Consider the following 118,602-nt stretch of genomic DNA (forward strand, 5'->3'; position numbering starts at 1 on the left):
CTTAAGGAAGGGATGCAAAATGACTGTACGACTCTTTGAGACTCTTTGAGTTTGGGTGTCTTGTTCCTATGATGACTTCATATACTGCCGGTAAAGGTGGAGCTAATTTGAATGACTTCATATACTGCTGGTAAATGTGGAGCTCATTTTAATGACTTCATATACTGCTGGTAAAGGTGGAGCTAATTTGAATGACTTCATATACTGCTGGTAAAGGTGAAGCTAATTTGAATGACTTCATATACTGCTGGTAAAGGTGGAGCTAATTTGAATGACTTCATATACTGCTGGTAAAGGTGGAGCTCATTTTAATGACTTCATATACTGCTGGTAAAGGTAAAGCTCATTTTAATGACTTCATATACTGCTGGTAAAGGTGGAGCTCATTTTAATGACTTCATATACTGCTGGTAAAGGTGGAGCTCATTTGAATGACTTCATATACTGCTGGTTAAAGTGGAGCTCATTTTAATGACTTCATATACTGCTGGTAAAGGTGAAGCTCATTTGAATGGCTTCATATACTGCTGGTAAAGGTAGAGCTCATTTTAATGACTTCATATACTGCTGGTAAAGGTGGAGCTAATTTTAATGACTTCATATACTGCTGGTAAAGGTGGAGCTCATTTTAATGACTTCATATACTGCTGGTAAAGGTGTAGCTCATTTTAATGACTTCATATACTGCTGGTAAAGGTGGAGCTAATTTGAATGACTTCATATACTGCTGGTAAAGGTGGAGCTCATTTTAATGACTTCATATACTGCTGGTAAAGGTGGAGCTCATTTGAATGACTTCATATACTGCTGGTTAAAGTGGAGCTCATTTTAATGACTTCATATACTGCTGGTAAATGTGGAGCTCATTTTAATGACTTCATATACTGCTGGTAAAGGTGTAGCTCATTTTAATGACTTCATATACTGCTGGTAAAGGTGGAGCTAATTTGAATGACTTCATATACTGCTGGTAAAGGTGGAGCTCATTTTAATGACTTCATATACTGCTGGTAAATGTGGAGCTCATTTGAATGACTTCATATACTGCTGGTTAAAGTGGAGCTCATTTTAATGACTTCATATACTGCTGGTAAATGTGGAGCCCATTTGAATGACTTCATATACTGCTGGTAAATGTGGAGCTCATTTTAATGACTTCATATACTGCTGGTAAATGTGGAGCTCATTTTAATGACTTCATATACTGCTGGTAAAAGTGGAGCTCATTTTAATGACTTCATATACTGCTGGTAAAAGTGGAGCTCATTTGAATGACTTCATATACTGCTGGTAAATTTGGAGCTCATTTTAATGACTTCATATACTGCTGGTAAATGTGGAGCTCATTTTAATGACTTCATATACTGCTGGTAAAGGTGGAGCTCATTTTAATGACTTCATATACTGCTGGTAAATGTGGAGCCCATTTGAATGACTTCATATACTGCTGGTAAAAGTGGAGCTCATTTGAATGACTTCATATACTGCTGGTAAAAGTGGAGCTCATTTGAATGACTTCATATACTGCTGGTAAAAGTGGAACTCATTTTAATGACTTCATATACTGCTGGTAAAGGTGAAGCTCATTTTAATGACTTCATATACTGCTGGTAAATGTGGAGCTCATTTAAATGACTTCATATACTGCTGGTAAAAGTGGAGCTCATTTGAATGACTTCATATACTGCTGGTAAAGGTAGAGCTCATTTTAATGACTTCATATACTGCTGGTAAAGGTAGAGCTCATTTTAATGACTTCATATACTGCTGGTAAATGTAGACCTCATTTTAATGACTTCATATACTGCTGGTAAAGGCGGAGCTCATTTTAATGACTTCATATACTGCTGGTAAATGTGGAGCTCATTTGAATGACTTCATATACTGCTGGTAAATGCGGAGCTCATTTGAATGACTTCATATACTGCTGGTAAAGGTAGAGCTCATTTGAATGACTTCATATACTGCTGGTAAAGGTAGAGCTCATTTGAATGACTTCATATACTGCTGGTAAAGGTAGAGCTCATTTGAATGACTTCATATACTGCTGGTAAAGGTAGAGCTCATTTGAATGACTTCATATACTGCTGGTAAAGCGGAGCTCATTTTAATGACTTCATATACTGCTGGTAAAGGTAGAGCTCATTTGAATGACTTCATATACTGCTGGTAAAAGTGGAGCTCATTTGAATGACTTCATATACTGCTGGTAAAGGCGGAGCTCATTTTAATGACTTCATATACTGCTGGTAAATGTGGAGCTCATTTGAATGACCTCATATACTGCTGGTAAATGTGGAGCTCATTTTAATGACTTCATATACTGCTGGTAAATGTAGAGCTCATTTGAATGACTTCATATACTGCTGGTAAATGTGGAGCTCATTTGAATGACTGCTGGTACTTTAATCGGTGATAATACATCAGCATTTATTGGTTGATTATTTATTGTATCTGTAAAGTGACTAAATGTAGTGCAGTAAAAGTATATATTTCCCTCTGAGATGTAGTGGAGTAGAAGTATAAAGTAAAGTACCTTCATCAGTACAGTACTCAGTGAACGTGAGCGCTGGCCCTCATCCACAGATGAGTCCTGACTTGACATCAGATCAGAGCCGCAGGCTGGAAACAGGAAGTTAAAAACACAGAACAGTCAGCAGCTCCGTGCCGATTGGCTCTCCGAGCTGGATCGCGACGACGGCCCGTCCAATCGGGGCTCGGTGTGTGGAGTTTGAACCGGAGAGCCGCCGCTCTGCGGTTCACCTCGTTTGAGTTCGAGGCAGTGCTGCTGTCGGCCAATCAGAGAGCAGTATTATCATCAGGTGTTCATTAAATTCAACTTTAACCTGAAGAGAACTTTAATCTGATCCTGAGTCAGAGGACACCGCATACTTTAATACTACGAATACTACAACTAATACTGCTATACTGTTATTACTGCCTCTGTGGAGGAAAGTACACTTACACAAGTACTGTACTTAAGTACTCAAGTTTTTACTGATCATACTGACGTACTTTTACTGGAGAAACAATGCTACTGTGACAGTATGTTTTACTATGTGGTATTACTGCAGTAAAGGATCTGAATACTTCCTCCACCACTGATAAAACCTGTATTTAAGTATGTTTCTGAGTTCCCACCACTGGCTACTGCTATCTTTACTGCATCTACTTTAAGTACTAGTAGTAACTACTGACAGTCGTAGTATTACTAGTATCAGTACTCCCTGGTAGTACTCCCACTGCTACTGTTACTGACTCCACCTGCTGCATACCTGAGCAGGATAAACAGGTATAATAGATTAATGGTTTTCATGACTGTTGCTAATCTTACTGGAACTAATAGAGTCAATGTTATAATTATATGATGATGTGATATTATCTCAAAAAGAACTATTATCTGTACTATTATACAGGGTACTGGACACAAATAAAGGGACAAACCTCTTTCTGTCTGGTATATAATAGGTATTTATTATTATTAATAATAATAATAATGTGGTTTTATAAGCTACATGTGTTATATATGAAATAAAGTAAGAGAAGTAAATAAATAGATAAAAGAAAAGAAGTAATAATTATAAAAAACGTTTAAGAAAAAAAACTGGCCAGTGACTGAAAACTGATTACTTAATGTATTATTATTACTATTATAATGATGATAATTATAATAATAATATGGTTTCAAAAGCTGCATGTGTTATATATGAAGTAAAGAAAGAGAAGTAAATAAATAGATAAAAGAAAAGAAGTAATAATAGTAAAATAATTGTAAAAAAAATCTTGATTAAATATTTGAATTGATTGACAGCCCTACTTTTTAAATAGTTTTATATACAGACTTTTGCATAAAATTATCCAGTTAGTGTGTTATTCTGATTTCAGTTAGATATGAGCAAATCTAACTTTGACAAATCCTGGCCCGGACCCCCCTGTGATCTTTGGCGTCTCCCTAAGGGGGGCCCGGACCCCAGGTTGGGAACCACTGCACTAATATATCCAGACTGTCTTAGATCATAGGAATAACACATACTGTATGTACGTCATTAGAGTCTTTGCACATGAACACCATATTGATAGGAGCTGTGTGTGGAGCCTGTCATGGCTCCTGTACAGAGCTCCTCTCTGATGAACAGCAGCTTTCCTCTCGGTGCTTCACTGCCCCCGTGTGTCCAAACTCAGAGTTGCTGCATGTTGTTTCCTCTGCAGCCTCCTTGATGCTCACATCATACACCGATCAGTAATAACATCAGGTCAGCACGGTGCACGCTGACCGGTCTACGCAACAAACTGCTCCTCACTGTGTGTTCTGACACCGTTCTATCAGAACCAGCATTAACTCTTTCAGCAGTTTGAGCTCCAGAAGCTCTTCTATTGGATTGGACAACACGGGCCAGCCTTCACTCCCCCTGTGCATCAACGAGCCTCGGGTCTGACCCTGTCGCCGGTTCACCGGTTCTCCTTCCTTTGACCACTTTTGGTAGGTCCTGACCACTGCAGACTGGGAACATCCCACAAGAGCTGCAGTTCAGGAGATGCTCTGACCCGGTTGTCTAGCTCAGGGGTTCTCGACCTTTTGTAACTTGAGGTCCATTTCTGATTGTTAAAAATGTTCCGAGGACCTCCTTCCCAAATAAATGACAAACTGGGATATAAATATGCCACCGTCTGCTGTAATGACCCACATGAATATTCAGCTTATACCCTCACCCATCACTGCGTTCATCATTATGAATCTAAACTATTCAGGGTCATATCTCCTCACCGCACGCTCTGAGCTTTCACTGGAGCAGGGTTCAGTCTCCAAAACGACTTCTTCGTTTAAAGAAAATGCTCCATTTCGTGTCACTGCATCCGAGAACGTTAGTTATGTCTGTAAAGGGGAGACTCGTTGGTATACCACAGGACCCATTTTCAAGGGACTCCTTAAAATGGCCACACCAATTTCTCCTCGCCAAAAGTTAGCGTTATGTCTATCTGGAGCGTTATTTAGCGCTCTTCCCGAAGAGCTAGCGTGACACAGTTTGGAGCGTTATTCAACCTCCTTTATGACAAGCTAGTCTGACATGATGGCCGATGGATTCATCAGGTTTTCTAGTTTCATATGATACCAGTATCTCTACTGTAGCTTTAAAACGGAGCCCGCTACAAACTCTGAAACACAGAATCGCGGCCGTCGGAGTTGTAAGTTAATCTGACCATTTGGCAGCACCTTTTTTTTCACCTAATTTTTGCGCATGAGTTATAATTCATAGCCTCCATTTAATTTCACACCCAGTCCCTTTAGAAGTAAAGACAAAATAAATAATCATTTAAAATGTGTATTAAAGACAAAACAAGAAATTATTTAAAATGTGCATTACAGACTGTAAATAATAATTCAAAATGTGCAGTAAAGACAAAATAAACACTATTTATGTCGTTATAACATAAATGTTTCAGGTTATAATGTGATACTGATTTAAACCTTCTTTTTTTTTTCTCGCGTGGCACCAATAGGTTTCTGTATCTAATTTTTGCGCATGAGTTATAATTCATGGCCTCCACACACACACCAGCCCATCAGGGGTCTACACATCGTCCCGTGAACCAGGGGCTCGCCCAGCAACAGCTGGTGTGTTAACAGGCTCCTAAAGCAGCAGTCACTGCAGTGACGCCTCACCTGTTTCTTCAGACCACGGTCTAAAAATACTGAGTTAAGTATTATCAGAAAATATTAAAGCTGGGGTTGCCAAACTACGGCCCGTGGGCCAAATGCGGTCCGCTGACCGTGTTTAAATAACCTGCTGTGATTTTTTTTTTTTTTTAATAAAGACTGTAAATAATAATGAAAAATGTGCATTAAAGACAAAATAAATATAAATTTAAAAAACGATCAGTACAGTGTGATCTCTCAGGTCGCAGGGCTGATGATCGGACCGTGTAGTGTGGTCGCTCAGGTTGTGGGAAGGAAGGAAGCTTCAGAGAAGTTTTTTTGTGATAAGTTTGTGTCTCTGTAGTCATTCGCATCTTTTGTGGTCCTTTTTGGGTCTTATTGTGGTCGTTTTGAGTCTCTTTGTGGTTGCTTTTGGTCTCATTGTGGTTGTTTTGGGTCTCATTGTGTCATTTGGGGTCTCTTAGTGGTCGTTTTGAGTCTCTTTGTGGTCGTTTTGAGTCTCTACATGTCGTTTTAGGTGTCTTTATGGTTGTTTTTGCGTCTCATCGTGGTCGTTTTGGGTCTCTGTCATTTTAAGGTGTCTTTGTGTTCGTTTTGGGTCTCATTGAGGTTGTTTTAGGTCTCATTATGGACATTTTGGGTCTCTTTGTGGTTGTTTTGGGTCTCATTGTGTCATTTGGGGTCTCATTGAGGTCGTTTTGAGTCTCCATGTCATTTTAGGTCTCTGTGGTTGTTTTGGGTCTCATTGTGGTCGTTTTGAGTCTCTACATGTTGTTTTGGGTCTCTTTGTGGTCATTTGGGTCTCATTGTGGTCGTTTTTGCGTCTCATTGTGGTTGTTTTGGGTCTCATTGTGTCATATTAGGTCTCTTTGTGGTCGTTTTGGGTCTCATTGTGGTCGTTTTGGGTCTCATTGTGGTCGTTTTGGGTCTGTTTGTGTTCATTTTGGGTCTCTTTGTGGTCGTTTTGGGTCTCATTGTGGTCGTTTTTGGTCTTATTATGGACGTTTTGGGTCTCATTGTGGTCGTTTTGGGTCTCATTGTGGTCGTTTTGGGTCTCATTGTGTCATTTTAGGTCTCATTGTGGTCGTTTTGGGTCTCATTGTGGTCGTTTTGGGTCTCATTGTGGTCGTTTTGGGTCTGTTTGTGTTCATTTTGGGTCTCTTTGTGGTCGTTTTGGGTCTCATTGTGGTCGTTTTTGGTCTTATTATGGACGTTTTGGGTCTCATTGTGGTCGTTTTGGGTCTCATTGTGGTCGTTTTGGGTCTCATTGTGTCATTTTAGGTCTCATTGTGGTCGTTTTGGGTCTCATTGTGGTCGTTTTGGGTCTGTTTGTGTTCATTTTGGGTCTCTTTGTGGTCGTTTTGGGTCTCATTGTGGTCGTTTTTGGTCTCATTGTAGTCGTTTTTGGTCTCATTATGGACGTTTTGGGTCTCATTGTGGTCGTTTTGGGTCTCATTGTGTCATTTTAGGTCTCATTGTGGTCATTTTGGGTCTCTTATCGGTCATTTTCAGTCTGTATGTCGTTTTAGGTCTCGTTGTGGTCATTTGACAAACGTGTCGTCTGACTGTGTCGTTATGAATATTGTCACAATGTGTCATCGACCCGGCAGAATGACATTCATAACAGCACAGTCAACAGGGAGTGCAACAAGACGACAGAAGTGCAGTTTAAAGTTGAATGGACAGACAAATGTTATGTCTCATGTTCAGTCGACAGAGAAAGACATTATTATTAAATAGACACATAGACATGTCATATACTGTAATTTGGGCACATATGGAACCCGAGATATTTTAACTGCTGCCTCTGCAGGGCTCTGCGCCGTACCACGGTGAGGGAAGAGCAAATCTCTTATCATGTGAAGGAAGCCCGCTACCACCTGAGAGGTGGAGCTTCTACGTCACATTTCCTCCTAGGGAAATGAAAGTTAGTCTCAGAGACATCAGTGCTGCGGTCGAGACAAGTCTGAAGATAAATTCAACAGAATCCATCAAGTTTTTGTCAACAAAGCGGCAGAATCTCTGCCAAACACTGGTGAGTACACTGTCCTACAACGCTAAAATAAACTACACTAAATGTTTGGTCAAATTTAGTTAAAGCCAGATTATGAGTTGGCACATTTTTGGGGGCCATACAAATAATAATTGAGTATTTTATACCATGTAGTTCTTAAGATACTGAAAAACAAGTAACATTTGTTATCAACTGACATTAACCCGACAACAACAACATAAAAAGATCTGTGGACTTGAGGCCTTTCAGTTCACTCAGCCTGTACAAACTTCCTGTTGCATGTAACTTGACAAGCAGCAGCAACAGTTGTAGAAGATGGTGGTGTTTGAAGCAGTGTGTTGTAGCAGCCACTAGAGGATAGTATTGTACAGGTTTTAATCCTGACAGCAGCAATGTACACTCTCCTAAACGCTAAAATACACTAAACTAAATGTTTGGTCAAATTTAGTTAAAACCAGATGATGACTTGTCATTTTTTTGGGGGGCTATACAAATAGAAATGTGCTATTTTATACCGTGTAGTTCTTAGTGGGGGCAGTTAAGCATAACAAGTGTGCATTTTGCAATAAAAGCAACAAATGTGGCACAGATGTAGGTTTATATGTCATGAAAACATTTTGGCAAATTCTTTCTTAGGCGCTACCCACATAATCAGCTGTTCTGCTCATCCCACAAATGCATGATCTTTACAAGTTGGACATCATTGTGAAGGTCAATAAACAGGCTTTCCAACGAGGTAAAATACAATGACCATTAGCATTGTAACAACAGAGAAATAATCCACCAGACACAAGTTTCCGAACTTTTTTCTCCCAGTTTATATATATATACGGACAGCCTTTGAAAGATACGTGGATTCACACACCCAAATAGTTACAGAATCATGATTCTTCTTTTTCTTTACTACTTGCTCCTCTACATGCAAACACATGCAGTTGATGAAGCGCCACCCGTCACCTGATTCACCTGAGACAAACCAGGAGAACAGGCTGTTATTCTGCCTCACTGAGACGCCAAACACACGCTCATACACAGACTCAGAGACGGACGATAAGATTGACCTTCAGACCAAAACCACCACTTCCACTGAGAGAGGACATCTACAGGAGGGAATACTGGGAATACTGGGATAGCACCACTTCAACCAGCTGCTGGGCATGTCTGTAAAGGGGAGACTCGTGGGTACCCATAGAACCCATTTTCATTCACATATCCAGAGGTCAGAGGTCAAGGCATCCCTCTGAAAATGGTACCAACCATGTCATACTAGCTTGTCACGAGGGAGGTATTATAACGCTCCAAACTTATGCTAAATTTTGGCGAGGAAAAACGGACATGTCCATTTTCAATGGGGTCCCTTGACCTCTGACCTCCAGATCAGTGAATGTAAATGGGTTCTATGGGTACCCACGAGTCTCCCCTTTACAGACATGCCCACTTTATGATCATCACATGCAGTTTGGGGCAAGTCATAGTCAAGTCAGCACACTGACACACTGACAGCTGTTGTCAAACTGCAGCCCAACAGGCAACATGTTATGATTGGAGCATATTGTTTTATGCTAAATGCAGTACCTGTGAGGGTTTCTGGATCAATATCTGTCATTGTTTTGTGTTGTTAACTGATTTACAATAATAAATATGTATATACATTCGAATAAAGCAGCATATTTGTCCACTCCCATGTTGATAAGAGTATTAAATACTTGTCTAATCTCCCTTTAAGATGCATATAAAGCTAAAAAAAAATGTGTATATATGTAAATATATAAACTTGGAAAAAAAAGTTTGGAAATTGTGTTTGGTGGATTATTTCTCTGTTGTTACAATGTTAATTGGCATTGTATTTTACATGGTTGGAAAGCCTGTTTATTTACCTTCACAATGATGTCCAACTTGTAAGGATCATGTATTTGTGGGATGCTAAATGGTGTATTCTCCTGTTGGTGTTGACTCTTGTTTTGAGTTGTTTGGTGGATTGGATGATTGAACTCTATCAGTAACAAGGAACAAACAAGACATATTGGCTATTTTACACTTTATTCATTTTAATCCACCGTCAGGAGCCTCAGTAGCGGTGGAAGATCCATACGCAGCCACAACAGCCTGGCACCTCCTCCTCATGCTGGTCACCAACCTGGTCACACGTTGCTGTGAGATGGTGTTCCATTCCTCAGCCAAGATGCAACTTGGTTTTGCAGAACACCAGCTTCAACTTGCCCTATTGCGCGGGCCTTATGCAGATTAGACAAACTTGGCATGCCGATGCTTGGAGCAGACACAAATGATCCCTTTAGTAGGGCGCGGCACCCAGCAGGCCCCATGCACATCAGGCACCTGATTGGCAGCACCTGGAGCTCAAAACAAGAGTCAACACCAACAGGAGAATACTCTGTTTAGCATTGCCAGAGAATTTTGGCAAATGTTACTTTTACTACGCCCGCGCAATAGGGCAAGTTGAAGCTGGTGTTCTGCAAAACCAAGTTGTATCTTGGTATAGGAATGGAACGCCATCCCACAGCAAAGTGTGACCAGGTTGGTGACCAGCATGAGGACGAGGTGCCAGGCTGTTGTGGCTGCGTATGGATCTTCCACCACTACTGAGGCTCCTGACGGTGTATTAAATGAATAAAGTGTAAAATAGCCAATATGTCTTGTTTGTTCCTTGTTACTGATAGAGAGTTCAATCATCCAATCCACCAAACAACTCAAAACAAGAGTCAATACCAACAGGAGAATACACTGTTTACCATTGGCAGAGCATTTTGGCAAATGTTTCTTGGGCGCTCCCCACATAATCAGCTGTGCTGCTCATCCCACAAATGCCTGATCCTTACAAGTTGGACATCATTGTGAAGGTAAATAAACAGGCTTTCCAACCATGTAAAATACAATGACCATTAGCATTTTAACAACAAAGAAATAATCCACCAAACACAAGTTTCCGAACTTTGTTTTCCCAGTTTATAAACAAACCGCACCAGAGTCCGCTTGGAAGCGGACCGAGACCCACCTTTTCAGGTGGAACAGAGTTCAGTTGTTTCTTCAGCACCAGAGTTTGAATGAGCTTTCAGACCAGCCCAAACAAACCGTAACTGGACAAATAGACCTGAGTTTGTTTTAACCGAACCAAACGGGTTGTGCATTAAAGTAACCTTAGCGACCTGTTTCGCTGGCAATGGGACTGAATAGAGAGAGAGAAAAAGCAGCAGAAGCAATTGATGATGATTTTCTCCCTTAGTTGGGCCGATATCACGGCTAGTTAGCGATACAACCCAAAATTCTACCAAAGTTCAGTATCGCTTTAACTGTGATTAGAAGTTACTGGCAACCAAGCAATGTATCCAACGATATCTGTCAATTTTACTGCGAAAGAAAATATAAATACACCGATGGAAAGCTGAAGATCTTGCCGTTCTAAATGTGTATTTTAAAGGTTGTCATTCTACCATGAAGGCATGGGGGTGAAGTTTGACCCTGAAGTGACCTTGCTCCTTTTATTGGGTTTTCCTGTTTTTCTCAGGTTAAAAGCTTTTAAAAAGTACCTTTAAAAATAAAGAGGTAATAAAATCATGCCTGTGATCTTCTGACATCTGATCTAATCAGCTTGAACACATCTTGGAAATCATCAACAGTCAAAAAATCAGTTTTCTGCAACATTTTGAAATTTGATGCGCCTATTTGGCGGCCTTTTTGGAAAATGGCTGCCATGTCCCTCAGGGGCCAAATTGGCGGCGCCCCGATATCTATATCTTTTCGTAACATATAAAGCTACATCTGTGCCACATTTGTTGCTTTTATTGCAAACTGCACAATTGTTAAGAACATTTCAGCTTAGCGGCCCCACTATAAGATACTGAACAACAAGTAACATTTCTTATCAACTGACATTAACCTGACAACAACAACATGAAAAGATCTGTGGGCTTGAGGCCTTTCAGTTCACTCAGCCTGTACCAACTTCCTGTTGCATGTAACTTGACAAGCAGCAGCAACAGTTGTAGAGGATGGTGGTGTTTGAAGCAGTGTGTTGTAGCAGCCACTAGAGGAAAGTATTGTACAGGTTTTAATCCTGACAGCAGCAGCACAGATGAAGGCTTCCATACTTTTTCTTTTTACTTTTAGTACATACTGCAGCTGCCCTTACAAAGTGCATACTGCTGCATGCAGTATGCAAACAATTAGTTACATACTACTTTGACCCTCTTGCTCATATATCTGCCGCGCAGAGGATTGTGGGTAACACTTTATAATAACCATCATTTATAAATGATAAATTGAAAATTAATTAAAATTTAGTTAATAGTTATTTTACTGTTAAGAAACCATGAAATTATGATAGTCATTTTGAATCTCTTTTGAGTAATTTTTGTGTCCCTGTGTGATAAATATTTTTATATCACACAGACAGATGACGGGTTGGACAGCAGAAGAGTCAGAAAAGTGAACTGCTGTTCATTTTGTCCAGTTCAAACTGAGCGGTGCCCTCTAAAGCCAGCGGGATGATGGAGGTGGCAGCGCTTGGCCGGCCTTTCAGCCTCGGGATGTTATACGACTGCCGTAAAGACTCACTCGTCCCTGGTAAGGATTTACATGTGAAGATACTTAATGCTTCACAACCACAATTCAGTATTTAAATGTATATTATATATACACACAGACAAAGATCTGTTGATCAGTTCTGCTCCTTTATTCTTATTAGTTATCCACCTTATATCCAAGTCATGAAATCCTTTTGATATTTATTGTTGTAATCACCCAAGAAGGGCTCTCTTCATTATCATACACCCTCTCGGAGGAAATATATAACTGAAGAAACAATTCCACAATTTTCAAGTATGGTGAGGAGGATGCTGAGACATTCACCTTCAATTTAATTTGTATGATCATCTAATCTGTCTGGTACAACACCTTCTCCTGTCTAGCTGGTTCTGGACGCTGATGTTTGCTTCTACTTTTGCAGGCTTGACACTGTGGGACTGTGATGCCCTTGGAAAAGATACAAGAGAAAGACCAAAACCTAGCAATGACTTTGAGATAGTTGCATCTGAATCAATTGCAGATAAATCTTCAGCACTAAATGTCAAAGCATCTCTGAAAGCAAGTTTCTTATGTGGACTGGTTGAGGTTGGAGGATCGGCAAAATACCTGAACGATAGTAAGACTTCCAAAAATCAGGCCAGAGTAACACTGAATTACAAAGCTACCACAAAGTTCCAGGAACTGTCGATGAATCATCTTGGAAGAGGCAATGTGAAGCATCCGTATGTCTTTGATAAAGGAATAGCAACACATGTAGTCACTGGTATCCTTCATGGGGCACAAGCCTTCTTTGTCTTTGACCGTGAGGTGTCTCTAAAGGAAGATCATCAAGTCATTCAGGGAAACTTGAAAGTAATGATCAAGAAGATTCCTGACTTTGCGATAGAAGGTGAAGGTTCGCTGAAAATGGAAGACAAGGACAAAGAAAATGTTGAGAAATTCTCCTGCAGATTCTTTGGAGATTTTTCCCTTCAGAAACCTCCGACATCCTTTCAGGATGCAGTGGAAGTCTACCAAAGTCTGCCAAAATTGCTGGGAGCCAACGGAGAAAACGCCGTACCGATGAAAGTCTGGCTGTTGCCACTGACAACTTTAGATTCTTCTTCTGCTAAACTCGTACGTCAGATAAGTATAAGATTAGTTCAAGAATCCCAGCATGTCCTGGAGGACTTCAGTGAGCTGGAAATGAGGTGCAATGATGCATTAAAAACCACCACTGCACAGCAGTTCCCACAGATTGGCGAAAAGATTAAAACCTTTAAAGAGATGTGCTCTGAGTTCAGACTGGAACTTCAAGGAACCTTTGCAAAGAAACTTCCATTAATCCGAGGAGGAGGAGAAGAGGAGGCTGTGCTCGCTGAGATCTTGAAGAAGAGATGCTCTTCTCCTTTCAACACAAAAAACCTGAACGAGTGGATGGACTGTAAAGAGAGAGAAGTCAACACATTGAAGTCTTTCACCAACATGATGAAAAACACCAAGATCGTTCCATCTGAAAATGGTCTTCACGAAGAAATTCTCAGTACAGAGCATGCTATGTGTTTTGTTTTCACCTCGCTGGGAAGTGCTGAACCATACCTCTCAACTTTATCAAACTACTTAGAACAAACACCAGACGACCCTCAAGATCCACGCACTCAGGATGTAGAGAAGAAACAATGGTACGCCTCAAAAGAAGTAGCAGGTGTGATGAGGCATAAAGCAAAGCTCTTCAGTGACTTTGCAGAGGCCAACAAGGAGAACAAGAACATTAAGTTCTTGACAGTGGGATCAACAAATGAGACACAGAAAGGTTCAAGCATCTACCTTTATAAAGACGGCTTTCCAGACAATGAGAACTTTGAGCCGCCTTCAAAACCTGAAACGGTAACAGTAGGTGATATAAACCACAACAGTGTGACACTGAAGATTTCTCCACCCAGATTTGGAGCAGAGAACATCACCTCCTACTCTGTTGAGTACTGTGTCACTGGAGAGGAAGGATGGAAACAGAAGACAGCATCAACAACTGAAGAAGTCACAGTGAGCGATCTGAGTCCTAACACAGAGTATATGTTCAGATGCAGAGCAGTGACCTCAGCAGGTTGGGTTTGGCCAGCCAATGAAGTCGGTGGTTCCATTAAAACCTTACCTTGCAGCCCTCCTGGAAAACCTCAAGTTGAACCAAACTCAAGTGAGTTATCAGTTAGTTGGGAGAAACCTGCTGAGCTTGGACAAGATGTCCACATCTTGAGCTACATCCTGGAGTACGCCGTAAAGGACAACAGGGTGAAAGAGGAAGATCTCCAATGGAGCCAAATGATGTCAAGAGCTGAAAAGGCGATCATTTCAGAGCTTCATTCAGAGACAGAATATGTCGTCAGAGTCCGATGTGATTGTGGTGTAGACGTCAGAAGCAAAGAGAGCATCACTGTTAATGTCTGCACAACAACATTTACACTCACAGAATTCCTCAAAAGTACAAGTGAAAGGATGAATCACGAGTCACCCTCAGTTTATCAACTGATTCTGACAGAAGAAGATATGGACATCGATGGATGCCGCAGGTTTAACTTTGGCAAAGAAAGCACGAGGCAAAATTGCACTATTGTGCTTTTTGGAGCGACTGGATCAGGAAAGTCCACTCTGATCAATGGAATGATCAACTACATTGTTGGTGTGGAATGGGAGGACACTTTCAGATTTCAATTAATTGATGAGGATCAACTGAGATCACAAGCTGAAAGCCAGACCTCTGAAGTCACTGTGTACAAGATCAACCACCAGGATGGTTTTAAAATAGATCACTCACTGACCATTGTGGACACTCCAGGGTTTGGAGATACAAGAGACATAGAAAGAGACGAGGAGATCATTGAACATCTGCGTAATCTCTTCTCTGCTGAGCACGGCGTCAGTGACATTGACGCTGTGTGTTTTGTAGCTCCGGCTGCTTTAGCACAATTCACACCATCACAGGAATGTGTGTTTGATTCTGTGCTCTCGATCTTTGGCGAAGATGTGGCAGAAAACATCCGGATTCTGGTGACACTTGCAGACGGCCAGCAACCAGCAGTTCTAGAGGCAATCAATGCTTCAGGTTTCTCATGTCCTAGAACAAAAGGCGGGCTGCCAATTCACTTCAAATTCAACAATTCTGCGTTGTTTGCAGACAACAGATCATCTGCAGCAGACAACATGAGTGATGAAGATGAAGATGTGGGCTTTGAACAGATGTGTTGGAACATGGGGACAAAAGGCATGAAGAGGTTCTTTGTTGCTTTGAATGTCATAGAAACCAAAAGCTTGACAATGACAAAGGAGGTCCTCAGAGAAAGAAAGCAGCTCGAAAATACATATGAGAATTTACAGGAGCAGGTTAAAGTTGCGATAGCTAGGTGGGAGAGCTAAAAGAGACAGCTGTAAAGCTTCAACGTCATAAGGAAGAGATCAACAGAAATGAGAACTTTGAGTTTGAAGTCGCCTTCTAAATGCCTGTTAAAGTAGATATTTCTGGTACTGGATCTCAAAAGTACAGGTGGGAGTATGAGAAGGTTAAAGAAAAATGTACGGTGAAAGAGCTGAAAGAAAAGTACCTACAACCTTCAGAGGCTAAGAAACCTGATGAGGCGTTGGTTGAAAAACTGAGGGCTGAATATTATCGTTTGCACGCAGAGGTGGTGAAACTTTTGGAGAGCTCTGCTGAGTGTTTTAACAGACTTAAAGAGAGAACACTGAAGCCACTCGAAAGTTAATTGATATGCTGATTGAGAGAGAGAAATCTGAGACCAAGTTAGGCTGGAATTGTCGAGTTAGTTACTTACTAGTCTTAAAAAGGAACAGTGTTCGCTGATTGCAGAAAGACATACTATTCACAGATAATGCACAAAGAACAAAACAGGACAGAGAGTCTCGATATTGACACTAAATTACTTTGACAATAGAAAACCTGAAGCATAAATGTCTTTGAGACAAAGAGTTACTGACAGTAACTTACAGTTTTCTTTTGTACAAACATATTCCTGCACGAGTTATTTGCATATTCTGTTTACCAAAAAGTAAAAAAACATTAACTTTAAACGTTTAAATCTGCAGCTCTATTAACTCAGCAAACCTGAACACTGAAAATGTGATAGTACTTTCTGTTATGATCATTTAAACATTATTATTTTTACACTGCGCCCTGTTGACATCGTTCAATAGACCCTTTGACAGCCAACATCATGAAAAATGTGCGTGCGCATGTTGGCAACTAAAGTGTCATTTTGCCCCAGCCATCCAGACGTGTACGCGAGCTTTAAACATTTAATTTAAACTGCTAACAGCATCAAAATGGCTGGCTGTTCCACGTTCAGTATCTGAATCGATATTCCAACAGCGGACTCAAATTCTACAGAATTCCAACAGGATCACGACCGTTTCAAAGGAACTGGTGTTTCGATTTAACAAGTGACCTTTGTTAACTGGTGATGTTCAGCCGAATGTGTCCGTGGTCGCTCGTAGTAACTTACGTAAATGTTCGGCATAGATAATAAAAAAGTCAAGTAAAGTCAATTTTATTTGTATGCCCAACAGCCAGAGCAACACAACCTCCTCTCCATGCCAGATAGATAGAGCCAGAGCAACACAACCTCCTCTCCACGCCAGATAGATAGAGCCAGAGCAACACAACCTCCTCTCCACGCCACATAGAGCCAGAGCAACATTACCTCCTCTCCACGCCAGATAGATAGAGCCAGAGCAACACAACCTCCTCTCAACGCCAGATAGATAGAGCCAGAGCAACACAACCTCCTCTCCACGCCAGATAGATAGAGCCAGAGCAACACAACCTCCTCTCCACTCCAGATAGATAGAGCCAGAGCAACACAACCTCCTCTCCATGCCAGATAGATAGAGCCAGAGCAACACAACCTCCTCTCCACGCCAGATAGATAGAGCCAGAGCAACACAACCTCCTCTCCACGCCACATAGAGCCAGAGCAACACAACCTCCTCTCAACGCCAGATAGATAGAGCCAGAGCAACACAACCTCCTCTCCACTCCAGATAGATAGAGCCAGAGCAACACAACCTCCTCTCCATGCCAGATAGATAGAGCCAGAGCAACACAACCTCCTCTCCACGCCAGATAGATAGAGCCAGAGCAACACAACCTCCTCTCCACGCCACATAGAGCCAGAGCAACACGACCTCCTCTCCACGCCAGATAGATAGAGCCAGAGCAACACAACCTCCTCTCCACGCCAGATAGATAGAGCCAGAGCAACACAACCTCCTCTCCACACCAGATAGATAGAGCCAGAGCAACATAACCTCCTCTCAACGCCAGATAGATAGAGCCAGAGCAACACAACCTCCTCTCCACGCCAGATAGATAGAGCCAGAGCAACACAACCTCCTCTCCACGACAGATAGATAGAGCCAGAGCAACACAACCTCCTCTCCACACCAGATAGATAGAGCCAGGGCAACACAACCTCCTCTCAACGCCAGATAGATAGAGCCAGAGCAACACAACCTCCTCTCAACGCCAGATAGATAGAGCCAGAGCAACACAACCTCCTCTCCACGCCAGATAGATAGAGCCAGAGCAACACAACCTCCTCTCCACGACAGATAGATAGAGCCAGAGCAACACAACCTCCTCTCCACCTTGTAACCTTGAGAGAGGACCAGATTTTAGTTTTTAATACACAGTTGCTCAGTAATGTAAACTAGGCAGATGAGTAGGTATTTAAAATTGATTGAAGGCTTGAAGCAAAGAGGTGAACCTCTGGTGTTTTTTTGACAACAGCCGCTGCCGCCATTTTGGACTGAAAATACTTATGTTATTCATAATATTTTATTGTTCAACACAGGCCATTTTGGGTAGAATGTGACAATAGAATAGAAATCATTTTGTTTTACTTTTGTACGGCACTTTGTAGGCGGATGTTTACTGCCGTCTGGCAGTCACTTTCAGTCCAAAATGGCGGAAGCGTAGCTTTGCTGCTGTGTCCTGATGTTGCAATGGAACGAACAATTGGCTTTCACTTCTTAGTATGTTCTTTACTGTCACTATGAGCAACCAAAGCGCATTCGGTTGAGAGTCACCAGTTAACACGGTCACTCGTTAAACCAAAACACTTCTATGGCTGCAAGCTATTAAACGTGATGACTACCGCTGGACTGAGGACACGATCAAAAAAATACTCCTATTTGTATCGCCCATTTTGAAACTCAATAAACTCAAAAATCGGAGTCTATGTCATGGTATTTCACCACAGATAACGTAGTTGGAAGCATCTACTGACTTGTATGCTTGTAATTCCTTGCTGGTGTAAACTTACACGCTGGTTTCTCAAACAAATACGTGTATGTATCAGGCCACTGAACATTGGGCTATTTGCTAAAGTCTTCTACTTTCTCACTAATAGCACACAGACCTGGAAAGTCAATTTGTTTAGGTTGCATTCGCGATCTTTGGTGGTTATTGTCCTTGCATAGCTTGACGGTCTATTGCACTCCACCATATCTCCATTGCCAAACTGTGTGTGCACACTTACAGACGTCGTTATTGTTTACAAACAGTAAAAAGGTCTATACAGGTTTTTAAACATGAATATCTGCTTCTTGTTAAGTTTTTAAGTTTAATTTTTATGCTCTTCACTTTATTTTCTTTGAGATTTGAAAATGAATGTGATTTATGTTAATTACTTATTATATTGATGTGTATTGAATTATGTTATTCTTGTCCTGTAGTAATAAGGTGGCTTTTACTGAGTAATGGAGAAGTTATTACATGATAAACAATGAATAAGGAAAATGTTACTGGAAAGTACATTTAAATCAGAAGAACAAATTTTAGTAAAATGAACTTAAAGAACAAAGAAAAGTACCTGAAAGCCTCAGAGGCTGAGACACCTGTTCATTGATTGTAAAACTGTCGTAAAGCTCCACTCAACAATAATAACTTGTTTTATTTTTGTATTTTTTACATAAAGGTTTAAATATATTTATTTTGCACCCAGTTAACATTGTTCATATTTGTTTTTGCACTGGGTTATCAGCTTCCTGCTTATTTTAACATTATCTATTAAGTTTATTTTGTCTGAGATTTGAATGCATGAATCATTTTAATCATTCCTGATACTGATGTGTACTGACATACATTTTATTGTTCTGTGTGGTAATGTGGTGGCTCCCACTGAAAGATGGAGAAATCATTAACTAATAAACAATCAAGAAATGTTATTATTGCCTCAAGTGTTGTCTGTTGACCTCTAATGTGTCCGTGTGGCCTTCTTTACCTTCTGCAGCTACGTTTTCTCTTCCGGGACCTTCCAGGTTACTCGTTACACTGCTGACATTCACTTCAATCCATCCTACAGCAGCGCTGGAAAGTAACTGAGTACATTTACTCAACTAGTGTACTGAAGTACAGTTCTGAGGTACTTGTACTTTATTTGAGTATTTCCGTTTTCTGCTACTTTATTCTTCTACTCAACATCTGCTGGAGACACAGGTCTTAGCTGGTCTGGTTATTAGCAACCATTAAAGATAATATTAATATCAATTACATTAATGTTAAAAGAATTATCAATATATATTAATAATAATGTGGACACTAAAATTATGTTGATGTTGGTTCTCGCCACAATGCACTTTATTCTAAGTCGTCACAACGTGTCATCTGACTGTGTTGTTATGAATGTCGTCACAACGTGTCATCTGACTGTGTTGTTATGAATGTCGTCACAACGTGTCGTCGACCCAGCAGGATGATATTCATGACAGTACAGTCAGTCAACAGGGAGTGCAACAAGATGACAGAAGTCTCTCATCACTGTCAGTAGTTCTTCGCCTGGCCCCGCTGTTGATGATGGAGCTGCAGGTGTGATGAGATCTGCTCCGTACCTGCCCCCCTCCTCATCCTCCTCTGAGGACGTCGTAGTATGATCCGTCTCCCCAGCCGGGTCCACCCTGGCTGCCGTGCCCTCCTCTGACCGCCCTTGCCGTTGGGAACGCAGTCCCGTGCGCTCCCGTGTGGTTATGTCCTTCTGACTAGCCATCCCACTTCTGACACCATATGTCGCAGGGTTCTACTTCAAAACTTCGTACAACATGAAAACACTGGCGTAGTCGGAAAACGTTGTATTAGTCCCTTTTATTATGCTGGCCTCCCAAAGTGCAAGCAGCGCCAATATTTACAAAAGGTGAAAAAATAGAAAATAAGCTATGTACAAAAACATCAAATAGCACTGAAAATTGAGTTCCTCAATAACTCCATACTTTTCTTTCAGAAACAGGCAAAAAAAAAAAAAAAATCCAAAATGTAATCCGTGAGTTCACTGAATGTTACCTTCTCTGTAACCAAACCAAGACAAGACTGACTTCAGCAGGCCAAGATGACCCCCTTTTAAACTAATAGACCCTCTCCTGGGCATATTACTGACATAGAAAATTACAATTAACAACATTCTTCAGCAGAGAAGACATTTATAGCCCCTTTAACCTCGGGTTATTTTACATATAAATTCTACACCTCCGTCTAATCAATAATGTTTGGGAACAGAGAAGTGTGTGTGTGTGTGTGTGTTTGCGTGTGTGCGTGTGTGTGTGTGTGTGTGTCACATTGCAGTTCAAAGTTGAATAGACAGACAAATGTTTTGTCTCATGTTCAGTCGACATAGACAGCCATTATTATTACATAGACAAATAGACGTGACATAAGTTTGGCACATATGGAACCCGATACTATGCACTCTTTTTGGGGAGATATTTTACCTGCTGCCTCTGCAGGGCTCTGCGCCGTACCACGGTGAGGGAAGAGCAAATCTCTCATCATGTGAAGGAAGCCCGCTACCACCTGAGAGGTGGAGCATCACTGAAAGAGGAGAGCTTCTACGTCACATTTCCTCTAAGGGTAGTGAAAGTCAGTCTCAGAGACAGCAGTGCCGCGGTCGAGACAAGTCTGAAGACAAATTCAACTGAATCCATCAAGTTTTGTCAACAAAGCAGCAGAATCTCTGCCAAACACTGGTGAGTACACTGTCCTACAACGCTAAAATACACTAAGCTAAATGTTTGGTCAAATTTAGTTTAAACCAGATTATGACTATAATACATATAAAAAGTATCATGACATGGAAATGTTTGAATTTTGGATAAAAACAACATGTACATGTTGGAATGACAAAAACAAACCACGTTGAGTCGGTCACAGCCTGCTCTCTGATATTTAAAAAACAAGTCATATTAACTTAAAATGAGTAATTGATCAACTGAAATCTAACAGAAGCATCTCTGCCTTTCTGACATTAACCTGACAACAACATACAAAAAGCTGTACTAAGGCCTTTCAGGTCGCTCAGCCTCCACCAAAAGGCTCTGAACATTGTTGGGAAATGACTCAGTTCCTTCCTGTGAGGAAACGCCCTAGTACTGTGTGTGATATTAAGCTGTACAAGTGGAGTTGGTTTGACTTGACCAGTAGGAGCAGAAGCAGCAGCAACAGTTGTAGAAGCTGGTGGTGTTTGAAGCAGTGTGTTGTAGCAGCCACTAGAGAGAAGTATTGTACAGGTTTTAATCAGTACTTGAAGTGGAAAAAAAATAAGTGGTACTCCCCTTATTCACGTTGGTGTGTGTATTGGCCAATATCAACAGTCTCTTGCGACTTATTCCGTTTCATTCATTATTTCTTTAAGCATGTCAAACTGTGTCAGTCATAATCAGCTGTGATTTTATTGCTATATATACTTGGGCTATGCATATTCTATAGTAGGCCTATAATACTCCAATAATATTCACACTGGAAGGGTTAAGGTGGTGTGTTTGGATATAGTGTTAATAGTTAAAGTGCTTTCCTGTGTTATTTGTTGCCTACAGTATCACTCTATAATATATTTTAGGATCTTTATAGCCTGGAATCAACAGCAACCAGCCAGACAGGCAGGTATACCTGCAGAGCTGAGGTGTTTGAGCTCTTTATTCAGGTTTTAAGAGCAGTGTCCCAGTCAGGATGCTCCGACATATTATACAGAGACACATTCTGAATTTATACACTGAATAAAAGACACCAGGAGATACTGGGTTTCGGTGTCCTTCTGCAAGAACATTTGAAGTTTTTTTACTTAAAAATATGCATTTTACATCATTTTGGACCATTATTATTACTAGTTAAATGATTATTTATATTATTTATCACAGCCTTTGTCTGTACATTTAATTCTTCTGGAAATGTTTGTCCTGTAAAATCATAAATCAGAAGATCAGATTCAGTAAACTTTTAAATAATGTTTCATTAATTATATTTGTTCACAAATAAAAAAAAAGTTATGATGAACAGTTCACTAATTATTTTACAAAAAGGATGTGAACATTGTATTGATAACTTACATTCTGATTCTGATGAGATGATACAACATGCATCCAACGAACGCCTTTGACTTTCCTTCCTTCTCTTCCTGCCACTATCTATTAGAAACAGCCTCGTGCCGCTGCTGTTTGTGATCGTAGGTTTTAAATGCATATTTATTCCACATATGTGTCAGTTGTGTCTAAACAGAGAGAGAGAGAGGAGCAGACACACACAAGCAGACAGACACAGAGACACACACAGAGAGAGAGAGATGGATAGTGAACAGCAGAGGATCAGAGTCGCTTGTTGACCAGCACAGAGAAATGTGCTTCTGATGTGAACAGCCAGGCTTCAGCTCGCGCGGCGATTAATAGTACTTCCGTTCCCTACAAGAACCCACGCAGCGCAGTTACGCTGGCGCTGCGTCGTTATGAATCTCCCAGAGTACCGCTGCGTACCGCTGCGTACCGCTGCGTACCGCTGCGTACCGCTGCGTACTGGCCCACTTCGAGCACTGCGTGGCGTCATATCCGTTCCGTATCCGTCAACCGAAACAAACCGCAGCAACTTGAAAGGAGAAAGCAGAAAACGTTGGGGGGTCAGCGTGGAATACGACCTGCACCCTCACATGTTACATCATGGCTAAAGCTGCATGCTAACTCTGTCACGGACAGAAAACGTTATTGTATCGCGGTAACGTGCGGTGGAGCCGGCCGTCGCTCTCGTCTCCGTGTTCAAATGGGCCGACGCTACGACTGTAGAGCACCCAGATACTGACATTTCTGTTCTCTGCATTCAAACGACTGCGATGGAGCTGACCATGGATGGATAAAGAGAACGGAGCTGACGGGAGAGCTAGAGACCACCTTGGAGAAGTTAGAGGAAGTAGACACATGTGACTACGTCTGGTTTTCAAAATAAGGTGTTAACAAAGGGAACTGTATATACAAAATACATCTATGGAAATAAGACTGATTGGATTATATTCACCAGAAGTATAAAACATTACATGTCCTTTATGAATTAAAAAGAAAATAGCACTAATCTGTGAGGGAAATGTCTTTATTCTTTGATTTTTTGGGTTGCTGGATAATAAATAGTTCCTGACAATGACTGACATATTTGACTTCAGGACATCTCTGACTACATACATGCTGAAAATCAAACATTGTTACTGGATTAATTTAGATATTTTTTGCAAAGTAAAAGTCCCTAGAAGTGCATGATTCAACTTGTTCCCCATGGTCTAATGTTAAAAAAGTTACCAAAAAGCAATACTTAAAAATCGCAATATACTGTTTATTGAATCGGCACCCAAGTATCGTGATAGTATCGAATTGGGAAACGATATATACTGTACATGTAGCAGCGTCATCATGCAAAAACCTACGTCAGGTCACGATGTGGGGAAAAAGGTTTAGAAGGATTTGAAGGGAAAGTAGACTTTTGATGCTAAAACATACTTTGACCAAAATGTGAATGTTGGGAAGATACAGGATGGTTGAAACCGCCCCCCCTCACCCCCTCCAAAAAAAAAGTTGAGCTGGTTTTTCAGGTCTGAAGGTAGTGCTGTTCTGGGGAATGGTGTAAGTTTTGGCAGAGTTCACCTCCTCATTCTTTAGAAGGGCATGTCAAGGAAATCTATTGTGAGGATCTTGTCAGTATTGGCAGTTGTGTGTTCATGAAAACACATGCACACTTACAGTATCTGCACCCAATAACAGCCAGTGTATTGTCTGAGCCTGTTCCAGTGCTTCAGACTTTAGACTTTATTTTCCCACAAGGGGAAATTCTTTTCCACAGCACTGTACTTGTCAGACACCAATACATACAACAGCACACAATAAGACAGTAACAGCAATACAACAGCAATAACAACAGAAGATGACGGACAGCAGTAGACACTCAGGCCTATTCAGCGACGCCTGTTGTTTAAGGCAGCTATGACTGCAGGTATCAAGCTTTTCCCAAAGCGAGCCCTGTTGCACCTCAGTGTTCTGTACCGGTGCCCGGAGCGGGGCGTTATGGTAAGTTGGTGATTGAGTGGGTGTGTGATGTCCTGTGCTATTGAGATTGAAATGCCTGCAATGGCTTTCTTGTTTGGTTCTGTGAGGTTGGGTGTGGGGAGACCAATTATCCTGGCTGCAGTGTTGGTATTGCGTGTCAGTTTTGCCCGGTCAGTGACGGATAACAAGTTAAAAAAGCAGCCGGAACAGTAGAGTAGGATTGGCTGGATAATGCTCTGGTACAGCAGTAGGAGGAGATGGGGGGCAACATAAAGTCCTTTAAGTTTACGGATGACTGATAGTCTTTGGTGGCTCCTTTTTTGAATGTCATTGATGTGTTGATCAAACCTGAGTTTATTGTCCAGAGTCACTCCGAGGTATTTGAAGCTATCAACTACTTCAACTGTTTGGGCATTGATGATAATGGGGTGCTAAGGTGAGGTGGGATCGATTAGTATTTCCTTGGTTTTCCTGACGTTGAGGAGAAGATTGTTGTCCTCACACCACTGAGTGAAGTGAGCAACTGTGTTGTGATAGTCCAGGGCATAGTTGTTGTCTGTGAGTAGGGCAAGAATGGCCGTGTCGTCTGAGTATTTGAGGTAGGTGGTGTTGGGTGACGAAGTGGTGCAATCATTGGTGTAAAGCGTATACAGGAATGGGCTCAACACACATCCCTGCGGTGCTCTGGTGTTAGTGGTGAGTGCAGGGGATATGGTCGTGCCCACCCGCACAGCTTGCAGTCGGTCACTGAGGAAGTTGTGTATGAGCTGGATCAGACAGGTGGGAGTGTTGAGATGGTGTAGTTTCCGGATCATCAGATGCCTTTGCATGGTATTGAAAGCGGAGCTGAAGTCCACAAATAGTATTCTTGCGAAGTTGCCACCGAATCCAGGTGCTGGAGGAAGAGGTGTAGCAAGGAGGCCACAGCGTCCTCCGTGCCCCTTGTTGCCTTATAGGCAAATTGGAGGGGATCCAGTTGTCGGGCAACAACTGGCAGGATTGTGTTTAGCAGCAGCTTCCCCAGGCACCTCATTATTATGGACGTGAGGGCAGTGGGGCGGTAGTGGTTGAGTTCTGTGGGCCGGAGTTTTTGGGGTACGGGGATTATGGTAGCAGTTTTCCAGAGGGTGGGTACTGCGGCAATATGGTAGGATTCACAGAAGAGTGAGTGGAGGATTGGTGAGAGTTCCTGGGCGCATGTCTTCAGCACCCTTGCTGGGATGCCATCAGGCCCTGGGGCCTTTCCTGTCTTACACTGGCTAAGCTGGAGCCCTACATCCACCTTTGTAAAGGGGGCCGGTTTGTCTGTTTCTGAGGCGTCTCCGTGGTCAAATGGGCCGACGCTACAACTGTAGAGCACCCATATACTGACATTTATGTTCTCTGCATTCAAACGGCCGCGATGGAGCTGACCATGGATGGATAAAGAGAACGGAGCTGACGGGAGAGCTAGAGACCACCTTGGAGAAGTTAGAGGGAGTAGACACGTGGGACTACGTCTGGTTTTCAAAATAAGGTGTTAACAAGGGAACTGTATATACAAAAGACATCTATGGAAATAAGATTGATTGGATTATATTCACCTGAAGTATAAAACATTACATGTCCTTTGTAAATTAAAAAGAAAATTCCACTAATCTGTGAGGGAAATGTCTTTATTCTTTTATTTTTGGGTTGCTGGATAATAAATAATTCCTGACAATGACTGACATATTTGACTTCAGGACATCTCTGACTACATACATGCTGAAAATCAAACATTTTTACTGGATTCATTTAGAGATTTTCCAAATTAAAAGTCCCTAGAAGTGCATGATTCAACTTTTTCCCCATGGTCTAGTGTTAAAAAAGTTACCAAAAAGCAATACTTAAAAATCGCAATATACTGTTTATTGAATCGGCACCCAAGTATCGTGATAGTATCGAATCGGGAAACTATATATACTGTACATGTAGCAGCGTCATCATGCAGAAACCTACGTCAGGTCACGATGTGGGGAAAAAGGTTTAGAAGGATTTGAACGGAAAATAGACTTTTGATGCTAAAACATACTTTGACCAAAATGTGAATGTTGGGAAGATACAGGATGGTTGAAACCGCCCCCCCTCACCTCCTCCAAAAAAAGTACAGAGAAAATAGAAAGAAGCTGAGAAGAGCGATTGTTGAGCTGGTTTCTCCGGTCTGAAGGTAGGGCTGTTCTGGGGAATGGTGTAAGTTTTGGCAGAGTTCACCTCCTCATTCTTTAGTAGGGCATGTCAAGGAAATCTATTGTGAGGATATTGGCAGTATTGGCAGTTGTGTGTTCATGAAAACACATGCACACTTACAGTATCTGCACCCAATAACAGCCAGTGTATTGTCTGAGCCTGTTCCAGTGCTTCAGACTTTAGACTTTATTTTCCCAAAAGGGGAAATTCTTTTCCACAGCACTGTACTTGTCAGACACCAATACATACAACAGCACACAATAAGACAGTAACAGCAATACAACAGCAATAACAACAGAAGATGACGGACAGCAGTAGACACTCAGGCCTATTCAGCGACGCCTGTTGTTTAAGGCAGCTATGACTGCAGGTATCAAGCTTTTCCCAAAGCGAGCCCTGTTGCACCTCAGTGTTCTGTACCGGTGCCCGGAGCGGGGCGTTATGGTAAGTTGGTGATTGAGTGGGTGTGTGATCGTTCAGCAGAGCCCCAGAACCAGAGGTGAGAGCTCCATTGGAAAGCATCAGCACCACTGAACCCCTTGAACTGGTCTGTGTGGATTTCTGGTGCGCTGAAGATGCTTCTAAAAATTCAGTTGATTTACTTGTTGTCATGGATCATTTTGCCAAGCTGGCCCAAGCCTTCTGGTGCCCTAATCAGATGGCAAAAGCCGTTGCTCATCAACTGTGGACAACATCTTCTGCATCTATGGCTTCCCCCGTCGCATTCATTCTGATCAAGGCAGGAGAGAGCAATCCTTTTGCAGAGCTCCTCAGTGTGGCTGGGGTACAGAAGTCTCACACAACCCCCTATCACCCACTGGGTAATGGTGGCGTCGAGAGTTTTAACAGAACAATGGGCAATATGATTCGGGCCCTGCCAGCCAGAGCAAGACACAAGTGGCCTCAAATGCTCAAATCTCTGACCTTCGCCTATAACTGTACTATCCATTAGATCACGAGCAACGCTCCATTCCAGTTGATGTTCAGGAGAACACCTCGCTTGCCTGTTGATATGCTATCCGGAGAGGTGCTGTACGACCCAGAGGTTGTGGACTACGATGTATTCGTCCAGTCTCTCAGGAAGGACCTACAGGAGGCCATAAAGGCTGCACAGGCATCAGCTAGTAGACAGCTGAGGAGGCATGCAGACCTGTACAACAGGAAAGTCAGAGGAGCTCCTGTGGAGGTCGGTGATCGTGTGTTGCTGGCAAATAAGGGGGAACGTGGCAAAAGAAAACTTGCAGACAGGTGGGAGAGTACCCTTTATGTTGTTGTGGAGAAGGACAGTAACATTCATGTGTATAAGACTTCCACTGGTCACGAGAAGACTGTGCACCGCAACCTCATCATGCAGGTTAGCTTCCTGCCAATGCTTGATACGCCTGAGCAGACAATTGATGAAGTCGCCAGTTCTGATGAAAGTAATGCACCTGCTGATGAGATGGATGTTGAGGAAAGAACAAGTGTGTGGGTGTCAGAGCTGATTAGTGATGTCAGACGATGGGATATCGGATCACATGGAGGAAGAGTGCAGGTCAAGTGAAGGACAACGCTTAGCTCCTGGTTCTGACCCCTTAACTGATATTCCCATGGAGGGAACTGTGGTTAAGGGTCCCAAGGCTGTGGGCTCCAGCGTCAGGCTCGGGAGCACAGGCTCTGACTCCCAACGCATAGACTCTTGACTTAAGACACTGTGATTCAGATCCCGTTCACTGACCGACTCTTATCTGTGACCAGTGCTGCCTTATGGCGATTGCAACACTGTTGTGACTGACTCTCTGACTTCTGTTCCTAATAGCCAGACAGCGGTGACTGGTAGGCATCCCATGTCTAAGGCAGGACGTTCCATAAAAGCTGTTAAGAGACTCATTGAAACGATGCAGACACAGAGAGTCTTGGGGGATGAGTTTAGGAAAGTGGCCGTATGGGTGTGAGATTGTTTTAGTTTACATTACAGTTTGTTGTTCTTTTGTTTTTTTTCTTCTCCCAATTTCTGGTCTTTTTAATTTCATTGGGGCCATTTGTTTTTTTATTGTTACAGAGTGTAATTAACATGTAACAGACATGTTTACTTGGGGATTTGATTTTACTCCCTCATTCTAGTGTGGAATGGTTTTAAGGACAGTGATGCTCGGTGTAATGTAATTGCAAGGCTTTGCATGCCTCATGTTTTTTTTTGTTGGGGCAGGTGGAATTCAGGGGGGGAGGGTGTAAAATGGTTAATAATGCTTCCACTTACCATTGTACCAGAGCTGTATATACTGTACGTGTAATTTGGATCAGTGTTCTGTCACTTTAAAATACGTCTGGTTGCCTTTAAGGGAATGACGCACTTTACGTTCTTCCCAGTTTAACTTGACCGTGTCAGCGACAAGTCCTGTTTATAATGCTGTGCAGATTGTTATAAGAGTGTTCATTTTGATTCATAATTTCGCCATATAAATGTATACTGAATGTACCTAGAGGAGTTGATACATAGACAAAGACTTTTGTGTGATTGTAGATTTGCAAATTCACTAGATCTGTTCTACGAACAACCGCATGTAGGCTATGTTAGTAGCCAACTAGCAAGCGGTGTGTTGTGTGGTGACATGAGTGTTTCTATATTTCTAGTGAAATAATTACTGAAGCTGTACAGTATGTTCCAGAACAGTCCAGTGACTGCACTGTTTGTCTATTATCAGAATAAACCAACTCAACTGGGAATCCTGGCCTTTGGTGTCTTTATAACACAACGCAAGATCACACCTGTCACACCAGCAGGACGACATTCCTAACAGCACAGTCCGACAACAGGGAGTGCAACAAGACGACAGAAGTGCAGTTCAAAGTTGAATAGACAGACAAATGTTTTGTCTCATGTTTAGTCAACATAGACAGACATTATTATTACATAGACAAATAGACATGTGCCATAATTTGTGCACATATGGAACCCGATACTATGCGCTCTTTTTGGGGAGATATTTACCTGCTGCCTCTGCAGGGCTCTGCGCCGTACCACGGTGAGGGAAGAGCAAATCTCTTATCATGTGAAGGAAGCCTGCTACCACCTGAGAGGTGGAGCATCACTGAAAAAGGAGAGCTTCTACTTCAAATTTGATGAAAGTGAAAATCAGTCTCAGAGACAGCAGTGCCACGGTCGAGACAAGTCTGAAGACAAATTCAACTGAATCCATCAAGTTTTGTCAACAAAGCGGCAGAATCTCTGCCAAACACTGGTGAGTACACTGTCCTACAACGCTAAAATACACTACACTAAATGTTTGGTCAAATTTAGTTAAAACCAGATTATGAGTTGTGATTTGTGATTTTTTTGTGGGGGGGGCTATAGAAATAAAAATTAGTATTTTATACCATGTAGTTCTTAAGATACTGAAAAACAAGTAAGATTTCTTATCAACTGACATTAACCTGACAACAACAACAACATAAAAAGATCTGTGGACTTGAGGCCTTTCAGTTCTCTCATCCTGTACCAACTTCCTGTTGTATGTAACTTGACAAGCAGCAGCAGCAGTTGTAGAAGATGGTGGTGTTTGAAGCAGTGTGTTGTAGCAGCCACTAGAGGAAAGTATTGTACAGGTTTTAATCCTGACAGCAGCAGCACAGATGAAGGCTTCGTTCCAAATGTCATACTTTTTCTTTTCACTTTTAGTACATACTGCAGCTGCCCTTATAAAGTGCATACTGTTGCATGCAATTTGCAAACAATTAGTTACATACTACTTTGACCCTCTTGCTCATATATCCACTGCGCAGAGGATTGTGGGTAACACTTTATAATAACCATCATTTATAAATGGTAAATTGATTATTAATTAAAATTTAGTTAATAGTTATTTTACTGTTAAGAAACCATTAAATTATGATTAATTGTTTTCACTAACTATTAGTTATGCTATAATATATGTTATTGTAACAGTTTATTGTTGCACACATTATAATATTTTATATACTATATAATACATATGTGTTAATGGTTATAAAATGATTTGTAAACCTTTAAGAAATTGTTTGTAAAACATCTATAAACATTACTTCATTAATGGTTAATTAATTTGTTTGTAAACCATCTATAAACTTTATTTTGATGGCTATTATAAAGTTACAACTGATGATTATAATACCTTGTTCAATGCTTAATAAATACTTTGTAAAGCATCTATGAACACTATTTAGATATTTAATACTTGGTCAATGGTTAATAATTGGTTTCTGGTCCATCTATCAATGTAATGTTTATAGATGTTACTATTTCTTAAAAGTTTACAAATCATCTGGTCATCATAACAAATATTTAATATAGTATATAAAATAGGTACACAATAAAAGGTTAATAAATACTTTACTAATGTAATCGGAATGTAATTGTTATCGCCTCCTATCAGCTATGACACAATATGTAAATTATAAACTAATTATTTCATATTCACAAACTACTGATCAATTAACAGAAATTAAAGAATTACAAATAAATAGTTAACATTATTAACTATCATTTCATCGTTAACAGTAAAATAAATATTAACTAAGTTCAATTAACTATCAATTTACCATTTAGACCATTTCAGAAAGCAGAAAAATATATACAGGTGTTTTTGTAAAGACAACTGGTTGACAATAAATAAATAGATATACAGTATGTACACATTAACAACGACTATACAACAATCTTACTTTATCTATACAGGTTAAGTTGTTGACAGAGATTTCAGTCTGGTTAGTAGTGTGAAGTAATGCAAGAGTGTGTGGAATAAATAAGTCTATCTGTTGATGAATATATTTATATTTACAGTAAATAGACTGACAAAAGATATTAAGTACATTATTGTGTTAGTATTAACTTTAATCTCTTTGCAGTTGTGTCTCAGCAGATTATTGAACACTAGTGACAGTAGGCGAGCAAGTAAACTTTATTTATACAACAGTGCTTTACAGAAACAGACAAAGATGGTGAGACAAGATGAGATATAAAAACATGTATACATACCAACAAAAAAAATAGGATGTTGTTATTCCACCTGTTTGTTTCTAACCTGTCTCACTGTGTTTCTTCTTTTTAGTGATGTCAACTTGTTCCCAGATCTCAGATATTAACTAGGTGAGTACAAAGTTATTATAACTGAAACAAATGATGGACAGAACTACTAAAATTAAATGTAAGTTATAATAAATCCGAATGATCCTTGAGGTGCGCTCTGCAGACTGTAGGCCTCGGTATTAATTAAAGCAAGTGATTGTTGGATCAACATGAAAACTGTTGTAAAGGTCTGAAATAAACTAAAGAGAAAAGTAATTAAAGTAATTATTGCATTGTAGTTATTTTTGTAGCTTGACAGCAATAAAAGGGCTGCGGTTGCTGCTGGACATGCTATATGGTCTACTGTCCTGTTTATTGTTTTATTAATTGTACACAGTTGGTGAACCCAGGACGCTCGGTTACACTACAATGAAGGATTTAAGACATTCAAATAATCAGCTTTGCAAATGTTGCAAAATGAAGGAAATACATTTTACATGTATGTTAGAGCTGAAGGATTTACACAAGGATACACAAAACACTGAATGTAAACAGATTCAAGATTCAAGCCCTTTATTGTCATTGTGTAGTACAATGAAATTAGATTGTGACAATCCCATAGGTGCTAATGAAAAGATAATACAGTATAAAAAGAGATAATACAATATAAAAGTACAATATGTGTTTTGCCAGATTACAGTTTTTCCAGATTATTGCACAAAGTGTCCATCAGATAATTATATAATCATTGCACAGCATCAGATAATTATTGCACAAAGTGATCAGCATATGTTATTGCACATATCCGTAACAGTAGATTTACAGTATTTGCATTGCACAAAGAGACCATCGTGTTATTGCACATGTCCGTAACAGTAGATTTACGTTCTGACAGGTTTTATTGCACGTGTTCAACTCAGACAGAGGAGATGTCAGAGTTCAGGAGGTTTATGGCAGTTGGGAAAAAGCTGTTTTTAAGTCTGTTTGTGCGTGTGTAGATTGATCTGAAGCGCCTGCCTGATGGGAGGAGCTTAAACAGGTTGTGTTTGGGATGAGTGCTGTCCTTGATGATGTTTTTGGCCCTTCTCATACAGCGAGTGTTGTGAAGGTGGTCAAGTGATGGCAGCTCAGTGCCAACAATGTCCTGTGCTGTTTTCACAACACGCTGCAGGGCTTTTTTGGCAGCTTTGGTGCAGCTGCTGTACCAGGCTGTCATGCAGTTGGTCAGGATGCTCTCTGTGGTGCATCTGTACAAGTTGAGCAACAGCTTCTGAGGGAGGTTGGCTCTTCTTAGCCTCCTCAGGAAGTAGAGGCGTTGCTGTGATGTGCCTACTACCGAAAACAGAAAACTCCACAGGCTGGTTCACTTCCTCCCTGACTTAAAGAGACAACTGAGAGAACTGAAGAAGACCATGTCTGCATTCTGCTGCTGTTTGTCACCTTCATGTTTAGTAAACTGCACCTGTTTGGTTGTACATTCGGTTTCATACAACTGTAATCATATTGATCTTTTATAAATCCCTCTTAGATCCAAACAGATTTGATTAATATTAGACTCAAATCTAATCCTTTCCTCCTCTTGTGGACCAGCTTTGATGTGAAGGTGTTGTCAGCGACAGAAAAGTGCCACAATCCATTTACCTGAGTAAAACTCACTGAAAGGGTTGGTTTCTACGCTGGGAGTCAGATCTTTGCATATCCGAGGCTTCAAACAGGCTGCTCTTTGTAGTTGTTTTGCACCTCGTTGTAGTCATTTGCTTCTTTTTGAGGTCATTTTGCGTCTCTTTGTGGTTGTTTTGAGTCTCTTTGTGGTCATTTTGCATCTCAGTAGGAGCGAAAGGGGCATCAGTGTGTGTTGGACATGATATTACCAAATATTTTATAATAATGATAAATATTTTTATATCACACAGACAGATGACGGGTTGGACAGCAGAAGAGTCAGAAAAGTGAACTGCTGTTCATTTTGTCCAGTTCAGACTGAGCGATGGCCTCTAAAGCCAGCGGGATGATGGAGGTGGCAGCGCTTGGCCGGCCTTTCAGCCTCGGGATGTTATACGACTGCCGTGAAGACTCACTCGTCCCTGGTAAGGACTTACATGTGAAGATACTTAATGCTTCACAACCACAATTCAGTATTTAAATGTATATTCAACAATGTTTCACACAGACAAAGATCTGTTGATCAGTTCTGCTCCTTTATTCTTATTAGTTATCCACCTTATATCCAAGCCACGAAATCCTTTCAATATTTATTGTTGTTGTTTCTTGAGGCACCAATAAGCAGAGGAGGGACAGGTAGACAGTTAACATAAGATCAAGGCTGAAGGCATTCAAAGATTACATTTGAAAAAGTCATCAACAACATCTGTTTCCTGACACAATGTCCTGGATATTCAGGAGAAACTCTTAGAAATAAGAAATAACCCATATCCAAAAGTGTGTTTGGTACATCCCCGACGCACTGCGCCGCACTGCGGTTCAACAACAACAATGATGCCTTATAACAGTAATGATAATAGTCAACATCATAAAACGTATCCACCTCATTTATCTGGTAAGGAAGAAGGGCTCTCTTTATTATCTTAGGCCCTCTCTGAGGAATTATATGAATGAAAAAACAATTCCACAATTTTCAAGTATGGTGAGCAGGATGATGAGACATTCACCTTCAATTTAATTTGTTTGAGCATCTAATCTGTCTGGTATGACATAACAACACCTTCTCCTGTCTAGCTGGTTCTGGACGCTGATGTTTGCTTCTTCTTTTGCAGGCTTGACACTGTGGGACTGTGATGCCCTTGGAAAAGATACAAGAGAAAGACCAAAACCTAGCAATGACTTTGAGATAGTTGCATCTGAATCAATTGCAGATAAATCTTCAGCACTAAATGTCGAAGCCTCTCTGAAAGCAAGTTTCTTAGGTGGACTGGTTGAGGTTGAAGGATCGGCAAAATACCTGAACGATAGTAAGAATTCCAAAAATCAGGCCAGAGTAACACTGAATTACAAAGCTACCACAAAGTTCCAGGAACTGTCGATGAATCATCTTGGAAGAGGCAATGTGAAGCATCCGTATGTCTTTGATAAAGGATTAGCAACACATGTAGTCACTGGTATCCTTTATGGGGCACAAGCCTTCTTTGTCTTTGACCGTGATGTGTCTGAAAAGGAAGATCATCAAGTCATTCAGTGTAACTTGAAAGTCATGATCAAGAAGATTCCCAACTCTGTGATAGAGGGTGAAGGTTCTCTGAAAATGGAAAACAAGGACAGAGAAAATGTTGAGAAATTCTCCTGCAGATTCTTTGGAGACTTTTCCCTTCAGAAACCTCCGACATCCTTTCAGGATGCAGTGGAAGTCTACCAAAGTCTGCCAAAATTGCTGGGAGCCAACGGAGAAAACGCCGTACCGATGAAAGTCTGGCTGTTGCCACTGACAACTTTAGATTCTTCTGCTGCTAAACTCGTACGTCAGATAAGTATAAGATTAGTTCAGGAATCCCAGAGTGTCCTGGAGGACTTCAGTGAGCTGGAAATGAGGTGCAATGATGCATTAAAAACCACCACTGCACATAAGTTTCCACAGATTGGCGAAAAGATTAAAACCTTTAAAGAGATGTGCTCTGAGTTCAGACTGGAACTCCAAGGAACCTTGGCTAAGAAACTTCCATTAATCCGAGGAGGAGGAGAAGAAGAGGCTGTGCTCGCTGAGATCTTGAAGAAGAGATGCTCTTCTCCTTTCAACAGCAAAAACCTGAACGAGTGGATGGACTGTAAAAAGAAAGAAGTCAACACATTGAAGTCTTTCACCAACATTATGAAAAACACCAAGATCGTTCAATCTGAAAATGGTCTTCATGAAGAAATTCTCAGTGCAGAGTCGGTGTGTTTTGTTTTCACCTCGCTGGGAAGTGCTGAACCATACCTCTCAACTTTATCAAACTACTTAAAACAAACACCAGACGACCCTCCAGATCCACGCACTCAGGATGTAGAGAAGGAACAATGGTACGCCTCAAAAGAAGTAGCAGATGTGATGAGGCATAAAGCAAAGCTCTTCAGTGATTTTGCAGAGGCCAACAAGGAGAACAAGAACATTAAGTTCTTGACAGTGGGATTAACAAATGAGACACAGAAAGGTTCAAGCATCTACCTTTATAAAGACGGCTTTCCAGACAATGAGAACTTTGAGCCGCCTTCAAAGCCTGAAACGGTAACAGTAGGTGATATAAACCACAACAGTGTGACACTGAAGATTTCTCCACCCAGATTTGGAGCAGAGAACATCACCTCCTACTCTGTTGAGTACTGTGTCACTGGAGAGGAAGGATGGAAACAGAAGACAGCATCAACAGCTGAAGAAGTCCCAGTGAGCGATCTGAGTCCTAACACAGAGTATATGTTCAGATGCAGAGTAGTGACCTCAGCGGGTTGGGTTGGGCCAGCCAATGAAGTCAGTGGTTCCATTAAAACCTTACCTTGCAGCCCTCCTGGAAAATCTCAAGTTGAACCAAACTCAAGTGAGATATCAGTTAGCTGGGAGAAACCTGCTGAGCTTGGACAAGGTGTCCACATCTTGAGCTACATCGTGGAGTACGCCGTAAAGGACAACAGGGTGAAAGAGGAAGATCTCCAATGGAGCCAAATGATGTCAAGAGCTGAAAAGGCGATCATTTCAGGGCTTCAGTTAGAGACAGAATATGTCATCAGAGTCCGATGTGATTGTGGTGTAGACGGCAGAAGCAAAGAGAGCATCACTGTCAATGTCTGCACAACAACATTTACACTCACAGAATTCCTCAAAAGTACAAGTGAAAGGATGAATCCTGAGTCACCCTCAGTTTATCAACTGATTCTGACAGAAGAAGATATGGACATCGATGGATGCCGGAGGTTTAACTTTGGCAAAGAAAGCACGAGGCAAAATCGCACTATTGTGCTTTTCGGAGCGACCGGATCAGGAAAGTCCACTCTGATCAATGGAATGATCAACTACATCGTTGGTGTGGAGTGGGAGGACACTTTCAGATTCAAATTAATTGATGAGGATCAACTGAGATCACAAGCTGAAAGCCAGACCTCTGAAGTCACTGTGTACAAGATCAACCACCAGGATGGTTTTAAAATAGATCACTCACTGACCATTGTGGACACTCCAGGGTTTGAAGGTACAAGAGACATAGAAGAAGACGAGGAGATCATTGAACATCTGCGTAATCTCTTCTCTGCTGAGCACGGCGTCAGTGACATTGACGCTGTGTGTTTTGTAGCTCCGGCTGCTTTAGCACGACTCACACCATCACTGAAATGTGTGTTTGATTCTGTGCTCTCGGTCTTTGGCAAAGATGTGGCAGAAAACGTCCAGATTCTGGTGACATTTGCAGACAGCCAGCAACCAGCAGTTCTAATGGCAATCAATGCTTCAGGTGTCCCATGTCCTAAAACAAAAGGCAGGCTGCCAATTCACTTCAAATTCAATAATTCAGTGTTGTTTGCAGACAACAAATCATCTGCAGCAGACAACATGAGTGATGAAGATGGAGACTTTGATCAGATGTTTTGGAACATGGGGACAAAAGGCATGAAGAGGTTCTTTGTTGCTTTGAATATCATAGAAACCAAAAGCTTGACAATGACAAAGAAGGTCCTCAGTGAAAGAAAGCAGTTCGAGGATTCATATGAGAATTTACAGGAGCAGGTTAAAGTTGGGTTAGCTAGGCTTGAGGAGCTTAAAGAGACAACTGAAATACTTCAACGTCATGAGGAAGACATCAACAGAAATGAGAACTTTGAGTTTGAAGTGGCCTTCACAATGCCTGTTAAAGTAGATATTTCTGGTACTGGATCTCAAAAGTACAGGTGGGAGTATGAGGAGGTTAAAGAAAAACGTACGGTGAAAGAGCTGAAAGAAAAGTACCTACAACCTTCAGAGGCTAAGACACCTGCTGAGGCGTTGGTTGAAAAACTGAGGGCTGAATATTGTCGTTTGCACACTCAGGTGGTAAATCTGATGGAGAGCTCTGCTGAGTGTTTAAACAGACTTAAAGAGAGAACACTGAAGCCAGATCCTCTCTCCACTCGAAAGTACATTGACATGCTGATTGATGTAGACAGATCTGAGGCAAAGTTAGGCTGGAATTGTCGAGTTAGGTACTTACTAGTCTTAAAAAGGAACAGTGAGACAAAGAGTTACTTGCAGTAACTTACAGTTTTCTTTTGTACAAACATTCCTGCACGAGTTTTTGCATGTTCTGTTTACCAAAAAGTAAAAAACATTAACTTTAAATGTTTAAATCTGCAGCTCTATTAACTCAGCAAACCTGAACACTGAAAATGTGATAGTACTTTCTGTTATGATCATTTAAACATTATTATTTTTACACTGCGCCCTGTTGACATCGTTCAATAGACCCTTTGACAGCCAACATCATGAAAAATGTGCGTGCGCATGTTGGCAACTAAAGTGGCATTTTGCCCCAGCCATCCAGACGTGTACGCGAGCTTTAAACATTTAATTTAAACTGCTAACAGCATCAAAATGGCTGGCTGTTCCACGTTCAGTATCTGAATCGATATTCCAACAGCGGACTCAAATTCTACAGAATTCCAACAGGATCACGACCGTTTCAAAGGAACTGGTGTTTCGATTTAACAAGTGACCTTTTGTTAACTGATGATGTTCAGCCGAATGTGTCCGTGGTCGCTCGTAGTAACTTACGTAAATGTTCGGCATAGATAATAAAAAAGTCAAGTAAAGTCAATTTTATTTGTATGCCAAACAGCCAGAGCAACACAACCTCCTCTCCATGCCAGATAGATAGAGCCAGAGCAACACAACCTCCTCTCCACGCCAAACAGGTAGAGCCAGAGCAACATGACCTCCTCTCCACGCCAAATAGATAGAGCCAGAGCAACACAACCTCCTCTCCATGCCAGATAGATAGAGCCAGAGCAACACAACCTCCTCTCCACGCCAGATAGATAGAGCCAGAGCAACACAACCTCCTCTCCACGCCACATAGAGCCAGAGCAACACAACCTCCTCTCCACGCCAGATAGATAGAGCCAGAGCAACACAACCTCCTCTCAACGCCAGATAGATAGAGCCAGAGCAACACAACCTCCTCTCCACTCCAGATAGATAGAGCCAGAGCAACACAACCTCCTCTCCACGCCAGATAGATAGAGCCAGAGCAACACAACCTCCTCTCCACACCAGCTAGATAGAGCCAGAGCAACACAACCTCCTCTCAACGCCAGATAGATAGAGCCAGAGCAACACAACCTCCTCTCCACGCCAGATAGATAGAGCCAGAGCAACACAACCTCCTCTCCACGACAGATAGATAGAGCCAGAGCAACACAACCTCCTCTCCACCTTGTAACCTTGAGAGAGGACCAGATTTTAGTTTTTAATACACAGTTGCTCAGTAATGTAAACTAGGCAGATGAGTAGGTATTTAAAATTGATTGAAGGCTTGAAGCAAAGAGGTGAACCTCTGGTGTTTTTTTGACAACAGCCGCTGCCGCCATTTTGGACTGAAAATACTTATGTTATTCATAATATTTTATTGTTCAACACAGGCCATTTTGGGTAGAATGTGACAATAGAATAGAAATCATTTTGTTTTACTTTTGTACGGCTCTTTGTAGGCGGATGTTTACTGCCGTCTGGCAGTCACTTTCAGTCCAAAATGGCGGAAGCGTAGCTTTGCTGCTGTGTGCTGATGTTGCAATGGAACGAACAATTGGCTTTCACTTCTTATCAATATACAGTATGTTCTTTACTGTCACTATGAGCAACCAAAGCGCATTCGGTTGAGAGTCACCAGTTAACACGGTCACTCGTTAAACCAAAACACTTCTATGGCTGCAAGCTATTAAACGTGATGACTACCGCTGGACTGAGGACACGATCAAAAAAATACTCCTATTTGTATCGCCCATTTTGAAACTCAATAAACTCAAAAATCGGAGTCTATGTCATGGTATTTCACCACAGATAACGTAGTTGGAAGCATCTACTGACTTGTATGCTTGCAATTTCTTGCTGGTGTAAACTTACACGCTGGTTTCTCAAACAAATACGTGTATATATCAGGCCACTGAACATTGGGCTATTTGCTAAAGTCTTCTACTTTCTCACTAATAGCACACAGACCTGGAAAGTCAATTTGTTTAGGTTGCATTCGCGATCTTTGGTGGTTATTGTCCTTGCATAGCTTGAAGGTCTATTGCACTCCACCATATCTCCATTGCCAAACTGTGTGTGCACACTTACAGACGTCGTTATTGTTTACAAACAGTAAAAAGGTCTATACAGGTTTTTAAACATGAATATCTGCTTCTTGTTAAGTTTTTAAGTTTCATTTTTATGCTCTTCACTTTATTTTCTTTGAGATTTGAAAATGAATGTGATTTATGTTAATTACTTATTATATTGATGTGTATTGAATTATGTTATTCTTGTCCTGTAGTAATAAGGTGGTGTTTACTGAGTAATGGAGACGTTATTACATGATAAACAATGAATAAGGAAAATGTTACTGGAAAGTGCATTTAAATCAGAAGTACAAATTTGAGTAAAATGAACTTAAAGAACAAAGAAAAGTACCTGAAAGCCTCAGAGGCTGAGACACCTGTTCATTGATTGTAAAACTGTCGTAAAGCTCCACTCAACAATAATAACTTGTTTTATTTTGTATTTTTACATAATGATTTAAATATATTTCAATTGCAACCAGTTAACATTGTTCATATTTTTTTTGCACTGGGTTATCAGCTTCCTGCTTATTTTAACATGTTTATCTACTATTAAGTTTATTTTGTCTGAGATTTGAATGCATGAATCATTTTAATCATTCCTGATACTGATGTGTACTGACATACATTTTATTATCCTGTGGGGTAATGTGGTGGCTCCCACTGAAAGATGGAGAAATCATTAACTAATAAACAATCAAGAAATGTTATTATTGCCTCAAGTGTTGTCTGTTGACCTCTAATGTGTCCGTGTGGCCTTCGTTACCTTCTGCAGCTACGTTTTCTCTTCCGGGACCTTCCAGGTCACTCGTTACACTGCTGACATTCACTTCAATCCATCCTACAGCAGCGCTGGAGAGTAACTGAGTACATTTACTCAACTAGTGTACTGAAGTACAGTTCTGAGGTACTTGTACATTATTTCAGTATTTCCATTTTCTGCTACTTTATACATCTACTCAACATCTGCTGGAGACACAGGTCTTAGCTGGTCTGGTTATTAGCAACCATTAAAGATAATATTAATATCAATTACATTAATATTAAAAGAATTATCAATATATATTAATAATAATGTGGACACCAAAATTATGTTGATGTTGGTTCTCGCCACAATGCACTTTTTTGTAAGTCGTCACAACGTGTCGTCTGACTTAGTTGTTATGAATGTCGTCACAACGTGTCGTCTGACTGAGTTGTTATGAATGTCGTCACAACGTGTCGTAGACCCAGCAGGATGACATTCATGACAGTACAGTCAGTCAACAGGGAGTGCAACAAAATGACAGAAGTCTCTCATCACTGTCAGTAGTTCTTCCCCTGGCCCCCCTGTTGATGATGGAGCTGCAGGTGCTATGAGATCTGCTCCGTACCTGCCCCCCTCCTCTGAGGACGTCGTAGTATGATCCGTCTCCCCAGCCGGGTCCACCCTGGCTGCCGCGCTCTCCTCTGTCACGGCCTTGCCATTGGGAACGCAGTCCCGTGCACTCCCGTTCGGTTATGTCCTTCTGACTAGCCATCCCACTTCTGACACCATATGTCGCGGGCTTCTACTTCAAAACTCCGTACAACATGAAAACACTGGCGTAGTCGAAAAAACGTTGTATAAGTCCCTTTTATTATGCCGGCCTCCCAAAGTGCAAGCAGCGCCAATATTTACAAAAGGTGAAAAAATAGAAAACAAGCTATTTACAAAAACATCAAATAGCACTGAAAATTGAGTTCCTCAATAACTCCATACTGTTCCATTCAGAAACAGGCAAAAAAAATCCAAAATGTAATCTGTGAGTTCACTGAATGTTACCTTCTCTGTAACCAAACCAAGACAAGACTGACTTCAGCAGGTCAAGATGACCCCCTTTTAAACTAATAGACCCTCTCCTGGGCGTATTACTGACATAGAAAATTACAATTAACAACATTCTTCACCAGAGAAGACATTTATAGCCCCTTTAACCTCGGGTTATTTTACATATAAATTCTACACCTCCGTCTAAACAATAATGTTTGGGAGCAGAGAAGTGTGTGTCTGTGTGTGTGTGTGTGTGTGTCACATTGCAGTTTAAAGTTGAATTTACAGACAAATGTTTTGTCTCATGGTCAGTCGACATAGACAGACATTATTATTACATAGACAAATAGACGTGACATAAGTTTGGCACATATGGAACCCGATACTATGCGCTCTTTTTGGGGAGATATTTGACCTGCTGCCTCTGCAGGGCTCTGCGCTGTACCACGGTGAGGGAAGAGCAAATCTCTTTTCATGGGAAGGAAGCCCCCTCCCTCCTGAGAAGTGGAGCATCACTGAAAGAGGAGAGCTTCTACGTCACATTTCCTCTGATGAAAGTGAAAGTCAGTCTCAGAGACTGCAGTGCTGCGGTCGAGACAAGTCTGAAGACAAATTCAGCTGAATCCATCAAGTTTTTGTCAACAAAGCAGCAGAATGTCTACCAAACACTGGTGAGTACACTGTCCTACAACGCTAAAATACACTACACTAAATGTTTGGTCAAATTTAGTCAAAACCAGATGATGACTTGGCATTTTTAGAGGGGCTATACAAATAAAAATGTACTATTTTATACCGTCTAGTTCTTAATAGTGGGGCAGTTAAGCATCACAATTGTGCATTTTACGATAAAATCAACAAATGTGGCACAGATGTAGATTTATATGTTATGAAAAGATATAGATATCGCGCCGTTGGCGAGGGACGTGGCAGCCTTTTTCCAAAGTTGCCGCCAAATAGGCGCTTAATATTCCAAAATGTTGCAGAGAACTGATTTTATGACTCTGTGATTTCCAAGGTGTATTCAAGCTGGTTAGATCAGATGTCAAAAGATCACGGGCATGATTTTTTTTTACGTCTTAATTTTTTAAGGTACTTTTTAAAAGCTTTTAACCTGAGAAAAATGTGAAAACCCAATAAAAGGAGCAAGGTCACTTCAGGGTCAAACTTCACCCCCATGCCTTCATTGTAGAATGACAACCTTTAAATTACACATTTAGAACGGCAAGATCTTCAGCTTTCCATCGGTGTATTTATCTTTTCATTCGCAGTAATATTGACAGATATTGCTGGATACATTTCTTGGTTGCCAGTAACTTCTAATCACAGTTAAAGCGATACTGAACTTTGGTAGAACTTTGGGTTGTATCGCTAACTAGCCGTGATATCGGCCCAACTAAAGGAGAAAATCATCATCAATTGCTTCTGCTGCTTTTTGTCTCTCTCTATTCAGTCCCATTGCCAGCGAAACAGGTCGCTAAGGTTACTTTTATGCACAACACGTTCGGTTCGGTTAAAACAAACTCAGGTCTATTTGTCCAGTTACGGTTTGTTTGGGCTGGTCTGAAAGCTCATTCAAACTCTGGTTCTGACGAAACAACTGAACTCTGTTCCACCTGAAAAGGTGGGTCTCGGTCCGCTTCTAAGCAGACTCTGGTGCTTTTTGTTTATATATACATATATGTCACCTCGAAGCTGGCTTCCAACCTGTGTTGGCAGCTCAAGCTGAGAAATCATGACAAGTGAATCTGTGCTCCTCGGTTGGATGTGGAAAGGGCAAGTTCTCTGTAAAAAATCACACTCTCCTATTATCTTTCCATGTCCCCGAGGGCACTAGTTGTCAAAAACTCCTATTTAAAAACTTGATCCTTTCTCCGTCAAATCTAGCTAAGTCTAAAAACTACTCATCCTAATTTTTAAGGGTGAAGCCTCGACTAGCTCGGAGAATGTGTGTAAGAGAAAATGCCCCGATTCTACTTTGTCCGTAGTTTTTATATGTCCAGCTTGGACGTTCGTGCGCAGCTTTGCACCCAGGGCATGGGGCCCCACATTGCCCTTACCCCCCCCCACCCCACCCCTCTCCATACCTCATTACAACATCATTTCATTTCATCATTTCATTTTTCAATTCCTCCTGTGGTGGTCTTAGCTCAGTTAGTTCCACTTCCTCTGAGTCACAAGGCCAACGGTCCCGAGTTCAACTGCCAACAGGTTACCACACATAATAAGAATCACTTGTTATTTCTGTAGATTCGTAAAACACCATAAAAAAATCATTTGTTACTTCTGTATATTTGTAACACCATCAAAAATCATTTGTTACATATAAAACTATCTACCCCTTGTTTTAATCATGTTCCCCCAAATATCAATGCCCTCTTTGTGTCGTTTGTTTTAACCTACACAAGGCCTTTCTCTTAGAATGATTAGTTCCTCTTTTTCATATTGCCAAGATTTGATTCTTGGTTACAGCACACACACACACACACACACACACATCTGTTGATCACCACCTACTTGATTTTTATCACAACTTACTTGATTTTCAGGTATATCTCTTTACTTAATCAAAAACAAATCTTAACACTTTCTTGCTAACTTTCTAATCATTGTTAAATCGATTAGTGGTTACATACTCTGTTTCACAAGGGTCCATATTTGTGGTTTACTGACGTTGGAATGGCCTCCCTCTAGCGGCTGGCCGAGGGTAAGGCCAAGGCCGAACCTTCTCTCGGGTAAGTCTGTTGTTGTTCTCCCATCTGTCTCTCTGCCTCTCCTCCCCTCGGGTCTGCGGACGCCTGTTCCAGCCGGTCCGAGCAGGGGGAGAGTGCGCAGGTTTGGGTCGAGGGACCTCATAATTACTTGACAAAGGCCAAGACCATAACTAGACTCAAACAGATACCATCATGTCAAAAAGATAATACACAAAGAACAAAACCGGACAGAGACTCTCGATACTGACACTAAATGTCTTCGTATAAAATGTTACTGGAAAGTACAAATTTGAGTAAAATGAACTTAAAGAACACAGAAAAGTACCTGAAAGCCTCAGAGGCTGAGACACCTGTTCATTGATTGTAAAAAGCTTGTAAAGCTCCACTCAACAATAATAACTTGTTTTATTTTTGTATTTTTTACATAAAGGTTTAAATATATTTCAATTGCACCCAGTTAACATTGTTCATATTTTTTTTGCACTGGGTTATCAGCTTCCTGCTTATTTTAACATCATCTATTAAGTTTATTTTGTCTGAGATTTGAATGCATGAATCATTTTAATCATTCCTGATACTGATGAGTATTGACTTACATTTTATTGTCCTGTGGGGTAATGCTGTGGCTCCAACTGAAAGATGGAGAAATCATTAACTAATAAACAATCAAGAAATGTTATTATTGCCTCATGTGTTGTCTGTTGACCTCTAATGTGTCCGTGTGGCCTTCGTTACCTTCTGCAGCTACGTTTTCTCTTCCGGGACCTTCCAGGTCACTCATTACACTGCTGACATTCACTTCAATCCATCCTACAGCAGCGCTGGAGAGTAACTGAGTACATTTACTCAACTAGTGTACTGAAGTACAGTTCTGAGGTACTTGTACTTTATTTGAGTATTTCCATGTTCTGCTACTTTATTCTTTTACTCAACATCTGTTGGAGACACAGGTCTTAGCTGATCTGAGGCCTGTACTACGAAGCAGGATTTGCGGTTATCGAGGTAACTTCAGGGTTTTCTGTACTACGAAGCTGGTTTACTTCTTACCGGGGTAGATCACCATGGTTACTTATGCTGAACGGCTAACCTGCTCCGGAGCAGGTTATGTTCCAGATAAGAGATCAACTCGTATGAAAACACCGCCTACTGACCAATCAGAGCTCTGTGCGGTGATTGTATGGTAATATTACACACATATGAAGAAGTTACAGTCATAATCCAGGCTATAAACAACAGAGTTTAAACTGACAAATGCAGGAATGACAGTTGGATTTATGTTGTGGGTGTTTACCGCTTTGAATTATATTTTTATTTTTATTTATTTTTACTTCCTCTTGAGTCCGTTTCACACCGTCAGAGAGGAGGAAAGCAGGTGAAAGGATGTTTAAATAGTCATAGACTATACAATGGGTGTAATCCATTCATCTATTACACTCTTTGAAGCTATTTATATTTAAATGACTATTTCATTTGAGTATTCCGTTAAATTAATAAGTCTGTTAATTTACGCATTCACACATCGGGAGTTTTTTCTTTTTCCAGCTGTTCTTCCTGCATTTGGCAGCTTCATCTGTGTTACTTTTAGTCTAGATTAAGTGTTTAACTTCTTCGTATTTGTCTAATATAGTTTACTCTTCCTTTGTTAAATGTGCCACTCTGTCTGTCAGTAGACTTGTCCATGTTTGTGATTGGTCAGATGCTGTAAACACCTCCTCGTTCATGTGAATGCGCTCATAACCAGACTGAGAAACCCTGGGTTGACTTACCGAGTTGATAACCAGCTTCGTAGTACAGTTTAGCGAGATCTCGTTTGTTAGGTTAAGTGAAGCCAGATAACGAGAAGATACCCTGGGTATGTTGAACTCGCTTCGTAGTACAGGCCTCTGGTTATTGGCAACCATTAAAGATAATATTAATATCAATTGCATTAATGTTAACAGAATTATCAATATATATTAATAATAATGTGGACATCAAAATTATGTTGGTGTTGGTTCTCGCCACAATGCACTTGTTTGTAAGTTGTCACAATGTGTCGTCTGTGCTGTTATGAATGTCATCACAACGTGTCGTCTGACTGTGTTGTTATGAATGTCATCACAACGTGTCGTCTGACTGTGTTGTTATGAATGTCGTCACAACGTGTCGTCTGTGTTGTTATGAATGTCGTCACAACGTGTCGTCTGACTGTGTTATGAATGTCGTCACAATGTGTCGTCTGACTGTGTTGTTATGAATGTCATCACAACGTGTCGTCTGACTGTGTTGTTATGAATGTCGTCACAACGTGTCGTCTGTGTTGTTATGAATGTCGTCACAACGTGTCGTCTGACTGTGTTATGAATGTCGTCACAATGTGTCGTCTGACTGTGTTGTTATGAATGTCGTCACAACGTGTCGTCTGTGTTATTATGAATGTTGTCACAGCGTGTCGTCTGACTGTGTTGTTATGAATGTCGTCACAACGTGTCATCTGTGTTGTTATGAATGTTGTCACAGCGTGTCGTCTGACTGTGTTGTTATGAATGTCGTCACAACGTGTCGTCTAACTGTGTTGTTATGAATGTCGTCACAACGTGTCGTCTGTCTGTGTTGTTATGAATGTCGTCACAACGTGTCGTCTGTGTTGTTATGAATGTCGTCACAGCGTGTCGTCTGACTGTTGTTATGAATGTCGTCACAACGTGTCGTCTGACTGTGTTGTTATGAATGTCGTCACAACATGTCATCTGTGTTATGAATGTTGTCACAGCGTGTCGTCTGACTGTGTTGTTATGAATGTCGTCACAACGTGTCGTCTGTGTTGTTATGAATGTTGTCACAACGTGTCGTCTGACTGTGTTATGAATGTCGTCACAATGTGTCGTCTGACTGTGTTGTTATGAATGTCGTCACAACGTGTCGTCTGACTGTGTTGTTATGAATGTCGTCACAATGTGTCGTCTGTCTGTGTTATGAATGTCGTCACAAAGTGTCGTCTGTGTTGTTATGAATGTCGTCACAAAGTGTCGTCTGTGTTGTTATGAATGTCGTCACAACGTGTCGTCTGACTGTTGTTATGAATGTCGTCACAACGTGTCATCTGACTGTGTTGTTATGAATGTCGTCACAACGTGTCATCTGTGTTGTTATGAATGTTGTCACAGCGTGTCGTCTGACTGTGTTGTTATGAATGTCGTCACAACATGTCATTTGTGTTGTTATGAATGTCATCACAACGTGTCGTCTGACTGTGTTGTTATGAATGTCGTCACAACGTGTCGTCTGACTGTGTTGTTATGAATGTCATCACAACGTGTCGTCTGTCTGTGTTGTTATGAATGTCGTCACAACGTGTCATCTGACTGTGTTGTTATGAATGTCGTCACAACGTGTCATCTGTGTTGTTATGAATGTTGTCACAGCGTGTCGTCTGACTGTGTTGTTATGAATGTCGTCACAACGTGTCGTCTGACTGTGTTGTTATGAATGTCGTCACAACGTGTCGTCTGTCTGTGTTGTTATGAATGTCGTCACAACGTGTCGTCTGACTGTGTTGTTATGAATGTCGTCACAACGTGTCGTCTGTCTGTGTTGTTATGAATGTCGTCACAACGTGTCGTCTGACTGTGTTGTTATGAATGTCGTCACAACGTGTCATCTGTGTTGTTATGAATGTTGTCACAGCGTGTCGTCTGACTGTGTTGTTATGAATGTCGTCACAACGTGTCGTCTGACTGTGTTGTTATGAATGTCGTCACAACGTGTCGTCTGTCTGTGTTGTTATGAATGTCGTCACAACGTGTCGTCTGACTGTGTTGTTATGAATGTCGTCACAACGTGTCCTCTGACTGTGTTATGAATGTTGTCACAGTGTGTCGTCTGTCTGTGTTATGAATGTCGTCACAACGTGTCCTCTGACTGTGTTATGAATGTTGTCACAGTGTGTCGTCTGTCTGTGTTATGAATGTCGTCACAACGTGTCGTCTGACTGTGTTGTTATGAATGTCGTCACAATGTGTCGTCTGTCTGTGTTGTTATGAATGTTGTCACAACGTGTCGTCTGACTGTGTTGTTATGAATGTCGTCACAGCGTGTCGTCTGTGTTGTTATGAATGTTGTCACAGCGTGTCGTCTGACTGTGTTGTTATGAATGTCGTCACAACGTGTCGTTGACCCACCACGATTACATTCATAATAGCCCAGTCAGTCAACAGGGAGTGCAACAAGATGACAGAAGAACAGTTTAAAGTTGAATGACACAGACCATTTTTTTGTCAAGTGAGCAATCAACACAATCAGTTTGTCAAAATAGTTTTGTCACGACTGAAGTACAGTTCAAAGTTGAATAGACAGACAAATGTTTTGTCTCATGGTCAGTCGACATAGACAGACATTATTATTACATAGACTCATAGACATGTGACACAATTTGGGCACAAATGGAACCAGATACTATGCGCTCTTGTTGTGGAAATATTTTACCTGCTGCCTCTGCAGGGCTCTGCGCTGTACCACGGTGATGGAAGAGCAAATCTCTTATCATTGGAAGGAAGCCCCCTCCCTCATTAGAGGTGGAGCATCACTAAAAGAGGAGAGCTTCTATTTCATATTTCCTCTGATGAAAGTGAAAGTCAGTCTCAGAGACAGCAGCGCTGCGGTCGAGACAAGTCTGAAGACAATTTCAACTGAATCCATCAAGTTTTTGTCAACAAAGCAGCAGAATCTCTGTCAAACACTGGTGAGTACACTGTCCTACAACGCTAAAATACACTAAACTAAATGTTTGCTATACAAATAATAATTTACTATTTTATACCATGTAGTTCTTAAGATACTGAAAAACAAGTAACATTTCTTATCAACTGACATTAACCTGACAACAACAACATAACAAGATCTGTGGACTTGAGGCCTTTCAGCTCACTCAGCCTGTACCAACTTCCTGTTTTATGTAACTCGTGACAAGCAGCAGCAACAGTTGTAGAAGATGGTGGTGTTTGAAGCAGTGTGTTGTAGCAGCCACTAGAGGAAAGTATTGTATAGGTTTTAATCCTGACAGCAGCAATATACACTGTCCTAAAACGCTAAAATACACTAAACTAAATGTTTGGATAAATTTGGTTTCAACACGGTTATGATCTTTGATTTGTCATTTTTTTGCAGGGGCTATACAAATAATAATTGACTATTTTATACCATGTAGTTCTTAAGATACTGAAAAACAAGTAACATATCTTATCAACTGACATTAACCTGACAACAACAACAACATAAAAAGATCTGTAAACTTGAGCCTTTCAGCTCACTCAGCATGTACCAACTTCCTGTTTTATGTAACTCGTGACAAGCAGCAGCAACAGTTGTAGAAGATGGTGGTGTTTGAAGCAGTGTGTTGTAGCAGCCACTATTAAGTCACTACTAAGAAAGTATTGTACAGGTTTTAATTCTGACAGCAGCAGCACAGATGAAGGCTTCCATACTTTTTCTTTCTACTTTTAGTAAATACTGCAGCTGCCCTTATAAAGTGCGTACTGTTGCATGCAGTATGGAAACAATTAGTTACATACTACTTTGACCCTCTTGCTCATATATCCACAGCGCAGAGGATTGTGGGTAAGACTTTATAATAACCATCATTTATAAATGGTAAATTGATATTTAATTAAAATTGAGTTAATAGTTATTTTACTGTGAAATTATTTGTAAACCTTTAAGAAATTGTTTGTAAAACATCTATAAACATTACTTCATTAATGGTTAATTAATTGGTTTGTGAACAGTCTATAAACATTATTTTGATGGCTATTATAAAGTTACAACTGATGATTATAATACCTTGTTCAATGCTTAATAAATACTTTGTAAAGCATCTATGAACACTATTTAGATATTTAATACTTGGTTAATGGTTAATAATTGGTTTCTGGTCCATCTATCTGCATAATGTTTATAGATGTTACTATTTCTTAAAAGTTTACAAATCATCTGGTCATCATAACAAATATTTAATATAGCATATAAAATAGGTACACAATAAAAGGTTAATAAATACTTTACTAATGTAATTGGAATGTAATTGTTATCGTCTCCTATCAGCTACGACACAATATATAAATTATAAACTAATTATTTCATATTCACAAACTACTGATCAATTAACAGAAATTAAAGCATTACAAATAAATAGGTAACATTATTAACTATCATTTCATCATTAACAGTAAAATAACTATTAACTAAGTTCAATTAACTATCAATTTACCATTTAGACCATTTCAGAAAGCAGAACAAAAATATACAGGTGTTTTTGTAAAGACAACTGGTTGACAATAAATAAATAGATATACAGTATGTACACATTAAGAACGACTATACAACAATCTTACTTTATCTATACAGGTTAAGTTGTTGACAGAGATTTCAGTCTGGTTAGTAGTGTGAAGTAATGCAAGAGTGTGTGGAATAAATATGTCTATCTATTGATGAATATATTTATATTTACAGTATAAATAGACTGACAAAAGATATTGAGTACATTATTGTGTTGGTATTAACTTTAATCTCTTTGCAGTTGTGTCTCAGCAGATTATTGAACACTAGTGACAGTAGGCGAGCAAGTGAATATTATTTATACAAAAGTGCTTTACAGAAACAGACAAAGATGGTGAGACAAGATGAGATATAAAAACATGGAAACATACCAACAAAAAAATAGGATGTTGTTATTCCACCTGTTTGTATCTAACCTGTCTCACTGTGTTTCTTCTTTTTAGTGATGTCAACTTGTTCCCAGATCTCAGATATTAACTAGGTGTGTACAAAGTTATTATAACTGATACAAACGATGGACAAAAGTACTAAAATTAAATGCAAGTTATAATAAATCCGAATAATCCTTGAGGTGCGCTCTGCAGACTGTAGGCCTCAGGATTCATTAAAGCAAGTGTTTGTTGGATCAACATGAAAACTGTTGTAAAGGTCTGAAATAAACTAAAGAGAAAAGTAATTAAAGTATTTATTGCATTGTAGTTATTTTTGTAGCTTGACAGCAATAAAAAGGGCTGCGGTTGCTGCCGGACATGCTATATGGTCTACTGTCCTGTTTATTGTTTTATTAATTGTACACAGTTGGTGAACCCAGGACGCTCGGTTACACTACAATGAAGGATTTAAGACATTCAAATAATCAGCTTTGCAAATGTTGCAAAATGAAGGAAATACATTTCACATGTATGTTAGAGCTGAAGGATTTACACAAGGATACACAAAACACTGAATGTAAACAGATTCAAGATTCAAGCCCTTTATTGTCATTGTGTAGTACAACAAAATTAGATTGTGACAATTCCATAGGTGCTAATGAAAAGATAATACAGTATAAAAAGAGATAATACAATATAAATATAAAAATATAAAAGATAATACAGTATAAAAGTACAATATGTGTATTGGCGAGATGACAGTTTTTCCAGATTACAGTTTTGCCAGATTATTGCACAAAGTGTCCGTCAGATAATTATATAATTATTGCACAGCATCAGATAATTATTGCACAAAGTGATCAGCATATGTTATTGCACATATCTGTAACAGTAGATTTACAGTATTTGCATTGCACAAAAGAGACCAACGTGTTATTGCACATGTCCGTAACAGTAGATTTACGTTCTGACAGGTTTTGTTGCACGTGTTCAACTCAGACAGAGGAGATGTCAGAGTTCAGGAGGTTTATGGCAGTTGGGAAAAAGCTGTTTTTAAGTCTGTTTGTGCGTGTGTAGATTGATCTGAAGCGCCTGCCTGATGGGAGGAGCTTAAACAGGTTGTGTCTGGGATGAGTGCTGTCCTTCATGATGTTTTTGGCCCTTCTCATACAGCGAGTGTTGTGAAGGTGGTCAAGTGATGGCAGCTCAGTGCCAACAATGTCCTGTGCTGTTTTCACAACACGCTGCAGGGCTTTTTTGGCAGCTTTGGTGCAGCTGCTGTACCAGGCTGTCATGCAGTTGGTCAGGATGCTCTCTGTGGTGCATCTGTAAAAGTTGAGCAGCAGCTTCTGAGGGAGGTTGGCTCTTCTTAGCCTCCTCAGGAAGTAGAGGCGTTGCTGTGCTGTCCCTACTACCGAAAACAGAAAACTCCAAAGGCTGGTTCACTTCCTCCCTGACTTAAAGAGACAACTGAGAGAACTGAAGAAGACCATGTCTGCATTCTGCTGCTGTTTGTCACCTTCATGTTTAGTGAACTGCACCTGTTTGGTTGTACATTCGGTTTCATACAACTGTAATCATATTGATCTTTTATAAATCCCTCTTAGATCCAAACAGATTTGATTAATATTAGACTCAAATCTAATCCTTTCCTCCTCTTGTGGACCAGCTTTGATGTGAAGGTGTTGTCAGCGACAGAAAAGTGCCACAATCCATTTACCTGAGTAAAACTCACTGAAAGGGTTGGTTTCTACGCTGGGAGTCAGATCTTTGCATATCCGAGGCTTCAAACAGGCTGCTCTTTGTAGTTGTTTTGCACCTCGTTGTAGTCATTTGCTTCTTTTTGAGGTCATTTTGCATCTCAGTAGGAGCGAAAGGGGCATCAGTGTGTGTTGGACATGATATTACCAGATATTTTATAATAATGATAAATATGTTTATATCACACAGACAGATGACGGGTTGGACAGCAGAAGAGTCAGAAAAGTGAACTGCTGTTCATTTTGTCCAGTTCAGACTGAGCGATGGCCTCTAAAGCCAGTGGGATGATGGAGGTGGCAGCGCTTGGCCGGCCTTTCAGCCTCGGGATGTTATACGACTGCCGTGAAGACTCACTCGTCCCTGGTAAGGATTTACATGTGAAGATACTTAATGTTTCACAACCACAATTCAGTATTTAAATGTATATTCAACAATGTTTCACACAGACAAAGATCTGTTGATCAGTTCTGCTCCTTTATTCTTATTAGTTATCCACCTTATATCCAAGCCATGAAATCCTTTTAATATTTATTGTTGTAATCACCCAAGAAGGGCTCTCTTCATTATCATACACCCTCTCGGAGGAAATATATAACTGAAAAAACAATTTCACAATTTTCAAGTATGGTGAGCAGGATGCTGAGACACTCGCCTTCAATTTAATTTGTATGAGTATCTAATCTGTCTTGTGTGACATAACAACACCTTCTCCTGTCTAGCTGGTTCTGGACGCTGAACTTGATTTTCACTTCTTCTTTTTCAGGAATGACACTGTGGGACCATGATGATCTGATGAGAAACATTAGTGACAGACCAAAACCTAGCAGTGACTTTGAGATAGTTGCATCTGAATCAATTGCAGATAAATCTTCAGCACTAAATGTCGAAGCCTCTCTGAAAGCAAGTTTCTTAGGTGGACTGGTTGAGGTTGGAGGATCGGCAAAATACCTGAACGATAGTAAGACTTCCAAAAATCAGGCCAGAGTAACACTGAATTACAAAACTACCACAAAGTTCCAGGAACTGTCAATGAATCATCTTGGAAGAGGCAATGTGAAGCATCCGTATGTCTTTGATAAAGGATTGGCAACACATGTAGTCACTGGTATCCTTTATGGGGCACAAGCCTTCTTTGTCTTTGACCGTGAGGTGTCTGAAAAGGAAGATCATCAAGACATTCAGGGAAACTTGAAAGTCATGATCAAGAAGATTCCTTGCTTTGCGATAGAGGGTGAAGGTTCGCTGAAAATGGAAGACAAGGACAGAGAAAATGTTGAGAAATTCTCCTGCAGATTCTTTGGAGACTTCTCCCTTCAGAAACCTCCGACATCCTTTCAGGATGCAGTGGAAGTCTACCAAAGTCTGCCAAAATTGCTGGGAGCCAACGGAGAAAACGCCGTACCGATGAAAGTCTGGCTGTTGCCACTGACAACTTTAGATTCTTCTGCTGCTAAACTCGTACGTCAGATAAGTATAAGATTAGTTCAAGAATCCCAGCGTGTCCTGGAGGACTTCAGTGAGCTGGAAATGAGGTGCAATGATGCATTAAAAACCACCACTGCACAGCAGTTCCCACAAATTGGCGAAAAGATCAAAACCTTTAAAGAGATGTGTTCTGAGTTCAGACTGGAACTTCAAGGAACCTTGGCAAAGAAACTTCCATTAATCCGAGGAGGAGGAGAAGAGGAGGCTGTGCTCGCTGAGATCTTGAAGAAGAGATGCTCTTCTCCTTTCAACAGCAAAAACCTGAACGAGTGGATGGACTGTAAAAAGAAAGAAGTCAACACATTGAAGTCTTTCACCAACATGATGAAAAACACCAAGATCGTTCCATCTGAAAATGGTCTTCATGAAGAAATTCTCAGTGCAGAGCATGCTGTGTGTTTTGTTTTCACCTCGCTGGGAAGTGCTGAACCATACCTCTCAACTTTATCAAACTACTTAAAACAAACACCAGACGACCCTCAAGATCCACGCACTCAGGATGTAGAGAAGGAACAATGGTACGCCTCAAAAGAAGTAGCAGGTGTGATGAGGCATAAAGCAAAGCTCTTCAGTGACTTTGCAGAGGCCAACAAGGAGAACAACAACATTAAGTTCTTGACAGTGGGATTAACAAATGAGACACAGAAAGGTTCAAGCATCTACCTTTATAAAGACGGCTTTCCAGACAATGAGAACTTTGAGCCGCCTTCAAAGCCTGAAACGGTAACAGTAGGTGATATAAACCACAACAGTGTGACACTGAAGATTTCTCCACCCAGATTTGGAGCAGAGATCACCTCCTACTCAGTTGAGTACTGTGTCACTGGAGAGGATGGATGGAAACAGAAAACAGCATCAACAACTGAAGAAGTCACAGTGAGCGGTCTGAGTCCTCACACAGAGTATATGTTCAGATGCAGAGCAGTGACCTCAGCAGGTTGGGTTGGGCCAGCCAATGAAGTCAGTGGTTCCATTAAAACCTTACCTTGCAGCCCTCCTGGAAAACCTCAAGTTGAACCAAACTCAAGTGAGATATCAGTTAGCTGGGAAAAACCTGCTGAGCTTGGACAAGGTGTCCACATCCTGAGCTACATCGTGGAGTACGCCGTAAAGGACAACAGGGTGAAAGAGGAAGATCTCCAATGGAGCCAAATGATGTCGAGAGCTGAAAAGGCGATCATTTCAGGGCTTCATTCAGAGACAGAATATGTCGTCAGAGTCCGATGTGATTGTGGTGTAGACGTCAGAAGCAAAGAGAGCATCACTGTTAATGTCTGCACAACAACATTTACATTCACAGAATTCCTCAAAAGTACAAGCAAAAGGATGAATGACAAATCACCCTCAGTTTATCAACTGACTCTGACAGAAGAAGATATGGACATCGATGGATGCCGGAGGTTTAACTTTGGCAAAGAAAGCACGAGGCAAAATCGCACTATTGTGCTTTTCGGAGCGACCGGATCAGGAAAGTCCACTCTGATCAATGGAATGATCAACTACATTGTTGGTGTGGAGTGGGAGGACACTTTCAGATTTCAGTTAATTGATGAGGATCAACTGAGATCACAAGCTGAAAGCCAGACCTCTGAAGTCACTGTGTACAAGATCAACCACCAGGATGGTTTTAAAATAGATCACTCACTGACCATTGTGGACACTCCAGGGTTTGGAGATACAGGAGACATAGAAAGAGACGATGAGACCATTGAATATCTGCGTAATCTCTTCTCTGCTGAGCACGGCGTCAGTGACATTGACGCTGTGTGTTTTGTAGTTCCGGCTGCTTTAGCACAACTCACACCATCACAGAAATGTGTGTTTGATTCTGTGCTCTCGGTCTTTGGCAAAGATGTGGCGGACAACATCCGGATTCTGGTGACACTTGCAGACGGCCAGCAACCAGCAGTTCTAGAGGCAATCAATGCTTCAGGTGTCCCATGTCCTAAAACAAAAGGCGGGCTGCCAATTCACTTCAAATTCAACAATTCAGTGTTGTTTGCAGACAACAAATCATCTGCAGCAGACAACATGAGTGATGAAGATGATGTGGGCTTTGAACAGATGTTTTGGAACATGGGGACAAAAGGCATGAAGAGGTTTTTTGTTGCTTTGAATATCATAGAAACCAAAAGCTTGACAATGACAAAGGAGGTCCTCAGAAAAAGAAAGCAGCTCGAGAATTCATATGAGAATTTACAGGAGCAGGTTAAAGTTGGTTTAACCAAGCTTGATGAGATAAATGAGACAGCTGTGATAGTTAAAGATCATGAGGCAGAGATCAACAAAAATAAGAACTTTGAGTTTGAAGTCGCCTTCATAATGCCTGTTAAAGTAGATATTTCTGGTACTGGATCTCAAAAGTACAGGTGGGAGTATGAGGAGGTTAAACAAAAACGTACGGTGAAAGAGCTGAAAGAAAAGTACCCACAACCTTCAGAGGCTAAAACACCTGCTGAGGCGTTGGTTGAAAAACTGAGGGCTGAATATTATCGTGTGAAGGATGAGGTGATGAAACTGATGGAGAACTCTGCTGAGTGTTTAAACAGACTTAAAGAGAGAACACTGAAGCCAGATCCTCTCTCCACTCGACAGTACATTAACATGCTGATTGAGAGAGAGGAATCTGAGGCCGAGTTAGGCTGGAAGCATCGAGTTTGGTACCTGAGAGACATACAAAGTAAATTTGACAGAAAGCCAGGGTTTAGATTCTTTGAATATCTAAAATTCAGGTTTCCAATGAAATACCATAACTAGACTCAAACAGATACCATCATGCCAAAGGGGAGATCCATCCTGACACAGATAATACACAAAGAACAAAACCGCACAGAGTCTCGATACTGACACTAAATGTCTTTGTATAAAATGTTACTGGAAAGTACATTTAAATCAGAAGAACAAATTTGAGTAAAATGAACTTAAAGAACAAAGAAAAGTACCTGAAAGCCTCAGAGGCTGAGACACCTGTTCATTGATTGTAAAAAGCTCGTAAAGCTCCACTCAACAATAATAACTTGTTTTATTTTGTATTTTTTACATAAAGGTTTAATTATATTTCAATTGCACCCAGTTAACATTGTTCATATTTCTTTTGCACTGGGTTATCAGCTTCCTGCTTATTTTAACATGATCTATTAAGTTTATTTTGTCTGAGATTTGAATGCATGAATCATTTTAATCATTTCTGATACTGATGTGTACTGACATACATGGTATTGTCCTGTGGGGTAATGTGGTGGCTCCCACTGAAAGATGGAGAAATCATTAACTAATAAACAATCAAGAAATGTTATTATTGCCTCATGTGTTGTCTGTTGACCTCTAATGTGTCCGTGTGGCCTTCTTTACCTTCTGCAGCTACGTTTTCTCTTCCGGGACCTTCCAGGTCACTCGTTACACTGCTGACATTCACTTCAATCCATCCTACAGCAGCGCTGGAGAGTAACTGAGTACATTTACTCAACTAGTGTACTGAAGTACAGTTCTGAGGTACTTGTACATTATTTGAGTATTTCCATTTTCTGCTACTTTATACTTCTACTCAACATCTGCTGGAGACACAGGTCTTAGCTGGTCTGGTTATTAGCAACCATTAAAGATAATATTAATATCAATTACATTAATGTTAATAGAATTATCAATATATATTAATAATAATGTGGACACCAAAATTATGTTGGTGTTGGTTCTCGCCACAATGCACTTTATTCTAAGTCGTCACAACGTGTCGTCTGACTGTGTTGTTATGAATGTCGTCACAACGTGTCATCTGACTGTGTTGTTATGAATGTCGTCACAACGTGTCGTCTGACTGTGTTGTTATGAATGTCGTCACAATGTGTCGTCGACCCAGCAGGATGACATTCATGACAGTGCAGTCAGTCAACAGGGAGTGCAATAAGATGACAGAAGTCTCTCATCCCTGTCAGTAGTTCTTCCCCTGGCCACCCTGATGATGATGGAGCTGCAGGTGCTATGAGATCTGCTCCGTACCTGCCCCCCTCCTCATCCTCCTCTGAGGACGTCGTAGTATGATCTGTCTCCCCAGCCGGGTCCACCCTGGCTGCCGCGCCCTCCTCTGACTGCCCTTGCCGTTGGGAACGCAGTCCCGTGCGCTCCCGTGTGGTTATGTCCTTCCGACTAGCCATCCCACTTCTGACACCATATGTCGCGGGGTTCTACCTCAAAACTCCGTACAACATGAAAACACTGGCGTAGTCGAAAAACGTTGTATTAGTCCCTTTTATTATGCCGGCCTCCCAAAGTGCAAGCAGCGCCAATATTTACAAAAGGTGAAAAAATAGAAAATAAGCTATGTACAAAAACATCAAATAGCACTGAAAATTGAGTTCCTCAATAACTCCATACTTTTCTGTCAGAAACAGGCAAAAAAAACAAAACAATCCAAAATGTAATCTGTGAGTTCACTGAATGTTACCTTCTCTGTAACCAAACCAAGACAAGACTGACTTCAGCAGGTCAAGATGACCCCCTTTTAAACTAATAGACCCTCTCCTGGGCGTATTACTGACATAGAAAATTACAATTAACAACATTCTTCACCAGAGAAGACATTTATAGCCCCTTTAACCTCGGGGTATTTTACATATAAATTCTACACCTCCGTCTAAACAATAATGTTTGGGAGCAGAGGTGTGTGTGTGTGTGTGTGTGTGTGTGTGTGTGTGTGTGTGTGTGTGTGTGTGTGTCACATTGCAGTTCAAAGTTGAATAGACAGACAAATGTTGTGTCTCATGTTCAGTCGACATAGACAGCCATTATTATTACATAGACAAATAGACGTGACATAAGTTTGGCACATATGGAACCCGATACTATGCACTCTTTTTGGGGAGATATTTTACATGCTGCCTCTGCAGGGCTCTGCGCCGTACCACGGTGAGGGAAGAGCAAATCTTTCATCATGTGAAGGAAGCCCGCTACCACCTGAGAGGTGGAGCAACACTGAAAGAGGAGAGCTTTGAAGTACATTTCCTCTGATGAAAGTGAAAGTCAGTCTCAGAGACAGCAGCGCTGCGGTCGAGACAAGTCTGAAGACAATTTCAACTGAATCCATCAAGTTTTTGTCAACAAAGCAGCAGAATGTCTGCCAAACACTGGTGAGTACACTGTCCTACAACGCTAAAATACACTAAACTAAATGTTTGGTCAAATTTAGTCAAAACCAGATTGTGAGTTGTGATTTGAGATTTTTTTGGGGGGGCAATACAAATAATAATTGACGATTTTATACCATGTAGTTCTTAAGATACTGAAAAACAAGTAACATTTCTTATCAACTGACATTAACCTGACAACAACAACATAAAAATATCTGTGGACTTGAGGCCTTTCAGTTCACTCATCCTGTACAAACTTCCTGTTGTATGTAACTTGACAAGCAGCAGCAACAGTTGTAGAAGATGGTGGTGTTTGAAGCAGTGTGTTGTAGCAGCCACTAGAGGAAAGTATTGTACAGGTTTTAATCCTGACAGCAGCAGCACAGATGAAGGCTTCCATACTTTTTCTTTTTACTCTTAGTACATACTGCAGCTGCCCTTACAAAGTGCATACTGTTGCATGCAGTTTGCAAACAATTGATTACATACTACTTTGACCCTCTTGCTCATATATCCACTGCGCAGAGGATTGTGGGTAACACTTTATAATAACCATCATTTATAAATGGTAAATTGATATTTAATTAAAATTTAATAAATAGTTATTTTACTGTTAAGAAACCGTGAAATTATAATTAATTTGTTTCACTTATTATTAGTAATTTTATAATATGTTATTGTAACAGTTTATTGTTGCACACATACTATTTGATATACTATATTATAAATGTGTTAATGGTTATAAAATGATTTGTAAACCTTTAAGAAATTGTTTGTAAAACATCTATAAACATTACTTCATTAATGGTTAATTAATTTGTTTGTGAACAGTCTATAAACATTATATTGATGGCTGTTATAAAGTTACAACTGATGATTATAATACCTTGTTCAATGCTTAATAAATACTTTGTAAAGCATATATGAACATTATTTAGATATTTAATACTTGGTTAATGGTTAATAATTGGTTTCTGGTCCATCTATCTATGTAATGTTTATAGATGTTACTATTTCTTAAAAGTTTACATATCATCTGGTCATCATAACAAATATTTAATATAGTATATAAAATAGGTACACAATAAAAGGTTAATAAATACTTTACTAATGTAATCGGAATGTAATTGTTATCGTCTCCTATCAGCTATGACACAATATGTAAATTATTACTAATTATTTCATATTCACAAACTACTGATCAATTAACAGAAATTAAAGCATTACAAATAAATTGTTAACATTATTAACTATCATTTCATCGTTAACAGTAAAATAAATATTAACTAAGTTCAATTAACTATCAATTTACCATTTAGACCATTTCAGATAGCAGAAAAATATTTACAGGTGTTTTTGTAAAGACAACTGGTTGACAATAAATAAATAGATATACAGTATGTACACATTAACAACGACTATACAACAATCTTACTTTATCTATACAGGTTAAGTTGTTGACAGAGATTTCAGTCTGGTTAGCAGTGTGAAGTAATGCAAGAGTGTGTGGAATAAATATGTCTATCTATTGATGAATATATTTATATTTACAGTAAATAGACTGACAAAAGATATTAAGTACATTATTGTGTTAGTATTAACTTTAATCTCTTTGCAGTTGTGTCTCAGCAGATTATTGAACACTAGTGACAGTAGGCGAGCAAGTAAACTTTATTTATACAACAGTGCTTAGAAACAGACAAAGATGGCGAGACAAGATGAGATATAAAAACATGGAAACATACCAACAAAAAAATAGGATGTTGTTATTCCACCTGTTTGTTTCTAACCTGTCTCACTGTGTTTCTTCTTTTTAGTGATGTCAACTTGTTCCCAGATCTCAGATATTAACTAGGTGAGTACAAAGTTATTATAACTGAAACAAATGATGGACAAAAGTACTAAAATTAAATGCAAGTTATAATAAATCCGAATGATCCTTGAGGTGCGCTCTGCAGACTGTAGGCCTCAGTATTAATTAAAGCAAGTGTTTGTTGGATCAACATGAAAACTGTTGTAAAGGTCTGAAATAAACTAAAGAGAAAAGTAATTAAAGTAATTATTGCATTGTAGTTATTTTTGTAGCTTGACAGCAATAAAAGGGCTGCGGTTGCTGCTGGACATGCTATATGGTCTACTGTCCTGTTTATTGTTTTATTAATTGTACACAGTTGGTGAACCCAGGACGCTCGGTTACACTACAATGAAGGATTTAAGACATTCAAATAATCAGCTTTGCAAATGTTGCAAAATGAAGGAAATACATGTCACATGTATGTTAGAGCTGAAGGATTTACACAAGGATACACAAAACACTGAATGTAAACAGATTCAAGATTCAAGCCCTTTATTGTCATTGTGTAGTACAACGAAATTAGATTGTGACAATCCTATAGGTGCTAATGAAAAGATAATACAGTATAAAAAGAGATAATACAATATAAATATAAAAATATAAAAGATAATACAGTATAAAAGTACAATATGTGTATTGGCGAGATGACAGTTTTTCCAGATTACAGTTTTGCCAGATTATTGCACAAAGTGTCCGTCAGATAATTATATAATTATTGCACAGCATCAGATAATTATTGCACAAAGTGATCAGCATATGTTATTGCACATATCTGTAACAGTAGATTTACAGTATTTGCATTGCACAAAGAGACCAACGTGTTATTGCACATGTCCGTAACAGTAGATTTAAGTTCTGACAGGTTTTGTTGCACGTGTTCAACTCAGACAGAGGAGATGTCAGAGTTCAGGAGGTTTATGGCAGTTGGGAAAAAGCTGCTTTTAAGTCTGTTTGTGCGTGTGTAGATTGATCTGAAGCGCCTGCCTGATGGGAGAAGCTTAAACAGGTTGTGTCTGGGATGAGTGCTGTCCTTGATGATGTTTTCACAACACGCTGCAGGGCTTTTTTGGCAGCTTTGGTGCAGCTGCTGTACCAGGCTGTCATGCAGTTGGTCAGGATGCTCTCTGTGGTGCATCTGTAAAAGTTGAGCAGCAGCTTCTGAGGGAGGTTGACTCTTCTTAGACTTAGAAGTAGAGGCGTTGCTGTGCTGTGCCTACTACCGAAAACAGAAAACTCCACAGGCTGGTTCACTTCCTCCCTGACTTAAAGAGACAATGGAGAGAACTGAAGAAGACCATGTCTGCATTCTGCTGCTGTTTGTCACCTTCATGTTTAGTAAACTGCACCTGTTTGGTTGTACATTCGGTTTCATACAACTGTAATCATATTGATCTTTTATAAATCCCTGAAATGGTTGGTTTCCACGCTGGGAGTCAGATCTTTGCATTTCCGAGGCTTCAAACAGGCTGCTGAGGTCACTGTCTGTCCGTCTGTCCATCTTTACGCCCCTCTGCTGCCTGCAGGCACCAGCACTTTTGTGTCTCTTTAAAGCCGTTTTGAATCTCTTTTGAGTAGTTTTTGTTTCTCTTTGTAGTTGTTTTGCACCTCGTTGTAGTCATTTGCTTCTTTTTGAGGTCATTTTGCGTCTCTTTATGGTCGTTTGAGTCTCTTTGTGGTCATTTTGCATCTCTGTAGGAGTGAAAGGGCATCAGTGTGTGTTGGACATGATATTACCAAATATTTTATAATAATGATAAATATTTTTATATCACACAGACAAATGACGGGTTGGACAGCAGAAGAGTCCGAAAAGTGAACTGCTGTTCATTTTGTCCAGTTAAGACTGAGCGGTGGCCTCTAAAGCCAGTGGGATAATGGAGGTGGCAGCGCTTGGCCGGCCTTTCAGCCTCGGGATGTTATACGACTGCCGTAAAGACTCACTCGTCCCTGGTAAGGATTTACATGTGTAGATATTTAATGCTTCACAACCACAATTCAGTATTTCAATTTATATTCAACAATGTTTCACACAGACAAAGATCTGTTGATCAGTTCTGCTCCTTTATTCTTATTAGTTATCCACCTTATATCCAAGCCATGAAATCCTTTTAATATTTATTGTTGTAATCACCCAAGAAGGGCTCTCTTCATTATCATACACCCTCTCGGAGGAATTATATAACTGAAAAAACAATTCCACAATTTTCAAGTATGGTGAGCAGGATGCTGAGACATTCACCTTCAATTGAATTTGTTTTTAGCATCTAATCTGTCTGGTATGACATAACAACACCTTCTCCTGTCTAGCTGGTTCTGGACGCTGATGTTTGCTTCTACTTTTGCAGGCTTGACACTGTGGGACTGTGATGCCCTTGGAAAAGATACAAGAGAAAGACCAAAACCTAGCAGTGACTTTGAGATAGTTGCATCTGAATCCATTGCAGATAAATCTTCAGCACTAAATGTCGAAGCATCTCTGAAAGCAAGTTTCTTAGGTGGACTGGTTGAGGTTGGAGGATCGGCAAAATACCTGAACGATAGTAAGAATTAAAAAAATCAGGCCAGAGTAACACTGAATTACAAAGCTACCACAAAGTTCCAGGAACTGTCGATGAATCATCTTGGAAAAGTTAATATGAAGCATGGTGAGGTCTTTGATAAAGGATTAGCAACACATGTAGTCACTGGTATCCTTTATGGGGCACAAGCCTTCTTTGTCTTTGACCGTGAGGTGTCTGTAAAGGAAGATCATCAAGACATTCAGGGTAACTTGAAAGCCATGATCAAGAAGATTCCTTGCATTGCGATAGAGGGTGAAGGTTCGCTGAAAATGGAAGACAAGGACAAAGAAAATGTTGAGAAATTCTCCTGCAGATTCTTTGGAGACTTTTCCCTTCAGAAACCTCCGACATCCTTTCAGGATGCAGTGGAAGTCTACCAAAGTCTGCCAAAATTGCTGGGAGCCAACGGAGAAAACGCCGTACCGATGAAAGTCTGGCTGTTGCCACTGACAACTTTAGATTCTTCTGCTGCTAAACTCGTACGTCAGATAAGTATAAGATTAGTTCAAGAATCCCAGCGTGTCCTGGAGGACTTCAGTGAGCTGGAAATGAGGTGCAATGATGCATTAAAAACCACCACTGCACAGCAGTTCCCACAAATTGGCGAAAAGATTAAAACCTTTAAAGAGATGTGCTCTGAGTTCAGACTGGAACTCCAACGAACCTTGGCAAAGAAACTTCCATTAATCCGAGGAGGAGGAGAAGAGGAGGCTGTGCTCGCTGGGATCTTGAAGAAGAGATGCTCTTCTCCTTTCAACAGCAAAAATCTGAACGAGTGGATGGACTGTAAAAAGAAAGAAGTCAACACATTGAAGTCTTTCACCAACATGATGAAAAACACCAAGATCGTTCCATCTGAAAATGGTCTTCACGAAGAAATTCTCAATACAGAGCATGCTGTGTGTTTTGTTTTCACCTCGCTGGGAAGTGCTGAACCATACCTCTCAACTTTATCAAACTACTTAAAACAAACACCAGACGACCCTCAAGATCCACGCACTCAGGATGTAGAGAAGGAACAATGGTACGCCTCAAAAGAAGTAGCAGGTGTGATGAGGAATAAAGCAAAGCTCTTCAGTGACTTTGCAGAGGCCAACAAGGAGAACAAGAACATTAAGTTCTTGACAGTGGGATCAACAAATGAGACACAGAAAGGTTCAAGCATCTACTTTTATAAAGACGGCTTTCCAGACAATGAGAACTTTGAGCCGCCTTCAAAACCTGAAACGGTAACAGTAGGTGATATAAACCACAACAGTGTGACACTGAAGATTTCACCACCCAGATTTGGAGCAGAGAACATCACCTCCTACTCTGTTGAGTACTGTGTCACTGGAGAGGAAGGATGGAAACAGAAGACAGCATCAACAGCTGGAGAAGTCACAGTGAGCGATCTGAGTCCTAACACAGAGTATATGTTCAGATGCAGAGCAGTGACCTCAGCAGGTTGGGTTGGGCCAGCCAATGAAGTCAGTGGTTCCATTAAAACCTTACCTTGCAGCCCTCCTGGAAAACCTCAAGTTGAACCAAACTCAAGTGAGATATCAGTTAGTTGGGAGAAACCTGCTGATCTTGGACAAGGTGTCCACATCCTGAGCTACATCCTGGAGTACGCCGTAAAGGACAACAGGGTGAAAGAGGAAGAACTCCAATGGAGCCAAATGATGTCAAGAGCTGAAAAGGCGATCATTTCAGGGCTTCAGTCAGAGACAGAATATGTCGTCAGAGTCCGATGTGATTGTGGTGTAGACGGCAGAAGCAAAGAGAGCATCACTGTCAATGTCTGCACAACAACACTCACAGAATTCCTTAAAAGTACAAGCAAAAGGATGAATCACGAGTCTCCCTCAGTTTATCAACTGACTCTGACAGAAGAAGATATGGAAGAAGATATGGACATCGATGGATGCCGAAGGTTTAACTTTGGCAAAGAAAGCACGAGGCAAAATCGCACTATTGTGCTTTTCGGAGCGACTGGATCAGGAAAGTCCACTCTGATCAATGGAATGATCAACTACATTGTTGGTGTGGAGTGGGAGGACACTTTCAGATTTCAATTAATTGATGAAGATCAACTGAGATCACTAGCTGAAAGCCAGACCTCTGAAGTCACTGTGTACAAGATCAACCACCAGGATGGTTTTAAAATAGATCACTCACTGACCATTGCGGACACTCCAGGGTTTGGAGGTACAAGAGGCATAGAAAGAGACGAGGAGATCATTGAACATCTGCGTAATCTCTTCTCTGCTGAGCACGGCGTCAGTGACATTGACGCTGTGTGTTTTGTAGCTCCGGCTGCTTTAGCAGAATTCACACCATCAGAGGAATGTGTGTTTGATTCTGTGCTCTCGATCTTTGGCGAAGATGTGGCAGAAAACATCCGGATTCTGGTGACACTTGCAGACGGCCAGCAACCAGCAGTTCTAGAGGCAATCAATGCTTCAGGTTTCTCATGTCCTAGAACAAAAGGCGGGCTGCCAATTCACTTCAAATTCAACAATTCTGCGTTGTTTGCAGACAACAAATCATCTGCAGCAGACAACATGAGTGATGAAGATGAAGATGTGGGCTTTGAACAGATGTGTTGGAACATGGGGACAAAAGGCATGAAGAGGTTCTTTGTTGCTCTGAATGTCATAGAAACCAAAAGCTTGACAATGACAAAGGAGGCCCTCAGAGAAAGAAAGCAGTTCGAGAATCCATTTGAGAATTTACAGGAGCAGCTTAAAGTTGCGTTAGCTAGGCGGGAGAGCTAAAAGAGACAGCTGTAAAGCTTCAACGTCATAAGGAAGAGATCAACAGAAATGAGAACTTTGAGTTTGAAGTCGCCTTCTAAATGCCTGTTAAAGTAGATATTTCTGGTACTGGATCTCAAAAGTACAGGTGGGAGTATGAGAAGGTTAAAGAAAAATGTACGGTGAAAGAGCTGAAAGAAAAGTACCTACAACCTTCAGAGGCTAAGAAACCTGATGAGGCGTTGGTTGAAAAACTGAGGGCTGAATATTATCGTTTGCACACTCAGGTGGTAAATCTGATGGAGAGCTCTGCTGAGTGTTTAAACAGACTTAAAGAGAGAACACTGAAGCCAGATCCTCTCTCCACTCGAAAGTACATTGACATGCTGATTGATGTAGAGAGATCTGAGGCAAAGTTAGGCTGGAATTGTCGAGTTAGGTACTTACTAGTCTTAAAAAGGAACAGTGAGACAAAGAGTTACTTGCAGTAACTTACAGTTTTCTTTTGTACAAACATTCCTGCACGAGTTTTTGCATGTTCTGTTTACCAAAAAGTAAAAAGCATTAACTTTAAATGTTTAAATCTGCAGCTCTATTAACTCAGCAAACCTGAACACTGAAAATGTGATAGTACTTTCTGTTATGATCATTTAAACATTATTATTTTTACACTGCGCCCAGTTGACATCGTTCAATAGACCCTTTGACAGCCAACATCATGAAAAATGTACGTGCACGTTTTGGCAACTAAAGTGTCATTTTGCCCCAGCCATCCAGACGTGTACGCGAGCTTTAAACATTTAATTTAAACTGCTAACAGCATCAAAATGGCTGGCTGTTCCATGTTCAGTATCTGAATCGATATTCCAACAGCAGACTCACGTTCTACAGAATTCCAACAGGATCACGACCGTTTCAAAGGAACTGGTGTTTCGATTTAACAAGTGACCTTTGTTAACTGGTGATGTTCAGCCGAATGTGTCCTTGGTCGCTCGTAGTAACTTACGTAAATGTTCGGCATAGATAATAAAAAAGTCACGTAAAGTCAATTTTATTTGTATGCCCAACAGCCAGAGCAACACAACCTCCTCTCCACGCTAGATAGATAGAGCCAGAGCAACACAACCTCCTCTCCACGCCACGTAGAGCCAGAGCAACACGACCTCCTCTCCACGCCAGATAGATAGTGCCAGAGCAACACAACCTCCTCTCAACGCCAGATAGATAGAGCCAGAGCAACACAACCTCCTCTCCACGCCAGATAGATAGAGCCAGAGCAACACAACCTCCTCTCCACTCCAGATAGATAGAGCCAGAGCAACACAACCTCCTCTCCATGCCAGATAGATAGAGCCAGAGCAACACAACCTCCTCTCCACGCCAGATAGATAGAGCCAGAGCAACACAACCTCCTCTCCACGCCACGTAGAGCCAGAGCAACACGACCTCCTCTCCACGCCAGATAGATAGAGCCAGAGCAACACAACCTCCTCTCAACGCCAGATAGATAGAGCCAGAGCAACACAACCTCCTCTCCACGCCAGATAGATAGAGCCAGAGCAACACAACCTCCTCTCCACTCCAGATAGATAGAGCCAGAGCAACACAACCTCCTCTCCATGCCAGATAGATAGAGCCAGAGCAACACAACCTCCTCTCCACGCCAGATAGATAGAGCCAGAGCAACACAACCTCCTCTCCACGCCACATAGAGCCAGAGCAACACGACGTCCTCTCCACGCCAGATAGATAGAGCCAGAGCAACACAACCTCCTCTCAACGCCAGATAGATAGAGCCAGAGCAACACAACCTCCTCTCCACGCCAGATAGATAGAGCCAGAGCAACACAACCTCCTCTCCACGCCATAGATAGAGCCAGAGCAACACAACCTCCTCTCCATGCCAGATAGATAGAGCCAGAGCAACACAACCTCCTCTCCACGCCAGACAGATAGAGCCAGAGCAACACAACCTCCTCTCCACGCCACATAGAGCCAGAGCAACACGACCTCCTCTCCACGCCAGATAGATAGAGCCAGAGCAACACAACCTCCTCTCAACGCCAGATAGATAGAGCCAGAGCAACACAACCTCCTCTCCACGCCAGATAGATAGAGCCAGAGCAACACAACCTCCTCTCCACGCCAGATAGATAGAGCCAGAGCAACACAACCTCCTCTCCACACCAGATAGATAGAGCCAGAGCAACACAACCTCCTCTCAACGCCAGATAGATAGAGCCAGAGCAACACAACCTCCTCTCCACGCCAGATAGATAGAGCCAGAGCAACACAACCTCCTCTCCACCTTGTAACCTTGAGAGAGGACCAGATTTTAGTTTTTAATACACAGTTGCTCAGTAATGTAAACTAGGCAGATGAGTAGGTATTTAAAATTGATTGAAGGCTTGAAGCAAAGAGGTGAACCTCTGGTGTTTTTTTGACAACAGCCGCTGCCGCCATTTTGGACTGAAAATGCTTATGTTATTCATAATATTTTATTGTTCAACACAGGCCATTTTGGGTAGAATGTGACAATAGAATAGAAATAATTTTGTTTTACTTTTGTACGGCACTTTGTAGGCAGATGTTTACTGCCGTCTGGCAGTCACTTTCAGTCCAAAATGGCGGAAGCATAGCTTTGCTGCTGTGTGCTGATGTTGCAATGGAACGAACAATTGGCTTTCACTTCTTATCAATATACAGTATGTTCTTTACTGTCACTATGAGCAACCAAAGCGCATTCGGTTGAGAGTCACCAGTTAACACGGTCACTCGTTAAACCAAAACACTTCTATGGCTGCAAGCTATTAAACGTGATGACTACCGCTGGACTGAGGACACGATCAAAAAAATACTCCTATTTGTATCGCCCATTTTGAAACTCAATAAACTCAAAAATCGGAGTCTATGTCATGGTATTTCACCACAGATAACGTAGTTGGAAGCATCTACTGACTTGTATGCTTGTAATTTCTTGCTGGTGTAAACTTACACGCTGGTTTCTCAAACAAATACGTGTATATATCAGGCCACTGAACATTGGGCTATTTGCTAAAGTCTTCTACTTTCTCACTAATAGCACACAGACCTGGAAAGTCAATTTGTTTAGGTTGCATTCGCGATCTTTGGTGGTTATTGTCCTTGCACAGCTTGACGGTCTATTGCACTCCACCATATCTCCATTGCCAAACTGTGTGTGCACACTTACAGACGTCGTTATTGTTTACAAACAGTAAAAAGGTCTATACAGGTTTTTAAACATGAATATCTGCTTCTTGTTAAGTTTTTAAGTTTCATTTTTATGCTCTTCACTTTATTTTCTTTGAGATTTGAAAATGAATGTGATTTATGTTAATTACTTATTATATTGATGTGTATTGAATTATGTTATTCTTGTCCTGTAGTAATAAGGTGGTGTTTACTGAGTAATGGAGACGTTATTACATGATAAACAATGAATAAGGAAAATGTTACTGGAAAGTACATTTAAATCAGAAGAACAAATTTGAGTAAAATGAACTTAAAGAACAAAGAAAAGTACCTGAAAGCCTCAGAGGCTGAGACACCTGTTCATTGATTGTAAAACTGTCGTAAAGCTCCACTCAACAATAATAACTTGTTTTATTTTTGTATTTTTTACATAAAGGTTTAAATATATTTATTTTGCACCCAGTTAACATTGTTCATATTTGTTTTTGCACTGGGTTATCAGCTTCCTGCTTATTTTAACATTATCTATTAAGTTTATTTTGTCTGAGATTTGAATGCATGAATCATTTTAATCATTCCTGATACTGATGTGTACTGACATACATTTTATTGTCCTGTGGGGTAATGTGGTGGCTCCCACTGAAAGATGGAGAAATCATTAACTAATAAACAATCAAGAAATGTTATTATTGCCTCAAGTGTTGTCTGTTGACCTCTAATGTGTCCGTGTGGCCTTCTTTACCTTCTGCAGCTACGTTTTCTCTTCCGGGACCTTCCATGTCACTCGTTACACTGCTGACATTCACTTCAATCCATCCTACAGCAGCGCTGGAGAGTAACTGAGTACATTTACTCAACTAGTGTACTGAAGTACAGTTCTGAGGTACTTGTACATTATTTGAGTATTTCCATTTTCTGCTACTTTATACTTCTACTCAACATCTGTTGGAGACACAGGTCTTAGCTGGTCTGGTTATTAGCAAACATTAAAGATAATATTAATATCAATTACATTAATGTTAATAGAATTATCAATATATATTAATTATAATGTGGGCACCAAAATTATGTTGAAGTTGGTTCTCGCCACAATGCACTTTATTCTAAGTCGTCACAACGTGTCGTCTGTCTGTGTTGTTATGAATGTCGTCACAACGTGTCGTCTGACTGTGTTGTTATGAATGTCGTCACAACGTGTCGTCGACCCAGCAGGATGACATTCATGACAGTACAGTCAGTCAACAGGGAGTGCAACAAGATGACAGAAGTCTCTCATCACTGTCAGTAGTTCTTCCCCTGGCCCCGCTGTTGATGATGGAGCTGCAGGTGATATGAGATCTGCTCCGTACCTGCCCCCCTCCTCATCCTCCTCTGAGGACGTCGTAGTATGATCTGTCTCCCCAGCCGGGTCCACCTTGGCTGCCGCGCCGTCCTCTGACCGCCCTCGCCGTTGGGAACGCAGTCCCGTGCGCTCCCGTGTGGTTATGTCCTTCCGACTAGCCATCCCACTTCTGACACCATATGTCGCGGGCTTCTACTTCAAAACTCCGTACAACATGAAAACACTGGCGTAGTCGAAAAACGTTGTATTAGTCCCTTTTATTATGCCGACCTCCCAAAGTGCAAGCAGCGCCAATATTTACAAAAGGTGAAAAAATAGAAAACAAGCTATGTACAAACACATCAAATAGCACTGAAAATTGAGTTCCTCAATAACTCCATACTGTTCCATTCAGAAACAGGCAAAAAAAGAAAACAATCCAAAATGTAATCTGTGAGTTCACTGAATATTACCTTCTCTGTAACCAAACCAAGACAAGACTGACTTCAGCAGGTCAAGATGACCCCCTTTTAAACTAATAGACCCTCTCCTGGGCAAATTACTGACATAGAAAATTACAATAAACAACATTCTTCAGCAGAGAAGACATTTATAGCCCCTTTAACCTCGGGGTATTTTACATATAAATTCTACACCTCCGTCTAATCAATAATGTTTGGGAACAGAGAAGTGTGTGTGTGTGTGTGTGTGTGTGTGTGTGTGTGTGTGTGTGTCACATTGCAGTTCAAAGTTGAATAGACAGACAAATGTTTTGTCTCATGTTCAGTCGACATAGACAGACATTATTATTACATAGACAAATAGACGTGACATAATTTGGGCACATATGGAACCCGATACTATGCGCTCTTTTTGGGGAGATATTTTACCTGCTGCCTCTGCAGGGCTCTGCGCCGTTCCACGGTGAGGGAGGAGCAAATCTCTTTTCATGGGAAGGAAGCCCCCTCCCTCCTGAGAAGTGGAGCATCACTGAAAGAGGAGAGCTTCTACGTCACATTTCCTCTGATGAAAGTGAAAGTCAGTCTCAGAGACTGCAGTGCTGCAGTCGAGACAAGTCTGAAGACAAATTCAACTGAATCCATCAAGTTTTTGTCAACAAAGCAGCAGAATGTCTACCAAACACTGGTGAGTACACTGTCCTACAACGCTAAAATACACTACACTAAATGTTTGGTCAAATTTAGTCAAACCAGATGATGACTTGGCATTTTTAGAGGGGCTATACAAATAAAAATGTACTATTTTATACCGTCTAGTTCTTAATAGTGGGGCAGTTTAGCATCACAATTGTGCATTTTACGATAAAATCAACAAATGTGGCACAGATGTAGATTTATATGTCATGAAAAGATATAGATATTGGGGCGTTGGCGAGGGACGTGGCAGCCTTTTTCCAAAGTAGGCGCTTAATATTCCAAAATGTTGCAAAGAACTGATTTTATGACTCTCGGTGATTTCCACGGTGTGTTCAAGCTTGTTAGATCAGATGTCAAAAGATCACAGGCATGACTTTTTTTTTTACGTCTTAATTTTTTAAGGTACTTTTTAAAAGCTTTTAACCTGAGAAAAATGTGAAAACCCAATAAAAGGAGCAAGGTCACTTCAGGGTCAAACTTCACCCCCATGCCTTCATGGTAGAATGACAACCTTTAAATTACACATTTAGAACGGCAAGATCTTCAGCTTTCCATCGGTGTATTTATCTTTTCATTCGCAGTAATATTGACAGATATCGCTGGATACATTTCTTGGTTGCCAGTTACTTCTAATCACATTTAAAGCGATGCTGAACTTTGGTAGAACTTTGGGTTGTATCGCTAACTAGCCGTGATAACATATATATGTGTGTATATATGTTTGTGTATATATATATATATATGTATACATACATATATATATATATATACACACATAAATATATATGTATGTGTATGTGTGTAATTTTAGCATGATTTCAAAAGCTAAACTTTTAATAAATCCATCTGATGGTGAAATCTGTTCAGGAAGTGATCTTATTGATCTGTATTTAAGGTGATGTATAGAAGCACGTCAGCACCAATATTTTCGCTGATTAACAGGTAAAAAACTGTTAAAACTGCTGTGCCTGTATCTGACTCTGTGTACTCTTTGTCAGTTGATTAACGTAACCTTAAAAAGTGTGTGACAGCGATCTCACAGTAATACACCCCATGCAGGTGTCCGTGCGCTCCCCGACGTTTGCACTATGCATTCACACCAATCATCTGAAAGCGTGCAAAGGGGCTTTAGTATAGTCCTGTCTCTACTATTATTCATCATAACATGTGACTGATTTGCAGTCTAATAATACTAATAATGCTAATAATCAATTGATCCAGAAGTGACCTTGCTCCTTTTATTGTGTTTTCCTGTTTTTCTCAGGTTAAAAGCTTTTAAAAAATACCCTTAAAAAATAGAGGTAATAAAATCATGCCTGTGATCTTCTGAAATCTGACCTAATCAACTTGAACACATCTTGGAAATCATCAAGAGTCATAAAATCAGTTTTCTGCAACATTTTGAAATTTGATGCGCTTATTTGGCGGCCATCTTGGAAAATGGCTGCCATGTCCCTCAGGGGCCAAATTGGCGGCGCTCCGATATCTATATCTTTTCGGAACATATAAACCTACATCTGTGCCAAATTTGTTGCTTTTATTGCAAAATGCACAATTGTTAAGAACATTTCAGCTTAGCGGCCCCACTATAAGATACTGAACAACAAGTAACATTTCTTATTATCTGACATTAACCTGAAAAACAACAACATGAAAAGATCTGTGGACTTGAGGCCTTTCAGTTCACTCAGCCTGTACAAACTTCCTGTTGTATGTAACTTGACAAGCAGCAGCAACAGTTGTAGAAGATGGTGGTGTTTGAAGCAGTGTGTTGTAGCAGCCACTAGAGGAAAGTATTGTACAGGTTTTAATCCTGACAGCAGCAGCACAGACGAAGGCTTCCATACTTTTTCTTTTTACTTTTAGTACATACTGCAGCTGCCCTTACAAAGTGCATACTGTTGCATGCAGTATGAAAACAATTAGTTACATATTACTTTAACCATCTTGCTCATATATCCATTGCGCAGAGGACTGTGGGTAACACTTTATAATAACCATCATTTATAAATGATAAATTGATAATTAATTCAAATTTAGTTAATAGTTATTTTACTGTTAAGAAACCATGAAATTATGATAGTCGTTTTGAATCTCTTTTGAGTAATTTTTGTGTCTCTGTGTGATAAATATTTTTATATCACACAGACAGATGACGGGTCGGACAGCAGAAGAGTCAGAAAAGTGAACTGCTGTCCACTTTGTCCAGTTCAGACTGAGCGATGGCCTCTAAAGCCAGTGGGATGATGGAGGTGGCAGCGCTTGGCCGGCCTTTCAGCCTCGGGATGTTATACAACTGCCGTGAAGACTCACTCGTCCCTGGTAAGGACTAACATGTAAAGTTACTTAATGCTTCACAACCACAATTCAGTATTTAAATTGATATTCAACAATGTTTCACGTCAAGTCATCAACAACATCTGTTTCCTGACTAGGGGTGGAACGGTTCACAAAATTCACGGTTCGGTTCGTATAACGGTTTTGGGGTCACGGTTTTCGGTTCAGGTCGGTTTATGTTGCAGCGAGGAGGTCATGTTCTGATTTCAACATGCTTTTCATTTATTTGGAAAAAATAAGTAAACACATTTTTGCCTTAATAAAAGTATGGCTTACATAAAGAACATAAACACTTCTTCATTTACAAATCTTGATTGAAAGAATAGGTCTTCTACAGTAATTAGTGCAAACAAAAAAATGCAGCTTTGTTATTTTTTATTTTTTTAACTAAGGCCATACATTGGAGCAGAAGTTCAACCAGAACTATGCTAAAAAACTTAGCTTTTTATCTTCCACTCATTCAACAGCGGCTCATTGGTCATAATTCTTACTATAACAGTTAAGGCACTCAAATACTGACATATTGTCAATAAGAAAAAAAAATTACAAAAATAAAATCCCAAATGTCTGTAATGTAAATGTAATGTTCCATCTTAAGGTTGTTGGTAAATCCTCAACTGCTGCTTCTGCTAGTTTATATTTAGTTTCTACAGGGCCAGCACAACAGACTAACATTCACACGTGAAGGCTCACGCTCTTTGACCATATGCTTTAATTCTGTATTGTTTATGATGGAGTGAGGTCGTATATGCAGCGATAAACACTCTTATAGCATTAGATATTACTTTGGCACAGTGTGAATCTGCAGTGGGAGGATGTCTGAACGCTGCGGGGGAACGGACTCTCCGTCCAGTCTGCTTTTGTTTCGCTCCGCTAATCGACACATTCGGGTGATGCCATTGTAATTAAATGTTTCAAGTGACCACATATAAACCTGACTTCAGTTGAACAGTGTCAGCGTGCAGTTTGACACAAATCGTTGTCAGTTTAACTCGACTATCATGAGCAACTGGGCGCTACAGCGCTGCAAACATTCCTGGTGCGCTGCCAAAACTTTCCGGGTAAAACTCACTCTCCAGAGTTTCTGTTCTGCGCGTGCGAGTAGTAGACATAAACAGCCGTTTGGGTATAACGGCGAACCGAAAGGATGTCGCGGACCGAACTGAACGTCCTGAAACAAACGGTTCGGGGTCAAATTCACGAACCGTTCCACCCCTATTCCTGACACAATGTCCTGGAGAAACTCTTAGAAATAAGAAATAACCAATATCAAAAAGTGTGTTTGGCACATTCCCGCCACACTGCGCCGCACTGCGGTTCAGCAACAACAATGATGCCTTATAACAGTAATGATAATAGTCAACATCATGAAACGTATCCACCTCATTTATCTGGTAAGGAAGAAGGGCTCTCTTTATTATCATACACCCTCTCTGAGGAATTATATAACTGAAGAAACAATTCCACAATTTTCAAGTATGGTGAGCAGGATGCTGAGACATTCACCTTCAATTTAATTTGTATGAGAATATGTGGTATATTTTCAGGTCTTGCACCGGACAGAGAGGCCCCCAGTTGTAAACATATGTGCAGGAAGCGGACGGGGAGACCTGGGGTCATGCGGTGGATCCAGGGGCTGAAAGATAAACATGTAGGTCAAAGGTCACATACCTAAGCATACGCTTAGCTCAGCAAGTTGCCTGAATTGAACCCAATATAAGGAGGTACGAGAGCCCCAAAGGGAGGACTTTCAGATTCGACTTGAGACCTCCGGACGCTCTAGACGTCCGTATGACATGTGTGGCTTGTTTGTAATAAACTCTATTTTACCAGCAAGAACAGTGTCCTCGGAGCATCCTTCATCATCACTTCAACAGCACTGTCGCAGAAAAGATACTACATAAATTGGCGTCACGAACAGGATCGGAGGTGACCATCAGCACAACTTCACAGACGGTGAGCTCACTCATTGAATGCTGGTCATTAATTGGGGCTGTTATGTGGAGTTGTGTGGACACACCGTAAATTAAGAACCTTCTCGTTACAGACATGTACTGTTGATTTGATGTTTAAAGTGAGGCTCCGTGCTAAATTTAATGAAAAAAGGGGGAATGAATAGAGAAAAGATATAAAGGGAAGAAAAGAAGTATGAGAAATACAAGGAATAGTTTAGAATAGCTTTATGGTAACGATAAGGTGAGTTAAAAAGTATCGTGCAAGATTAATGAAGAGGGGCCCTAAACTTCTTAACGGTAAGACGCATGCATATTAGCCACTGCGTAACGATGGCTCTGACATAGTCCGGAATTAACTTAGAAAGACAAAATTGGGAAACCTGGATCCAGGTAATTTGAATAAATAAATGTAAAGAGTGTTAAGAGAGATAAGGAAATAAAGGAAATAAAGGAAATAAAGGAAATGATCATATGACAAGCCGCAAATCGGATAGGATAGAGCCCTCAGGTGTAGGAGCATTGTAGTACGGGCCATTAAAACCTGAAACAACATCTGATGGTCAGTTAATAACTGGAGAGTGTAGAATCACAATTCGATTGACAGTTACCACTCTGATGCTGTTGACGAACGGTGTTCAAGAAGTAGCTTCTCGTCGAAAATTTTACATCTCATGGGTAGCAGAAATTTTACGAGAAAAAGTAAGGAAATAGCGGCAGAAAGCATGCATAGGAATATATCTAAATGTTCAAGTGAAGAAAATGTGGGTGCGTGTTTACTTTGGGATGGAAGGGTGCAGTTGAGAAAAATGTGTGTGCGTTGTAGTTTGGAGTGAAGAAAAGGTGGGGGTGTGTTTACTTTGAGAGGAGCAGAAGGGAAAAATGTGGGTGCGCAAATGTGTGTGACATTTGGCTGCTGATGGAGTCCAGATGTGGGCCATAAAATGGTTAGGAGACTAAATGAATTGAATGATATATTGTGTAAACCAATGAGCTTCTTGCCTTTTTCTAAGAAGACTGTTGAATTGAATAATGTAGTGTGTAAAACCATGAGCTTCTTATAAAAGACTAAAACATGAGCTCTTCTTAAAAGGGACGTTATATAATAATTAAAGCTGTTAAAGCACAAAATGAACTTCTCTAAGAAGGGTAGTGATTGAAATCTCTCTCTCTCTCTCTCTCTCTCTCTCTCTTCCCAAAATTCCTTTCGATGACCCTTTCTTGGGAGATACAGAAAATTCCTTTGCCATTTGAACTGTTTGGTCCAGTGGGATTCTTTAATGTTTAGATAAGGGGTTTAAGTTAGGAATATAATGTATGATGCTGTTAAAGGGACCTATGGGTTCACAAGAGACTAAATCATTGCCTGTTCCTTGTCTGTTATGTCATTTATGGTGAGTGAAAATTGAGACGGGAGGCAAGGCAGAGGGCCGGCACATCACGGAGGGTGGATTGCTGACGTCAACTTGGAAGGCTTTCCAGGTCAATCTACTAAAAAGGCCGGTACAATTTATACACAAACTCTTTAACAAAAACAAAACCTGCATTTCCATATGTGTATGTGTTCTCAGTCATAAGCAATATTGATGGTACACATATAGACCTGCTTTCATTTATTAAGCCTAAGAGGAAACTGACCTGCTCAGTTAGGAGAAATAAATAGATGAATTAATAAAAAAACTTGGCAACGGATTGATCAGTTAATGCATTTGATTAATTAATGGCATATGATTGTTGAGTCTAACCTCTGCTGACAATTACAGAAGTTCATGTATGTTATGGTGCGTAGTTTGTCTGATCTGTGATGTGGTGGACATTCAAGGTGGTGACTGTTTGAAGATTTGAGCTGAATATTGATTGATTAGATAACTGGTTGTTTACTGATTGGTTGATTGGTTAATTGGTTAATTGGTTAATTGGATAATTGGTTAACTGGTTGATTGGTTAATTGGTTAATTGGATAATTGGTTAATTGGTTAATTGGTTAATTGGTTAATTGATTAATTGATTAATTGGGTAATTGGATTTAAAAAAAAAAAAAAAAAAAAAAAAAAAAAAAAGGGGGGAAGTAATCTAAATAAGCCTTGAGTAGTTTTAATTTCAGCAATTACTTCTTAAAGTACAATAACGGAACATAAGGAAGCCGTTATAATGGGGAAGAAGAACACTAAAAATCCGAAAGTAATCACTCCTGTTGAGATAGTACAGAAGAATAATCCTTTAATTAGGGGCATCGCAAACATTGCAAAAATATCGGAAAAATGGCACAAACGCTGGCCTGAAATTGACCAACCATGGCCAATGGAGGGGACGCTTAACCCAGATGTAATTAGAATAATGCTAGTACTTGTATCGACATACAAAGCTGAGCAAAAGAAGGGAAAAAAGGGGATAAAACGCAAAGAGAAGAGGCAAGTGGAGCTTGGCATTCTCCAGTTATTTGGAGATGAGGGACAGAAACTGATCAAAGCTGCAAACGATAAGAGGGATAAAGTTGCAGAAGAAATAAAACAAAACACAGAACAAACAGAAAAACTAAGGAAAGACACCAATTCATCGTTCTCACACATGAACCCAGTGAAGGGACCACCACCCTATGAGGCAAAGACGAAGGCTAAGAAAATCTATCCTCAGATCCCGGTGATCAGTCAGGAAGGTGACTACCGTATCAGAAACAAGGAGGACAGAATAATAGAAACAGGACGAGCGGAGACAACTATAACGATGTATCCAAGATCCAAAAGTAAGAATAAAACAAAGTTTGGGTCTAGGAAGCAAAAGTGGGACCATGGAAACGAGAGTGACCAAAGCGATCAGGAAGGGTGCAGAGGAGGATATGACCCTGAAGTCAGGCGGATGTTGGCAAGAGCGGAAATAAGAGGAAATGATAACTCTGATGACAGTGAGGAGGAAGAGGGCCATGAAGAGGGCCATGAAGAGGGCCGTGAAGAGGATGCCCGGGAGACTATAAGAAAGATCGAAATAAGCATAGACCGATGCCGCCGTGACCACCAACAAACTGATAATCCAGAAGAACTAAGAGAACTAGAGAACCACATAGACGAATTGTGGAGGAGGAAGGAAGAGATAGAGAAGGAAAACTTCGAACAATATACCCTGACATCCAGAGGTCGCTCTAGAAAACAGTCGAATCCCAAAAAGATCTGTCCAGTCATTATACGAGGACGGAATTTGGAGTACAAGCCTTGGCAGAATATAGATATGTCAAACATACGTGAAAAGTTACCTACTCTTCAAGATGGAGCACATCCTTGGATTTCGAAGTTGGAAGAAATCACAGTGGGAGAGCAACTGGCCATGGGAGATATAAAGAGACTCTTGGCCAGCCTCGTTGGAATTCACGGTATGGAAGAGATTCTACAGAAAGCTGGACTTAATCGATATGTGGGAACTGCTGTGAATGATTCAGAGCTGTTTGCTGCAAGTAGAGGCCAAGTGTGCAGGGCGCTGAAAGACACATTTCCGACAAACGTACATCCTGACAATATTTTTATTGATCCACTGGGACAAGAGGAAAACCCGAGGGCCTATGTGTCGAGAGTTCATCAAGTGTGGAGAAATATCACAGGAAATGACCCGGATTTGAATCAAATGGAGCAGTCGATTTTGCGAACCAGAATACAGAAGGGGTTGCCCCTGCCAGTGAGAAACAAATTGGCAGAGGTGGTTGGTCTTGGAAGCATGGCAAAGAGTGGTTATACGGATCATATAGCCCACCAAGTTCAGCTGTATAGGAAAAAAGAACATGATCAAAAAGACCTGGACCAAGAGACCCTCAGGAAACTTAATCACATGCAACTGATGGATAATAAGAGGATGGAGAAGAAGCAGGCTCTGGTTATGCAGAATCAGGCTCCACTAAATCAACTAGTCTGATGATTCAGGAGGCGCATGGCTTAGCTCACGTTGCAAGGGGGGAAGTTAAGAGAAAGATTACCAAAGAGTATGGTTTTTGGGCACCATGTTTGCTTGAACAGATTGATTATGTCATAGGCAGGTGGAACTAGTTATAGACTATGTTGACATGATAAAACCGATTGAAGGGAAAAGGTACATGCTAGTCGTGGTGGACAGATTTTCACGATGGCCTGAGGCCTGTCCAACAAAACGAAAGGATGCTCAATCGGTTGCCAAGTTCTTATGCAGAGAGGTCATAAACAGGTGGGGACTTCCAGATCGAATATCCTCAGACAATGGGAAAGAGTTTGTGGATAAGACGGTGAAATTGATTTTGCAAAAAAAACTAGGAATTAAACAGCGTACAATTTACTACAGTAACCAAAGGTGATTAGTACACAGATAAAGCTTGTTACATTAATTCCAAAAACAACTAAGAATGTTCATACACCGACTCTGGCTACTACTCTAGTTATGACTTCAAAGGGGATGAATGTTACAACAGTGACGACATCCGTGGCATCTACGACATTTGTAAATACCACGCAGACATCTAATATGACATCTTGGACCTTTAAGGATGTGGTTAATTTAGTCGAGAAGCAAGTGTCAAAAATAGAGCCTAGCGTGAACAGAAGTAATGACATTGTGGAAGTTAGAGAACAGAGGATAGAAGAGAAGGATGTAGAGTCATCTACGTCCAGCTCAGAGGCTGCTACTTTAAATTTGAAATCAATAAATAATGATAATGCTTCCAATCAGAGTACTACCTTGGCGGTAATATTAACGCCTAGGAAATTGGAGAATGTGACACAGACACTTGATAAAGTATCCTTGAAAGTGAAAGAGATGGTAAATGAGAGCCGGAAGTCTATGTTAGAGATGGGGATTAGTGTGAGTAGTAGGAAGGAGATTGAGGAAGTGAAGGTTGGAAATTCATCTGAGACTGTTCAGAGGAATATTGTAGATGTGGGAAAGGAGTTTGTTGACTCGGATCAGATATCACAGGAGATGTTTGAACAGAACCATGTATTGCAGAAGAGAGACACTAAATGGAAGGCATTTGGGTTTGATCCTTCAGTGTTACAAATCGCAGACCCGTGGGCAGGTAGGAACTTATGGTTTCAGCAAGTAACCCACTCCGTAAGATCGGTTGTGAAAACGGATGGTCCGTGTCTGGTGAAAATCCGATCGCCAAGCTCATGGCCTTCGATTTTAGAGACTATACCAGAACCACTAACCACTATGTGTCAAAATTATGCATTATCATGGCTCTTGTATCAACAGCAATCATCAGTGGATAAAGTGATGGCGTTAGCAATGAACCTTTTTAAGCCTAGATTGACTTGTTCTTGGTTGGCAGGTTTACCATATGTAAATGTACGTGATCAGCATGAAGATATCAGAACAGCGGTCCCTGATATAATGGAGGTGACAGCAGTGGGCGCTACCAGCTGTTTTTGTTCAAATACAACTCATGAAGGGCCGGGAACGTTTATGGGGTTATCAGAGTGTGATGGCTATATGATGGATTTAGGAAAGCGTGAGGATGAGGATGTGAATAAGTTGTATGAAGTGATTTTTCAAGTGTCAAAGCGTCCGAGTAGAACTTTGATGGTAGAACATCAAGTGTTGCCTGGGAATGTGACTATAGGCAATTTCAGGGATATTTGGTGGATTTGTGGTGAAAATGCTTATCTATTTCTACCATACGGGTGGACAGGATGTTGCTATATGGCAACACTGAAACTCCCATATGAAGTTTTTTCTGTCCAGAAGGGAGAAGCATCTGATGAGGCTCAATCTAATGTTGCTTCTGGAAGTAGGAATAAAAGAGAATTAGCGCAATTTCATAATCTGGAGTCTTACCATTGGAGAATAAGTATAGGAGAAAAGTGGGGAATAGGTTTGTTTCCTTGGTATGGAGTGGCATTTTTGGCAGATCATATTGATAACATTACATACACCTTACAGGGCTTTGCAAACGAAACTATAAGAGGTTTCGAAATGTTGTCAAACACCCAAAGGAGCCATAGATTGACATTGTTAAAACACGACATGGCTCTTGATTATATTTTGGCCAAACAAGGGGGCTTATGTGTTGCTTTAAATTTATCAGGAGATGCTTGCTATACGTTGATTCCTGATAGTTCTGACAATATGACTAGTGTCATAGAGGCATTGAAGCTCATAAGAGATGCGTTTGGCCCATCAGAAGACGCGGGATGGTCTGCAAACGCTTGGTTGCAGGATAAATTGGGGCCACTAGGAGCGGTGTTAGTTCAGGTTTTGGTAGCGCTCGTTATGTCGTTGTGTGTGATGTTTTGTTTTTGCACGCTGTTGTTGACCTTTGCAAAGGCTATGATAATTAAATGGGTTGGAGTTGTACTGCCCGGCGATCAAACGCTGATGCCATTATTACACGAAGCTGACACGGACGTGGATGAGGATGACGCAATAAAGATCGAATTGGTGGAGGAATATCCATTTTAAAACATACTCCTATTATTTACCTCTGTTTTTGCTTGTGTAGTTTGTAGTGTTGATGTTGTGTTGCTCTTTCGAGACTTTGTTTAGTCTCGAAGGGGGGATATGGCAACAAATGAACAATATGATTAATGGACAATATTTACATTTTTACTTATCTAATTCTGTGTTTGATGTTTTAATTTGTATCTGTTCTGTATGCAAAAGATACTGGTTTTCTTTTCTTTCATTCTAGAACATATTGGGGAAGAACACTGTGAGGGTGGTGGATTGTCAGGGACTCCGAGGGGCTGAATGGATTCAGACATTTCAAACATGAAAATACGAATGGCCTGAGGAACTCTGAACGTGGACTGTCGATACAACATCCAGAGTCAAGACGTCATCGATACTACACCGGCGTCAAGGCGGCTGAGAAACTACAGCGTTATACAGTCTTATGTCTTCTCTGAGATGTTACCTTAGTGTTATTGAAAAGGAATTTTCTTTTTTGTGTATTACATGCTTGAGAAATGATGGTTTCTAAATACAATGGGACCTCAGATGTTTTCTTTTTCTTTTTCTCGATGTTTAGGGACAGTGGGGTAGGCAGGAAAAGGTTCATAGAAGGGTGCGATGGGTCGACCAGCCTGACTTTGGACATTGTTTTGTTTTAATTTACTGAGAGTTCCATATGCATTTGCTTAAATCAGTTCCATATACAAATTGCTAAAATTCTGTATTTCAGTATTATGGAGTATTACGTATGGTCGCCTTGGCAGAGGGACCGTGAGAGAATTTTCCTGTATACATTGTTTAATACATTGTTCAAGAAAGATTAGCTGCCTGACAGGTTTTTCACTCTCACTTTTATACTCCATAAAGTTGTTTCAATAGTAATAAGGACAGGTTGTTAAATTTGTCATGTTTATACACCTGTATGTTTCTTCTCTTATTTTTTCGAGACTTTGTTAAGTCTCGAAGGGGGGAATATGTGGTATATTTTCAGGTCTTGCACCGGACAGAGAGGCCCCCAGTTGTAAACATATGTGCAGGAAGCGGACGGGGAGACCTGGGGTCATGCGGTGGATCCAGGGGCTGAAAGATAAACATGTAGGTCAAAGGTCACATACCTAAGCATACGCTTAGCTCAGCAAGTTGCCTGAATTGAACCCAATATAAGGAGGTACGAGAGCCCCAAAGGGAGGACTTTCAGATTCGACTTGAGACCTCCGGACGCTCTAGACGTCCGTATGACATGTGTGGCTTGTTTGTAATAAACTCTATTTTACCAGCAAGAACAGTGTCCTCGGAGCATCCTTCATCATCACTTCAACAGCACTGTCGCAGAAAAGATACGACATATCTAATCTGTCTTGTATGACATAACAACACCTCCTGTCTAGCTGGTTCTGGACACTGAACTTGATTTTCACTTCTTCTTTTTCAGGAATGACACTGTGGGACCATGATGATCTGAAGAGAAATATTAGCGACAGACCACAGAACTATAGTGACTTTGAGATAGTTGCATCTGAATCAATTGCAGATAAATCTAAAGCACTAAATGTTGAAGCCTCTCTGAAAGCAAGTTTCTTAGGTGGACTGGTTGAGGTAGAAGGATCGGCAAAATACCTGAACGATAGTAAGACTTCCAAAAATCAGGTCAAAGTAACACTGAATTACAAAGCTACCACAAAGTTCCAGGAACTGTCGATGAATCATCTTGGAAGAGACAATGTGAAACATCCGTATGTCTTTGATAAAGGAATAGCAACACATGTAGTCACTGGTATCCTTTATGGGGCACAAGCCTTCTTTGTCTTTGACCGTGAGGTGTCTGAAAAGGAAGATCATCAAAACATTCAGGGCAACTTGAAAGTCATGATCAAGAACATTCCCAACCTTGCGATAGAGGGTGAAGGTTCGCTGAAAATGGAAAACAAGGACAGAGAAAATGTTGATGAATTCTCCTGCAGATTCTTTGGAGACTTCTCCCTTCAGAAACCTCCGACATCCTTTCAGGATGCAGTGGAAGTCTACCAAAGTCTGCCAAAATTGCTGGGAGCCAACGGAGAAAACGCTGTACCGATAAAAGTCTGGCTGTTGCCACTGACAACTTTAGATTCTTCTGCTGCTAAACTCGTACGTCAGATAAGTATAAGATTAGTTCAAGAATCCCAGAGTGTCCTGGAGCACTTCAGTGAGCTGGAAATGAGGTGCAATGATGCATTAAAAACCACCACTGCACAGCAGTTCCCACAGATTGGCAAAAAGATTAAAATTTTTAAAGAGATGTGCTCTGAGTTTAGACTGGAACTTCAAGGAACCTTGGCAAAGAGACTTCCATTAATCCGAGGAGGAGGAGAAAAAGAGGCTGTGCTCACTGAGATCTTGAAGAAGAGATGCTCTTCTCCTTTCAACAACAAAAACCTGAACGAGTGGATGGACTGTAAAGAGAGAGAAGTCTGCATTTTGAAGTCTTTCACCAACATGATGAAAAACACCAAGATCGTTCCATCTGAAAATGGTCTTCATGAAGAAAGTCTCAGTGCAGAGCATGCTGTGTGTTTTGTTTTCACCTCGCTGGGAAGTGCTGAACCATACCTCTCAACTTTATCAAACTACTTAGAACAAACACCAGACGACCCTCAAGATCCACGCACTCAGGATGTAGAGAAGAAACAATGGTACGCCTCAAAAGAAGTAGCAGGTGTGATGAGGCATAAAGCAAAGCTCTTCAGTGACTTTGCAGAGGCCAACAAGGAGAACAAGAACATTAAGTTCTTGACAGTGGGATCAACAAATGAGACACAGAAAGGTTCAAGCATCTACCTTTATAAAGACGGCCATCGAGACAATGAGAACTTTGAGCCGCCTTCAAAGCCTGAAACGGTAACAGTAGGTGATATAAACCACAACAGTGTGACACTGAAGATTTCTCCACCCAGATTTGGAGCAGAGAACATCACCTCCTACTCTGTTGAGTACTGTGTCACTGGAGAGGATGGATGGAAACAGAAGACAGCATCAACAGCTGGAGAAGTCACAGTGAGCGATCTGAGTCCTAACACAGAGTATATGTTCAGATGCAGAGCAGTGAACTCAGCAGGTTGGGTTGGGCCAGCCAATGAAGTCAGTGGTTCCATTAAAACCTTACCTTGCAGCCCTCCTGGAAAACCTCAAGTTGAACCAAACTCAAGTGAGATATCAGTTAGCTGGGAGAAACCTGCTGAGCTTGGACAAGGTGTCCACATCCTGAGCTACATCCTGGAGTACGCCGTAAAGGACAACAGGGTGAAAGAGGAAGAACTCCAATGGAGCCAAATGATGTCAAGAGCTGAAAAGGCGATCATTTCAGGGCTTCAGTTAGAGACAGAATATGTCGTCAGGGTCCGATGTGATTGTGGTGTAGCCGGCAGAAGCAAAGAGAGCATCACTGTTAATGTCTGCACAACAACATTTACACTCACAGAATTCCTCAAAAGTACAAGCAAAAGGATGAATCACGAGTCACCCTCAGTTTATCAACTTCTGACAGAAGAAGATATGGACATCCATGGATGCCGGAGGTTTAACTTTGGCAAAGAAAGCACGAGGCAAAATCGCACTATTGTGCTTTTCGGAGCGACCGGATCAGGAAAGTCCACTCTGATCAATGGAATGATCAACTACATTGTTGGTGTGGAGTGGGAGGACACTTTCAGATTTCAATTAATTGATGAGGATCAACTGAGATCACAAGCTGAAAGCCAGACCTCTGAAGTCACTGTGTACAAGATCAACCACCAGGATGGTTTTAAAATAGATCACTCACTGACCATTGTGGACACTCCAGGGTTTGGAGATACAAGAGGCATAGCAAGAGACAGAAAGATCATTGAACATCTGCGTAATCTCTTCTCTGCTGAGCACGGCGTCAGTGACATTGACGCTGTGTGTTTTGTAGCTCCGGCTGCTTTAGCACAATTCACACCATCACAAAAATGTGTGTTTGATTCTGTGCTCTCGATCTTTGGCGAAGATGTGGCGGAAAACATCCGGATTCTGGTGACACTTGCAGACGGCCAGCAACCAGCAGTTCTAGAGGCAATCATTGCTTCAGGTGTCCCATGTCCTAAAACAAAAGGCGGGCTGCCAATTCACTTCAAATTCAACAATTCAGTGTTGTTTGCAGACAAAAAATCATCTGCAGCAGACAACATGAGTGATGAAGATGAAGATGTGGGCTTTGAACAGATGTTTTGGAACATGGGGACAAAAGGCATGAAAAGGTTCTTTGTTGCTTTGAATGTCATAGAAACCAAAAGCTTGACAATGACAAAGAAGGTCCTCAGAGAAAGAAAGCATCTCGGGAATACATATGAGAACTTTCTGAAGCAGGTTAAAGTTGGGTTAGCTAGGCTTAAAGAGATAAATGAGACAGCTGTAAAGCTTCAAATTCATGAGGAAGAGATCAACAGAAATAAGAACTTTGAGTTTGAAGTCGCCTTCACAATGCCTGTTAAAGTAGACATTTCTGGTACTGGATCTCAAAAGTACAGGTGGGAGTATGAGGAAGTTAAACAAAAACGTACGGTGAAAGAGCTGAAAAAAAAGTACCTAAAACCTTCAGAGGCTAAAAAACCTGCTCAGGCATTGGACGAAAAACTGAGGGCTGAATACAATCGTGTGAAGGTTGAGGTGCGGAAACTGTTGGAGAGCTCTGCTGAGTGTTACAACAGACTTAAAGAGAAAACACTGAAGCCAGATCCTCTCTCCACTCTAGGGTTTATTGATATGCTGATTGAGAGAGAGAAATCTGAGGCCAAGTTAGGCTGGAAGCATCGAGTTTGGTACCTGAGAGACATACAAAGTGTGCTTATTGACAAATAAGCTTCACAACTCGGTAAATTACTATACTCTGTCGCTGATGCGCACCGAGACTTATTAAACAGATACCATCTTTTCAAAGAGGAGATCCATCCTGACGCAGATAATCCACAAAGAACAAAACAGGACAGTCTCGATATTGACACTAAATGAGTTTGACGAAGAAAAGCTGAAGCATAAATGTGTTTGAGACAAAGAGTTACTGACAGTAACTTACACTTTTCTTTTGTACAAACATATTCCTGCACGAGTTATTTACATGTTCTGTTTACCAAAAAGGAAAACACACATTTACCTTAAGTGTGACCGCATTTTGTGCTGAAACAATGGAATGGAACAAGCAATTGGCTTTCACTTCTTATTAATGGACGTTCTTTACTGTCACTATGAGCAACCACCACGCGTTCGGCTGAGAGTCTCCAGTTAACACGGTCACTCGTTAAACCAAAACAATTATATGGCTGCAAGCCATTTAAACATGAATATCCGCTTCTTGTTAAGTTTTTTAAGTTTCATTTTTATGCCCTTCACTTTATTTTCTTTGAGATTTGAAAAACATTATTAATGTGATTTATGTTAATTACTTATTATATTGATGTGTATTGAATTATGTTATTTTTGTCCTGTAGTAATAAGGTGGCTTTTACTGAGTGATGGAGAAGTTATTACATGATAAACAATGAATAAGGAAAATGTTACTGGAAAGTACATTTAAATCAGAAGAACAAATTTGAGTAAAATGAACTTAAAGAACAAAGAAAAGTACCTGAAAGCCTCAGAGGCTGAGACACCTGTTCATTGATTGTAAAAAGCTTGTAAAGCTCCACTCAACAATAATAACTTGTTTTATTTAGTATTTTTTACATAAAGGTTTAAATATATTTCAATTGCATCCAGTTAACATTGTTTATATTTCTTTTGCACTGGGTTATCAGCTTCCTGCTTATTTTAACATCATCTATTAAGTTTATTTTGTCTGAGATATGAATGCATGAATCATTTTAATCATTCCTGATACTGATTTGTACTGACATACATTTTATTGTTCTGTGTGGTAATGTGGTGGCTCCCACTGAAAGATGGAGAAATCATTAACTAATAAACAATCAAGAAATGTTATTATTGCCTCAAGTGTTGTCTGTTGACCTCTAATGTGTCCGTGTGGCCTTCGTTACCTTCTGCAGCTACGTTTTCTCTTCCGGGACCTTCAAGGTCACTCGTTACACTGCTGACATTCACTTCAATCCATCCTACAGCAGCGCTGGAGAGTAACTGAGTACATTTACTCAACTACTGTACTGAAGTACAGTTCTGAGGTACTTGTACTTTATTTGAGTATTTCCATTTTCTGCTACTTTATTCTTCTACTCAACATCTGTTGGAGACACAGGTCTTAGCTGGTCTGGTTATTAGCAACCATTAAAGATAATATTAATATCAATTACATTAATGTTAATAGTATTATCAATATATATTAATTATAATGTGGACACTAAAATTATGTTGATGTTGGTTCTTGCCACAATGCACTTTATTCTAAGTCGTCTGACTGTGTTGTTATGAATGTCGTCACAACGTGTCGTCGACCCAGCAGGATGACATTCATGACAGTCCAGTCAGTCAACAGGGAGTGCAACAAGATGACAGAAGTCTCTCATCACTGTCAGTAGTTCTTCCCCTGGCCCCCCTGTTGATGATGGAGCTGCAGGTGATATGAGATCTGCTCCGTACCTGCCCCCCTCCTCATCCTCCTCTGAGGACGTCGTAGTATGATCCGTCTCCCCAGCCGGGTCCACCCTGGCGGCCGCGCCCTCCTCTGACAGCCCTTGCCGTTGGGAACGCAGTCCCGTGCGCTCCCGTGTGGTTATGTCCTTCTGACTAGTGTGATGGAAAATTACATTGTATGTACTGATGTCTCTTTATGCAACAGTGGAAAGTTACTGTCTGGGTGCTCTTCGTCTCATGTAGTGGGAAAGTACTGAGTGTTGACTTTTACTGGGACACTGTTTGGGTAAAACAACTCTTTATCTGTGCAAAACAACTCCTTTTCTCACAGTCCCTGTTGTAGATTTCTATATAGTCACATTGTAATAATCTCCGGGAGCGCACTCTTCTGCAGACTTTGTGCGACTCTGTATAACCAGTGCCTCTTCTTGCAAGAATAAAATACAACAAAGACATTTCATCTGTTTGGGATCTTGATTTCAACGTTCATTAGAACTCATCTTGGAATACTGAAAGAATTTCCATTACAATTTGGCGTTGTCGGCAGGATCCCGTGGAAGATCGTCCTGAGACGACGGGAGACCGGTGACTGATCATCCAGGAGAAACCTCCTGCCTGTACCTTTACAAGTTAAGAGACGACAGGACCGATCCCCAGCGACTCTGGACCGTCTCTACTGGGATCCAAAGGACCTGATTGAGTCCAACAAATCAACTATTAACCGGGTGAGACGTTGAAATTCTGATGTCTTTTAATCATTGATAATGACGATATTGAAAACCAGTATAATATAAATAATGAAATATAACATTGAAATTGAGGTTTCTTGAGTTTCATAACAATTTCCACTTGTCTAGTAAGAACTGGATTGTTGTGGATTTTGGGTTGAAGTAATTTCCTGACGTGATTTGAGATTCTTTGTGGCATCTTTTGTCCTCCATATAGCAAGTGATAAAAAAGGAGAACTGGAAAATAGGAATGGATGTTCAAAATTAAATCAATTTTGAACGTTGTAGTTTCTTGACCTTAGAAGTATTTGTGTTGGGTGGCTGTTGTTCACGCACAGTGCTTGAGAGAAAACATATGTATGAAGCATATGAAGCAATTGGTTGAAGCAATTGTCAAAGTCTGTTGACTCAGAGAAAAGGGGAAAGTGACCGCACCTGAAGCGAGATTCATTCCGCCTTACAGCTTTATCTTCGTTAAGCTATAGTAACCTAGACCTCACGAGGGACGCCCCGTGTTGTAAAGTGACGTGTACACGTACCCTGAAAGTCCAGAATGGGATCAGGGAAGAGTAAACCTCAGGAATCTCCACCTGAGGGAGGATGTATCGATGCCACGAGATCCAAATACGGAGAGGATAGCATAGAATGTGTTTCTACATGGATTAAAGATTATGAGTTTCCTTCTGGAGGCTCATTCAGCATAAATCAATTGGAGAAGCTGTTGATGCAGAGAGGTGTTATTGATGTGCATGCACCCGTTTTGTGTGTCTATGCTGTGACTGCTGCTTGTTTACTGATGTGCAAGTGCTTTGCGGGCTTACGCTGCTGAATTTTGCTGAATAACTGTGTTATAAACCAGAGAATTTTACACATACGACCGTTCCCAAATCAGCCAAGGTTAAAAGATTTTATCAGTCAAAGGACCGACAGAGTAAAAAAAACAGTAGTCAAAAGTCAACCTGTCATTGATAAACCCGTTGGAATAGTGGGCAGACAGGCCGTGTGGAAGTATGTAGTTCCGTTCACCGTATTGATGTGTGATTGGGCGGATGGTGAATGACCGCATTGAGGCTCGCTTGAGATGGAGAAACTGCGGCTGACTGAGCTAAATGGGCATGGAGACATTGGAAATCCAGACTGGGATTTTGCATTTATGAGAAAGTGTGCACTGGTATGGAAGAAAGTCACCGCTCTTCAAATCTGTAGTGAGAGAGTGAGTGAGAATGGCTGTGAATGGGGTTCAGATGAATTGAGAAAAAATGGTGGATGAATGCGTACCATTTATTGCAACATGTCACAGGCCATTGTTAAAGATCACATTGCAGACCAAAGCGGCTGAGATAGTGAGAATCAGACAAAGGCGATGATTAATGATAGGATTAAACGCCAAGGTAAAACTCCGTCCCCTCAGTGTTTGTTGAGTGTGTTGACTGAAGCTAAAATCCCACTTTCAGAGCAATTGAATTTAATTGAACAAATTCACTGTTTCACTTTACCCCAAGATAACGATAAAGCAAAAGCTTCAGAGGCAGAGTTAGGAAAAAAAAAAGCAGACAAGAGTTGATATTTTTTGATCACTGCTGCAGTTGAAAGGGAGAGACGGAGAGGGGCAGACGTGGCTGCCCTGCAAGGGGGCAGCAGAGCAACTGGCTCAGAATTCAATGATGATCCACCAGAGGGGCGGAGTCAAGAAACACACAGAGACACTGACACAAACACACACACCTACAGGGTGCAGGTTTTGTGTCCAGAGTAAGGGGGAGAGGCTGAAGGAATTCAGCTAACTCATTTACTAATTTTGGTATGCCAATAGATTAATAGGCGAAGGTGAATTATAGCATTATCATGAGGTGTTCCATATAATTTTGTAAAATGTTTTTTTTAGTGAAGAAACTTGAATAAATCTAGTTGTTTGAAGGAGATGTGTTCACAGAGATATAAAATAGATAATAGAGAGGGCTGGTTAACAGTAGCCCTAATGGTAGAACCATTATCAAGAAAATCTAAAACAACAGTTGAAGATGTTGAAGATGTGTTGCACTCAAAGGGAGAAGCTGAACGTAGGGAAAGGAAAAGTTACAGCAAACAAATGCCTAAAGTAACTTCTAAGATGAAGTCAGATAAACCATCATCTCCCTATTCTCCTCTGTTTAAGGAGCTGTCTAAAGTGGACCCTGATCTGGACACCTATCCTCCTCCTCCCGAAGACATCTATCCTCCTCCTCCCGTAGAAACCCAAGCTCAGAAAGAAGGAGATCGACCCGCCTAACAACACCAACACCATAGCAGGCTCCTCCAGCTCATCCACCCAAGGAGGAAGCTCAACTTCCTCTACAGGGGTGGATGGGGCCGTCAGAGGAGGCCAGCACATAACAACGAGGTTTCAGACAAAGATGGAGAAAGAAAAATGCACCATGGCTGAGGATACGCCTGGAACTGTCAATCTGCCGATGATACAAGTGGCAGGCCCACGAGGCCCCTCGCTTGTTCACCGCCCATGGACTGCCACAGACATTCAGAATGCACGTGCTGACCTCCCTCCACTCAGCATGACGTTTAAAGATGGCAGACTGAGATCAGGTCTCCGGGCTGGGGGAGGAGATGGAGTGTACAGAGAAGGGAACCCACTCAACCACAGCAACTGAACAGGGAAGTACACACACACACACACATGTGCTGCACGCAACGTAGAAGATGCTTTGCCTACTAACCTTGATTTAGCTCAGATGATTCAGGGTAACATTAAGTTTCCTAGTGGACTCCGGAGCAACAAATTCAGTGATAATGTTAAAATGCTTGCCCACGGCAAAAACAAGTGGTCAATTATTCTGATACAGGTGAAACATGTCTGCCCCACTATTCTTTACAAAACAAAGGATCTGTTGAATAAGAAGTGTTTGTATATATTGTATTGCTCACTTAAAATGCCATATATGTTATATAATGTTGAGATTGGGGAAATGTATATAAAACAAATATAGACCCGATAATTAAAATCCAGAAAAGAGCTTTTAGAATAAATACATAAAGCTTCTTACCGTGAAACTACAAATCCATTATTCATAAAGTCAGGTATCTTAAAATTTTTGGATATTGTGCGTGTGAAGACATTAGAAATACTATTTCAAGTTAGGAATACAAGCCTTCCTGTTAGTGAAAAAAAAAAAAAAAAAAAAAATGAAATGGTTTATGATTTATGATTTACTTCTTTACTTAGATTTTGTTCCATTTATTTCTTATTCTATTATCTATCTTGTTTCATTGTATAAGAATGAAGATTGACTTTATATTAAGTTTAAAATTTAGTGTGTGATGTCATTTAATCAAGTGTGTTGGGGTATATTTGAAACTTAATCAGGTAAATCACCCTACATCACCCTGATGATGATCGGTTTGGACGGAAGGGGCAATATGGGTTTCCCCTCTTTTGTCATTTGAGGTTTTACCTTTGTCCTGTCCAGATAGAGTAGTTAGCGCATCTGGTCTTTTTGCTCCATCTCCTGTAAAACCGAGGCGGAGTTTTTGGCCATTTGTCAGTAGGTGCATGTGACCTGCGACCTCTGTCAAAGAGCTCTCTAAACCTTTACAGGGTTTGGGGGGTTTACCAGTACTTGGTAATTTTCCTTGGGAGGCCTTAATTGGCTTGAAGACAGAACTCATAGGTCATTGCTAGAGGTTAAGGGTGAGCCTTTTGATAATCATGTATCATTATATGCAACTAAAATAATACTTAATTCACAGTATGGCTCTCGATACTTTCTGTGATGTATTACTATTATGATATAATTTGAATCTCGATGAATTATTATGTCTGATGGAGCACTATACAGATACATCATATGTACATACTTTTATGTTGATCAATAGAATGATCAAAAGGGGGAAATGTGATGGAAAATTACATTGTATGTACTGATGTCTCTTTATGCAACAGTGGAAAGTTACTGTCTGGGTGCTCTTCGTCTCATGTAGTGGGAAAGTACTGAGTGTTGACTTTTACTGGGACACTGTTTGGGTAAAACAACTCTTTATCTGTGCAAAACAACTCCTTTTCTCACAGTCCCTGTTGTAGATTTCTATATAGTCACATTGTAATAATCTCCGGGAGCGCACTCTTCTGCAGACTTTGTGCGACTCTGTATAACCAGTGCCTCTTCTTGCAAGAATAAAATACAACAAAGACATTTCATCTGTTTGGGATCTTGATTTCAACGTTCATTAGAACTCATCTTGGAATACTGAAAGAATTTCCATTACACTAGCCATCCCACTTCTGACACCATATGTCGCGGGCTTCTACTTCAAAACTCCGTACAACATGAAAACACTGGCGTAGTCGAAAAACGTTGTTCTAGTCCCTTTTATTATGCCGGCCTCCCAAAGTGCAAGCAGCGCCAATATATACAAAAGGTGAAAAAATTGAAAATAAGCTATGTACAAAAACATCAAATAGCACTGAAAATTGAGTTCCTCAATAACTCCATACTTTTCTTTCAGAAACAGGCAAAAAAAACAAAACAATCCAAAATGTAATCTGTGAGTTCACTGAATGTTACCTTCTCTGTAACCAAACCAAGACAAGACTGACTTCAGCAGGTCAAGATGACCCCCTTTTAAACTAATAGACCCTCTCCTGGGCGTATTACTGACATAGAAAATTACAATTAACAACATTCTTCACCAGAGAAGACATTTATAGCCCCTTTAACCTCGGGGTATTTTACATATAAATTCTACACCTCCGTCTAAACAATAATGTTTGGGAGCAGAGGTGTGTGTGTGTGTGTGTGTGTGTGTGTGTGTGTGTGTGTGTGTGTGTGTGTGTGTGTGTGTGTGTGTGTGTGTGTGTGTGTCACATTGCAGTTCAAAGTTGAATAGACAGACAAATGTTGTGTCTCACGTTCAGTCGACATAGACAGCCATTATTATTACATAGACAAATAGACGTGACATAAGTTTGGCACATATGGAACCCGATACTATGCACTCTTTTTGGGGAGATATTTTACATGCTGCCTCTGCAGGGCTCTGCGCCGTACCACGGTGAGGGAAGAGCAAATCTTTCATCATGTGAAGGAAGCCCGCTACCACCTGAGAGGTGGAGCAACACTGAAAGAGGAGAGCTTTGAAGTACATTTCCTCTGATGAAAGTGAAAGTCAGTCTCAGAGACAGCAGCGCTGCGGTCGAGACAAGTCTGAAGACAAATTCAACTGAATCCATCAAGTTTTTGTCAACAAAGCAGCAGAATGTCTGCCAAACACTGGTGAGTACACTGTCCTACAACGCTAAAATACACTAAACTAAATGTTTGGTCAAATTTAGTCAAAACCAGATTGTGAGTTGTGATTTGAGATTTTTTTGGGGGGGCAATACAAATAATAATTGACGATTTTATACCATGTAGTTCTTAAGATACTGAAAAACAAGTAACATTTCTTATCAACTGACATTAACCTGACAACAACAACATAAAAATATCTGTGGACTTGAGGCCTTTCAGTTCACTCATCCTGTACAAACTTCCTGTTGTATGTAACTTGACAAGCAGCAGCAACAGTTGTAGAAGATGGTGGTGTTTGAAGCAGTGTGTTGTAGCAGCCACTAGAGGAAAGTATTGTACAGGTTTTAATCCTGACAGCAGCAGCACAGATGAAGGCTTCCATACTTTTTCTTTTTACTCTTAGTACATACTGCAGCTGCCCTTATAAAGTGCATACTGTTACATGCAGTATGCAAACAATTAGTTACATACTACTTTGACCCTCTTGCTCATATATCCACCGCGCAGAGGATTGTGGGTAACACTTTATAATAACCATCATTTATAAATGGTAAATTGATAATGAATTAAAATTTAGTTAATAGTTATTTTACTGTTAAGAAACCATGAAATTATGATGAATTGTTTTCACTAATTATTAGTTATGCTATAATATATGTTATTGTAACAGTTTATTGTTGCACACATAATATTTAATATACTATATTATAAATATGTGTTAATGATTGTGAAATTATTTGTAAACCTTTAAGAAATTGTTTGTAAAACATCTATAAACATTACTTCATTAATGGTTAATTTATTGGTTTGTGAACAGTCTATAAACATTATTTTGATGGCTATTATAAAGTTACAACTGATGATTATAATACCTTGTTCAATGCTTAATAAATACTTTGTAAAGCATCTATGAACACTATTTAGATAGTTAATACTTGGTCAATGGTTAATAATTGGTTTCTGGTCCATCTATCTGCGTAATGTTTATAGATGTTACTATTTCTTAGAAGTTTACAAATCATCTGGTCATCATAACAAATATTTAATATAGTATATAAAATAGGTACACAATAAAAGGTAAATAAATACTTTACTAATGTAATCGGAATGTAATTGTTATCGTCTCCTATCAGCTATGACATAATATATAAATTATAAACTAATTATTTCATATTCACAAACTACTGATCAATTAACAGAAATTAAAGAATTACAAATAAATAGGTAACATTATTAACTATCATTTCATCGTTAACAGTAAAATAACTATTAACTAAGTTCAATTAACTATCAATTTACCATTTAGACCATTTCAGAAAGCAGAAAAAAATATACAGGTGTTTTTGACAATAAATAAATAGATATACAGTATGTACACATTAACAACGACTATACAACAATCTTACTTTATCTATACAGGTTAAGTTGTTGACAGAGATTTCAGTCTGGTTAGTAGTGTGAAGTAATGCAAGAGTGTGTGGAATAAATAAGTCTATCTGTTGATGAATATATTTATATTTACAGTAAATAGACTGACAAAAGATATTGAGTACATTATTGTGTTAGTATTAACTTTAATCTCTTTGCAGTTGTGTCTCAGCAGATTATTGAACACTAGTGACAGTAGGCGAGCAAGTGAATATTATTTATACAAAAGTGCTTTACAGAAACAGACAAAGATGGTGAGACAAGATGAGATATAAAAACATGGAAACATACCAACAAAAAAATAGGATGTTGTTATTCCACCTGTTTGTATCTAACCTGTCTCACTGTGTTTCTTCTTTTTAGTGATGTCAACTTGTTCCCAGATCTCAGATATTAACTAGGTGAGTACAAAGTTATTATAACTGAAACAAATGATGGACAAAACTACTAAAATTAAATGCAAGTTATAATAAATCCGAATGATCCTTGAGGTGCGCTCTGCAGACTGTAGGCCTCAGTATTAATTAAAGCAAGTGTTTGTTGGATCAACATAAAAACTGTTGTAAAGGTCTGAAATAAACTAAAGAGAAAAGTAATTAAAGTAATTATTGCATTGTAGTTATTTTTGTAGCTTGACAGCAATAAAAGGGCTGCGGTTGCTGCTGGACATGCTATATGGTCTACTGTCCTGTTTATTGTTTTATTAATTGTACACAGTTGGTGAACCCAGGATGCTCGGTTACACTACAATGAAGGATTTAAGACATTCAAATAATCAGCTTTGCAAATGTTGCAAAATGAAGGAAATACATGTCACATGTATGTTAGAGCTGAAGGATTTACACAAGGATACACAAAACACTGAATGTAAACAGATTCAAGATTCAAGCCCTTTATTGTCATTGTGTAGTACAACGAAATTAGTTTGTGACAATCCTATAGGTGCTAATGAAAAGATAATACAGTATAAAAAGAGATAATACAATATAAATATAAAAATATAAAAGATAATACAGTATAAAAGTACAATATGTGTATTGGCGAGATGACAGTTTTGCCAGATTACAGTTTTGCCAGATTATTGCACAAAGTGTCTGTCAGATAATTATATAATTATTGCACAGCATCAGATAATTATTGCACAAAGTGATCAGCATATGTTATTGCACATATCCGTAACAGCAGATTTACAGTATTTGCATTGCACAAAAGAGACCAACGTGTTATTGCACATGTACATAACAGTAGATTACAATCTATGTCCTGTGCTGTTTTCACAACACGCTGCAGGGCTTTTTTGGCAGCTTTTGTGCAGCTGCTGTACCAGGCTGTCATGCAGTTGGTCAGGATGCTCTCTGTGGTGCATCTGTAGAAGTTTAGCAGCAGCTTCTGAGGGAGGTTGGCTCTTCTTAGCCTCCTCAGGAAGTAGAGGCGTTGCTGTGCTTTGCCTACTACCGAAAACAGAAAACTCCATAGGCTGGTTCACTTCCTCCCTGACTTAAAGAGACAACGGAGAGAACTGAAGAAGACCATGTCTGCATTCTGCTGCTGTTTGTCACCTTCATGTTTAGTGAACTGCACCTGTTTGGTTGTACATTCAGTTTCATACAACTGTAGGGATTTGGCAGTAACAGATTTGGTTATTAGCAAATTAATTAATAAATAATAATAGAATTATTAATATTAATAAAAATGATCAATAAACATGAATAATAAACGGGGCACCACCCTGGAATCAGGGACCAATAACCAAAACGTTAATATAGTCTCATTAAATCTACTAAACTATCAATTTGGAACGTTGATTAATAATTAAATTAATAACTATAACCAAAATAGATAGTAAAGTTTGAAGGATATCGGAGTTCTTGACATAGCAGAGGTTGGCATTATTCACTCTTGTACAACATTAAACAGACCAGCATGTATATTCCACAAACATTTATTTACAAGATAATAAAGGTTTAAAACACAATATTAATCTAACTAAATAACTAAACTAACCAAACAAAGTGTGTGAGCATGTGTGTGTGTGTGTGTGTGTGTATGTGAGAGAGAGAGAGAGAGAGAGAGAGAGGGAGAGAGACAAGATGGCTTCTTGTCTCAAGATGTCTGCCTACAGACAAAAGGGGCGAGCACTGTAAAACTACAAAGATGGGGGGATCAAAGATGGCCGCCAACATGTCACCACATGGCCTCTTTGTTCTTCGGAGCACATGTGATCAGGAAGGACAGAGAGGGGGATGATGTGGGGGTTAAGATTATCTGAAGCTGTATGTTTATGATTAAAACTAATTCACAGTTTCTGTATGTGATCTTTATGTGTGTCAGATATGCAGTGGGTTAGAAAAGATGGTTAGTTTTCATGCAAGACCTTGTCTATGTAAAGCATAAACTAAACACATCAGATGTGGCGAAGCCAGCTACCCACATATCATAACTACAAATAATATCATAACAGTCAAACTCAGTGAATAATAGTAAACATATCAATACAGGTACATTCTAGAAATCAAAGTTGAACAGTCTTGCTCAGCCATGTGTAATTGCTACTGCTAAGGTAAACCCAGTACGTTACCAATCCATGGAAGAAAAGGGTTTGTAATTCCATGTGTTGAAGTTGTGGTTCCAAGTCAAAGATGTCGTCTTTGCTGTGCTCAAATCAAGTTGTGCAGATTGGAGGAAGCTGATTGCTCCAATACTTCTTCCCAGCAGCTTAATAGCTTGGTGCTAACTCACTTGCAGTTGTGACTTGAAGTTAGTTGGTGAAAAGGCAGGCTCTCGCATTTTCTGCATTAGAAGTTCCTTGTGTTGCTATGTCTGATTCCTAACAGGCCATAGATCAGAGCAGAGCTGCCTTGCAGCTTCTGGTCTGGAGAGCAGCAGCTCACCTCCGCAGGTCACGAGAGGTGAGAAGAAAGAGCAGAAAGAGAGGAACAAAGAGATTCCTCAAGTTTTGTCCTGGGTGAATTTCACACCCATGTGTGAATGCTACAGTAGCCAATGGCTACTGAGCTGATTGGTCACCTGCCACAAGTCACATTGGTGGGTCCCTACACAACTGTAATCATATTGATCTTTTATAAATCCCTCTTAGATCCAAACAGATTTGATTAATATTAGACTCAAATCTAATCCTTTCCTCCTCTTGTGGACCAGCGTTGATGTGAAGGTGTTGTCAGTGAAAGAAAAGTGCCACAATCCAATTATCTGAGTAAAACTCACTGAAATGGTTGGTTTCCACGCTGGGAGTCAGACCTTTGCATTTCCGAGGCTTCAAACAGGCTGCTGAGGTCACTGTCTGTCCGTCTTTACGCCCCTCTGCTGCCTACAGGCACCAGCACTTTTGTGTCTCTTTATATTCGTTTTGAATCTCTTTTGAGTAGTTTTTGTGTCTCTTTGTAGTTGTTTTGCACCTCGTTGTAGTCATTTGCTTCTTTTTGAGGTCATTTTGCGTCTCTTTGTGGTCGTTTTGAGTCTCATTGTGGTCATTTTGCATCTCTGTAGGAGGAAAAGGGGGCATCAGTGTGTGTTGGACATGATATTACCAAATATTTTATAATAATGATAAATATTTTTATATCACACAGACAGATGACGGGTTGGACAGCAGAAGAGTCAGAAAAGTGAACTGCTGTTCATTTTGTCCAGTTTAAACTGAGCAATGGCCTCTAAAGCCAGTGGGATGATGGAGGTCGCAGCGCTTGGCCGGCCTTTCAGCCTCGGGATGTTATACGACTGCCGTGAAGACTCACTCGTCCCTGGTAAGGACTTACATGTAAAATTACTTAATGCTTCACAACCACAATTCAGTATTTCAATTTATATTCAACAATGTTTCACACAGACAAAGATCTGTTGATCAGTTTTGCTCCTTTATTCTTATTAGTTATCCACCTCATATCCAAGCCATGAAATCCTTTCAATATTTATTGTTGTTGTTTCCTGAGGCACCAATAAGCAGAGGAGGGACAGGTAGACAGTTAACATAAGATCAAGGCTGAAGGCATTCAAAGATTACATTTGAAAAAGTCATCAACAACATCTGTTTCCTGACACAATGTCCTGGATATTCAGGAGAAACTCTTAGAAATAAGAAATAAACTTCCAGTGGTATCATTGGTCGTTCGTACTGCATCCTGTCTCCAAATGGTTAAATCCTGCTTCTCGGGTGTCTTGGAGGCCAATGGAAGAGAACATGGTGCACCCTCACAGGTTACAAGACCTGATATACTCCAACATTCCACTCAAACAATCAAAAGAGAAATTTGGCTCAATTATAACCGAAGTAATCTCTACCTGGCGTCTTGCCGAAAAGCACTGTAAAATTTTGTCTAACTGGTATCTTCACTCTCCCATTTTTAATAATGTTGACCTCCGTTTGGGTAGCCAACCAATTTCGTTTTCTCAATGGAGCAGTAAAGGGGTGCACACTTTTGGTGACATCTATGGTCCTCATGGCCTACAAGCATTCCAAGACATCCAGAAACATTTTAATTTACCTGGTTCATCATTCTTTTTCTATCTTCAACTCCGCACAGCGATGCGCACTTATGGTGTGCCTTGGAACATATCTCTTCCCATACATGCATTTCACACAGCTCTTACCAGCCCTAGTGGACTGGTCTCGAAAATATACTCTATCTTACATAAGGCCTCCTGTAAGCCACTAACTATTGACAGACTGTGGAAGACGGACCTCTCTCCAAATAACTCCAACCTAAATTGGAAACTAATCTGGCAGAACATCCAACTATCTTCCAGGAACCCCAACCATCAAGTTATACATTTCAATTTCATACACAGAACATATTTCACCCCCCACATATTGCATAAATTTAAAGCTTTACCATCACCAAACTGCACCTTATGCAATCAAAATGCATTAGGTACTTTTTTCCATATGGTTTGGGGGTGTCCAAGGGTTGCAGAGTTCTGGAAAAAGGTTGCAGAGATGCTATCAAACATATTGTCAAATACAATTCCTTATTCACCTGAAGTCCTGTTACTTAATGACAGCTCCAACCTGGAACTCTGTGTTAAGCAGAGACGTCTCTGGTTAGCTGGCCTTACAGCTGCAAAACGACTAATAGCTTGCAGATGGAAAGCTCCACATTCTGTCAATATACAAAGATGGCTTCTTGACTTCTTAGATATAGCAGGTATGGAAAACTGGGCTGCAAACATGCATTTGGCAAAAAGGGAAAATATATCACATTGGAAACAAGCAATCACTACAATTAAATCCTTCATATAATTGTTCTCCGTGTCCCAAAGGTCTAGGGTGGGTGGGATGGGAGGGAACCAAAAGGGAGGGATTCGGGGGTGGGGGGAGGGAGGCGCAGAAGTTTTTATTTAAATGACTTTTTGTTGTTGTTTGTTGTTATTTTCCTTCTTCCTGTTTGTTTGTTTTTTTCATTTTCTTTTTTTCTGTAGCTGCTTGCCAATTCTGTATTGATTAGTACATGGACATTTTTGATTATATATATATATTGTTTTACTCTATTGGTGATCTATCAATTTGTAACCCCACCCTATATAATTTTGCTTAAATACCAATAAAAAATTGATCACAAAAAAAAAAGAAATAAGAAATAACCTATATCCAAAAGTGTGATTGGCACATCCCCGACGCACTGCGCCGCACTGCGGTTCAACAACAGCAATGATGCCTTATAACAGTAATGATAATAGTCAACATCATAAAACGTATCCACCTCTTTTATCTGGTAAGGAAGAAGGGCTCTCTTTATTATCTCAGGCCCTGTTCACACCTGGTATTAACATGATTCCTCAGTGATCCGATCACAAGTGGACAGCTCTAAGGACAAGTGTGAACACACTCAAGACGCATTGAGGACGCATTGAGATCAGATATCTTTCAGACCACATTCAGAGGTGGTCTTGGCCACATATGACCACATTCTTTTAGCAGTGTGTAGTGAATGCGTCCTGGGCCACATTAAGGACCGCCTACTCTACTGATGTCCAGCTGGGATCCACGGGATCACCGCGCCCCTTAGGTTAATAGACAGGCACGCAAAGTGCATTATTATGATATTGTCGGAGATGTGTCGGTGTTTTTGTTCCGCTGCTTTGCGCGGAGCTGACCCCCGACCGCCCACCTGTTCTCTGTCCTCCTCGCTCTCTGGAGCTCTGTGACCTGCTGTTGTCTGGCAAAAGCAGCGGTGCCGGCACCTGCAGCGCAGAGGTCCCCGGGGACCGCCTGTACAATAACCTTTTATTTTAATGTTAATGCAATATACAGGAATTAACGAATACATAATATATATACAACGGCTGCTGTATTAGCCGTGTGTTTACTACGTGTTTATTTGCATATGGGGCGGGGAAGTGAGATCTGATCACAAGTGGACACTGAAGACGCATGTGGAGACGCATTCTAATGCCAGGTGTGAACAGACGTACTTAGAGATGTCCACTTGTGATCGGATCACTGAGGACGCATGTTAATACCAGGTCTGAACAGGGCCATACACCCTCTCGGAGGAATTATATAACTGAAAAAACAATTCCACAATTTTTAAGTACGGTGAGCAGGATGATGAGACATTCACCTTCAATTTAATTTGTTTGAGCATCTAATCTGTCTGGTATGACATAACAACACCTTCTCCTGTCTAGCTGGTTCTGGACGCTGATGTTTGCTTCTACTTTTGCAGGCTTGACACTGTGGGACTGTGATGCCCTTGGAAAAGATACAAGAGAAAGACCAAAACCTAGCAATGACTTTGAGATAGTTGCATCTGAATCAATTGCAGATAAATCTTCAGCACTAAATGTTGAAGCCTCTCTGAAAGCAAGTTTCTTCGGTGGACTGGTTGAGGTTGAAGGATCGGCAAAATACCTGAACGATAGTAAGAATTCCAAAAATCAGGCCAGAGTAACACTGAATTACAAAGCTACCACAAAGTTCCAGGAACTGTCGATGAATCATCTTGGAAGAGACAATGTGAAACATCCGTATGTCTTTGATAAAGGATTAGCAACACATGTAGTTACTGGTATCCTTTATGGGGCACAAGCCTTCTTTGTCTTTGACCGTGAGGTGTCTCTAAAGGAAGATCATCAAGTCATTCAGTGTAACTTGAAAGTCATGATCAAGAAGATTCCCAACTTTGTGGTAGAGGGTGGAGGTTCGCTGAAAATGGAAAACCAGGACAGAGAAAATGTTGAGAAATTCTCCTGCAGATTCTTTGGAGACTTTTCCCTTCAGAAACCTCCGACATCCTTTCAGGATGCAGTGGAAGTCTACCAAAGTCTGCCAAAATTGCTGGGAGCCAACGGAGAAAACGCCGTACCGATGAAAGTCTGGCTGTTGCCACTGACAACTTTAGATTCTTCTGCTGCTAAACTCATACGTCAGATAAGTATAAGATTAGTTCAAGAATCCCAGCATGTCCTGGAGGACTTCAGTGAGCTGGAAATGAGGTGCAATGATGCACTAAAAACCACCACTGCACAGAAGTTTCCACAGATTGGCAAAAAGATCAAAACCTTTAAAGAGATGTGCTCTGAGTTCAGACTGGAACTTCAAGGAACCTTGGCAAAGAAACTTCCATTAATCCGAGGAGGAGGAGAAGAGGAGGCTGTGCTCGCTGAGATCTTGAAGAAGAGATGCTCTTCTCCTTTCAACAGCAAAAACCTGAATGAGTGGATGGACTGTAAAGAGAGAGAAGTCTGCATTTTGAAGTCTTTCACCAACATGATGAAAAACACCAAGATTGTTCCATCTGAAAATGGTCTTCATGAAGAAAGTTTCAGTGCAGAGCATGCTGTGTGTTTTGTTTTCACCTCGCTGGGAAGTGCTGAACCATACCTCTCAACTTTATCAAACTACTTAAAACAAACACCAGACGACCCTCAAGATCCACGCACTCAGGATGTAGAGAAGAAACAATGGTACGCCTCAAAAGAAGTAGCAGATGTGATGAGGCATAAAGCAAAGCTCTTCAGTGACTTTGCAGAGGCCAACAAGGAGAACAAGAACATTAAGTTCTTGACAGTGGGATTAATAAATGAGACACAGAAAGGTTCAAGCATCTACCTTTATAAAGATGGCTTTCCAATCAGTGAGAACTTTGAGCCGCTTTCAAAGCCTGAAACGGTAACAGTAGGTGATATAAACCACAACAGTGTGACACTGAAGATTTCTCCACCCAGATTTGGAGCAGAGAACATCACCTCCTACTCTGTTGAGTACTGTGTCACTGGAGAGGATGGATGGAGACAGAAAACAGCATCAACAACTGAAGAAGTCACAGTGAGCGGTCTGAGTCCTAACACAGAGTATATGTTCAGATGCAGAGCAGTGACCTCAGCGGGTTGGGTTGGGCCAGCCAAGGAAAGCAATGGTTCCATTAAAACCTTACCTTGCAGCCCTCCTGGAAAACCTCAAGTTGAACCAAACTCAAGTGAGATATCAGTTAGCTGGGAAAAACCTGCTGAGCTTGGACAAGGTGTCCACATCCTGAGCTACATCCTGGAGTACGCCGTAAAGGACAACAGGGTGAAAGAGGAAGAACTCCAATGGAGCCAAATGATGTCGAGAGCTGAAAAGGCGATCATTTTAGAGCTTCATTCAGAGACAGAATATGTCATCAGAGTCCGATGTGATTGTGGTGTAGACGGCAGAAGCAAAGAGAGCATCACTGTCAATGCCTGCACAACAACACTCACAGAATTCCTCAAAAGTATAAGCGAAAGGATGAATCATGAGTCACCCTCAGTTTATCAACTGACTCTGACAGAAGAAGCTATGGAAGAAGATATGGACATCGATGGATGCCGCAGGTATAGCTTTGGCAAAGAAAGCACGAGGCAAAATCGCACTATTGTGCTTTTTGGAGCGACCCGATCAGGAAAGTCCACTCTGATCAATGGAATGATCAACTACATCGTTGGTGTGGAGTGGAGGGACACTTTCAGATTTCAATTAATTGATGAGGATCAACTGAGATCACAAGCTGAAAGCCAGACCTCTGAAGTCACTGTGTACAAGATCAACCACCAGGATGGTTTTAAAATAGATCACTCACTGACCATTGTGGACACTGGAGACTTAGAAAGAGACAAGGAGATCATTGTACATCTGCTTAATCTCTTCTATGCTGAGCACGGCGTCCGTGAAATTGACGCTGTGTGTTTTGTAGTTCCGGCTGCTTTAGCACAACTCACACCCTCACTGAAATACATGTTGGAATCTGTGCCCTCAGTCTTTGGCAAAGATGTGGCGGAAAACATCCGGATTCTGGTGACATTTGCAGATGGCCAGCAACCACCAGTTCTAGAGGCAATCATTGCTTCAGGTGTCCCATGTCCTAAAACAAAAGGCGGGCCGCCAATTCACTTCAAATTCAACAATTCAGTGTTGTTTGCAAACAACAAATCATCTGCAGCAGACAACATGAGTGATGAAGAGGAAGATGTGGGCTTTGAACAGATGTGTTGGAACATGGGGACAAAAAGCATGAAGAGGTTCTTTGTTGCTTTGAATGTCATAGAAACCAAAAGGTCCCATTTCTGGTACTGAATCTCAAAAGTACAGGTGGGAGTATGAGGTGGTTAAACAAAAAGGTACAGTGAAAGAGCTGAAAGAAAAGTACCTACAACCTTCAGAGGCTAAGAAATCTTTTGAGGCGTTGGTTGTAGAACTGAAGGCTGAATACAATCATGATCAGGCTAAGGTGGTTAAACTGATGGAGAACTTTACTGAGTGTTTAAAAAGACTTGAAGAGAGAACACTGAAGCCAGATCCTTTCTCCACTCCAGAGTACATTGACATGCTTATTGAGAGAGAGAAATCTGAGGCCAAGTTAGGCTGGAAGCATCGAGTTAGGTCCCTGAGAGCCATACGAAGAAAATGTCTTGAGATGGCTCTTAGTCATGCTTTCAGAAATTTGTGAACACGTACAATTCCACTTACTACTTACAGTAAATGACTTTAAAAAAAAAAAGCTGAAGCATAAATGTGTTTGAGTGGAACTTCTTACAGTTTTCTTTTGTACAAACGTATTCCTGCAGGAGTTATTTGCTTGTTCTGTTTACTAAAAAGGAAAACACACATTTACCATGTGTGATGATAAATGTTAAAGTTTGACAGCATTTTGTGCTGAAACCATTAACTTCCTGACAGCATTGCCACCAGTGTAAAAGTTTAAAGCTGCAGCTCTATTAACTCAGCAAACCTGATAATGTTATTGTCCTTTTCATTTTCTATTATGATCGTTGAAACATTATTATTTTTCGACTGCACCCAGTTTATATTGTTCAATACAGCTTTTTAAATGGAATATCAGCTCTTTGTTCATTAAAAAAAAAAGTTTGTTTTTTTTTGAGGGGGGGACGGTGGGAGGGGGGGGTGTATCTGCTTCCTGCTTATTTTAACATTATCTATAAAGATTATTTCGTCTGAGATTTGAATGCATGAATCATTTTAATCATTCCTGATAATGATGTGTACTGACATTTTATTGTCCTGTGGGGTAATGTGGTGGCTCCCACTGAAAGATGGAGAAATCATTAATTAATAAACAATCAAGAAATGTTATTATTGCCTCATGTGTTGTCTGTTAACCTCTAATGTGTCTGTGTGGCCTTCTTTACCTTGTGCAGCTACGTTTTCTCTTCCAGGACCTTCCAGCTCACTCGTTACAATGCTGACATTCACTTCATTCCGTCCTACAGCAGCGCTGGAGCGTAACTGAGTACATTTACTCAACTACTGTACTGAAGTACAGTTCTGAGGTACTTGTACATTATTTGAGTATTTCCATTTTCTGCTACTTTATTCTTCTACTCAACATCTGTTGGAGACACAGGTCTTAGCTGGTCTGGTTATTAGCAAACATTAAAGATAATATTAATATCAATTACATTAATGTTAATAGAATTATCAATATATATTCATAATAACGTGGACACCAAAATTATGTTGATGCAGTAGTTCTCACCACAATGCACTTGTTTGTAAGTACAGCTGGACATATACTGCCGTGGCAGACTAGTGGTGTTGAATGTAAACACATTTGGCTAGTTTACAAGTGGAATCTAAAATGTTTGGCTTTGACCAAAATTATGCTGAAAATTAATATTGCACAATTATTAATAATGTCTGAGAATACTACGCCTCACACAGGGCACCATTATGTTTGGAATGCAGGTATGAGTTGGTCTGGTTATTAATTAATATTAAAGATAATTATTTATTGCAATGAAATTAATATAATTATCAATATATATTAATAATAAAGTGGGTACCAAAATGATGTTGGTGCAGTAGTTCTCTCCACAATGCACTTGCCAAAATAATATGCCTCACACGGGGCACCATTATGTTGTGGACGCAGGTTTGAGCTGGTCTGGTTATTAGCTAATATGAAAGATAATTAATTATATCATTAAAATGAGTATAAATAAAATTAGCTAAATATGTCAATAATAATGGGGCACCAAATTATGTTGGTGCCATAGCTCAAAAACGCTGTAAATGGCTAACGATAGTAATTAGTAATTATCAAAATAATTATATTGAATAATATGACTTCATTTAAATTAAGTCAACTCGTGACAAAGAGAAAATGATGTGAGCGGGAACTTCTGCATTTCCCCTTTGCTGTATATCTCTGTATGAGGCCAATTCAGAGTATACGTGATTGTAATATGTGTAGGATAATGCACCGGGTTAGAAAAGATGGTTAGTGTACATGTGAGACATGTGAGACATGTGAGACGTGTTTGTCTCTGTGCATATCTAATACATCAACTATGGTGCTCGAAGCCGAATATCCTGTCTACAAACATTCATCAAATCAATACATGCACAATAGCAAAGTAAAACAGTCCTGTGCTTAGCCGTGTACTGTTAAGATATGCTGATGCCCAGTTAATGTTACAGTACATTACTTAGTGTTAGCGTTGTTAGCTTAGCTGTTACCTGGTGGCAGGTCCGTCTTTGTTCTGTTGTTGGGGCGGCTGTGGCTCAGAGGGTAGAGCAGGTCATCCACCAATCAGAAGGTCGGTGGTTTGATCCCCAGCTGCTCCAGTCGCATGTTGATGTGTCCTTGAGCAAGACACTTCAGTTTTTGTATCTTCGCTGAGTCCAGTTAGCTTGGCGCTAATTTGGCTTCGTAGCTCCGGTGGTTTTACCCTTAGCAGGCAGACTGTATCATAGCCACTACTAAACTTGTTTACTCTGTTAGCGGAGCGTACTTAGCTAACAAGAGTCGTTTGCAGACAGGCTTGTGTCACCGCATGAAAGGAGTCCGGTTCATCTGCTCCAAGCAGACTGCATGGTGGTCAGAGCCATCAGGCCACCTGGAGGCTGAGCTCTGTTGAGTTGCTTCTGCAGCAGAGAAGAGGGAGAAGAGAGCAAATAAAACCGCTGTGCTGGGTTTTGTTGACCTGGTGATTTTGTGGGTCATGGGTTTCAGTAGCCTATAGTTACTGTAAACATTGAGTCCATAGGCAGAGTTAAGGACTCAAGGATTCTGGGTAACTGAGTTAAATGGCTAAACCACCATTTTAAGTCGTGAGTCCCAACACTCAGAGGGAACTATAATTACGCTATTAGTTACTTTACAGGTTAAGAGTTTCTATAAAACCATGATAAGCTTATGAAATACAATGTTGATGTTGTTATGTCTGTTAAAGATTAAACCAGTTGATGACCTTATTTTTAAGCCACATGTGCAGTACCTGGTGAAAAAGCTGAGACTTAAACTGGGGTTTTATTTTCGGCATAAGTGTGTTTTTCTTTTAATGTAAAACAGCGACATGTTGCCATTTTGTTGCAGTATTTTTACATTGTTGTACTTTTACTTAAAGGACCAGTGTCTAACATTTAGGGGGATCTATTGGCAGAAATGGAATATGATATTAATAAGTATGTTTTCTTTAGTGTATGATCACCTAAAAATAGGAATCATTGTGTTACCTTAGAATGAGCCGTTTATATCTACATAGGGAGCAAGTCCTCTTCACGGAGCCGACTGCCATGTTTCTACAGTAACCCAAAATGGACAAACCAAACACTAGCTCCAGAGAGGGCTATTCGCGTTTTGAAGTTTTCGCATCAGCCACCGTAGTTCTCCTACATGCTTGGCACACGGAAGAAGTTTCAGTTGGTTGCAATCTGCAACCTCACGGCTAGATGACGCCAAATCCTACACACTGCACCTTTTAAGTAAAGGTTTTGGGTTGGTAATTATGTCAGAATTATGTCATGGTGTTCCACCCTCTTAGCACCAGTTTATGCATTCAAAATGTTAAGTAAAAGTACTTGAGAGAGAGAGTATGGCGAGCCGTTTTAACATTTAATAGCTGGACAGGATATTCATTAGAGATCTTTAACGTCATTTTGCTTAGTCAAAACTCTAATTCAAGATATCCCTAATCCTATTTTGACTCAGCAAAACTCTAATTTTAGATATCCGTAATTACATTTTGACTAGTATAATTCAAACTACTTTTGCCATTCATGTGTATGGGGTTTCTCATTACAGATACCCAAAATTCATTTGCGGATATCCGCAATGTGAATTGTGGATAACCGTAATTCCAGTTTCAGATATCTACAATTTAATTCTGACTAGTCATAATTCCACTTCAAGATATCTTTAATTCCCCCCTCAATTGTAGATATCTACATTGTCCATTTTAGATATCTAAAATTTAATTTTGACTAGTCAAAATGACGTTATAGATATTTGGAAGAAAAACTCTGACTAGTCACAATGTAATTACAACTAGTCAAAATGCAATTGTGGATATCTCTAATGTTAATTCGGGATAGCCAAGTTTATCTATTAAATGTTAAAACAGCTTGCCATAGAGAGAGAGGGACGGGGTGGGAGAGGAACATCGGTGTGATTGTGAGTGACAAAAGCTCCGTTGTTGGAGCTCCAATACGCTGATTCACCGGAGTGACGGCGGGTCAGCTGACAGAGGGAGCGCTTGTTTAACAACACACACTCCGTCCCAACGGGGTCCTCAGTAACTGTAGAGCCAGCACACACAAACACACACACACACACACACACACACACACACACACACACACACACCCTGGAATAGTTTATGTCAAGACACACTGTTGTACCATTGTGGTTCAGATGAGACAATGCACAGACTTTGTCCACTCTGTCTGTGTGTATCTGGGCTATTATACAACTGCTCTCCATGCAGTGAAAGGAATGATTGCAAACTACAATCACAGTTCTGATTGGCTGCTAGGTGTCTGTTAAGAGTTGTGAAGTGGGAGTTACTTCAGGCGTAAAGCTAAAGCTCACAAATTACAATTACAATTAACATCTTGTTTGTCTAATAAAATACAAAATCTGAAATGTAGAAAACCCACGAACCAGACAAACATGATCCACGCAAGTATGTGAACACAAACGTGTGACCAGGTGAACATCCTCAACGTGCGCTGTTACGTACTGGTGGAGGTCACAAACATCAGTCCTCAAGGGAGCGATATAGAGCTATTCAGATCGTGTCCTTGACCATTTTCTTTATCTGTGGTCAGGAATGTACTCAAGTACTATAGTTAAGTACAATGTTGGGGTACTCGTATTCTATGGTCTATCTGACTCTAAATGGGACCATAATTTACTAAATGAACATCATGCTGTATTGAAGAAGACTTGAAACTAGCGATTGAGACCATAAACTTATGTTTACTGAGGTAATAAATCAAGTGAGAAATAGGCTCATTTTCTTACAGACTTCTATACAATCAGACTTCTTTTAGCAGGAGTCGTCCCCTGCTGGCTGTTAGAAAGAATGCAGATTTAAGGCACTTCAGCTAAAGAGTATAGAAGCAAAAAGACAAAACTGGTGCTTTTTTGACAACAGCTGTCGCCATTTTGGACTGAAAACGCTAATGAGTCCATGGCTGTGGATGTACAAAGAGATGTGCATCAGACTCACGGCATCGCCCTGTCTGGGTTTCTTTCACAACAATGACCAGCTCGCTGTACATTATCCCTTATACATTATTTAAATCAGAATTCGAGCTGTTGGAAGGTGGAATTTTTCTCTCTTGATGGAGCTAGGATAGCAGTTTCCCCCTGCTTCCAGCCTTTGTGCTAAGCTAGGCTAAACACACTGCGTGCCTATCCCTATCTTGGATGCTCAAAGATTAAACTGATATTGAAAAATCAACTTTTCACGTTAGCTTGTTTGAGGATGCCGAAGTGGCGCGTTTCCTAAAATTCCTTTAACTTCTGCGCACGTTTGGCAGTTTTTGCAGGTGTTAATTTAAAGTGCCACCACCACAGCACCTCGACATAAACACAACTGAGCCTTCAGACCTGCAGCGGCTGCAGCTCAGAGTGACGCTGCGTGTCAAACATGAGGAGAGCAGGATTTATCCGCCCATCTGCATCATAACCTGCAGTGTGTGAACGCTGCTGTCTGACACTGTAATGTGATTACTGCACATGTCATGTCAGTTTTCATCCCGATCTGGACAACATGCTCATAATTAATCTTGGCATAAATCTGGACTTTGGCAGCCTGAGCCTGTGACACATGTTGCAACACACACTCACACACACACAACCATAGTGTAAATACACAAATACGAGAATTGAACACACACACGCACACTCTTATGACACACACACACACACACACACACACACAGTATGAGGCTCAGACACTCGTCATAAGCATTAATACGGCTGGTCTGGCTCTTACTTACATTACACAACATCACATTTACTGAAAACATGAAAACTTGTTAGCACTAAAATTAAGTACAAAATAAGTTAAAATACAACATAGAAGTAAAATACAAAGAAAATACAAAAAATTAGTATCCAAAGAAAAACACTTTGTCTGAAGTGATAAAAAAAAGAAGCTTTATTAGAATTTAAACTCAATTTAAACCAGAATTATCATTTAACCCCTTAAAACTCTGATGGCTTGGTAGAGGGAAGATAGAGATGATATTATATGAAACTAGAAAACCTAAGAAATCCATTGTTACCAACCATGTCATACTAACTTGTCAGAAAGAACACTAAATAACGCTACAAAGTTAGGCCAAATTTTGGCGAGGAAAAACTGTCATGGCATTTTCGAAGGGCTCCCCTGACCTCTGACCTCCAGATATGTGAATGTAAATAGGTTCTATGGGTACCCACGAGTCTCCCCTTTACAGACATGCCCACTTTATGATAATCATATGCAGTTTTATGAATGCAGTATAAATGTGTTATTTTATTCTAAAATGGTGTATTTAAATATTTCTGCATCCTGGGGTCCCTAAACAGTCTTGAATTACATAAATTGTGTCTCACTGTAAAGCTGAGACTCTGGTGGATCCAGTGAGCTCAACTGTATTCATGTGTGATGATGTTAGTCCCCATAGGAGACATTTCATTGACCTCACTGTATAAAATGACCTGTGGTGACCTCTAGGATAATCACAGCCTCATGAAACTTTACAGCCACAAACTAGAGACCTAGAGCATTCAGAGGATGGATGGATCAGACTAGAGACCTAGAGCATTCAGAGGATGGATGGATCAGACTACAGACCTAGAGCATTCAGAGGATGGATGGATAAAACTAGAGACCTAGAGCATTCAGAGGATGGATGGCTCAAACTAGAGATCTAGAGCATTCAGAGGATGGATGGATCAGACTAGAGACCTAGAGTATTCAGAGGATGGATGGATCAGACTAGAGACCTAGGGTATTCAGAGGATGGATGGATCAAACTAGAGACCTAGAGTATTCAGAGGATGGATGGATCAGACTAGAGACCTAGAGTATTCAGAGGATGGATGGATCAGACTAGAGACCTAGAGCATTCAGAGGATGGATGGCTCAAACTAGAGATCTAGAGTATTCAGAGGATGGATGGCTTTCCTAGCTAGATTGATCAATAAGGGGGTTTCTGAGCAGTTTACACAACACAAGTGCTCGCCGTCCAATCGCCGCAAAAATGCAATTCTTGCGGAAATCTCCAAAATGTCAAAACGTTTTTGATCCCAAATCACAGCATGGCTTATTTTATGGTGTTCCTCAAGGTCTTGGTGTCTTAATGTGGTATTTTGGAGGGATTATTGATCATTTTTATCAATTCTCCAGTGGTAAACAAAATTGTTAAAATTAGCACCAAATCTGTGTAACAAATGGTATCAACTCAAAAATTGCTGCAACAACCAATGAGACATAATGAAGCATGGGGATGACCATCATATACTTCTATCATGTTTTAAGCCTTTATACACTTTTACAATTTATTTTAAATAATTAATTAATAAATTAATTAAGTAATTAATGTTTATTTCTGTTTTATGACTAGAGCAATTTGACATATATTGTTTACTGCTATCTCCCCCTAAAGACCCCCTGTGCCCCTCTAAAAGAGACAGAAACGGGTCAATTGTGGGTCTCAGAGGGTTAATAAGAATCAGCTTTTTCCTTTCTTCCCGTTTCACCATCACCAAAATATAAATTTCTCTCATCGACTGTTTTGATCAGCTGTCATCAGCAGCAGAACATCTCTCTGTCCCGTCACATTTTGGCCACATTTTGATCCGTCTCGCTGTCAGGAGGTGACTGATGGCGTGAGAGCAGAGCAGACCTCTCCTTCTCTTCTTTATAATACGACGAGCCCAAGACTCAAGGCAAGGTCATTCATTAAACATGACCGTCTAAAAATAAAGGCCTCCTCCGTTCACCGGAACTGCTCTCTTTAATCTGGGCCAGAGCTTCGAGTGGTTTGCATCAGCACATGAGAGAGACGACGACATGAGAGACAAAGAGAGACAAAGAGGGGATGTTTCACACACACAGAGGAGGAGGAGGAGGAGGGTGTTTCATCTTCATCGTGACCAAAGGATGGATTTGTGCTGCAGGAGCGTTCACTGCCTGACCTCTGACCTGTCTGTTGGGTTCTCCTCCAAGTAACTAAAGTCTCTCAGAACTCTTTTTAATTAGTGCATTGATGACATTTTGGTGGCTTACGATTATTTTAATAAACTGTGCAAAAATTTATACAAAAAATTAGATTAGAGTTTATTATTATAGCCTATCTAACATGACGTGTTTCATTGCAGAAGCGCCTGTTTATATATAGGACAGAAGAACTAACTGGAGTATATGCACAGACATCAACATATTCCTAGTAAATAAAACAATGTGCAGCATATTACGTCACCATAAGAGATATTAAGTGTCTCTGGGAATTATAGAATAAGAAAGAAAAGGGAGTATAAAAAGAATGAAGACAATATATCCGAAATACCACACAAAAAAAAAAGGAAAATAAAATAATCCCACCACAGCATGACAGGAGAGCAACCTACAATTTATTCCAGCAGCACAACAATAATATAATCGTATCTAGTGTATTAGTTTGATATTGTGCAGTTTTTTTTGGAAAAAGAAATGTGGGCGGGTCCATCCACAAACAAGCATTAATATTCTTTTTTAAGAATAAATAAACAGATTAAAAATAGGAGTTTTGTTAAATAGTAAAACTGACTGTTGTTAATCTTTTACGTCTTGCAGAAACACTTTTATGTTTCAATCTGTCAGTCTGATGAAATCAATTTGACCTGTTGTTTTAAGTTCAAACCACCACATTAATGTTCATATGATGCAATTACAAAAATAGGGCTGTCAAAGTTAACGTGATAATAACGCGTTAACACAAGTTTGTATTAACTCCACTAATTAAATTAACTCAACTTGTGAATTTAAGGTTGTAGCGGCTCAGTTTTAAAGCTAGAGTGAAGATACTGGTATCATATGAAACCTGATGAATCCATCGGTACCAACCATGTCATACTAGCTTGACGCCAAGGAAGATAAATAATGCTACGAACTTACACTAAATTCTGGCGAGGAAAAACTGTCATGGCCATTTTCAAAGGGGTCCCTTGACCTCTGACCTCCAGATGTGTGAATGTAAATGGGTTCTATGGGTACCCACGAGTCTCCCCTTTACAGACATGCCCACTTTATGATAATCACATGCAGTTTGGGGCAAGTCATAGTCAAGTCAGCACACTGACACACTGACAGCTGTTGTTGCCTGTTGGGCTGCAGTTTGCCATGTTATGATTTGAGCATATTGTTTTATGCTAAATGCAGTACCTGTGAGGGTTTCTGGACAATATCTGTCATTGTTTTGTGTTGTTCATTGATTTCCATTTTTTATATTGATTTATTTATCTATATATTTATTTATTTTTTATTTTACACTCTTTTTTATATGTATTTTTCATATTCCATTTTTTTATATTTATTAATTTACCTTTCAATTTTTATTTTCTGTATGTATTTATTTATTTTTTATATTTATTTATTTATCTATTCATATATTGTATTATATATAAGTAAGTACATATACTTCATATACATATAAATTATACATACGTACCTGTGAGGGTTTCTGGACAATATCTGTCATTGTTCTGTGTTGTTAATTGATTTACAATAATAAATATATACATACATTTGCATAAAGCAGCATATTTGTCCACTCCCATGTTGATAAGAGTATTAAATACAAATCTCCCTTTAAATTACATTTAGAACAGTTAAAAAAAAGTGTGATTAATTTGCATTAATGGTCTTTTTTTGTGCACCTAAAGATGTTTAAAGGAATAGTTTGACATTTCGGGAAGTACATATTAAAACAAACTTTAATCAGTGAGCTTTAGAGCTGCTGATAGGTGGATTCTTTGTTTAACCTTTGGACAGAGCCAGGCTAGCAGTTTCCCCCTGTTTCCAGTCTTTATGCTAAGCTAAGCTAACCAACTACAGACATGAGAAGTGTGAAACTATAATATGATCAAGTGATAATACTTTGTCTGTATTACTATAGAAATATAATACTTAATGTAAAATATAGTATAACATATCAACATAATATGGTATAATATGAAATACAGTGGAGTAAATGTAGAAATACCACAGTGGAAAAATACTCTGTTACATGTAAGTGAGGATTAGCATCATATTATATTTAAAGTACCAAAAGTAAAAGAACTCATTATGCAGATTAATATATATATATATATATAAATATATATATTACTGTATTATATAATGCAATCATGTGTTCATCATTTTAATGTTGCAGCTGGTAAAGGTGGAACTTATTTTAATTATACTGCTGGATCGTTTAATATATAATTAAATGTATTTGATTAGTTTATTATATTTTATATTAATAATATAAAGCTAATATCGTCAAATAAATGTAGTGGAGTAAAAATAACAATGTTCCCCTCTGAGATGTAGTGGAGTAGAAGTAACAGGAAATGGAAATACTCAAGTAAAGTACCTCAAAATTGTAGTGAAGTAAAAGTACTTACACCTCTGATAAAATATAATGTGAGGTGAAATGTAATACAGTATAACAAAATATATACTTCAGCATTATAGCCTAGAATATAAAAGATAACATATAATATAATAATATGATATATTAATAAATAAAACATAGTTTTTTGAAGTAATTTTCTTCTTCATCACCAACCCTTCCTCTTCCTCCAAACTCCACCTCCTCTCTCTTCTCCTTCCTCTTCTTCATCATTTTTTTACCTCTCCCTCGTCCTCCTCATCCAACTTTTCCTCCTTTAATCAGATTTAACCCCTGACTTTTTTTTCATCATCTTTCACCTCCTCTCAATTCAATTCAATTTAATTCAATTCAATTCAATTTAATTCAATTCAATTCAATTCAATTCAATTCAATTCAATTCAATTTGCTTTATTGGCATGACTGTCAGGTGAACAATATTGCCAAAGCGTCAATTCAATAATAAAAAAAAAAAAATAGAACAAATAAAAACAAAAACATATATATACACATATATACAATTCATTAAGCAAATTACAATATATAGATATTTAAAAAGAAGATGCATGTAAATGGAAGAAAACAATAAATAAGTAATTCATGTTTGTTGCGTCAATAAAACAAACAAACAAATAAAAAAACAATTAATAACAATACATTGCAATATCAAAGGATAAATGTAAAAACATTTTTTTTTTTTAAAAAGCATGAAGTAGAGGAGTAAATAAAAGGCAGAGTGTGAGTTACATCTATTATGTGTTGTTGTTGATGTCTCTTAGGCTGTGACATACACTGACGTATCCTGCAGCTTCTATGCTGATGACACTATTTTCTCCAAGTAGATGTATTTTATTTTGGTCCGAGAGGGACTCTCTCTCTCTCTCTCTCTCTCTCTCTCTCTTTTCTCCTTAGTTAAAAACAAAAAAGTGTACAAAATAATTTTAAAACCAAAATAAATAAATAAAATAAATTTGTGTTCTACCAAGGTCAATTACTTAAATGATTGATTTAAAAAAAACAACAACATCAATTCAATTAAATATCTGTGCTCTCAGTGCCTTATTGTGGAGTTTTTATTTGTTTTAGATTAGTATATTTGAAAT

At 40.1% G+C, this 118,602-nt stretch overlaps 5 protein-coding genes across 21 annotated transcripts; all 5 read left to right on the plus strand.

Moving 5' to 3' along the window:
• The first annotated feature begins 7,563 nt into the window (after positions 1 to 7,563).
• Positions 7,564 to 19,427, plus strand: LOC141776383 (verrucotoxin subunit beta-like). Of its 3 annotated transcripts, XM_074649919.1 has the most exons (4): positions 7,564 to 7,691; positions 12,078 to 12,251; positions 12,634 to 15,114; positions 15,147 to 15,330. In XM_074649919.1, the coding sequence occupies exons 2-4, from the start codon at positions 12,173 to 12,175 to the stop codon at positions 15,182 to 15,184; spliced, it is 2,598 nt and encodes an 865-aa protein (XP_074506020.1). In that variant the 5' UTR covers positions 7,564 to 7,691; positions 12,078 to 12,172; the 3' UTR covers positions 15,185 to 15,330. The 3 variants fall into 3 exon arrangements, with proteins under 3 accessions (XP_074506020.1, XP_074506018.1, XP_074506019.1); XM_074649917.1 differs by having other exon boundaries at positions 12,634 to 19,427; XM_074649918.1 differs by lacking the exons at positions 7,564 to 7,691; positions 12,078 to 12,251 and adding an exon at positions 12,330 to 12,511 and having other exon boundaries at positions 12,634 to 19,427.
• Positions 19,428 to 21,083: 1,656 nt separating this feature from the next.
• Positions 21,084 to 45,218, plus strand: LOC141776382 (uncharacterized). Of its 4 annotated transcripts, none has more exons than XM_074649911.1 (5): positions 21,097 to 21,215; positions 31,814 to 31,851; positions 33,684 to 33,857; positions 34,545 to 37,991; positions 44,699 to 45,218. In XM_074649911.1, the coding sequence occupies exons 3-4, from the start codon at positions 33,758 to 33,760 to the stop codon at positions 37,973 to 37,975; spliced, it is 3,531 nt and encodes a 1,176-aa protein (XP_074506012.1). In that variant the 5' UTR covers positions 21,097 to 21,215; positions 31,814 to 31,851; positions 33,684 to 33,757; the 3' UTR covers positions 37,976 to 37,991; positions 44,699 to 45,218. The 4 variants fall into 4 exon arrangements, with proteins under 4 accessions (XP_074506016.1, XP_074506012.1, XP_074506015.1 ...); XM_074649914.1 differs by lacking the exon at positions 21,097 to 21,215 and adding an exon at positions 29,848 to 29,968; XM_074649915.1 differs by lacking the exons at positions 31,814 to 31,851; positions 44,699 to 45,218 and having other exon boundaries at positions 21,084 to 21,215; positions 34,545 to 40,743.
• On the plus strand, positions 42,135 to 57,765 carry LOC141776380 (uncharacterized). Of its 4 annotated transcripts, none has more exons than XM_074649900.1 (4): positions 42,135 to 42,498; positions 51,297 to 51,334; positions 53,175 to 53,348; positions 53,749 to 57,765. In XM_074649900.1, exons 3-4 carry the CDS (start codon positions 53,249 to 53,251, stop codon positions 57,225 to 57,227), a joined length of 3,579 nt encoding a protein of 1,192 aa, XP_074506001.1. In that variant the 5' UTR covers positions 42,135 to 42,498; positions 51,297 to 51,334; positions 53,175 to 53,248; the 3' UTR covers positions 57,228 to 57,765. The 4 variants fall into 4 exon arrangements, with proteins under 4 accessions (XP_074506001.1, XP_074506004.1, XP_074506000.1 ...); XM_074649899.1 differs by lacking the exon at positions 42,135 to 42,498 and adding an exon at positions 49,114 to 49,261; XM_074649903.1 differs by lacking the exon at positions 51,297 to 51,334.
• A 1,633-nt stretch (positions 57,766 to 59,398) lies between these two features.
• On the plus strand, positions 59,399 to 107,472 carry LOC141776381 (verrucotoxin subunit beta-like). 7 transcript variants are annotated; one of them, XM_074649908.1, is made up of 6 exons: positions 59,400 to 59,593; positions 61,411 to 61,448; positions 63,225 to 63,398; positions 63,794 to 66,701; positions 87,449 to 87,684; positions 106,744 to 107,472. In XM_074649908.1, exons 4-6 carry the CDS (start codon positions 64,060 to 64,062, stop codon positions 107,070 to 107,072), a joined length of 3,207 nt encoding a protein of 1,068 aa, XP_074506009.1. In that variant the 5' UTR covers positions 59,400 to 59,593; positions 61,411 to 61,448; positions 63,225 to 63,398; positions 63,794 to 64,059; the 3' UTR covers positions 107,073 to 107,472. The 7 variants fall into 7 exon arrangements, with proteins under 7 accessions (XP_074506007.1, XP_074506009.1, XP_074506005.1 ...); XM_074649906.1 differs by lacking the exon at positions 63,794 to 66,701 and having other exon boundaries at positions 59,399 to 59,593; positions 84,562 to 87,684; XM_074649904.1 differs by lacking the exons at positions 63,225 to 63,398; positions 63,794 to 66,701 and adding an exon at positions 74,587 to 74,760 and having other exon boundaries at positions 59,401 to 59,593; positions 84,562 to 87,684.
• LOC141776384 (verrucotoxin subunit beta-like) lies at positions 72,220 to 106,750 on the plus strand. 3 transcript variants are annotated; one of them, XM_074649921.1, is made up of 4 exons: positions 72,220 to 72,427; positions 97,510 to 97,547; positions 100,737 to 100,910; positions 103,830 to 106,750. In XM_074649921.1, the coding sequence occupies exons 3-4, from the start codon at positions 100,811 to 100,813 to the stop codon at positions 106,697 to 106,699; spliced, it is 2,970 nt and encodes a 989-aa protein (XP_074506022.1). In that variant the 5' UTR covers positions 72,220 to 72,427; positions 97,510 to 97,547; positions 100,737 to 100,810; the 3' UTR covers positions 106,700 to 106,750. The 3 variants fall into 3 exon arrangements, with proteins under 3 accessions (XP_074506022.1, XP_074506021.1, XP_074506023.1); XM_074649920.1 differs by lacking the exon at positions 72,220 to 72,427 and adding an exon at positions 95,574 to 95,700; XM_074649922.1 differs by lacking the exons at positions 72,220 to 72,427; positions 97,510 to 97,547 and adding an exon at positions 95,585 to 95,700.
• Positions 107,473 to 118,602: the final 11,130 nt, after the last annotated feature.

Source organism: Sebastes fasciatus, chromosome 11 (assembly GCF_043250625.1).
Source record: "Sebastes fasciatus isolate fSebFas1 chromosome 11, fSebFas1.pri, whole genome shotgun sequence".
NCBI lineage: Eukaryota > Metazoa > Chordata > Actinopteri > Perciformes > Sebastidae > Sebastes > Sebastes fasciatus.

What these genes read in the sequence shown, in the direction of transcription:
- LOC141776380 (XM_074649900.1), top strand. Translation starts at nt 53,249, where the DNA reads ATGGCCTCTAAAGCCAGTGGGATGATGGAGGTGGCAGCGCTTGGCCGG. An exon ending in TGAAGACTCACTCGTCCCTG is followed by an intron (nt 53,349 to 53,748) that starts GTAAGGATTTAC and finishes CTTCTTTTTCAG; the next exon opens with GAATGACACTGTGGGACCAT.
- LOC141776383 (XM_074649917.1), top strand. Translation starts at nt 12,173, where the DNA reads ATGATGGAGGTGGCAGCGCTTGGCCGGCCTTTCAGCCTCGGGATGTTA. An exon ending in TAAAGACTCACTCGTCCCTG is followed by an intron (nt 12,252 to 12,633) that starts GTAAGGATTTAC and finishes CTACTTTTGCAG; the next exon opens with GCTTGACACTGTGGGACTGT.
- LOC141776384 (XM_074649921.1), top strand. Translation starts at nt 100,811, where the DNA reads ATGGCCTCTAAAGCCAGTGGGATGATGGAGGTCGCAGCGCTTGGCCGG. An exon ending in TGAAGACTCACTCGTCCCTG is followed by an intron (nt 100,911 to 103,829) that starts GTAAGGACTTAC and finishes CTACTTTTGCAG; the next exon opens with GCTTGACACTGTGGGACTGT.
- LOC141776381 (XM_074649904.1), top strand. Translation starts at nt 74,661, where the DNA reads ATGGCCTCTAAAGCCAGTGGGATGATGGAGGTGGCAGCGCTTGGCCGG. An exon ending in TGAAGACTCACTCGTCCCTG is followed by an intron (nt 74,761 to 84,561) that starts GTAAGGACTAAC and finishes CTTCTTTTTCAG; the next exon opens with GAATGACACTGTGGGACCAT. An exon ending in TGAGGAAGTTAAACAAAAAC is followed by an intron (nt 87,685 to 106,743) that starts GTACGGTGAAAG and finishes TTAAACAAAAAG; the next exon opens with GTACAGTGAAAGAGCTGAAA.
- LOC141776382 (XM_074649915.1), top strand. Translation starts at nt 33,758, where the DNA reads ATGGCCTCTAAAGCCAGCGGGATGATGGAGGTGGCAGCGCTTGGCCGG. An exon ending in TGAAGACTCACTCGTCCCTG is followed by an intron (nt 33,858 to 34,544) that starts GTAAGGACTTAC and finishes CTTCTTTTGCAG; the next exon opens with GCTTGACACTGTGGGACTGT.